Here is a 144,179-nt window from a genome sequence, read left to right as displayed (position 1 = left end):
AAAGAACATGCTGCTACAGTGCTGCTCTCAGTATGTCAGCAAATTTGGAAAACTCAACAGTGGCCACAGGACTGAAAAAGGTCAGTTTTCATTCTAATCCCAAAGAAAGGCAATGCCAGAGAATGTTCAAACTACCACACAACTGCACCCATCTCACATGCTAGCAAGGTAATGCTCAAAATCCTTCAAACTAGGCTTCACAGTACATGAACCGAGAACTTCCAAATACACAAGCTGGATTTAGATAAAACAGAGGAACCAGAGATAAAATTGCCATCACCCGTGGGATCACAGAAAAAACAAAGGAGTTCCAGAAAAACATCTACCTCTGCGTCATTGACTGTGCTAAAACCTTTGTGCAGATCATGACAAACTGTGGAAAATTCATAAAGAGATTGGAATACCAGACCACCTGACCTGTCTCCTGATAAATCTGTATGCAGGTCAAGAAGCAACAGTTAGAACTGGATATGGAACATCCATGATTAATTCAATATTGGGAAAGGAGTAGGTCAAGGCTGTATATTGTCACCCTGCTTATTTAACTTCTCTGCAGAGTACGTCATGCAAAATGCCAAGCTAGTTGAAGCAAAGAAGGAATCAAGATTGCTGGGAGAAATATCAATAACCTCAGATATGCAGATGACACAACCCTTATGGCAGAAAGTGAAGAGGAACTAAAGAGCCTCTTGATGAAAGTGAAAGAGGAGAGTGAAAAAGCTGGTTTAAAACTCAACATTCAAAAAACTGAGATCATAGCATCCAGTCCCATCACTACATGGCAAATAGATGGGGAAACGATGGGAACAGTGACAGACCTTATTTTCTTGGGTTTCAAAATCTCTGTGGACAGTGACTCTAGCCAGGAAATTAAAAGACACTTTCTCCTTGGAAGGAAAGGTATGACAAATCTAGACAGCATGTTAAAAAGCAGAGATATGACTTTGTCCACAAAGGTCCATATAGTCAAAGATATCATTTTTCCAGTAGTCATGTAGGGATGTATGAGCTGGACCATAAAGAAAGCTGAGCAGCAAATTGATGTTTTCAAACTGTGGTGCTGGAGAAGACTCTTGAGTGTCCCTTGGACCGCAAGGAAATCAAATCAGTCAATCCCAAAGGAAATCAGCCCTGAATTTTCATTGGAAGGACTGATATTGAGGCTGAAACTCCAATACTTTGGCTACCTGATGCAAAGAGCCAACTCACTGGAAAAGACCCTGATGCTGGGAAAGATTGAGGCAGAAGGATAAGGGGATGACAGAGTATGAGATAGTTGGATGACATCACTGACTCAACGGACATGAGTTTCAGCAAACTCCAGGAGACAGTGAAGGACAGGGAAGCCTGTTGTGCTGCAGTCCATGGGGTGTCAATGAGCAAGACATGACTTAGCAACTGAACAATAACAATGTGGGAGCAGCTTATACAACCTCATCTCAGCAGGGAAAGATCAGGGGCCTTGCGTGTCATGTCCTCTGCCTCTTCTGGTTTCAGTGGAATTTCTTACTCCATCAGGATGCTGCTGAAAGCTCTCCAGGCCAATGTTTAATTTCTTGGGGTCAGTTTACCTTATATAAGCTCAAAGGCAACACAGGAAGCCTAAAGCTCCAGGCCTTCTTCCTCCTGACCTTGGTTCACTGTCAGGTTGGGATATGACCGCCCGCGTGTTTGCTTCCTCCCAGAGCCTCAGGTAGAGAGTAGAGGGTTACAGTGAATGTCTCCACTCTGGGTGTTCCTCTCTCTTAGAGAATGCCCAGCTCCAGACGGGAACCCCAACCCAGAGAGGGAAAAGTGTGAGAGACATCGCTTTCTTCACTCTCTTACTCTTCTCTTCTCCCCATAATTACCCTTCATTTCAAAGTGGTGAGTTTTACCCCAGAGAGGGCCTGGCTGCCGTCACAGGTAGAAGGGGTAAGATTGCTCCATCAAGTAGATTGAGCCCTACAAGTTTATAAGGCTGTCATCTTATTGTATGATCAAATGTATATGTCAGAAGCAGAATTTTAATTTATTCTATTTGTATTCCTCACATAACAAACTTTAGATTCAGCCTGCACAGATGGAAACTTTCTTAACAGCAAGGTAAAATCATGAATTCAGAAAAGTCAAAAAGAAAATTATATTATTTACTTTTAAAAGTACTCAAAATATATTTATTATCTAATTTAACCAATGCTCACATCAAACTTCTAAGATTGGTACTCTTATTGATTCTATTTAGAAAAGAGATAACTGATGCTCACCAAGATTATGTAACACAAATTATAAAATGACCTCATTGGGATTTCAACCAATTCTATCTACCAAGGTCAAACTAAAATTCCTTTTTTTGAAATTTTTGTGGGTTAATCCTTGCAAAGAGAAGAAATTGAAAGAATGAAAGTTAAGGATTCCAATGCAGTTTGTAATACAAATGCGCGCTTCGTGCGTGCTTAGTCGCTTCAGTCATGTCCGACTCTCTGCAGCACTATGGACCATGGCCTGCCAGGCTCCTCTGTTGATGGGATTCTCCAGGCAAGAACACTGGAGTAGGTTGCCATTTCCTTCTCCAGGGGATCTTCCTGATGTGTAATACTGATGAGTACAGATCAACTCAAAATCTAAGTTGATTAGATTTAGGGGCCCTAAAAAGAGCCCCAAAGGTAAATAATCTGAAATGGATTCAAGTCATGTATTGGTTAGGAAAGATGTAAGAGAGCAGAACACATTTGCTGAAAGCTGAAATTATCTGGGCACGTGCTCAAAGGTGATGATCAACCCCAAAATCTGTTTAACACAAGTTTATGTTTTGTCCACACTGCATCTCCCATATGAGTTGGCTGACTTTCTGCACCACACGATCATTCAGAGACACAGGCCAGAGGAGCTACCGCCCCTCTGTAGCTGCTCCAGCGTGAGCATGCAACTTCCTCAGGTGTTCTGTTAGGGCAAGAGGAAAACAATCCACTTGCAAAGGCGTTTCAAATAATACACTTACATCCGTTAGTATTTTACTGGTCAGAACTAGTTCTTTGGACTCATCTACCCAAAGTGACCAGGAAATGCAGGAGAGCAAATAGGTGTGATCTGCTTCCTCCTTTGAACATAATTCAAATATCCAACATCCTGCTTCTTCCTAACTTCAGCTCTTTCATTTCCAGAGTTGCCTTTAAATTCAGGATAAACACTATTACCCTTGTTTTAGAGACTGCTTTACATATCGTGGTCAAGGAAGAATACTTCAAGATTTTTAGAAGTTTATTAAAGGCTAAGTTATATTCTAAGATCATTGTAGGTAATATCATGTGTGTTTTATAATGAAGCAGTGTTTATGGAATGAGAAGACATCTGCTCTTACACCTGTCAGGAATAAGACACCACACAAGTAGAAGAGTGGAGTCTGCTGGTTGCATGGTTTCCATCACCACAGCTTGCCCTTAAACTTTGGCCTTACTTCTGGTTTAAATATACAAGAATGACTTCAGAGTTAAACATCTGAATGTGTTGCAACCAGGTTTTCAACTACAACTGGGTTCCATTTACAAAATTTCTTATTTCATTATAAGTCTTGAATAACAGAAGTTTGCAAATTTGAATATTAACACAGAGAATTGAACCTACTGTAAAAAGTTAGTTCAGAAATTGAGTCTTTAGTAAATGTAGGTAGCACCACCTGGTGGGTAAGAATGACAGGAGAATTTGGAGATTTATTTATTAAGAAATGCATAGTTGTGGAAAATATTTAAAAATTGTGATAATTGCTATAGATATAATCAGACTTCCAAATAAAAGCTTCTAAGAGCTTTGAAATTGAGACCTGAGGAATGAAATCCACTTCTTAGAAAACAGGGACAAATAGAGGGTGTATGACTTTTTTTAAAAACTTTTCCCCTTATTATTTCTGATTGGTAGCTGCTCACCAGAACCTGAGGAATCCTGAGTCAATGACAGTGGCCTTTGGTAATGATGAGAGGGTGGTTTACAACCAACCTGACACTATTACTATCAAAGAGCCCAGTGTCTTGGTAAGTTTAAAAAATTTGCTAGCCTAAGGCCCTGAGTACAGGTCTCCAATTCACTTAGTACTTTAATAGTATAGAGTCAGCAGAGGTCCCTTCTTCACATCTGTTTATTGGTCAGTATCAGAAACTAATGGTGAGATTTTTTGACAAAAGAAGAACAACAAATATTTTCAGTTTTCAAATATCTGTGCCCCATTTATATAGCTGACATTTTCTCGCAGCTTGACGATTGCTTTGTTAGCCTGAAATAAATTACTTCTGCCAGATATTTCTTCAGCAAAGATAGGCTTGTTTGGTATCAGTAAGAATACGAATTCAGGGTCTGCAACCAGAGCAAGCCAATAGAGGGGGAAAGGCAGTTGGCAGAGCTCTAGTAAACAGAGTCCATGGCTTTTCATTGGCTGAGTCCATGCCAGGAAACAAGAGGAGTCTTCTCTTACCCAAAGGCTGTGTTATCTCTGCAGGGTGTGAGAGCTCCTTTCTGGTCTCCCAACTCTATTTAATTGATGTTTCTGTTTATTAATTTTTCACAGCTTCTTGAGAAATAAAGTTTGGAGTCCTAGTTGATCACCTCATTGATAGGTGAAATTAGTTAAACAGAGCAACAATGTAATGAACCTGTTCTGGAATACCCTACTCTGATACTTTAATCCCTTCTTTTTCTGTGATGTTCAGTAGTAAAGGACAGTGGTAGACCTGATCTACAATAAAGGAAGATACAGGAATAGTCAAAGCAAATAGATGTTGCAACTTTATACAACATGTCACACATCCATTTATAATTGAGACTCATGAAGCCAGTCTCCTTGAAGGGACTATTTTCACCTCACTTTCCCACCCCTGGGCATATCCAAACTAAAAGTATTTTATACTATTCAAGAAGTTCTAGATACCAGGTTTTGGGGGTCAAGAAATGTAGCTTAGACCAGGAGCTGAAAGTTCAAATCTTGAACCAAATTTTTTTTTAAATTTGTTACTCATTAGCTTTACTTTCCCCACCTCACACCTACTTCCCATTCCACTCACCCGAAGCAACCACTGATCAACTCTCTATCTCTGCAGCTTTGCCTATTTGGGACATTTTATGTGAATGGAATCATATCACATGCAGTCTGTTATTGGCTTCTTTCAATCAGCAAAGTGTTTTCAAAGTTTGTCCATCAGTTCAGTTCAGTCGCTAAGTCGTGTCTGACTCTTTGCGACCCCATGGACTGCAGCACACCAGGCCCCCCTGTCCATCACCAACTCCCAGAGTTTACTTAAACTAAAGTCTTTTGCGTCACTGATGCCATCCAACCATCTCATCCTCTGTCATCCCCTTCTCCTCCTGCCCCCAATCTTTCCCAACATCAGGGTCTTTTCAAATGAGTCAGTACTTTGCATCAGGTGGCCAAAATATTGGAGTTTCAGCTTCAACACCAGTCCTTCCAATGAACACTCAGGATTGATCTCCTTTAGAATGGACTGGTTGGATCTCTTTGAAGTCCAAGGGACTCTCAAGAGTCTTCTCCAACACCACAGTTCAAAAGCATCAATGCTTTGGCACACAGCTTTCCTTATAGTCCAACTCTCACATCCATACATGACTACTGTAAAAACGATAGCCTTGACATGAGCCTCTACATAGAAAACCCTAAAGACTCTACCAGAAAATTACTAGAGCTAATCAATGAATATAGTAAAGTTGCAGGATATAAAATTAACACACAGAAATCCCTTGCATTCCTATATACTAACAATGAAAAAACAGAAAGAGAAATTAAGGAAACAATACCATTCACCATTGCAACAAAAAGAATAAAATACTTAGTAGTATATCTACCTAAAGAAAAAAAAAAGACCTATACATAGAAAACTATAAAACACTGATGAAAGAAATCACAGAGGACACAAACAGATGGAGAAACATACCGTGTTCATGGATTGGAAGAATCAATATTGTCAAAATGGCTATTCTACCCAAAGCAATCTATAGATTCAATGCAATCCTTATCAAGCTACCAACGGTATTTTTCACAGAACTAGACCAAAGAATTTCACAATTTGTATGGAAATACAAAAAACCTCAAATAGCCAAAGTAATCTTGAGAAAGAAGAATGGAACTGGAGGAATCAACCTGTCTGACTTCAGACTCTACTACAAAGCCACAGTCATCAAGACAGTACGGTACTGGCACAAAGGCAGAAATATAGATCAATGGAACAGAATAGAAAGCCCAGAGATAAATCCACGAACCTATGGACACCTTATCTTTGACAAAGGAGGCAAGCATATACAATGGAAAAAAGACAACCTCTTTAACAAGCGGTGCTGGGAAAACTGGTCAACCACTTGTAAAAGAATGAAACTAGAACACTTTCTAACACCATACACAAAAATAAACTCAAAATGGATTAAAGATCTAAATGTAAGACCAGAAACTATAAAACTCCTAGAGGAGAACATAGGCAAAACACTCTCCAACATAAACCACAGCAAGATCCTCTATGACCCACCTCCCAGAATATTGGAAATAAAAGCAAAACTAAACAAATGGGACCTAATGAAACTTAAAAGCTTTTGCACTACAAAGGAAACTATAAGTAAGGTGAAAAGACAGCCCTCAGATTGGGAGAAAATAATAGCAAATGAAGAAACAGACAAAGGATTAATCTCAAAAATATACAAGCAACTCCTGAAGCTCAATTCCAGAAAAATAAATGGCCCAATCAAAAAATGGGCCAAAGAACTAAACAGACATTTCTCCAAAGAAGACATACAGATGGCTAACAAACACATGAAAAGATGCTCAACATCACTCATTATCAGAGAAATGCAAATCAAAACCATTATGAGGTACCATTACACGCCAGTCAGGATGGCTGCTATCCAAAAGTCTACAAGCAATAAATGCTGGAGAGGGTGTGGAGAAAAGGGAACCCTCTTACACTGTTGGTGGGAATGCCAACTAGTACAGCCGCTATGGAAAACAGTGTGGAGATTTCTTAAAAAACTGGAAATAGAACTGCCATATGACCCAGCAATCCCACTTCTGGGCATACACAGTGAGGAAACCAGATCTGAAAGAGACACATGCACCCCAATGTTCATTGCAGCACTGTTTATAATAGCCAGGACATGGAAGCAACCTAGATGCCCATCAGCAGATGAATGGATAAGGAAGCTGTGGTACATATACACCATGGAATATTACTCAGCCATTAAAAAGAATTCATTTGAACCAGTCCTAATGAGATGGATGAAACTGGAGCCCCTTATACAGAGTGAAGTAAGCCAGAAAGATAAAGAACATTACAGCATACTAACACATATATATGGAATTTAGAAAGATGGTAATGATAACCCTATATGCAAAACAGAAAAAGAGACACAGAAGTACAGAACAGACTTTTGAACTCTGTGGGAGAAGGTGAGGGTGGGATGTTTCAAAAGAACAGCATGTATACTATCTATGGTGAAACAGATCACCAGCCCAGGTGGGATGCATGAGACAAGTGCTCGGGCCTGGTGCACTGGGAAGACCCAGAGGAATCGGGTGGAGAGGGAGGTGGGAGGGGGGATCGGGATGGGGAATACGTGTAAATCTATGGCTGATTCATATCAATGTATGACAAAACCCAAAAAAAAAAAAAAAAAACAAACGATAGCCTTGACCAGACGGACCTTTGTTGGCAAAGTAATGTCTCTGCTTCTTAATATGCTGTCTAGGTTGGTCTTGACTTTCCTTCCAAGGAGTAAGCATCTTTTAATTTCATGGCTGCAGTCACCATCTGCAGTGATTTTGGAGCCCAGAAAAATAAAGTCAACCACTGTTTCCCTATCTATTTGCCATGAAGTGATGGGACTGGATGCCATGATCTTAGTTCGCTGAATGTTGAGGTTTAAGCCAACCTTTTCACTCTCCTCTTTCACTTTCATCAAGAGGCTCTTTAGCTCTTCTTCACTTTCTGCCATAAGGGTGGTGTCATCTGTATATCTGAGGTTATTGATATTTCTCCCAGCAGTCTTGATTCCAGCTTGTGCTTCATCCAGCCCAGCATTTCTCATGATGTACTCTGCATAGAAGTTAAATAAGCAGGGTGACAATATACAGCCTTGACGTACTCCTTTTCCTATTTGGAACCAGTCTGTTGTTCCATGTCCAGTTCTGACTGTTGCTTCCTGACCTGCATACAGATTTCTCAAGAGGCAGGTCAGGTGGTCTGGTAGTCCCATTTCTTTCAGAATTTTCCACAGTTTATTGTGATCCACACAATCAAAGGCTTTGGCATAATCATAAAGCAAAAATAATACTGCCTTGAACTTTAGTATATATATATTTTTTTCTGTAAACATATGCTTTCATTTGTATTCAAATGAAATTACATTATCCAAGAAATGGAATTTTAGCTTATATGATAGCTATATTTAATAATGATGATTTGATTTTTAATCCTGGCTCTTTTCTTACCCTGTGTTTTTAAGCAAACTATTCCTCGGTTACTTTTTGTATAGAACAGAGCCAACAGTACTTCATATGCTTGTTTTAAAGCAAGTAACTATGTAAAAGGCTTATAACTATAAATATCATACAAGTGTTTTTTTAATCAAGTTCTTTAAAGATTTTGCGAGAATCCTAATCCTTTTGTAACAAAAGGAACAGTCTCAAGTTTCATCAACCTGGACACCTTTTCCAGTACTAATCATTATCTGTTTTCCAAGGATGTCTAAAGCCATATTGTTCTGTGTTTAAATTAAGACTTTTCTTTAGTGCCATGGGATTTTTTTCAGGCAAGAATACTGAAGTGGGTTGCTGATTCCTTCTCCAATAGGTATTAATAAATAGTGCTTATTCTTTACATTGGCAAAAGATCAAAGATCACCTAAATATAAACTTTATAGAGGCTTCATTTCCCTGCAGTGTATCTTCCAAACACTTCACTTCCTACTTTACTTGTAAGTTCTGAGGAAGAGTTTTAATTATGTTCTTGGCCCTATACTCTTAACCCTAATGTCTTACCTTATATGTCTCTGTCACATGGTACTCAAGGAGCCAGTTTTATTCTGCTCAATTTTTTGGTATGAATTTCTTACTTGTTGGGGTACAAGGTGAAATGGCTCTTACCATGGTGCAATACCATAACTTCCCCTGGTAATTACTGTACATTCCACTAGTTGTATTTCTGACTAAGCCATTTAAGCTGACAACCACGTAGACTACATTGATAGTAAGATCCCAAGTCCTGGGGAGCTTTATTTTAACAAGATGACCCAGAGGACTTTGGGTCTCCGATTTTATTACTATAAAAACAGTTTGCTTGGCATAAAGATAAAATATGATTTATAATCAACTGTCTGGCAAATACATCAAATTGTTCTTAAGCAAAGGAGATAGAAAGCGACTTCTATTTACTGAGATCTTACTATGTGGAAGACGCTAGTTGCTTTAAGAAATATTTTGGACCAGGTCAAGGTTGAAGCATGATATGAGGTCCTCTATTTGTGCCTAATAGCACAACTTCTTGTTGCAAAATGTCCCAGGGATTTTGCGACCATCACAAAGTGCTCCTAAGGACTGACATAGATGTTTTGACACACATCTTGTTTTGCCCGGGCCCAGGATATCTGTAGGTGAGAATTTAAACCTGATCCACAGATTGTATTCAGACATCCACAAACAATTCGAGGGGCCTGGGATTCTTTGAAGGAGGCTGGCCTGGAGAAAGGGATCTTAGACGTTCTGAGAAGATATAGAAGAACAGCTCTAAGCTGGTAGCTTGTCTGAATGTCAAAGGGAGGCATGGATGTGGCAGTAGGAGGCTGCAAATGACCTTCCCTGACATTGCTCCTCACCAGGTATGAGTGCACTGAGACCTACCTGCAAATCTGGTTCTAGGGAATTAACTTGAAATATCTCTCATCATGAGACCAGACAGGAATTTTTCTACTGCTCAGAAAGGGAGAGAAACATGTAAACAGCAGCCTGAGGCTAAGAGTAGAGACATGAGAACCAGGTGACCGAAGGCAAACCTCACCCACAGGGCCTCCCAGACACAATTAAATTAGTGGGAAGTGCTGTGCTGTGCTTAGTCGCTCAATCTTGTCCAACTCTTTGCGGCCCCATGAACTGTAGCCCACCAGGCTCCTCCATCCATGGGGACACTCCAGGCAAGAATACTAGAGTGCCTTGCCATGCCCTCCTCTGTGGGTTCCCAACCCAGGGATCAAACCCAGATCTCCCATGTCGTAGGCAGATTCTTTACCATCTGAGCCCCCAGGAAGGGCTGCCATCAAAAACCTGATGTTTTTATTGTTGAGGAGATGGTCTCAAAGCCTTGAGAGTTAGGGACATTATTATAAATGTGAAATATAATACATTTATTTATTATTCAGTTATTTTTTGGCTGTGCCGGGTCTCTATTGCTGCACGGAGTTTTCTTTAGTTGCAGCGAGCAAGGGCTGCTCTCTAGCTGTGGTGGGAAGCTTCTCATTGAGCTGACTGCTATTGTTGGGGAGCACAGGCTTTAGGGCCTGCGGGCTTCAGTAGTGTGGTGCAAGAGCTCAGGGGTTATGGCTCCTAAGCACAGACTCAATAGTTGTGGTGCACAAGCTTACCTGCTGCATAGCATGGGGGATCTTCCAGGGCCAGGGACTGAACCTGTGTCTCCTGCATCAGCAGCTGGATTCTTTATCACTGAGCCACTAGAGAAGCCCGAAATGTGAAATACTTATGCGTCTTGTCAGCTGAAGCCTAAGGCTGTAGGTTAGGTGCATTTAACCAACACAATTAATTTTACAGAAGAAAAACTGAGGCTGAGTGATATAAGTCACCTAACTGCACAGAGATAATAAACAGCAGACCCAGGAGTCAACACCTGAGCTGTGTGACTGCAAAAGCCAGGATCATTGCCCCGTACCTTTGCTTCCTGAGATACAGAAGGTTGAATGGATCATAATCAATGTGAACTTACAGTTTTCCAAATAGCATGATAAAAAGGAACATATGTTGAGCAATTATTCTATGCTGAGTGATTTGCCTCTGCATCATTGTAATTTATTGATAAATTAATCATTTTTTTTTCCTATTGTGTTTTCACCGAGGAGTAATACCAGGGCCCTACACCTTTGAATTTTAGATTCCTTTTAGCCTCAGAGTGAGAGTTTCTGGACTCATTTCAAAGCCCACTGCCAATACAGGGATTAAACTGCATGGTCCCAAAAGAGACGAAAATGGAGGTTTTAGGAGAGTGACCCAACCCTGGAGGTTGTTCCCCAACTGAAACATGGGGAAGATTGTAGAATCTTCGAGTGTTTGACTCAGCATTCTGGAGATAACAAGCCCTGCTCGCTTAAACGATGACGAATTGCCTGCAATGAGGGAGACCTGGGTTCTTTCCCTGTGTTGGGAAGATCCCCTGGAGGAGGACATGGCAACCCACTGCAGTATTCTTGCCTGGAGAATCCCATGGACAGAGGAGCCTGGTGGGCTACAGTCCATGGGGTTGCAAAGAGTCGGACAGGACTGAGAGAGTCTAAGCACAGCACAGCACATATGAGAATGGATGTCTGAACACCTGTGATAATTATCCTCAAATGCTGCATCTTAAGCACCTGGAGTAAATTGTTTTTGGCCAAGGAGTTGGTAGAGAGAAACACTGCAATTACATATTGGTCAGGTCACCCAAGGAGGCCCTCTCCAGTATGTGGCATAGAAGCAGTGCCAAACTACTGCTGAGAATCAGAGGAGGAGAGTAGCCATCCCTGTTGACCAAGAGCCAGGCCCGTCTAGATTTTCCCAAGAATATGTAAACCTCAGGGATTTTGTAAGCTCCTGTGAGGGTAAACTCAATTAATCACTTATACTGGATTTCATAAATTGACTTTGATAAGTTGTGATTTGGATATGGCTATATTTAGAAAATAAAGAACCATGACAACTCTGTACCTTGAGTGCTATGGAGCTATTTATACCTATTATACATGTTGTAACACACTTTCAAGTCACACAATACATTTCTGAGGTTCTAGTATCACCTTCATTTTTACAGCTAAAGAAATCAATCCTTGGAGAAGCTAAGCCATTTGCCCATGTTCACAGAACTCATAAGCCTTACTTTAAAAAAAAATTTTTTTTAACTGGGGGATAATTGCTTCACAATATTGTGTTAGTTTCTGCCATATATCAACATGAATCAGCCATAGGTATGTGTATGTCCCCTGTCTCGTGAACCTATCTCTCACCCGATTCCACCCCTCCAGCTTGTCACAGAGTGGAGAATTTGGACTTCCCTGGGGGCTCAGTGGTAAAGAATCTGCCTGCAATGCAGGAGATGTGTGTTCCTTCCCTGGATCAGGAAGATCCCCTGGAGAATGGCATGGTAACCCACTCCAGTATTCTTGCCTGGAGAATCTACGGACTGAGGAGCCTAGTGGGCTACAGTCCATGAGGTCGCAAAGGGCTGGACACGGCTAAAGCAACTTACCACAGCACAGTATATAATATGGAGAACTTAGGCTTTTCAGACTTGCCAGCCTTATACAAGTCACTACAACAAGTTTCTTCCACATGTCTTTAAAACTAATCCAAGGAGTCTGTCACCATAAGCTATATAAACAGATTGTTACTCAGCTTAAATAGGATTTGTAGCAGAATTCACTCTTATAAAACACTTATTGATACTCAATTATATATAAGACACAACAGAGTTGTCTGTAAAAAAGGTACATCTTCGAATTTAGTTGGAGAGAGAGAATTGTCAAGAGAGTGTTACAGAAAATAAATGTTATAGGAAATTGGATTGGATCACTAGTAGACAGTGCAATGGAAAGATTAAATGAGTCATAAGACATCAGTTCCATTCTGACACCAACTGTGCCACTTCTAACTCCTTTAAGATTCTGAATTTCTCTGGGCCTCAGATTTGTCATTTAGAAACTGTTGATAGCAATATGTTCCCTTCTTTCCTCAGAGGGTTTTTAACCTTATATGTGCAAAAATGTTTGCAAAACTGTGATGAATCACTAGCAAAGACTGTTTATCCCTTTTTATTACTGCCATGTTTTCATGATTTGTGGTAACTATGATGATCACTTTCCTGTGGCAACTTGACTAAGCTATAGTATCCAGTTGTTTCATCAAACATTAGTCTAGATGTTGCTGTGAAAACATATTTTTACATTTTTGACATTATTCTTTAAATTAGGAGAGTTTGTGTAAAGCATATTATACTTCATAATGCAGATGGGCTTCATCCAAATAGTTGAAGACCTTGAGAGAAGAAACGGAAGTTCCCTGAAGAAAGAAGGAATTCTGCCCCTAGGCTGACTTCAGACTCAAGACTACCACAGCAACTCCTGCTAAAGTATCCAGCTTAGCTTATCAACCAGCCTTCTAAATATCAGATTTGCCAGCTCCTACAATCGTATGAGACAACTCTTTAAAATAACTGTCTCTCTAGAATCAATATGAAAGGTATATATAGGTATATATGCGTAAACATACATAAAAATTCAGTCCTTAGTATCTATGGAGGTTTGATTGCCAAAGTCCTCATGGATTCCAAAATTCATGGATATTCAAGTCCTTTAAATAAAATGATTTAGTACAAAGAATAGTTGGCCCGCCTTATCTGTGGATATGGAGACCTGACCATCTGTGTATATACAGATATATGTATATGTACACATGTACACACATATCTACACACATACACATATCCACACATTCTATTGATTCTGCTTCTCAGGAGACTACTAATAAATAGCTGTTCTGAACGAAGAACTTACTTTGACAAGAAAAATGTGAAAAGCAATCAAAGAAAACTCAGAAAGTAGTATTTACTCTTGACATATTTTCTATAGGTCAATTCTGAATATATATGAAATAGTTGTTATACAGTATGTTTCACGATAATGTCTTCTATTATTTTAGTGAAAAGCACACACTGAATATACCCAAGTAGGAAGACTGATGAAATATGAATGTTTGCTATTGTTTGGGGGAGCAGATTTTCTTGTGGAGGCCTGAGTGTGTGCCTTTGCTCAAGACATTCCTTGAATTTGGAATACCTTCTCTCCTAGTCATCCTTTGTGTAAATGGTACGCAACCCATTTTCTAAGGCACAGTTCAATGGCTCTTCTGAGGAGAAATGCCCAAGTCCTCTAGCTGAAAGTTGTCACTACCCATTTTGACTCTGTTCCTCTTACAGTATTCATCACTTTATGTCCTGAAGTAGTTATTTGCATTTGTGTTGTTCCCACATCTGGAAATTGCAATCCCACAGCTGGAAATAACACTGATAAATCATAGTTTTCATCAGAGCCTGCAGCAGCTCCTTGCCTACGATATCTTGATAAATACATACTGCATAAATAAACTTTCGTGGGTCAATTTGGTCTTTTGAGTTTAAGCTCTTTTCTCTAATTTGTCTATAACAAGTCCCATAAGGAGTTTCTATCAGAGTGACTGTGATCACTCACATGTGGCAGAGCTTCGGTGGTGAATATTTATTAGGTAGTGAAAGAAGGAGAAGCAGCATCATGGGGCTTTAGCTATAAGGTTGAAAGTTGGCTTAAAATGACATTTTAAATGAGGGAATTTTATGAACAGAGGTAGTGAAATCACACAGGCTTTGAAGTGAACTCTGCTGACTTCATAGTAACCAAGGTACTTCCTTGTTCTCTCACGAAATGTTCTTGATATTTATCAGTGATATAAATTCACTGCTAAATATGTAACAAAAGCAAAGTACAAGTGTCTGTGTACAGCATCAAATATTTCACTTTTGAAGATAATTTTATGCCTTCAATGAACAGTGTGTACTTTTCATCTAAATTCAGAACACATTACTAACTTTGCATTTTGTGAATAGACACAGTGGCACAAAAAGATAAAATGACTTTACCGGGGTAAGAAACAGAGCTTTTTTATTTGAGGTCCCAGAATGCTTAAATTCTAATTTACATGTTTGACAAGCAATATTCCTTGTATCTCAGAAGGAAAATTCATTGAAATGATATGGTTGGAGAGCAAAAATATTTTTCTGAGTTCTATTCAACTAACTTTACACTTTAATGCACCTAAAAGTTCTTAAAGCCAACATTACTCTGAAAGTAATATATAAAACACTACAATACACTCAATCCATGGATCCAATATTTATTGATTGATAACATATAACAAAACTATATTGAGAGTTGAGGACCTATCCATGAGGAAAACGTAGCTCCCACCCTCAGGAAGACTGCTGATTATTGGGAGGGGGTGGACATAGACACTAAATCAGCTGCTAAATTTTGATTGTGGCTTAATGTTACTTTTAGTTTTCCCTTCTGTCTATTCACTGTGGTAAAATAGATGATCCCCTTTACTATCTTGCAGCTGGAAAGGTAAGATCTTTCTCCCTTTATATTGCAATTGCCCCTTCTTTGCTCAAAAAACACAAACAGAATTCTTCAGAAATAAAGTTAAACTGTTCTGGATTCAGGCCCACTGAGGAAGATAATACTAGATTATCACAGAAGAGGCATGGATAGAGGTCTATTATCTGGAATTGAAGAAGGGGGGTGATTGAGACCTAGAGGTGATTTCCTGAGGTGCATGGGGACTTGGATTTAATGCCCACTCAGAATCTCAGTAGGTGGAATGACCCCTAACAGGGAATGGATGTAGGAGACTACTGACGCCACTTCTATCTCTGTGGTCTTCTGCACCTTGGAGATTGCTTCTGGGGCTGAGACGATCATGGAGGTAGGTTACCACACAGCAAGAAAGTAGGCTAACTTAAACTAGGTCACATGGGCTTGACCAATGAGCATGACAACTAGGCAACTAGAATGAACTCAACTCAAGAATCTTTTCCTCCTTGATGACATAGGATACTATACAATGTCCCCTGGGAATCATGAACCATCTCAAGGAAGAGCTCTCTAGCATCAGTCAGTATGAAACATGCTAGCAAGAGGGTTCAGAGCAAAGTTTATTTTGATTTTTCAACATAAGGCAATATGATTTTTGCTGTCAGTCTCATGGGACAAATTCATATTCCTTATAGTCAGATGGATAGAGAAGTACTAAATAGAGAGTATACTGTGCGCCTGAGATGCTCCTAAGAGATAGCAGTTACCACACTCCCCAGATTCTAAAACTTGTTTGATCACTTTGGTGTTTTGCTATTGGAACATGTCTTGACACTGATACATATCTTTAGCATTCTATTTGCTTTGCTTTTCACCAAAAAGTTGCTGTTTTAGAATCAAGAAAATATTATAATTCCCTGTAGAGAACTAAGGAGGACAGAAAAGTATAATAGAGGAACTGATTAGTTTTAATGTACTCAAAAGATGAGTAGTGAACAAAGTGGAGTAAAGACAACATATTTGTAGATGGAAATATATGGGAAAAGCATCACAAATGCAAGAAAATCTGAGCATCATTGGCAGGAAAATGGCTTGGCACATCTTTTAACCAATATACAAAAATACTTGTTGAGGATGTATTCAAAGAGTGTGGAAAATTATAGCAACAAAAAAAAATTGCATAGAAACAAATTCCTTTACTTAATGACTTCCACTGGTCAAAGTATAGTCGATGCTCTGAGGAAAAAAAAATGTGACCACTTAGTGGCATGCTTATTCATAGATTAAAAATTTAAATAAAAAGATGAATCATGTCCCCATTAAGCAGCATTGTGACCTACGCCCTGGACCTTGGCATTTTGGCTATTTGTTACTGCTTATTTGCAAGAAAGTTCAGTATAGAGAGCCAATTCTAGCAAGAGCTTTGTTTTGTATTTTTATATCTGCTCAAAGACTTGCCTCTTTTGGCAGAAGTGGGATAAAAACTTTACATTTTGCTGAGGATAGCAGGTCAAAGCCTCCATCATCTGGCAACATATTTTCAATGTAGTTCAGGGCTGTGCAGTACTATTAGAAGTTGGCCCTGGGCTGAGGCTGTCCATGTGGCCCACACCTTTCATCTAGCCCTGAGTTCAAGGAGCTCAGAGAAGCAAAAGTGTGTTTATGGCAGGGATGGAAAATGAGGCAGAATAGTAAATTAATGTTTTAATGAAATACTTTGGCAATACACCATCTCTCTTGATCCCTACATTATTGTGCTACAGGTATCATCACTTCCATTTGAAAGATGACAAAACTGGAACTGAGAAAGTTAAACCACCTTAGAGGAGACTAAGCAAACAATAAATAAGTAGAAAACGGAGTACAGGTTCTTTGAAGCTCAATTCATGTCCAGCCCAGTACCCCCCTTAATAGACACTATGATTCTCTAATCCCAGTGAAAGATTCTTTTGTTTGTTCAAAGAAATCAATGTATTTAATTTTTCAATAATTGTTTATGCCACAGGTATCAAAGCAAATTAGAGAATGAAATTGGAGAATCACAGCAAATTAGAGAAGACTCTTTAGAGTCCCTTGAACAGCAAAGAGATCAAACCAGTCAATCTTAAAGGATATCAATCCTGAATACTCATTGGAAGGACTGATACTGAAGCTCCAATACTTTGGCCACCTGATGTGAAGAGCTGACTCATTGGAAAAGACCCTGATGCTGGGAAAGACTGAGGGCAGAAAGAGAAGATGACAGAGGATGAGATGGTTGGATGGCATCACCCATTCAATGGACATGAACTTGGGCAAATTCCAGGAGGTGGCGAGAGACAGGGGCATGCTGCAGTCCATGAGGTTGCAAAGAGTCAGACACGACTTGGCAACTGAACAACAACAGCGAATGAAAGTAAATTATCAAACTGGTTTAGATTAGAAAAACACCGTTTCCCTTTTTGACACTCAGTGTAAAGGTGCCTCTGTGCTCAGAAATTCAGTCATGTCAGACTCTTTGAGACCCCGTGGACTGTAGCCCACCAGGCTCCTCTGTCCATGGGGATTCTCCAGGCAAGAATACTGGAATGGGTGGCCATGCCCTCCTCCAGAGGATCTTCCCAATCAAGGGGTGGAACCCACACCTCAAACCCACATCTGCTGGGTCTTTGGCATTGCAGGAGGATTCTTTAGGCACTGAACCTCCTGGGAAGCCCTCAGTGTAAGGGGTCCCTACACAATTCTCAGGCTCCCAGCTGTTAATGGTAGAAGCTACAGCTCATTATCTGACTTCTAAAATGTGAACCATAACAAAAGGGACAACCACATAATTGGGCCCTGGGACTACCAGGGCCCCTCCCACATCCTCGAAGGCTCCTGTTTTCCAATGGAGTTGGTAGCTGTTTTAAAAACTGGCAAATTCAAACCCAAGCAGTTGTGGTTTGTAAAGCTCTGATAGAGTTAAGGTAAGCAAATTTATTTGTAGCAAAATACGTGCAGGGACAGTCCCTTGGGATAAACATTCCTAAATAAATTGCTGAAACACTGTGGATTTTTAACCACAAAGTAATTCCCTGGTAATCAGTTTTGAATGCTGACAGGCTTGTTTTCTTCCTGGTTTCTTATTTCTGACCTTTTTAATTCCTTTCTTTAGCAACAGTTAGAATATTCCAACATAATTCTTTCCAAGGACTCTTTGTCAGCAGCTGTGAAATCTCTAAACTTCTGTTTCTATTTGGCTAATCATTAAGTGAGGTCGGTGTGGGGTTTATGTCACACTTTCTAGTGGCATTAAGCAACTTCTCAACTGTTGAAAAATGAAGATTCTTGATTACAAACATCCCAATAGTTTCTAAAACCTACCATCGCATTGCTATTACAGAGTATACTGAAAGTCTGTGCTTAATTTAGAACATGTTGAAACCACTCATCTTATTTTTTTATTGTGTATGTGTGTTTTCAGTTTGTCCTTGCCATCTTATTTTAGTAAATAGACTGCAATTAAAGAATTTGAAAAAGATAAAAACTAGAAACACTTTAATATACTAGGATAGTTATTATTATCTAAATAACATTCAAACTAAATGACATTCAAACCACTGAATAAAGTCCCCTTTTACAAGAATACTATGCTATTATATACCTATGCTTGTGTGCGCACACACACACACACACACACACACACAAGCCCACAGCACCAGCAATGGCAGCAACCATGTGTCTTCTGGAGGAAGTTCTTGCCAAAATAATAAGATGAGACATAAACACAGTATGATTACTATGTTATTGAAGGGGAGTGACTAAACGCTATTACACACAGTGGTGATTCAGTATATTGTATTTTTTGGGTAGAGTTTTAACATGCCTATGAAAGTTGCTCTTCAGGATCTTAAAACAGATGGCTGAATACAGATGAGTACTCAGCCAGGTCATAAAGTCATAGTAATGAGAAGCATAGGTACTTCTCAAGATTTCTTCAAGGGCCTTAAATACCGTTTAAAGAGCCTATCTAGGTGGTTCACAATTATCTTCTCAAACTTAGATTTGTCCCCAACACACCTAATCTCCTCCTATCAGCATGAAACAAACTATTCTGGCATTGCTTCTTTGCACAAACAATTCTCTTGCCTCTAAATACTTCTACTCTTTCTGTGTCTGTCAACATTTTAATGCTCTCTCCTCACACAGAGCAGCCTGCTGGACTCCATGGATCACAGAAGAGTCAGACATGACTTAGCACCTAAACAACAACTCATATGGCACCTCCTCTGTGAAGTACTTTTCAATGACCCTGGGGAAGGTTGAGCAGTTACCCTCTCTGTTTTACTAACACTGTTTATACCTGTCTTAAAGCACCTAACATGATATGTGTTCTACCACTAAACTTCATAACATTTCCAGAGTTTTAGACAAGAACTAGAAATATAATAATTAGAAAACAGAACCAACCAACCAAAAGTTGAGGAAAAGTCCCTGCAGAGGAGGCAAATCAATCCATATAATTATATGCAAACTGAAGATAATGATCATGGCCTAATTAATCTTTAAATTATCAGCACTAGGCCGTGGTTTGATTTATAAAAGGCACACAGTGAGTATTTACTTAAGTGAATCAGGATTTCAGTGTTGGATTTCCTGGTCATGAATAAAAGACATTTCCTTAAACAGGTATCTGTTCATGTCACTGCTACACTTTAGAAAAAAGGTAGAGGTTTGTTATATAAATATTTTATATTTATTTACATAGTGATAAAAATAATTGCAACTATTAATAAAAAATCTGGCCTTGAAAAATTCTAAGTATGGTTAAATCAGTTTTAAGTGTGTTCTTGGGATATTAATGCTTCCCAGGTGGCTCAGTGGTAAATAATCCATCTATCAATATAGGAGACTCAGGAGACATGGGTTTGATCCCTGGGTCAGGAAGATTCCCTGCAGGAAGAAATGGCAACCCACTCTGGTATTTTTGCCTGGAAAATACATGGACTGAGGAAACTGGTGGGCTACAGTCCACAGAATTTTTGCAAAGAATTGGCACAACTGAGCATGCATGCATGTTAGGGATGTTAATATGTATTCCAGGAAAGAAGGAATTCCACAATCAAGTAAATTTAGGAAACAATGAGTTAGATGAAATTAAACAAGTTTCTTTATTGTATGGCTTATCAAATGTTGGTATGTGTTGTAAATTTCTAAAAGGAGGGTGGAGTGTGATTCATTTCCCAAACTTATTTGACAAAACAATCTTTTCATCAGTGAGGATCGGGTGACCGTGTAATTTATTGCTCAAACTGGGACACTTTTGAATGCATGAGTGTTAATATTTGTATCAGAACAATAGGTATAAATTGGGATTATTCCAGGAAAACCAGGATGTATGATCACCCTAATTCTATAGGATTAGTTTTGTTTTGGAATACCCTTTGAGAAAAGCTAAACTAGCAAGTCAAAGCTGAAAACTATTTGTATGTTAATACACATCTAATATTAGTATTTGAGTGGTAACAGCACATGAAGATTACAAAACTATTAAACACAATGATATATTTCAATTTTTCCAGCACAAGCATCCTCACCATTTTTACAACTTTTCCTTTGAAAGTCTATAATACTAATGGTGGAAGTGATGATTGAATTGGGGAAGAACAGAACACAATGTAATTCCTCACTGAACAGCTAGGATTGACCAAATTGTAAATGATTTCAACTACAGGAAGGCAGCAATATTTCACACTTTTGAGCAAGGATACAAAAATCTCCATAAGTACAATGCCGCTTAGAAGTAACCCACGTTCTAGACTAGCACTGTCCTAGAAACACAAGAGCCACTATGTAATTTTAAACACTCCAATACTCACCTTAGAAAATTACTTAAAAATAACAAGTGGAGCTACCTTTAATATTTCTAAGTCAACATATCTATAGTAATTCAAGAATGTGAATGAGATATTTTCTTTTTCACTCTAAATATTTGAAGTCTGGTGTGTATTTTATACTACAGCCTAACCCAATTATCAACCACACTTCAAGCGCTCAGTAGCCACATGTGGCTAGTGGTTACCATATCGGAGAGCAACTTCTAGAACCTCTGACATATTTTGTGTTTGGCTGTCCAGATGATTTCTGGGTAAAAATAAAATATATCATTGTGTTTAATAGTCTTCTGACTTTCCTGTCATTGTTATCATCAACACAAATACTTATCAAAGCAAACTAGGTAATGAGAATAATAGTAATTGGCATTTCTTATTTTCCTACATGCTAGCCACTTGTATCAAGTGTTTTACATGCGTTATCTAATGTAATCCCTGTGCCTGTGAGGTAGTTACTATTTGAATTCCTATTTTATGAGAGAGAAAACTAAGGCTGAGAGAGAATAAACAACTTGCTCGTGGCAGTCATTGATAAGGCACGGCCATGCAGTGGAATGGATAAAGCCAGGATGCTGATCCAGCTGATCCATGCCCCAGCTTCAAATTTCTGCTCAATCTCTTACCAAATGTGATCATTTGGCAAGTTATTTACAAAACAAAAGTTACTTCTGATTTTGTTGAAAAGATTCAGTAAATACACTAATTTAAAGATTTAGCACAAAACCTGTCACATATTAAACTCAGTTAATGTTGGCCTCATTAGTACATTATTTCTGTTAGTGTTATGTTATTATAAATATTATGAAGTAGCAGAGCCAGGAATCAAACTCAGATCTATCTGATTTTATGATAATATATACTGTATTACAGCTAATTCCAAAAATTCAATACTATTGCTTTCCATTGTATGAGCCTTTGATGTGTACTCAATTATCTGTTTTTATTTTGCAAATTTCCCTAACATGTTCCAAAGGTCAAAGAAACAGATAATGAGTATTCATGTTGTAAAAACCAGTCAAGGTAAATCAGTTTGAACACATATATTTAAAAAAAGCTGTAACTTACATGCTTTAAATTACTATGACATTTCAAGCAATTAGGCTTTATTCTTGCCTAAGACTATAACATTGACATGTTTATGTAGAGATGAAACATTTAAAATAAATTTGAAAATTTTTAAACATGCTCAAAATAGAATTTTATAGTGAATCCATAAGTACCAATCACACAGTTTCAACAGCTGAAAGCACAATTTCATTTCATCTGTACACTTACCACCACCACCACTGTATTATTTTAAAGAAATTTCAAACATCACATTATTTCACCTCTCATTACATTATATACTTCCAAAAGGTAAGGATTTCCTGTGGAAAATCTCGGGCTTACATTGAGTATACCATTGTTCTGTGGTATTGGAGAAGACTCTTGAGAGCCCCTTGGACTACAAGGAGATCAAACCAGTCAATCTTAAAGGAAATCAACCCTGAATACTCACTGGAAGACTGATGCTGAAGCTGAAGCTCCAATACTTTGGCCACCTGATGCGAAGAGCTGATTCATTGGAAAAGGCCCTGATGCCGGGAAAGACTGAAGGCAGGAGGGGAAGGGGTTGACTGACAGAGAACAAGACGGTTGGATGGCATCACCGACTCAATGGACATGAATTTGAGCAAGCTCCAGGAGATGGTGAAGGACAGGGAAGCCCAGCATGCTGCAGTCCATGGGGTCGCAAAGTGAGTGAACAACAGCCATTGTTCAAAAGATAGATTTAATTTAAGAATCTCAGCTTTAATTCCCCCTCACTGCCACTTTCCTAAGAAATTTCCAGGTCATAGTAATAATGTCAGCATTTCATTTGGTCTTGGACAATGGTTCTCAAACATTTTGCTCTCAAAGCCCCTTGACAGGGACTTCCCTGGCAGTCCAGTGGTTGAGACTTCACCTTCCAGGGCAGAGGGTAGAAGTTCAATCCCTGGATGGGAGCTAACAGCCTGCAAGCTTTAAGGCCAAAAAAAACCACAACATAAAAAAGAAGCAATATTGTAACAAATTCAATAAATACTCTAAAAATGTGCTTGCTCTGTCACTTCAGATGTGTCCAACTCTTGCAACCCCACGGACTGTAGCCCACCAGGCTCCTCTGTCCATGGAATTCTCCAGGCAAGAGTACTGGAGTGGGTTGCCATTTCCTTTTCCAGGGGACCTTCCCAACCCAGGGATTGAACCCCGATCCCTGGGTTTATGAAGTACACTTCATTACAAACACACAGTTTTTCAATCGCAATTGTAATTTTACTATGGAGAAACCTAGTAGACACCACCTTTATGGAGCTGACGTCACCAAAATGGGAAACCAACATCACGTTCTCTCGATGTGTGGCCTGAGGCTACCACAGGATCACTTTTATTATACACGTTTCAAAATATTCATAATCTGCTTCTAATCGCTAGGAAACTCACATAGAAAAGCACAGTATAAAACAATTGTTCCAGACTCTAAAAAAATTACTGTCATGAAAGCCCATATGGGAAGAAAAGGGTGGGGAACTTGTTCTAATTTAAAGCACCTGAAAAAGACATGGCAATTACATGCAAAGCATACTCTTGAATTAGACCCTGGATTGGGCAATGACGGCGGGTGGACGGTGGCGATATAAAGACAATTGTCAAAATTTAAATATGTATCATGTAATAGAAAATTAGCGTTAAATTTCATGTGTTTGATCATTCTATTATGATTTTATAAGAGGGGGTCCTTATTCTTAGTAAATATTAACTGAAGTAATTTGGAGTAAAGAAGTGTATCTGTGTCTCTCTCTCAAATGGTTGATGAAAACATTAATAATATTGATAGATGGCAAAATATAGAGTAATAAAGCAAATGTGGCAAATATAAATAATTGATAAATCTGATTGAAGGGTACACAGGAGTTTCTTATGCTATTCATGTATCTTCTATAGGAAAATTATTTCAAAATAAGTAGCTAAAAAGAAAGATATTAATTTGGAATTTTAGAAATTCAGCTAAAATTTCTCCCAATTATACTAAGTTATCAAAAGGTTTATAGAAAATAAACAAACACATTGATGAATAAAACTGCTCTAAAACCTTTCTTAACTTGCATTTTAAAAATATAAAGCAAGAAAATGGAAAATGGAAAAAGCTCACAGTGGAATTAAAATAATTGTTACTTATTAACACATTTTCTGAACTGAATACTTTTTACAATACAAAGGTCTATTTATACACTTATCTAGGCCACAGTCTAAAAGTACTTCACAGTTTTACGAAATAAACAAATAGTCTTATTATATCAATTCAAATTAACAAGCATGTAGTAAAATCTATTACATGTTATGAGTGGTACAAGTACCTGGAAAAATGAAAAACAGAAACACAGAACTTATCCTTAAGGAGTCTGTAATTTTATTAACCTAAAAATTTTTGCAGCCATAATTTTAAAAGTCAAATAAATGCCATATGTTTTAGGACCCAAATGTTCATTATTGGTCAGCCTTGTCCATTGGAAATAAAATACAAGTCACTTATATGTTGATAGTTTTTAATTTTCTAGAGCCATATTTTAAAAAGTAAAAATAAGTTAATTTTGATAATATGTTTTATTTAACCCAACATATCCAAAATATGACTTCCACATACAATTAAAATTATTAAAATATTAAGATATTTTACATTCTTTTTTTAATATCAAGTCTCAGAAATCAGTATTTTATATTTACAGCACATTTACATTCAAATCAGCCACAATTCAAGTACTTAACAGACCAACATGACCAGTGGCTACAGTTCTGCACACAGCAAGATGGGAGAATTTCTTCTATTAAAAAATAAACAAAAGACTCAAAGATCAATGGAACAGGAGAGACAGCCCAGACATAAACTCACCCACTTATGGTTAATTAATCTATTAACCATAGAAGCAAGAATATACAATGGAGAAAAGACAGTCTCATTAATAAATGGTACTGGGAAAACTGGATGGCTACATGTCAAAGAATGAAATTAGAACATTCTCTAACATCGCACACAAAAATAATTTCAAGATGGATTGAAGACCTAAATGTAAGACCAGATACTATGAAACTCCTAGAGGAAAACAGGCAGAACACTCTTTGACATAAATTGAAGTAATATTTTTTTGGGTCCCTTTCCTAAAGTACAGGAAATAAAAGCAAAAATGAACAAATGAGATCTAATTAAACTGAAAAGTTTTGCATAACAAAGGAAACCATGGGCAAAAAGGACAATCTACTGAATGGGAGGAAATATTTACAAATGGTATGACCAATAAGGAATTAATATCCAACATACATAAATAGCTCATACAACTCAATATCAAAGAAACAAACAACCCAACTAAAAAATAAGTAGACAAACTGAATAGACATTTTTCCAAAGAGGAAATGCAGATGGAAACGGCTACATGAAAAGATGCTCAACATCATGAGTCATCAGGGAAATATAAATCAAAACTAAAATGAAATATGATCTCACACTTGGGAGAATGACTATCATCAAAAAGAACACAAATAACAAATGTAGGTGAAAATATGGAGAAAAGGGAACCCTCAAACACAGTTGATGGGACTGTAACTAGGGATAGCCACTGTGGAAAGCAGTTTGGAGGTTTCTCAAAAACTAAAACTAGAACTACCATTTGTTGTTGTTCAGTCTTCAAGTTATTGTGCACTACTCTTTGCAGCCCCACAGACTGCAGCACACCAGGCTTTCCTGTCATTCATTATCTACCAGGGTTTGCTCAAATTCATGTCCATTGAGTCAGCGATGCTATCTATCTCATCCTCTGCCTCCCTCTTCTCCTTCTGCCTTCAGTCTTTCCCAGCCTCAGGGTCTTTTCCAGTGAATCAGCTTTTCACATCAGGTTGCCAAAGTACTGGAGCTTCAGCTTCAGCATCAGTCCTTCCAATGAATATTCAGGGTTGATTTCCTTTAGGATGGACTGGTTGGATCTCCTTGCTATCCAAGGGACTCTCAAGAGTCTTCTCCAACACCACAGTTTGAAAGCATAAATTCTTCAGTGCTCAGCCTTCTTTATGGTCCAAATTTCATATCCGTACATGACTATTGGAAAAACCATAGCTTTGACTATATGGATCTTTGTTGGCAAAGTGATGTCTCTGTTCTTTAATACACTGTCTAGGTTTGTCATAGGGCTTCCCTGCTGGCTCAGACTGTAAAGAATCTGCCTGCAATGTGGAAGACTTGGGTTCAATCCCTAGGTTGGGAAGATCTCCTGGAGAAGGGAATGGCAACCCACTCCAGTATTCCTGCTTTGAGAATTCCATGGACAGAGGAGGCTGGAGAGCTATAGTCCATGGGATCGCAGAGTCAGACACGACTGAGTGACTAACACACACACACTAGGTTTGTCATAGATTTCCTTCCAAAGAGCAAGCATCTTTTAATTTCATGGCTGCAATCACCATTCGTAGTGATTTTGGAGCTCAAGAAAATAAAATCTGTCATTGTTTCCAGTTTTTCCCCTTCTATTCACCATGAAGTGATGGGACCAGATGCCATGATCTTAGTTTTTTGAATGTTGAGTTTTAAGGCAGCTTTTTTGCTCTCCTTTTTCACCCTCATTAAGAGGCTCTTTAGTTCCTCTTTACTTTCTGCCATTAGAGTGGTATCATCTGCATATCTGAAGTTGATATTTCTCCCAGCGATCTTGATTTCAGCTTGCGATTCACCCAGCTACCATTTCACATGATGTACTCTGAATAGAAGTTAAATAAGCAGGGTGACGATATGCAGCCTTGTTGTATTTTTTTCCGAATTTTGAACCAGTAAGTTGTTCCATGTTTGGTTCTAAATCTTGCTTCTTAACCCACATACAGATTTCTCAGAAGACCCGTAAAGTGTTCTGGTACTCCCATCTCTTTAAGAATGTTCCACAGTTTGTTGTGATCCACACAGTCAAAGGCTTTAGCATAGTCAATGAAGCAGAAGTAGATGTTTTTTCTGGAACTTCCTTGCTTTCTCCATGATACAACAAATCTCAGTAGTTTGACCTCTGGTTCCTCTGCCTCTTTGAAACCCAGCTTGTACAATTGGAAGTTCTCGGTTCATGTACTGTTGAAGCCTAGCTTGAAGGATTTTGAATATAACCTTGCTAGCATCTGAAATAAGAGCAGCTGTATAGTAGCTTTAGCATTCTTTAGGACTGGAACAAAAACTGACCTTTCCCAATCCTGTGGCCACTGCTAAGTTTTCCAAATTTGCTGACATATTGCATGTGGCACTTTAACAGCATCATCTTTTAGGATCTGAAATAGCTCAGCTGGAATTCCATCTACTACTCAGCTGTAAAAAGGAATAAAATTTTGCCATTTACAACAACATGCATGGATTTGGAGGACATTATCTTAAGTAAATTAAGTCAAAGAGAGAAAGAAAATACTGTATGATATCATATATATTATTCATGATATAGTTTACAACAGACTAGTAAATATAACAAAAAGAAGCAGACTCAAGCCTATAGGGAACAAGCTAGTGCTTACCAGTGGGGAGAGGGAAAAATAAAGGGACAATACAGGGGTAGGGGAATAAGAAGTACAAACTATTATGTATAAAATAAGCTACAATACAGGGAAGATGGCCAATAGTGTATAATAACTATGAATAGAATAACTTATAAAAATTGTGAATCACAACATTATACATCTGTAACATATAATACACACAGAAACTGTACTAGAATAAAAAAGTAAAATAAACAAAATTTTAAAATAGCCCAATGGCAGTGTATGGCTTAGAAACTGTATTCATATGACCCTTTTGTAAATTAATCCAAATTTCCCCTGGTGTCATCATTTTAAGGGATATAAAAGAATTTTTATTGATAGCAATTACTCAAATTTGGTGAGCTTATTGTTCTCTGCCTTTCACAGAAGAATTTGTTTAGTCACTAACTCTCCCCTACCCCATGGACTGTAGCCCACCAGGCTCCTCTATCCATGGGATTTCCCAGGCAAGAATACTAGTGTGGGTTGCCATTTCCTTCTCCAGGGGATCTTCCTGATCCTGCGATCAAACTCACATCTTTTACATTGGCAGGTGGATTTTTTACCACTGAGTCACTCAGAAGCTCTTGCAGAACTATAGTCTGTTGCAATATTCCCCTTCATCGCAGTATTTTTTCAGTATCCAGGGATATACTGCCTATGTTCACAGACAATCAACATGCATACTTCAGTTGAGAAACCACTTGAAGGAATGCATCATCACTGTCAAACGCTGTGTCTCCCAGTGCATTCCAAATCTGCAGTTTAAGGATAAGAAATGGAACCACATTCTGGTCATAATTTATTGTGTCAGCACATGTTGTGCTCCAAAATGTAGAAAATGTCCCTCTCCCAAATCTCATCTTCTGTCATAAAAAGTTCCTTCAGCTTCCACCCAAAGCATTTATTCCCAAGAGGCTCTCATTTGATAGGAGATCAGGAAAGAGACATGATGCCCTCCACAGAATTTGTTTCTAGTGCCCAGGCATAACTCAATGAATCTATAAGCCTGGTCATTCAGGGCCATGCAAATTAGAGGAGACATAGTGAAGAGCTCCGATAAAACGTGGTCCACTGGAAGAGAAACCAAATTCAGTATTGTTTCCTAGAGAACCACAAAGACGATATAAAAAGTCAAAAAGATATGATACCAGAAGATGAGACCCCCAGGTCAAAAGGTGTCCAATATGGTATTGGAGAAGAGTTGAAAGCAATTATTAAAAGCTCCAGAAAGAATGAAGTGGATGGGCCAAAGGGGAAATGACACTAGGTTGTGGATATGTCTTTTGGTGAAAATGAAGTCATATGCTATAAAGAACAATATTGCATAGGAACCTGGGATGTTAGGTCCTTGAATCAAGGTAAACGATATGGTCAAGCAAGAGATAGCAGGATTGAATATAGACATCTTAGGAATCAGTGAATTAAAATAGATAGGAATGGGTGGATTTAATTCAAATTACCATCATATTTATTATTGTGGGCAAGAATCCGTTAGAAGAAATGGAGTAAACTTCATAGTCAACAAAAGAGTCCAAAATGCAGCACTCAGGTGCAATCTCAAAAATTACAGAATTGTCTTGGTTAGTTTCCAACACAAATCATCCAACATCACAATAATCTAAGTTTATGCCCCAACCACTAATGCCAAAGAAGTTGCAGTTGACCAGATATATGAAGATTTACAACACCTTCTAGAACTAACACCAAAAAAAGGATGTCCTTTTCATCTTTTGGGGACTGGAATGGAACAGTAAGAAGTCAAGAGATACCTGGAATAACAGGCAGGTTTGGCTTCAGAGTACAAAATGAAGCATGGCAAAAGCTAAAGAGTTTTGTCAAGAGAACACACTGGTCATAGCAAACACCCTCTTCCAACAACACAAGAGGTGACTACGTATAGGCATCACCCGATGGTCAATACTAATATCAGATTGATTATGTTCTTTGTAGCCAAAGATGGAGAAACTCTATACAATCAGTAAAAACAAGACCTGAAGCTGAAGGTGGCTCAGATCATGAGCTCTTATTGCATAATTCAGGATTAAATTGAAGGAAATTGGAAAAATCTCTAGGCCATTCAGGTATGACCTAAATAAAGCCCCTTATGATTATACAGCAGAGGTGATGAAGAGATTCAAGGGATTAGATCTGGTAGACAGAGTGCCTGGAGAACTAGGGACGGATGTTTATAACCCTGTACAGGAGGCAATGACCAAAACCATCCCAAAGAGAAAGAAATGCAAGAAGGTGAAGTGGTTGTCTGAGGAGGCTTTATAAATAGCTGAGAAAAGAAGAAAAGTGAAAGACAAGGGAGAAAGGGAAAGATATATCCAACTGAATGCAAAGCTTCAGAGAACAGCGAGGAGAGATAAGAAGGCCTCCTTAAATGAACAATGCAAAGAAAATAGAAGAAAATAATAGAATGGGAAAGATTAGAAATCTCTTCAGGGAAACAGGAGGTATCAAGGGAACATTTCATGCAAGGATGGGCAGGATAAATTACTGAAATGGTAAGGACCTAGCAGAAGCAGGAGAAATGAAGAAGAGGCGGCAAAAAAACACAGAAGAACTATACAAAAAAGGTCTTAAACACTTGGATAATCACAATAATGTGCTCACTCACCTAGAGTCAGACATCCTGGAGTGTGAAGTCAAGTGGGTCTTAGGAAGCATCACTACAAACAAAGCTAGTGGAGGTGATGGAATTCCACCTGAGCTATTTAAAATCCTAAAAGATGATTGTTGTTAAAGTGCTGCTCTCAATATGTCAGCAGATTTGGAAAATTCAGCAGTGGCCACAGGACTGGAAAAGGTCAATTTTCATTCCAATCCCAAAGAAGAGCAATGACAAAGAATGGTCAAACTACCGCACAATTGTGCTCATGTCACTTGCTAGTAAAGTGAAAGTGAAAGTCACTCAGTTGTGTCTGATTCTTTGAGACCCCATGGACCATGGAATTCTCCAGGCCAGAATACTGGAGTGGGTAGCCTTTTCTTTCTCCAAGGGATCTTCCCAATCCAGGGATCAAACCCAGGTCCCCTGCATTGCAGGTGGATTCTTTACCAGCTGGGCTACCAGAGAAACCTAGCAGATAATGCTCAAAAGCCTTCAAGTGAGGCTTCAGCAGTATGTGAACAGAGAAATTCCAGTTGTACAAGCTGGGTTTCAAAGAGGCAGAGGAACCAGAGTTCAATTTGCTAACATTTGTTGTATTATGAAGAAAGCAAGGAAGTTCAAGGAAAAAAAAATCTGCTTCATTGATTACATCAAAGTCTTTGACTATGTAGATCCCAACAAACTATGGAATATTCTTAAAGAGATGGGAGTACCAGAACACTTTATGTGTCTCCTGAGAAATGTGTATGTGGGTTAAGAAGCAACAGTTAGAACCAGATATGGAACAACTTACTGGTTCAAAATTCAGAAAGGAGTACAACAAGCCTATATGTTGTCATCCTGTTTATTTAACTTCTGCACAGAGTATAGCATAGGAAATGCCAGGCTGAATGAATCATAAGCTAGAATCAAGATTGGCAGAAGAAATATCAACAAACTCAGATATGCAAAGATGATACCACCCTAATGGCAGAAAGTAAAGAGGAACTAAAGAGCCTCTTGATGAAGGTGAAAGAGGAGAGTGAAAAACCTGGCCTGAAACTCAACATTCAAAAAACTAAGATCATGGCATCTGGTCCCATCAGTTCATGGCAAATAGAAGGGGAAAAAGTGGAAACAGTGACAGATTTTATTTTCCAGGGCTCCAAAATCACTGCAGATGGTGACTGCAGCCATGGAATTAGAAGACACTTGTTCCTTGGTAGAAAAGCCAAGACAAACCTAAACAGCATATTAAAAAGCAGAGACATCACTTTGCCAGCAAATGTTCATATATTCAAAGCTATGGTTTTTCCAGTAGTCTTGTTTGCATATGAGAATTAGACCATAAAGAAAGCTGAGCACCAAAGAATTGATGCTTCTGAACTGCAGTGCTAGAGGAGACTTGAGAGTCCCTTGGACAGCAAGGAGATCAAACCACTCAATCCTAAAGGAAATCGGTCCTGAATAATCATTGGAAGGATTGATGCTGAAGCTGAAGCTCCAGTACTTTGGCCACCTGATGAAGAGCAAGTGAAGAACAAACTCATTGGAAAAGACCCTGATGCTGGGAAAGTATGAAGGCAAAAATAGAAGGGGGCAGCAGAGGATGAGATGGTTAGACAGCACTACTGACTCAATAGACATGAATTTGAGCAAACTCCAGGAGATAGTGAAGGACATAGAGGCCAAGCGGGCTACAGTCCATGACATTGCAAATATTCAGATACAACTTATATGACTAAACAATAACAACTACAGGAAGGAGCATGGTGCCCTCCATAGCATTTGTTTCTAGTGAGCAGGTTTCCACGCATTAAACTTCCTCAGACTTTCCATAGCCCCAAATAATGCCCTCATGACAATCAACTCATGAAAAGCAGACTCTTTTTAGGCCTGTCCTACCAGTTTTCAAGTAATGCTTTAGTTCAGTTCAGTTTAGGCGCTCAGTGGTGTCCAACTCTTTGTGACCCCATGAATCGCAGCATGCCAAGAAATGCTTAGTCATGCCTAAATCCTGGCAGTGGACTCAGTCCACTTTGAAGTTGAGATTCCCGTCACATAAGAATTTACATGTGCGAGTTAAGGTAATTTAAATGCAGAGATCTATTAGAAATATACCTTATTTTATGTAGTAGATGTTTTCCTGAAACTTTTATATCAATTCAAAATTTGTAAATTAATTCCTATTTAAAATTGAATATAGAATAGTAAGTATTGGATTGACCAAAAAATTCATTCTGGTTTTTCTATAACGTCTTACAGATAAACGCAAATGAATTTTTTTGGCCATCTCAATACTTGGTTTCTCTGGGAAAGCCTCTTCTGAGTCAATTCTTCTAATTTTTCTAGATGGAAAAAGTGGCCCAACCAGTTTAAGCCTCCATTTGAGATAAACATAGTCTGCCCCATTTTTCCTAATTGCTGCCAGTCTTCTACATCTGGCTCAGTGAGCATTCCATTATAACAGTTGCCTAGAAAGTTTGCTATTTTAAGGATTCATATGGAGAATGATGACAAAAAAGTGTGTGTGTTTGTCGGGGCACTCTCTGTGTACTAGTTAATGGTGGGGGTGGGGGGCGGGTGGAAAAAGAAATCCAGAGATTGAAATGAAGAAATCTAAATCTAAGTCCCTGTTGAATCTGGCTGCACCTAGCATTTTATACATGACACAAAGAAAGTGGCTCTTTTCCTACATTTTTTTTTTTTTTTTTCTTATTCCAGATATGGTCAAAAACTAACAAAGTCATTGGTTAGTTTCTATTTACAATCCTAGTATGGAGTATGGGACAGGAACTCTACTGGCATATTTTAAGACTTGGAGGGGTTTTTTTTTTTTTTTTTAATATTTGAGATAGTTTATGAATTGTTCTGTTGTTCAATCATTCATTCATTCAACAAGTATTTTTTTTAACACCTGTAATGTAACAAGTACTAAGCTAGCTTCTAGGCAAAAAGAGTGGGAAAGACATTTCCCTTGTCTCTTATTAAGACAAGAAGAGACATAAAAACAAGATAAGGGTATACAGAACAGGACAAGAAGAGAAGAAATTTCAATATGGTCTATGGTAAATGTACCCATAGAAGAGATATCTAACCCACAGAAAGCTGCACTGGTGTCAATTCCACCTCCTTTCCCCACCCAAAAACCTGCACGATGCTGCAAAGAAGAAGAGTTTATTTGGGGTCTTAAGGCAATTCAGAGACATAGATTCAGGTAACCCTAAAAGAGTATTTCAAGGAAGGCAAAGAATCAGGGGCTTATAAAAGGCAAAAAAGCCACAGGTTGTTAAAAGCTGCCTGGTGAGAATTGTGATTGACTGTAACTTGAGTCAGAAAATATTTCTCCTTATGGAATTACAAGTTATTTTAAGGTAGGGGTCTGATGCGTAGATAACCTGTCTTGAGTTATTTTAGGGTAAGGGTTTGATAAGTATCTTGAATTTCTGGCTGGTGTTCTGGATGATTTCACCAGGTCAAAAGTCAGATTCCATCCAAGTTGAGATGTGCATTAAGCCACACTTCCTTAAAGTTGTCTTGGCTCTATTGTAGAGAGCTCTCTTAGCAATATCAACTCCATTTTTATTCTCCTTTCACACTGGAAGTAGTGATATCAAAGTGGAAACATTAAGTATGAATTGGAATTATCTGGGAAAAGGGTGGTGAAAGAGATGAAGAGATCAAGACTGTGGAGGTGAAGAGTCAGAATGGAAAGCTCTTCAGATGACCCAGAGGTGAGACAGTACATGTTCTAGTTCCTGAAGCATTTCAGGGAGGAAGAATCAAGAGATAAGGCAGGGGAGACATACTTGAGTTGGATCAGTAAAAGCCTTGAAGAACATTCATGATATCAACTTCATTGTAGGAGACTAGGAGATATAGAAGAGCTTATGAGTAGTCGATTTGCTTTTCAGGAAGATCCTATGACTACAGTGTTGGGGTCCTTTAATGGACCGGAACCTTGTGGTACAGAGTCGACGATAAGAAAGTGAAAGAGAGAAAGAGAGAGAGAGAAAGAGACAAAAAAGACCCGGGGACCTAAGCTCTGGTGGAGCAAAGGTGCTTTAATGATTTTCCTATGAGTATATATAGGCTGTGGTACAAGAAACTTCTTTCGGGAATGATAGAGATCAGAAAACCAAACGTACAGCAACCGTTACCAAGGGAACAAGGGGTAACGTTAGTCACAAGGTCAGGACACAATCCATATCTCAAGAAAGGGGAACGAGACTAAGCAGTTTTGTCCTAAAGAAAATGTTTACTGAAGGAGACCCAAGCCTGCCTCACACAATGACCTCAGTCCCTGGGAGCAGCGTGCTGTTCCGCTTGAAGAGGGACAAAGGACTCATGAGAGACAGCACGTAGGAATCCTCCCGTCAAACATTCCCTGACACTACAGAGTTGAATAGGAAGAAAAGAAAGAGAGATTCATCAGTTGTAGTTAATCCTGATGACAAAACATATACTTATGTAGACATAGACAAAACACAGATTTATGACTGCAGTAATAGAGACAGGTAGGCGTAGCCCAGGACAGAGTTAGTAAGAAAGAGGCAGAATTGACAGGATTTGCTCACTAATTGAAGGACAGGGCAGGGAAGCATACCTCACAGGTAAGCAGAGCTTAGAAGCAAGACTCCAGCTTGTGAGGCAAAGTTCATTCACCCTTGATTCTCCACTGCCTAGCCAGCTGTCATGCAAAACATAGTGTGAAGCAAATATATGATGAATGGATGGATAAACATGGATTCATTGATTGACTGACTACATACATTTATTAGTTTAAAAAAGCAGAGAACTTGGGGGGAAAGATTAAAATAAAGAATGAACATTGCTAAAGAAAAAGAAAGCTCAATTTGAACAACTCAAAATTTCCCATCTAGGTTGAGACTTCTGTGATATCTTGTGAGATCTAAATCATAAGCTTAAGGGATTTAAGTAAAGCAAATAGTAAAGATTTGACTCAAACAATGCACTGGTTGATGTAGAGAAAACACGCACACACATACTAAAGTAAAACTGGGAAAGAAAGCTAACACTATGTGAGAAATCCAGGCTAAGTAAAAACATTCTATGTGATGAACAGATAAATACACTAGTTATCCTTTTCCAAACCAGTGTAAAACTGAACTAGTACAATTTAACATAAAATTTTAAAACTAATAAGGTAGTGATCAATTTATACGTATCTTAACTTTACATAGAAAAGAGGGAAAGAAACTAAAAAGTACAACAAAACAAACTTTATGTTATTTCTTTATATACTATTCCTAATTATAATTATTAAATAACTAAAATAGCAAGTGTCTAATTTTTTTTAAAAATGTGAAACTAGGCTCAAACCTGATAAACTACAGCTTGTGCAATTCTGACCCATACAGCTTGTGCACAAACAGAAACTCATACAAGAAGAGCATGTACCGAAACTACTGAATTGACTGCCAAATCTAAACAAGGAAATAATAAATCTGAGCGAGAATCAAGAAAAAGATTAAAGACTGCCAGTAGCTTCCCTAGATAAGAATAGATTTAAACCATTATAAAAATATTCTACTAAGGGAATAGAGGTTCCAGTGACACAGGAAAAAGAAAATCAAATCAAGACAACCATTGAATCTTAGGAGACATCATATTGTGTCATCAATAGCTGGTGCTATGAATCTTCTTTCATGGGTGTGGTACAGCCTACTAACAAATCTAGTATTTTAACTGGAACATCGATCATTAGCTTCCACTGCCTATCAGTGCATAGATAGCTCTCTGAGCTCTTTCACTTTTGACTTGAGGCAGAAAGTGCCCTAGTAGGCACTTTCATCACGTAAAGCTTAGTTATCACCTGATTTTTCTCTTCCTATGACAATTTTCTATTATTCTCTTTCAGAGATAACCTCCTTACCACTGGTTTCACTTCAGTATTCCATAAGTCACGATTTCTATACCACGTAGTTAATTAATGGGACCTCTGTGCTGTTCAGAATTCTGTTTCAATTCTCATTTCTTGCCTACCTGATCATTCCCACCACTCAGATGAGGGACCATCTATTTTTTTAAATTGCAGCCTCTAGGTTTGAATTTTTGTACCAGAAACATCATTTTAATAGTTAGAAACACTGTTATTTATACACCAGCCTCTCAGACAACAATTGCATCTAGATGCCAGAGTATTAAGTGTCTGATGATGCTCTTTCCGAAACCCACTGTAAATTTTGGTGCCCAGTTCATTTGAACTGTGACTGAATGTGCAGTTACCCATAGATTCTATCCGCTAACCACTCACTTCCAGTCTTAGTGACTTCTCTTCAAATCCAAGTAATTGAATCATGTACAAACTACCCATAACAACAATGCCAAAAATATTATAACAACTAAAAGGTTCCAAGTTGCAACCAATATACTAGCAGGAAGGTATAATGCTATAGGATAGCTCAACTATAAGAACACATAGGGAGGAAAAATACAGAATTACAAGTGTATGTTGATGATGGGATGAAGACAAGAACAATTTGGATGGACTGAAATAAAATATAATTTCACATGTAAGTAATGGTCATAGAACTATGTGTGACAGCAGCAACTGACAGGTTCTTCTGACATGCAGTTGAGTGGGTTTCTGTAATTTGGAGTGCAAATAATTATGAATCCATGAGGTAAAGATACAGAAGCATAAGTAATAAATTCAATAAATTTTATCAGTGACTTCCCTTGTAGCTCAGGTGGTAAAGAATCTGCCTGCAATGCAGGAGACCCTGGTTTGATTCCTGGGTTGGGAAGATCTGCTGGAGAAGGGATAGGCTACCCACTCCAACATTCTTGAGCTTCCCTGGTGGGTCAGCTGGTAAAGAATCTGCCTGCAATGTGGGAGACCTGGGTTCAATCCCTAGGTTGGGAAGATCCTGTGGAGAAAGGAATGGCCACCCACTCCAGTATTCTGGCCTGGAGAATTCCATGGACTGTATGGTCCATGGGGATGCAAAGAGTCAGTTACAGCCGAGCCACTTTCACTTTCATACAACAAATGGTAGTCTTCATGTAGATGTAATAAGGTAGGAAATGTTGGTCATGGAGTGGTTATAATACCATCAATAGCATTTTACCATTAATCACAAACCTAGATCAACAATGAGGCTCATTTCTAACTATAAGTATCATTGTATTTGTACATCAGTATCTACATATAGTGCAGTGGTTCTCAACTGGGGCAACTTTTCCCCCCAGGGAGAATTTGGCAATATCTGGGAACATTTTGGGGCCACTAAAATGAAGGATGCTCCTGGCATCTAGTGGGTTGAGCCCAGAGATGTTATTAAATATCCTATACTGCACAGACGTTGTTAAACATGCCTGAGTTTAATAAAACAGCTGTCCTTGGGGGTGGGAAAGTGACAAACTGGGAGACTGGGACTAGCATATACACATTACTATATAAAATGGATAAGTAATAGGGACCTACTCGATAGCACAGGGAACTCTGTTCAATACTCTGTAATGGCCTATATGGGAAAAGAATCTAAAAAGGAGTGTGTGTGTAAATATGTGTATTGATGTAATATAGCAGAAACTAAAAAACACTGTAAATCAAGTATATGCCAACAAAAAAATTTAAAAATAAAACTAAAGATATTTAAAAAACAAAACAAAAAATGAAGGAGCTGTCCTTGATTCCGATATTATGATCAATCTGTTAGTATAAAATACCCTCCAGAGCAAACAATTTTCTAGTTCAAAATATCCATAGTGTTGAGACACAGCAGCCCTAACATATAGTTGTTGAAATCACCCTGATGACCAAATTACCTCCAGGAGGCATCGCCTCCTGATACAATCACATTGCGAGGATTAAGATTCCAATACATAGACAGAAAGATTCTTTAAGAGAATTTCTTTTGGAATTTTTATCTCCTTTCTCCTTATCGCTCAAAAATTCCAAAGAGAAAATGTACCAATGCTTCTGGAGAGCTTATTCTCTGTAACTAAATTCCAAAAGAAATTTCTCTTAAATTTAAGATTTCAGTACATAGGAGGAAAGGAGATAAAAACATTTAGTCTATGACAGCTGGTAACCATACCCCTCTTTTACTTTAGAAACTACCCTAGGGTTCTTGTTTTTTTCCCCCCATTTATTTTTATTAGTTGGAGGCTAATTAGTTTACAATATTGTAGTGGTTTTTGTCATACATTGACATGAATCAGCCATGGATTTACATGTATTCCCCATCCTGATCCCCCCTCCCACCTCCCTCCCCACCCGATTCCTCTGGGTCTTCCCAGTGCACCAGGCCCGAGCACTTGTCTCATGCATCCAGCCTGGGCTGGTGATCTGCTTCACCCTAGATAATATACATGTTTCGTGAACACTTTCTAACACCATACACAAAGATAAACTCAAAATGGATTAAAGATCTAAATGTAAGATCAGAAACTATAAAACTCCTAGAGGAGAACATGGGCAAAACACTCTCCGACATAAATCACAGCAGGATCCTCTATGACCCACCTCCCAGAATATTGGAAATAAAACCTAGGATTCTTATATATGGTGGGGACAGAACTGACCCATCTGCCCTAGGCACATGATGCAAATTTACTAGTCAGAACACTGCAAAACTCCATGCCACAGTGATTAGTCAAGTAACATGATTCTTGTCAGGGTGATGAGAACTAGATGTAAGACTTTTGCTTTAGTTGCAGGAAAAGAGGAGTTTGCTTGTGTGTTTTCCCCTGGAATTATTGCTAAACTGGTAGATGATAAGCCCAGGAGCTGCAAGGAGTTAGCACATTGAGGGAGACTGCCCAAGGATCATGGTTACACTGAACAAAGCTGAAAGGTAGAGAATAAAGGACTGAGACCTACTGACATCAATGAATGATAGATCCAGCTAAGCCTTTAGAGATCTATCTCAAACTTGTCAGTTAATAGACCCAGTTCTCCCTCTCCCTTCTTCTTTTCTTTACGTAAGCTAGTTGCACTTAGCTTCTGACACCTGCAGGAAAAAGTCCCTTTTAGCAAAGACATTTTGAGGCAACAAAAGGCATACACAATAGAATTATTTAAAAGAAAATCAGAACCAGATACAGGAGGGCAAAATAAGCCAATCCTAAATTAATACAATCCAGTATTTTCCAATGTCTGATATATGTACTACTGATAGTGAGAAGATTTTTAAACTTTATACAAGTATTTATTCTGACACCTTAACAATATTTGGAAGTAGATTAAAAATATAGTGAGCATGCCAAATCCAAGTATCCTGTTAAAATACATTTCTAAAAGTAAAAACCTGGCTTGATTAAAATTAGAATATAAATTATTCTGGAGATAGGAGAATATGGCAAACATCATGAAGGTGTTATGCAAATATCTGAAATTTTGAAAGCAATGACATAGTTGACATGATAGCATTAAATTTTGCTCTGAGTATCTGAGCAGACTGAGGTAGAGCAAGTGGGGTTTGGGCCGGTGGGGTGTGGAAAGAAACACGTTATTTTACAACTAGCATCAGAAAAGAGAAAACGTACCAGTGCTTCTGGAGAGCTGATTCTCTGTAAAATCCAAAAGAAATTTCTCACTTAGCAATCTTACAGAGAGACTATTAACTTACATAACTTAAGTAAAATATTCTGGACAATAGTCTTATCATCAACATAAAAGTAAATCCGTAATATTTTTTCTTACAACAATCTTCCATTAAAGTCAAGAGTTTTTATACTATAACTTAGCGCATTTGGTTCTATAAGAGGCTTAAGTTAATGCAGTATAAACATGCAGCCTCCCAGGAATCTAATTTAATGCAAAAATAAAAATTAGTTTACTTAGGGGTTTCAATCACGAGCATTTCCTTTGAAAACTTTTCAAAATCCCACATTTCTCACTGGGTATTGAGAGTAACTGAATAGCAAAATAATAATGGTTTAATGCTTTCTTAACTGGTTTTGAAGGACTGGTGTTCCACATTTCTAATTGAGGACAGACTCTGAGGCTTTCAAAATCAAGAGAACAAAAGACAACTACTATTGATGACAAAAAAGAAAAGGCTTTTTTGTAATTCAAAGACTTTTGTATCAACTACAATTAGGAACCTTCTCATAATAGGTAAGATATCAACATAATGTCCCATAGGAGAGAATATGTTATTAGAAATCCATTTTTAGCAGGTCTTTTCAGTTAGGAACTATAGGAATAGAAATTGGAGAGTGGGAAACCTAACAGTTTATTGAAGAAAGAAAAATAAGGAACAATTATAATGGAATGGGTAGTCATTCCCTTCTCCAGGGGATCTTCCTGATGTAAGGATTAAACCTGGATCTCCATCATTGCAGGCAGATTCTTTAACATCTGTGCCACCAGGGAAGCCCAATGGAACAACAGCAATAGGCAAATGAGAGAAACATCAAGAATTGGTCTTGGAAAGCATACCTTTGGAAACAAATGAAAAGCAAAGTGATAAAAAATAAAACCTGATCTAACAGAAGAGAGTGATAGAACATATCCAAAGAATAAAGCTCCTTGAGACATTGCTTTGAACTTGAGACAATGCTTTGCTATACTAAGAAAGCAGGAAGAGTACACTGTTTTCTATTTTATGTATGAAACAATTTTAATCATAGCCTTGGTTTAAATAAATATGAAAAGTGTTAGTCGCTCAGTCATGTCCGACTCTTTGCAACACCATGGACTGTAGCCTGCCAGGCTCCTCTATCCATGGAATTCTCCAGGCAAGAATACTGGAGTGGGTAGCCATTCCCTCTCCAGGGAATCTTCCTGACCTAGGGATCAAACCCGGGTCTCTAGCACTGAAGACAGATTCTTTACTGTCTGAGACATCAGAAGACTAAGACAAAGACCTGAACTGTTTTTGCAGTGAATTAGTTGAAGAAACGCAGACTCTAGAAAGAAGCAGTACAAAAGCACTTATTCCTTTAAACCTTCATTTCTGATAATTTAAAGATTTATTATTTTTCTTTTACTCGCATACATATTTGCAAGAAAAACTACCTCATTAGCATATATTACTTCTTAGAAATTTATGGAAATTAAGCAGGGAATTAAAGGCAAAATATTAAATATTAGAGTAAAATATCTTAGGACTCTTTCTTACCATATTTCCCACAGAATTAACAGATAACCAATATTGTCTTTACAGCAGTGATTTTTCCACTAATGATTATATTATAAAACCCTTAACTTGCAAAGATCCATAACATATTACAACCCAAACAATTGTATACTGTCAATCTCTCTCTTCACTTATACTGACGTGACATCCCTCTTTTCTGCTCCTGCCTAACTTGCTTAGAAAACAAGAAGATTATTCCATACAGGCAATATCACCACTGGATTATCACCTTTATTCACTCTCAATGTGATAATTCATTAACTTTACTTATCACTCGTAGTTTTGTTAATTCAAAAGAAATAAAAGACAAGAGCTTCCAGAAAGATGTTCATTTTTCTATGAGAAATTGACAAGCTTTTTGATTAATACATACTTTGAATAGTGAATAAAATGCTCAAAATAATAAGCTTCTAAACCCTTACTATTATATATTTACAGCAGAAATATATTCAGACAGATTACTTAAATATAATACATAATTCCTGGGCAATCCAGTACTACTCTTGAATGTATTTTATCATTCAGAGTCATTACCACATTCAAAACAAATTTTTGGTTTCTTCATTTATGAGATGTTATATGTATCGGGAGTGTCAGAGAAAATTAAGTAAGATTAGAGAGGAAGTTGGTACATGGCAGAAGATTTTCCAATGAAAATAAGAGAATTTTGAAGGAACTTAGCTGGCTGCAGAGAGTAGTTACAGCATTTACATCCTGATGAGTGAGAACGTAAGTTTCAGCCATGATTCAAAAATTTTGCAATGGGAGAGACAAGATGATTTAGAAGAAAAGGAGATTGAGACCTACAAAGATCTGAAGTAGTTTCTTAGAATTCTGAACAGTCCTCCTTTAGTTTTTCCCTCTCTTCCTTCCCTCCCTCCCTTCCCTTTTATGTTTATTCAATACTTAGTCAACAAATATTTATCGAGACTCCTAGGCAGCAGGGGCTCAGGTAACTGAAAAATACAAATATACAGGATTGCATGCACATAAAAATACAAGGCCCATCACCTTCGAGTCAAGTGAGGAAACATAAATACAAATAAATTTGATTTGTTTTAGTCTGTAGTGGAATTACATGCAAGATTCCAGGTGGGCACAGAGGAGAAAGGGGCATCTTACCTGGGAAATTCAGAAAAGGCTTCACAAAAGTGGTAAATACTTGAACTGATTGTTGAAGTACAACTTGCCACAGAGACAACCTTAAGGAAACAGGAGAGAAGACATTCCAAGCAGAGGGAATAAGGTGTGAAAAATGTGGCCTGTTGAGGCAACTCCAAGACTGATGGAGTGTAAAGACTGAGGGGTTGGGTGCAGGGAGAGGGGTTACCAGAGCAAGAGGTTGAATAAGTTGGTAGGGACAGATATCGAAGGGCTGTTTTGGAGCATGGGAAGAGGAGATGAAAAAGAGGTGATGATAGATAGTGAATAGGAGGTAAAATTGATAAGCTATAGTAGCTGAAGATGAGAGGACAGAGGCAGTGTAAAGGATAGGAGGACAGGATAGTTATGAGGTTTCTGACTGGAAAAGAGTACATATCAGTGTTATTCACTAAGACAAGAAAGCACCTGAAGAAGATTTGTAGCAAAGATCATGAGTTTGAACTTGTGCATGATGGCTTTATGGAGCTTATTAATTGGAGCTATAGATCTAGAGCAAATCCAATGGTGCTTGGAGAGCCTGAGGAACATAACATGGGGATGTGTACGAACTTGTATCAAAACAGGAAACTGTGATGGGATTACACATTCCCCTCATGTGTGTCAGACCTTATAATGTGGGGGCACATAGATCCTGGGTTCTGCAGGTGGCTCAGTTGTAAAGAATCTGCCTGCCAAGTAGGAGATGTGGGTTCAGTCCCTGGGTCAGGAAGATCCCCTGGAGAAGGAAATGGCAATACACTCCAGTATTCTTGCCTGGAGAATTCCATGGACAGAGGAGCCTGGCGGCTACAGCACATGAGGCAGATACGACTTAGTGACTAAATAACAACAACATAGACACCATCATTACGTAGGAGCTGAGTCATCACATCAAGTCAGTTTTCCTGCTTATTACAGCTTTCCTCTTTCATCGATTCAGACTCTTACTCTAACTGAACATAAAGTAAACATACAAGATTCAGTGCCAAGATGTCCAGGTGATAAAAGAAGTACCAGTATTCCACTGAGTTTATCTTCCCAACCCTCCTAAAGGAGGAAAGATGGAAATGTGAAAAGAAAATATGTAACTTCATTTTTAAACAACTTGTTCAAATTAGTTTAAAATGTTATCTTAGTCAAGGATCTGTAGAACTGGACCCACCTCCCAGAATATTGGAAATAAAAGCAAAACTAAACAAATGGGACCTAATGAAACTTAAAAGCTTTTGCACTACAAAGGAAACTATAAGTAAGGTGAAAAGACAGCCCTCAGATTGGGAGAAAATAATAGCAAATGAAGAAACAGACAAAGGATTAATCTCAAAAATATACAAGCAACTCCTGCAGCTCAATTCCAGAAAAATAAATGACCCAATCAAAAAATGGGCCAAAGAACTAAACAGACATTTCTCCAAAGAAGACATACAGATGGCTAACAAACACATGAAAAGATGCTCAACATCACTCATTATTAGAGAAATGCAAATCAAAACCACAATGAGGTACCATTACACACCAGTCAGGATGGCTGCTATCCAAAAGTCTACAAGCAATAAATGCTGGAGAGGGTGTGGAGAAAAGGGAACCCTCTTACACTGTTGGTGGGAATGCCAACTAGTACAGCCGCTATGGAAAACAGTGTGGAGATTTCTTAAAAAACTGGAAATAGAACTGCCATATGACCCAGCAATCCCACTTCTGGGCATACACAGTGAGGAAACCAGATCTGAAAGAGACACGTGCACCCCAATGTTCATTGCAGCACTGTTTATAATAGCCAGGACATGGAAGCAACCTAGATGCCCATCAGCAGATGAATGGATAAGGAAGCTGTGGTACATATACACCATGGAATATTACTCAGCCATTAAAAAGAATTCATTTGAACCAGTCCTAATGAGATGGATGAAGCTGGAGCCCCTTATACAGAGTGAAGTAAGCCAGAAAGATAAAGAACATTACAGCATACTGACACATGTATATGGAATTTAGAAAGGTGATAACGATAACCTTATATGCAGAACAGAAAAAGAGACACAGAAATACAGAACAGACTTTTGAACTTTGTGGGAGAATGTGAGGGTGGGATATTTCAAAAGAACAGCATGTATACTATCTATGGTGAAACAGATCACCAGCCCAGGTGGGATGCACGAGACAAGTGCTCCGGCCTGGTGCACTGGGAAGACCCAGAGGAATCGGGTGGAGAGGGAGGTGGGAGCGGGGATCGGGATTGGGAATACATGTAAATCCATGGCTGATTCATATCAATGTATGACAAAACCCACTGGAAAAAAATAATAATAATAATTAAAAAAAAAAAAAAAAAAGAACTGGTCATCAACCTAAGTCTGTTTGACTATAATGTCTGCAGTATTTTCATTATATTATACTGCCTCTCAATAAAACTTTTAGACACATTTAATTAACAGCTGTTGCTAAATAATAAATCAAATATATCCAACGTACACTCTTATACTTTTTTGCTTTTTCCGTTTTTAGGCATTAGTGAATGAGGAGTTTGAACTAATAATTGCTAAGGTCCCTTGACTCCCAAACAAAGAATAAGGAACTTATTCAAACATGACCACTGACTTTGGCTAAATTATTTGAGCGTTCAAATACTTAAGTACTTAAAAAAAAAAAGTGACAGTAACTTCCAGCAATGGGGATTTGAGAGGCATGACTGATTTAAAATTATCAAGTAGTATAGAATATAGGGGTTTTTTTTGACCATGCCAAGAGGCATGTGCAATCTTAGTTCCTAACCAGGGATTGAACCCATGCCCATTGCACTGAAGGGTGGAGTCTCAAAAAGTGGACAACTAGAGAAGTCTCTACAATCTAGTTTTGAATATGAATTATACATATTAGAGCAATAATTCCATGAATCATAGTCACCAATTACCTGTTATATTCTACTGAGGTAATTAAAAGTAGGAATTTTATGCTCATAGGATTATAATTCTTATCGTGCCCCTCTAAGATGCAGGGGCATGATGCAGGCTTAAAAATAGGCTTAAATATTAATTTTTAAGCCAGAACAGATTATTTGTAATAATGAAAAGAATAATACAGGTTTATCTTCCTTTTTGCACTATCTATCTGTTGTTGTTCAGTTGCTAAATCGTGACTAACTGTGACCCCATGAACTTAGCACGCCAGGCTTCCCTGTTCTTCACTATCTCCCAGAGTTTGATCAAACTCATATCCATTAAGTTGATGATGCCATCCAGCCATCTCTTCCTCTGTTGCCTTCTCCTCAAAATCTTTTCAAGCATCAGGGTCTTTTCCAGTGAGTTGGCTCTTGGCATCAAGTGGCCAAAGTATAGGAGCATCGGGCCATTCATTGAATATTCAGTGTTGATTATCTGGTTTGAGCTCCTTGCTGTCCAAGGGACTCACAAAAGTCTTTCCCAGCACCACAGTTCGAAAGCACCAATTATTTGGAACTAAGCTTTCTTTATGGTCAAAATCTCATGTCAGTACATGACTACTGGAAAAACCATAGCTTTGAATAAATGGACCCTTGTTGGCAAAGTGATATCTTTGCTTTTTAATATGGAGTCTAGGTTTGTCATAGTCTTCCTTTTAAGCATCTTTTAATTTCATGGCTGCAATCACCATCTGCAGTGATTTTGGAGTCCAAGATAATAAAATTTGTCACTGTTTCTACTTTTGCCAAGCCTATTTCCCCATCTATTCGCATTCCAGCCAAACCTCCTGGAATGAAAAGTCAAGTGGGCCTTAGGAAGCATCACTACGAACAAAGCTAGTGGAGGTGATGGAATTCCAGTTGAGCTATTTCAAATCCTGAAAGATGATTCTGTGAAAGTACTGCACTCAATATGTCAGCAAATTTGGAAAACTCAGCAGTGGCCACAGGACTGGAAAAGTTCAGTTTTCATTCCAATCCTAAAGAAAGGCAATGCCAAAGAATGTTCAAACCACCACACAACTGCACTCATCTCACACACTAGCAAAGTAATGCTCAAAATTCTCCAAGCCAGGCTTCAACAGTACATGAACTGAGAACTCCCAGATGTTCAAGCTGGGTTTAGATAAGGCAGAGCAACCAGAGATCAAATTGCCAACATCCACTGGATCATCAAAAAAGCAAGAGTTCCAGAAAAACATCTATTTCTGCTTTATTGACTACACCAAAGCCTTTGACTGTGTGGATCACAACAAACTGTGGAAAATTCTTCAAGAGATGGGACTACCAGACGACCTGACCTGCCTCCTGAGAAATCTGTATGCAGGTCAAGAAGCAAGTTATAACTGGACATGGAACAACAGACTGGTTCCAAATCGGGAAAGGAGTACATCAAGGATGTATATTGTCACCTTGCTTATTTAACTTATATGTAGAGTACATCATGCAAAATGTCGGGCTGGATGAAGCACAAGTTGGAATCAAGATTTATGGGAGAAATATCAATAACCTCAGATATGCAGATGATACCACCCTTATGGCAGAAAGTGAAGAAGAACTAAAGAACCTCTTGATGAAAGTGAAGGAGGAGAGTGAATAAGCTGGTTTAAAACTCAATATTCAGAAAACTAAGATTGTGCCATCTGGTCCCATCACTTCATGGCAAATAGATGGGGAAGCATTGAAAACAGTGACAGACTTTATTTTGGGGGGGGGGGCGTGTTCCATATCACTGCAGATGGTGACTGTAACCATGAAATTAAAAGACACCTGCTGCTTGGAAGAAAATCTATGAGGAGAAGGGGACGATGGAGGATGAGATGTTTGGATGGCATGACTGACTCAGTGGACATGAGTTTGAGTAAATTCCAGTAGTTGGTGATAGATAGGGAGGCCTGAAGTGCTGCAGTCAATGGGGTTGCAAAGGGTCAGACATGACTGAGCAACTGAATTGAACTGAACTGAACTGAACCTAGACAGCATAATAAAAAGCAGAGACATTACTTTGCCAACAAAGGCCCATCTAGTCAAAGCTATGGTTTTTCCAGTAGTCATGTATGGATGTGAGAGTTGGACTGTAAAGAAGCTGAGCACCAAAGAATTGATGCTTTTGAACTGTGGTGTTGGAGAAGACTCTTGAGAGTCCCCTGGACTGCAAGGAGATCCAACCAGTCCATCCTAAAGGAAATCAGTCCTGAATATTCACTGGAAGGACTGATGTTGAAGATGAAACTCCAATACTTCGGCCACCTGATGTGTAGAACTGACTCATTAGAAAAGACCCTGATGCTAGGAATGATTGAAGGTGGGAGGAGAAGGGGACAAGAGAGGATGAGATGGTTGGATGGCATCACTGACTCAATGGACATGAGTTTGAGCAAGCTTCGGGAGTTAGTGATGGATAGGAAGGCCTGGCATGCTGAAGTGCATGAAGTCGCAAAGAGTTGGACACGACTGAGCGACTGAACTGAACTGATTTGCCAAGAAGTGACGAGACCAAATGCCCAGATTTTAGTTTTTTGAATGTTGAGTTTTACAGTAGCTTTTTCATTTTCCTCTGTCACCCTCATCAAGAGACTCTTTATTTCCTCTTTATTTTCTGCCATTAGAGTGGTATCATCTGTATATCTGAGGTTGTTGATATTTCTCCCAGAGATCTTGATCCCAGCCTGTGACTCATTCAGCCTGGCATTTCTCATTATGTACTCTGCATAGAAGTTAAATAAGCAGGATAACAATATACAGCCTTGATGTACTCCTTGCCAAATTTTGAACCAGTGTGTTTTTCCATATCTGGTTCTAACTGTTGCTTCTTGACCTACATACAAGTTTCTCAGAAGACAGGTAAGGTGGTCTGGTATACCCATCTCTTTAAGAATGTTCCACAGTTTGTTGTGATCAACACAATCAAAGGCTTTCATGTAATCCATGAAGCAGTTTTTTTTCTGGAACTCCCTTGCTTTTTCTATAATCCAACAGATGTTGGTAATTTGATCTCTGGTTCTTCTACCTTTTCTAAATCCTCCAGTTTATAAATCTCAGTTCATTTACTGCTAAAGCCTAGCTTGAAGGATTTTGAGAATTACTTTGCTAGCATGAGAATTCAGCACAATGGTACAGTAGTTTGAACATTTTTTGGTATTTCCCTTCTTCAACATTGAAATGAAAACTGACCTTTTCCAGACCTATGGCCACCGCTGAGTTTTCCAAATTTGTTGACATATTGAGTGCAGCACATTAACAGCATCTTTTAGGATTTTAAATATCTCAGCTGGAATTCCATCACCTTCTTAGTAATGCTTCCTAAGGCCCCACTTGACTTCACGCTCCAGGATGTATGGCTCTAAGTGAGTGACCACATCATTATGGTTATCTGGGTCAGTAAGAGCTTTTTTGTTTAGTGCTTTTGTGCATTCTTGCCACCTCTTCCTAATCTCTTCTGCTTCTGTTAGATGCTTACCGTTTCTATCCTTTATCATCCACATCTTTGCATGAAATGTTCTCCTGGCTTCTCTAATTTTAAGAGGTCTCTCATCTTTCTTATTCTATTGTTTTCCTCTATTTCTTTGCATTGTTCACTTAAGAAGACTTTCTAATCTTTCCTTGCTATTGTCTGGAACTCTGCATTCAGTTGGGTATATCTTTCCCTTTTCTCTCTTGCCTTTCACTTCTCTTCTTTTCTCAACTATTTGTAAAGACTCCTCAATTTTACCTTCTTGCATTTCTTCTTCTTCGGAAGAGTTTTGGTCACTGCCTCATGTATAATGTTTTGGACCTCTGTCCATAGTTTCAGGCACTCTATCAGATCTAATCCCTTGAATCTATTCATCAACTTCACTGTATAATCATAAGGGGTTTGGTTTAGGTCATACCTGAATGGCCTAAAGCCTGAATTTTGCAATAATGAGCTGATGATCTGAGCCACAGTCAGCGCCAGGTCTTCTTTTTACTGACTGCATAGAGCTTATCCGTCTCTGGCTGCAAAGTATATAATCAATCTGATTTCAGTATTGACCATCTGTTGATGTCCATGTATAGAATTGTCTCTTGTGTTGCTGGAAGAGGGTGTTTGCTATGACCAGTGTGTTCTCTTGACAAAACTCTTTAGCTTTTGCCCTGCTTCATTTTGTATACCACGGCCAAACCTGCCTGTTACTCCGGGTATCTCTTTTTTTTTTTTTTAATTAATTTATTTATTTTTTCAGTGGGTTTTGTCATACATCGACATGAACCAGCAATAGATTTACACGTATTCCCCATCCCTATCCCCCCTCCCACCTCCCTCTCCACCCGATTCCTCTGGGTCTTCCCAGTGCACCAGGCCTGAGCACTTGTCTCATGCATCCCACCTGGGCTGGTGACCTGTTTCACCGTAGATAATATACATGCTGTTCTTTCGCAACATCCCACCCTCACCTTCTCCCACAGAGTTCAAAAGTCTATTCTGTACATCTGTGTCTCTTTTTCTGTTTTGCATATAGGGTTGTCGTTACCATCTTTCTAAATTCCATATATATGTGTTAGTATGCTGTAATGTTCTTTATCTTTCTGGCTTACTTCACTCTGTATCCAGGTATCTCTTGACTTCCTACTTTTGTATTCCAATACCCTATGATGAAAAGGACATCTTTTTTTGGTGTCAGTCCTAGAAGGTCTTGTAGGTCTTCATATAACTGTTCAGCTTCCTTAGCATTTAGTGGTTGGCGCATAGATTTGGATTACTGTGATGTTGAATGGTTTGCCTTGGAAACAAATAGAGATCATTCTGTTGTTTTTGAAACTGCACACAAATAATGCATTTCAGACTCTTTTTTTAACTGTGAGGGTTACTGCATTTCTTCTGGTCTCAGTAAAGTTACTCAACTTCTCTGTGCTTCCATTTACTTCTTTGTGAAATGAAAGGAATAAACTGAAGACTGCTAAAGTTCTTTCCATCTTAAAATTGTATGATAAGTTCCATGGGGGAAAGACATTCGGCTTTTTTGAAAGAAATGAACCGTGCCCTCGTGGCACAGTGGTAAAGAATCTGCCTGCAACTAAGAGACCTGAGTTCGATCCCTGGGTCAGGAAGATCCCCTGAAGAAGGAAATAGCAACCAGCTCCTGTATTCTATGTTGGGGGAGGAGGAGGTGGTTGTTGGTAGAGGCAAATTTAATCCTTTGGCTGTCCTCATGAAGGTCCATACGTCATAATCACCAGGATGGTTCTTTTTAAACAGACTGATGAGACCTACACTCAGCATTTCTGATTCAGTTTCTGATTCAACGTGGTGCTTGAGGTTTTACAGTTCTAACAAGTTCCCAAGTGAGGTTACCAGGAGGGGAAAACACATTCTGAGAACTACTGGTCTATCTCCTTAAGTCCCTAGAGATGGCCAGTCTGTTGTATGTTGTTCTGGTTCTTGTTATCACTACAGTATTTCATTCCAAAGTTGCTTTCCAGACCAAGTCAACCTTGGTTTACTGTTCTGGCAACTGAATCGAGCTAAAAATGATTATTCCCAGAAACCCCTAACAATATGCTCTGTATTTCTCCTCTCAGACTGGGCCCCTGGATACTGAAGACTGCTCAGGGGTTAAAAAAAAAAAACAAACCATTTCATACTCTGGACATGCATTAGTTTGCTGGTCAACTAAGGTTGAGGCCATTCCTGTTCATTGTTGTTAGCCACAACCCCCCTCCCTGCTCCCATTAGGTTGTGTGTTGATTTCTGCAGATTGTATTTTCTCTCCAAGGACTCTTGGAATATCACATGCTTAGTAGTATATGGCAGAGTTTGGAGAAGACTTGAAGTTTTCTTGACTTGATTTCGGAGCCTGTATAGCTATTTTGTAACTTATGAAAAATACTCAAATGTTGTGCTGTGGATCAAAAATGATCATTTGATTTACAAGTATACATTTAATATTATATAGGTTAAATATTATACAATATAATATACAATATTAAATGTATACTTGTAAACCTATTAGAGCTTCCCAGGTGGTTCAGCAGTAAAAACTCTGCCTGCAATTCAGGAGATGCAGGAGACACTGAGTTTGATCTCTGGGTCAGGAAGATGCCCTGGAAGAGAAAATGGCAACCCACTCCAGTATTCTTGCTGGGAAAATCCCATGGACAGAGGAGCCTAGTAGGCCACAGTCCATAGGGTCACAAAAGTTGGACAAAATTGAAGTGACTGAAATCACTATGTATAAAGAATTAAAAAGATATCATATCGAGATGAGTAAGACATGATCCGAGCTTTCAGAGAGACTTAAGACTAATAATGGAGGAGACAGACATTTAAAAAGTAATGATATACTATGGAAAGTTACTCAGCCATAAAAGGAACAAAATTGAGTCATTTGTAGAGAACTGGATGGATCCAGAGTCAATCATATAGAGTGAAGTAAGTCAGAAAGAGAAAAATATATATATATTAATGCATATGTATAGAATCTAGAAAAAGGGTACAGATAAACCTATTTGCAGGGCAGGAATAGAGACACAGATGTAGAGAATGGACACATGGACATGGGGCAGGGGGAATGGGATGTGATAAATTGAGAGATTGGGACTGACATATATATACTACCTTGTATAAAACAGATAGCTATTGGGAGCCTGCTGGATAGCGCAGGGAGCTCAGCTCAGTGCTCTGTGGTGACCTAGATGGGTGGGGCTGGGGTGCAGGATGAGATGGAGGTCCAGGACGGAGGGGCTATATGTATACGTATAGCTGATTTACTTCATTGTATAGCAGAAACTAACAATACTATAAAGCAACTATACCCCTATTTTAAAAAAAGTAATGATAATTTCCAACTAGAAAATCTATATATCACTGGCTTTGACAACATATTATACCAAAAAAATGTATTATAATATTGTTTAATGGATTAGCTAAATAGCTATTCATAGATAAATGACATCAAGGTGTATTATCCTATGGTTCCAATCCATTCAACCATTACTAACTTTTCAAGGGCTTTTTCAGTTCAGTCACTCAGTTGTGTCCGACTCTTTGTGATCCCATGGACTGCAGCATGCCAGGCATCCCTGTCCATCACCAAGTCCTGGAGCTTACTCAAACTCATGTCCATCAAGTCAGTGATGCCATCCAACCATCTCATCCTCTGTCATCCCCTTCTCCTCCTGCCTTCAATCGTTCCAAGCTTCAGGGTCTTTTCAAATGAATCAGTTCTTCGCATCAGATGACCAGAGTATTGGAGTTTCAGCTTCAGCATCAGCCCTTCCAATGAATATTCAGGACTGATTTCCTTTAGGATGGACTGGCTGGATCTCCTTGCGGTCTTAGGAGTCTTCTCCAACACCACAGTTTAAAAGTATCAGTTCTTCACTGCTCAGCTTTCTTTATACCCCAACTCTCACATCCATACATTACTACTGGAAAAACCGTATTTTTGACTAGATGGACCTTTGTTGGTAAAGTAACGTCTCTGCTTTTTAATATGTTGTCTAGGTTGGTCATAACTTTTTTTCCAAGGAGCAAGCGTCTTTTAATTTCATGGCTGGTCACCATCTGCAGTGATTTTGGAGCCTGAAAAAATAAAATCTGTCACTGTTTTCATTGTTTCTCCATCTATTTGCCGTGAAGTAATGGGACTGGATGGCATGATCTTAGTTTTCTGAATTTTGAGTTTTAAGCCAATTTTTTCACTCTCTTCTTTCACATTCAACAAGAGGCTCTTTAGTTCTTCTTCACTTTCTTACATAAGGGTGGTGTCATCTGCATATCTGAGGTTATTGATATTTCTCCCAGCAATCTTGATTCCAGCTTGTGCTTCATCCAGCCTGGCATTTAGCACGATGTATTCTGCATATAAGTTAAATAAGCAGGATAACAATATACAGCCTTTATGTACTCCTTTCCCAATTTGGAACCAGTCTTTTTTTCCATGTCTGGTTCTAACTCTTGCTTCTTGACCTGCATACAGATTTCTCAGGAGGCAGATCAGGTGATTTGGTATTCCCATTTCTTTCAGAATTTTCCACAGTTTGTTGTGATCCACACAAAGGCTTTGGCATAGTCAATAAAGCAGAAATAGATGTTTTTCTGAACTCTCTTGCTTTTTCCATGATCCAGTGGATGCTGGCAATTTGATCTCTGGTTTCTCTGCTTTATCTAAATCCAGCTTGAACACCTGGAAGTTCATGGTTCATGTACTATTGAAACCTGGATTGGAGAACTTTGAGCATTACTTGCATGTGAGATGAGTGCAATTGCACAGTAGTTTGAACACTCTTTGGTATTGCCTTTCTTTGGGATTGGAATGAAAACTGACCTTTTCCAGTCCTGTGGCCACTGCTGAGTTTTCCAAATTTGCTGGCATATTGAGTGCAGCACTTTCACAGCATCATCTTTTAGGATTTGAAATAGCTCAACTGGAATTCTATCACCTCCACTAGCTTTGTTTGTAGTGATGCTCCCAAAGGCCCACTTGACTTCACATTCCAGTATGTCTGGCTCTAGCTGAGTGATCACACCATCGTGATTATCTGGGTCATGAAGATTTTTTTTTTATAGTTTTTCTGTGTATTCTTGCCACCTCTTCTTAATATCTTCTCCTTCTGTTACGACCATACCATTTCTGTCCTTTATTCTGCCCATCTTTGCATAAAATGTTACCTTGGTATCTCTAATTTTCTTGAAGAGATCCCCAGTCTTTCCCATTCTATTGTTTTCCTTAATTTCTTTGCACTGATCACTGAGGAAGGCTTTCTTATCTCTGCTTGCTATTCTTTGGAACTCTGCATTCAAATGGGTGTATTTTTCCTTTTCTCCTTTCCTTTTTGTTTCTCTTCTTTTCACAGGTATTTGTAAGGCCTCCTCAGACAGCCATTTTGCTTTTTTGCATGTCTTTTTCTTGGGGATAGTCTTGATCCCTGTCTCCTGTACAATGTCATGAACCTCTGTCCGTAGTTCTTCAGGCACTCTGTCTATCAGATCTAATCCCTTGAATCTAAGAGAGATAAATCCTCAGCAAATATAATATGAAGTTGATAAATACTTCTTTAAGTTGATCAATCAATATACAGTAGCTTAGCATATTATTTAGAAATACATATATAAATGCCAAAAGAAACAGTTCAGACTGGATGACTCCTGGGGGAGCAAAGGGGATAGCAAATGAAGCACAGAGTTTCTGGGTTTCCCTGTTGTTATAACCTTTGTAGTATCATTTTATTTTTTAATTCATATGAATGTATCACTTTTAATAAAGCTAAAAATTGATTTTCTAAAAGCTATATGTATTTTCAGTATGTACATACATTGAATTGTGTTGTATAACTGAAACTAATGTTTTATGTTAATTATATCTCAATTAAAATAAAGACAATAAATAAACTTAGATTTCAACTCTGAAATGGAAAATCAACTACTAATAAACCTGAAGCATAAAAAGAGTAATAAAAATGAACCCCAAAATTACTGTACTAGAAATTACAAACTTCATCAATATAACACCAAAAAAGTTTTATGATAGAAGAGTCCATATCTTTCATTTTGATAGTTTCAGTGAGGTATTCATGGGGATGCATGGTATTGTCAAATCATCAACATCCAAACTGCTTACTCATTCATATGTAGATTGGCTGTGAGTATATTATAATAAAGAGGTCAATGTTTTCCCCCTTTATCTGGAATAATTCAACTGAGAACCACTGAATATTCATTAAAGTAAAAGAGCAGTGGGGGAAAAAAAGAACAGTAAGTAGCATATTGGGAACTATACCATACATAGTTACTATACATACTATATTACAGTTACTATGCATACATACTATAACATACATTGAAATCATTTCTTGATAAAGGTTATGTTTTAGGTATCTGGAGACCAGTGGTAGTAACTATCACCGTTAATTTACTAGCACAATTTAGAATTGTTTTCCACAAAGATCAATAAAGAATCTGAATGAGTTGTACATAAGCTATTTCCAAAAAAGTAAGCCCCAGAAAGGCTTGTACTCAAAATGAATTTAAAAAGGGAGGGAGGGGAAAATCATTTGCTAGCTTACTTATCAAGATTTTAGTTGAGGAAAAATGAAACATTTAACTTGGGAGAACAAGAACAAATTCTCTTAAACACTGCTATATGCAACATTCACATAAATGTGCAGAGATACTTTATGTGAAATGCTAAAGCCATGGCACTTGGAGGTTGCATGAGGTGAAATGATATTCATCACCCCTGCAGTATCCAAGTTTACTGCTCTTCTGTCACTATAACTGGGACTCTGCCATGGGAAAGCAGCACCCTGGACTGGTCATTAAAATCACAATGGCTGCTGAATGCCGCAGATCCCTAAGTGCGGCTACCTGCACAGTCCTTTACAAGCAAGGGTGTCACTACATCTTTAAATAATTAACATTAGCAAGGGGAACAGGGTGTTTCAGAAGACTTGTAACAGTACATCAACAATGACATTTGTAAAGAAGTGGATTAACAGAGCAGCAGGACAGGAGAAACTGGCAAAGTATAAAGATAATGACAGGGAATGCCCCTGGAAAAAATGCCCTTGTTTTCATAAGTAAGCTACCCTAATGTTTTCTGTTAAAATGAGGACTTAATCTTAAAGGCTCTTAGCAAGGCAAGATGAAAATAAAATTTAAAATAGATTCTAATTGAGTCAAGGACAGTTAAATAGGAAATATTAAACAAAACTGCCTTATTCTTAGTGATATTCATAGACATTTTAAGAGAGCTTATGCATTTTATACATACAGGAAGATAAAATCCCCAGTCTTCTTAACCTAGCTTACAAACTTCAAGACACTTAGTTGAAGGGAAATAGAATCCTTCTTATTTCCTGGATCAAATCCAGTCTCTCAAACTGGGTAAAAAGAATTTGAGATAAGAAAAGAACTTGCCAAAGAAAACAGAGAGCAAGATGTCTTGTGTTCTGCCAAAAAGAGGATATGCTATCAAGAATGAAAGAAAGAAGGGGACTTGCTAACACTGTTGAAACAAATATAGCTGGTACTACTTGGTCTCAGGGTGAACATGGAAAAACAGAATCCTTGTATGCATGCTAAAGGAGGAAAATTCAAATATTGCTTGTTCACGTGCTCATGAGAGTAAGGAAGTGCTATTTCCAATGCAGTGTTCACCCTTACGTTTTTCACATTTTAAGAACAAAGAGTTGGAAAAAGCCTAGAGGCAAGCAAAAATAACAATGCAAGGGTATATAATACTTAAATTGCAATTTTGTGGACAAAACATACTTATAATTTGGAGGAAAAGCTAAAGAAATGTTTTGGGCTTGAGACAAAAGCCTATGGTCATTATAATTTACCATTCTCATTTCTAAAGAAAAAAAGAAGAGCAAATAGTCAGAAAACTGCATTTAGAAATAAGACGTTGAAAATGTTCTGAGAGGGAAAAAAAAAAATTAAAACATAAATAGTCTAGGCTAAGGAGATGGTGAAAAGATCAGAGCCCATAGTTCTCACCATAGGATAGATTCCACAACTTATAGCTACTGTGGAATCATCTATTCTCTCCTGTATCTTCTCTTTTCACAGTCCTTTTTCACATCTCTCTCTCCCATATTCAAAAGGTTGATAATCTACAAGTTTTAAAAGCTGGTAGGCAGGCATAAAAATTTCTATCCTTTTTATTATTTAGAAACTAGTATGATCCTGTCTCTAGAGTTTTCGTTTTTTAAAGTCTTATAATTTCAGTTTACTAGGACATATATAACCTATGTGGCACAATATATAGCCTAACTAGAAAGTCTAACAAAGAAATTATGTCCCAAATTCACCACTATGTATTTGAAGAATTACACAGAGTCCCAAATATGAAGGGTAGTTTTCCAGGCCTAGATACAACAAAGGTAAAAAGACACACTTCAACTCAATGCTAGTTCCCTTAGCTAAGGGAAGGCAGAGCAGACCACAGGCAACGATGATCAATGAGAAGACAAATAGTATTCGACTAACCACTCTGTACCGGGTTCTTTACACATGCTATCTTGGTAAATTTTATAACTCTGAAGTAGGTTTAATTATGTTTATTCTACACCTTTATTAAATAAAAATTATTTTCACTTTATGGATGAGGAAACAAACTCAGAATAGCAACTTGGCCAAAATCCATAAAGCTGTAATGGCTGCACAAGAACTCCAATTGGACTATCTAAAGTCTATACTTTTGTTACTATCCTGGTTCACAGGTTTGTAAATATTAGGGCTCTAAACTCGACCTCTCAGTAATTTATCGTGCTTTCCACTGTCACAGTGGCTTTAATTTATAGGAATCTCACTTTTGATATGAGACAAACTGAGTCAGCTTCTAAGTTTGTTAGTTCTGAAGTTCAACAGCAACTCCTTGTTTATATTTCTACTGCCTTTCTAAACCTAATTATTTTACAAAAAGTCTGCCTTCTTTCTCAAAATCACTTTTTTCCCTAACACTGAACCAAGGTAACTCTGACATATCCATATTTTATGTAAGGACTCATAGAACTATGATTACATTTTCCTTTTAGATTTATTTCCACTCAGTTAATTTCATTAATGCAGCCTTCATTTTAATTTTTTAATAATACTTTTAAAGAGTATTGATAATGGCTTAACAATTTGTTTAGTACACCTAAGATTTGTACTGGGAGCTTTCGGAAATATTAAAATCAAATAGCTTTACCAACTTTCATTTGTCAACGTATACATGTCTTGAGTTTAACATATGTTTTTTGTTTAATAATAAGCAAACATGATGCTAAGTAATGTTTATGCAATAAATGCTCACTTGTTTAAAGTGGAGATGTTTATTCTATAATTCAGAGCAGTGTGTATTATTTATCATCTCCATATTACCAAACTTCGTTTTAAGACAGCTGTTTAATCTACTGAACAAAGAGTTACCCTAGGTAGTTTCCAATATTGAATGTAAATTTTTTAAAGATTCCTGAGATTTACTTCTAAGCATCACTCCAAATCTTTGGTGTGATGAGACAAGAACCGAGGAGAATACACTCGCCTGACATAAGGATTAAGTTAGATGATGTATTTTTCTGAGTGACATCTCTAAATGGGTACATTCATTTTGGATAAAAAGAAAACAAGGCCTTTGGAGTTTGAAAGAAAAACACGAGGAAGGGAAAAAAATATTTTTCAATTCATACAACAGCAGGGGAAATGTGTGGAGGACCCATAGAGAAACAAGCCCGAACTGCAATGTTACAAATACATTTATTAATCCCTTTGAGAAATACCAGCGGGCAGTAGAAACCTTTTCTAAGGGCCTTGGCTTTTTAGGAACGTCCATCAGCAAGGTCTCTTTCACAATCCTGGCAGAGGCCTGTTCGTCCATTCCCACTGTTGAAGTTGGGACAAAGTCTGAGAAACCGCAGGCACCTGCGGCTCTGAGCGAACTGGCGAGGAACACAGGGAAGGGCGTCCCTTCTCCCATTTTCCGTCTCCAGCTTCCAGAACTTTCTGACAGAAGCTCGAAAATCTGGCAGTCACGCCTCAGAAATAAAAGCTACTTCGGGGACGAAGACCTGGGTCTGCACTGACGCTCCGCAAAGGTGTGCGTCTCAGAAGAGGGGATGACAGCTCGGCGGCGGAGACGAGCCACCTCCTCTCTTCAAGCCTCCGTAGAAGACGACTACCCAAGGAACGAGTTCGGACGCAAAGCCTGCAACGGACCCAGAGCCCCGCGTCCGACCGCAGAGCGCGCGTAGCCCGCGGCTCGGCCGGAAGTGGGCGTGGCCTCGGGCCGGCTAGGCGAAGCCAGGCGCGGCGTGGGGAGGTGGGGTTCCTCCCGGGGCCCGGCCCGCAGCCGCGCGTTTCCGGCGCGCTCCCCCGCGTCTAGCGTCCTGTGGTCTCGCCCGTACCCCGCTGCCATGTTGGATTGTGAAGCCGTTGCCGCCGCCGCCGCCACTGCCGCCGAAGGAAGGTTGGGGGAGGAGTTGGGAGTTTAGCGCAGTCGCCGGAGTGCGAGGACAACGACCGTCCGGCCAGAGCCTACCCCGGCGGGAACGGGGAGCTCCCCTTTCTCACCGCGGCCCGCCGTCGGCTCCTCCTTCCGTGGCCTCCTCCCTGCGCCGGAGGAGCTGCGAGATGCTACGCCTCTGATTCCCCTCCTCCCGCCCCTGTCACCCAGAAGGGGAACGAGCGCTCGCCCACTCGCCGGAGGAGACGGCCCTGGCCTCCCTACCCCGCCGGCGAAACCATGAGCTCCGGCCAGCAGCAGCCGCCGCCGCCGCGGAGGGTCACCAACGTGGGGTCCCTGCTGCTCACCCCGCAGGAGAACGAGTCCCTCTTCACCTTCCTCGGCAAGAAATGTGTGGTCAGTGGCCGAGATCCGCATCGCCGCCCCCGACCTTAGTCTCCCGGGCCCGGGAGGGGGAGCCGGGAAGTGGGAGTTGGGAAGGAGGCGGGAGCGACGCGGGGAGGGTCGGACTGCCGGCCAGGCCTCTCTCTGACCTGGCTCCCTGGGTGCGGGCAGTGCGGGCAGGAGGTCGCCTCCCGGACCTGCCCGAGGAGCAGGGAAGTGTCAGGTCCGCAGGCCTGTGCTGGAGCCCTGCTCGCTTGGACCCGGGTCCGTGCCTCTGCTGCTGGTTCAAACTTTACTGTCAGGCCTCGCGGGGATCTTTTTACAGGAGCTGCTTGATCGTAGTAACTGGGCTCCTGGACTGGCCCTTGCTTCTCGTCCTACGACCCCGATGTGGGGGCACTTTCCTTCACAATGCCATCGGTTTCAGGAGTGGGTGGGTCGGGGACCGAAGCCCAGATATGAATGAATCGAACCGTAAGGTCGTCTTTTATTCTCCCTTGAGGATCTCAGGAAGGAGTGAAGTCGAGTGCATCGGTTTAGAACGGGGGGCAGGAAATGCTACTGCTCCCCACTGCAGAGGAACGAGGTTTATTTCTCCAGCAGTCTCGCTCAGGCCTGGTTTCTCTCTCCTCTCCACTGTTTTTGTTGTTTGTTTGCATTGGTGGGAGATGCTGCTCTCCCAGAACCCAGCTCAGCTCAGGGGAACCGCGATCTCCAGCAGTTCTTGGCCTTTTGGGATCTGAGAATGAGTCTTAGGTCGGTGCTGTGCGGCCTTTTCCAACTCCAGATGGCCGGTTGGAGCCAGCAGCTCTGCTGTGGGAAGGGGAATGTGTTGTTGACGGAAGCATTCATTACATTGGCTGCTGGCGCTTCTGGGGGTGGGGAGGTTGTGCTCTGTGGGGTAGGCCTTGTCAGCCTGCATCTTCCTGGGGTGGCCGAGTTGAGCTGTGGTTGAGACTGTTGAAACGGTGTTCGGGTGCCTTTCTCCCCACTTTACTGGTTAACACCTGCAGAGTCTGTGCCACTGACACCCCGGAACCACCGAGGGAAATGTCAACAAGAGCCGTACCTTTTACAGCTTTCCTTCCTAATGTTAAATGTGTCACCCAGACTGCTCCTGCTTGTTTAAGAAGTTAGGATTAGACAAGTTCTGGGAGGTTACTGGATTAATTGTTAACTTTCTAGGAGTTTACCCTTTGTATCCTGTTTCACCTGGTAGGAGATTGAATCCTTACATTCCGTGCAGATGTGTTTCATATTTCAGAAGTTAGACCTGATTAGAATAAAATGAGGGAGGTGGCTTAAAATCAGGACTTGGGAACTGTGAAGACAGTCAAGCCCCCTCTTCACTCTCCCTACACACTTTTTAAACAAACAAGATAACTGAGCCGGTGAGCCATATGTCTCACAGCAATTTAGTAATGTGACCGGAAGTAGAAAAGCAGGACTCCTGATGGCTGTTGTGTTGTACTTTCCACTACATCATGTTGTTTTAGAAGTTTTTTTCTTACTTGTTACTGATTTATTTTAAAGTGGTGTTAAAGGAATAATCACTTTTCTTTTTCACCAGAAGCTGATACAATTAAAGTTTGATTCTTAAAGCAGCCCTAATTTGTGCATATTTTCAATTTAGGAAAATCTGTAGCAATTTGAAGGTGACATTATCTGCAAATGAAAAGTTTAAAAAATTTTTTTCTGGTATACTACTTATGTTATATAATCTCAGAAAAGGAAGTAGTTGTACTATGTGTTACATACCAGACACATTAGGCAGGGAGGGACATTACATTTATACACAAGCATACTGACTAATTGCTCTGCATTTCCTATAATGTTTACTGGTGTCAAAGAAATGACAGGCATGTAAGAATACAGCGATAGATAGGGAATGGATTTCTGTCATTTAGAACCACACTGTTGGAGTTACCTGCTCTTGTTGTATGAAATAGTTGCAAAGATTAATATTTGAAGTCTCCAATTATTAGTAAAGAATGAGATCTTAATTTTCTGAAACAGTTTCCCCCTCCTCCCCCTTTGCTGACTGTGCAGTATTTTGTGCATTACTGAAATATTTTGTCTCATTTAAAAAAAATCATGCAGTGAGATTTACAGGTCAGACCAAATTTGTTAAGCAAGAAGTGCATTCAGAGCTCTAAGAATTCTCAAGAAAATGAAACTGGAGTAGTTATAGTCCTAGCTCTCAAAGAGTTTCATTCCTGCTTTCTCTCAGCAAATTAGTATTGAGTAGCTAATTGTTGAGGTCAAAATCAGAGTTGATGTGTCCCCTAAGGTAGCTTACTGAATCTAGTTAGGGAAACTAATGTGTAAAGTGCCAAGTATATCAGTACTTCACAGTGACTGGTTAAGACGCTGCATGTTACAATGGAAAATATCCTGGGTTTGTAATCAGCAGTCCGGGGTTTAAATTCATAGTGTCAATTTGGATAAGTTTCCTAAGCCCCCTGTCCTAGAATTGGTTTTCTCATTTCTAGAATAGGGATACATCACATTGGGTGGTTGTGTGTATCAGAAGGACTGTCCATAAATGTGTGGATGCTGTTATTTTTATAAAGGTTTAGGAGATCACAAGAGAGGATGAGTAGAAGCTTTTTAGAATGGTCAGTACTTGAATATTTAAGTCTAGAGAGTATAGTCGTCATTGAATGCTCGAGTCCCTGTCAGTCAGTCCTTCATATCTAGAGATTCGGAGGGTTGACTGTTCCCCCCAGGGTGTGAGAAGTATGAAACAGCTTGGGAAGTCAGGGGACCTGCTGATGGTATGTTACGGAGCAAGAAGGGTTCTCAGGTTTACATATGCGTTGGAATCATTGGGAGATTATCACAAATGTGTACGGCTAGGTCAGATTCCTAGATAATATTCAGATTCGTTGGTCTGAGGTGGAACTTGGGCATTTCTGTTTTTAGCAAGCTTAACAGAGACTAAGTTACATCATAGTTTGAGAATCACTGCTGAAATTCACTGTTTTCTAATAGGGTGATCCTGAAGCACGTTGGAAATGTTAATAGGTTTCCCCTCAATTTTTGGCCCATATTCTGTGAGTTATGATTAAGTTGAGCTCTTTAAGGATGCCGTTTCTCTATCCCCTTAAAATAACAATGCATATTTCATAGATGTGGATGTAAGAGAGATGTAGTTGAGGAAATATTGCACTGATTAGTGGGATACCACAAGATCAGATTTGACTTTTAAAGTTCAAGGAGAAAGGTGGAGTCACTATTGAAGGATTGGAGGCAAAGGAGGTCAGATACATGTTTACAATAAGCTCCATGAAATATGATGAGGGTATGAATTAAACCAGTGCTGGTGGGATCAAGGCAAAAAGACTCCAATAGAATTTCATCCCCCTTAAAGGGCATGAGAGAGGGAAACTGGGGAAGAAGCACGTATAAAACAATCAGCAGAAAAAGTATGTAGAAACATGCATGTGTCACTGTGTGTAAATATGCCTAGATGTTAGTGAAACTCTTAAGTTGGTGATTGTTTTCATGAAGGATGTGAATCTTCAGTAATCTATAGTTTAACCGCAGTTTTTAAAAATAGATTTTGAGAACACTTAGGTTTCATTTAAAGCCATATGTAAATATATAAACATATGTCAATATACTTTTATGTAAAGTTAATAGTTCTGGTGCAGTTCATAGCTGTTAGTATTTTCTTAGAACAATTAAGGGTTAAATACAAGATCATTAGGTCTTGTTCTGTTGTTCTTTTGCCTTTCATGTCATGTGATTACTTATTTTCTATAAAGAGCATAGCCATCTTGCCAAGATGAGTTAAATATGTATATATGTTCCTTATTCAAGGACGATATTAATAATTGGGGGAAAAAACAAAACCTGTACTATCTCTCAGCAACCATCTCCCATTTGGATTGGGGTTAGAAATGTTATTGACTGTTACCATTCCATGCATATTTACTTGGTTTGTTTTCAAGGTTTATTGATATTTAAGGAGACATTTTAATTAACTGATTTTAATGTTTATTTATGTATTTATTTTTAGTTCCTTAGCACTTGTTTTAACTTATTATCGTCTTTTAATTTTTGTGTATTCTTTTTCTCACCCTGTATGTAATTCTGTGAGATTAGACCTTATGTCTACAGTCTTATATAATTTTGATAATAACCAGCATATAGACCACTGCATACTTCTTGATTGCATAATTAAAATAGCTAACTTGTATACTCCTTAGTTCATTCAGCATTTCTCATTGCTTGATCAGGTTGTTAAAACCTTCAGTTTCTAATGCGCATGGTATCTGGACTTTGGTCTTCATTTATTAGGAGAATAAAGCGGTTTAATTCTTCTGCTTAGCTAATATGGTTGGTATCAGTAGCTGTCCAACAGTTAACTTTATTTCTGTTCTAAATTCTTAAATAGGTTTAGAGGGAGAGGTGCCTAAAGGGATCATTGTCTTGATGAAGGCCTAAATTGAGGCAGTCCCGGAGGGAAGTTAGTTCTGGGAATATATTTCACCTTGAGTTTTATGTTAGGAGGGAAAAGGTTAAAATTCGTGGGATTTGGAAGAGACAAAGACAGGAAGACAACCTAAGCTAGTGAAAGAGGAAAAGAGGTGAGTACAAAAGTGAATTTCATACAGGATAGGCAGTAAGCACAGGAGATTTAGAAGAATCCAGCAGATCTGGGTTTATCTATCCTGTTTCTTGTTATTCTTAGCTCTGTAGTATGGGCAAACTTCTTCACAAGTATAAGCCTTAGTGTCTATATTTGTAAAATGGACTTAGCCAAGGATTTCAGAGACTAGTACAATGATGTGTGTAAAGCAGCTAGAATGCCTGCCACTTATAAAGTGTTTTGGGAGTTTAGAGAAGCATGTGAAAGAATGTTGTCATTAATACTTTTGACTACTTGGTTTAGATTTCTTGTTACTGTCAGGGAGGTTTTAAAGTAAAATCTTGAACTGTATATTACATTTGTTTTGATTTAGGTAAGTTAATTCTAACATTTTGGCTGAAAGTCAGTACATTATAGAATATGTAAATAAGAGTTAAACATCAGCTGGAGCAAATCTATTTGGGGAATTTCTGGGTAACTTTAGCCCCTCTGGTTGCTGACTGGAAAGGGAAGAGGGGGTACTTGTATAAGAGGAGTTCCTGGGTTTTAGTCCATGCTCTGCCACCAATTAATTATGAGTGTGAACAAGAATCTCCATCTTCCTGACTTTCCTGATCACTTTCCTGATCTGAAACTGAGTGGTTGGACAGAATACACCACTGTCTTTCCACCTTTAATGTTCTACCACTCTAAATATTCTAGCTGCCAGGGACTCCAGCAGAGAAAGATCAGCCCTTCTGTTAACCTTGACATATTTCTGTTTTGCACAGTGGAGACAAAGATAGTATATATCTAAGTGCAAGGTAGATTATCAAAGTGCAAGGTAGATCATCTAAAACCATTTCATTGCAGATCCCCATTTCTAACTCACTTTTTCTTTAGCATCACATTTTAATAGGCATTTTACCTCAGAAAGACCAGGGTGAACAGAATTAAACAGCATTAGTAATGGAATAATCAGCTCTTAACTTTGAATTATTATTATTATTTATTTTAATTACAAGGCATTTTAATATTACTATAAGTATGCCTTTTAATTAAGATGGAGTTACTTTAAAGAGTTCCTCTTTCGTTAACCAGTTACATCTAGAACCTTATTTTTTACATGACACTGTATTAGTGATATGATAGTTTAGTGTTACCCTTTATTGCTTATGATCTAAGGTTAAAAATAATTTGCTTTTTTTTTCTTTCAGTTTTTAGTTTTTAAGTGTTAGATTCAATAGTTACAGTGAACCGACTTGGTTATTTTAGGGAGATTAAAAGTTGAGGTTTATAAGAGCAGGTAAGAATTCAGTTTCATCGTAAATATTCTGAGAGTCATAGCTTTGATCTAACAGATTAGAACTCAGCATTTTTAATAGATTTCACTTTCACTGTAAAGATTCTGGAAGCAAAACAAGTTCATACAGTCTTGTCCAGACTAATGTATATTGCTAATGTAAATAAAATTCTTACTGCCATGTGACTGAATGATCTGCTATTTTTTAAGTGTTAAATGTTGTTTACTAATTAGAAAATGTTTGGAATATTTGACTATATTCATAAATGTAGTGTAACAAAAATGTATTCTGTTTTTATTTATTGTATCTACATCAGTATTCTTGGAAGTAATAAAGGATTACATCATTATAGTGTTAATATGAGAGTAAAATTATTCAAAAACACCAGTTTCACTTTACGATGTGTTATAAAGGAATTTATGGCTTTTTTTTTTTTTTTTTTTTTAAGAGACCAAATAACTGGTGTAATGTGGAGGGAGGTGGATCTAAAAAAGCTCTCTTTAGAAAATAGAATCCAATGAAAGGTTTGGAGTAACTTCATATTTCAGTTGGTATGACTGTCTGTTATAATAGTTCAATTGTTTTCAGTGTCCTTGGCTCCTTGGTTTGTCAGCCATGGTGATTTTGCTTTTTAACTTATTTTTTACTTCAACTGAAGATTGCTATAGAAATCTGTCTCTGTAAAAGGAGTATTCTTTAAAGACCAGGTAAATTGAAACAGAAATACAGAAGACATCTGGGGAAATAAAATGCCTTAAAAAAATTATCATCAAACAAATACACAATAACTTTAGGACAATGAAGTGTTTTAAAGTTAAAACTTTTATGTTAAACTTGGAGAAGCTAAAAGTATCTAGTATTTTTAAGTGTTAAAATAGAAGTGAAGTTGTTTATCATGTTTGGTTACAAAATAAATTTAAGTGAAATTCTCTCTCCATACCAAAATACCTAAGAAATTGCATAGTAGTAAAGGAGCTGATTGATTTGTATGCAGTGCATGAAGCTAATCAAATGATTTCATCTATTTTTATTTATAAAATATCATCATGATCAAGAATCAAGGACTTGCTGAGTACATAACACCTCAGTATCTTGGAATACATGAAAAGGGTAAGGAAGATATAGTCCTTACCTCTTAGTTCTTTACTGAGTAGTTAGGTAAGACAAAAATTATGCACATAAAGATAACGTTTTGCAAGCCAGCGTAAAGTTTTGAATATTAGAAGAGGTAGGTATATCACTGTGAGTTTTAATATGTCACTATGGGGCTCGAGCATGATGTCTTGAATGGCCTGTAGAATTTATGTCAGAACAGGAAGCCCCTCAGTTCAAGTGTAGGGAAATGTGTGAGCAACTATGGAGTAGAAAATTTGCAGGGAGTATTTGGAAATACTGAATAGACTGGCTTGGCTAGAATTGAGAATGGTATTTGCTTGAGGACATACTGAATGATAAGTTTGAGGGATAAATTGCAGCCAGATTATAGAGAAGACCTTGAATGTCAGACCTAGGGATTGAGCATTAGTCCCTAAGTAGGAAAAAGTCGTGCTCCCCAGGTGGCACAGTCCTAACGAATCCGCCTGCCAGTGCAGGAGACAAGAGATTCAGGAGTGATCCTTGGTTCAGGAAGGTCCCCTGGAGTAGGAAATGGCAACCTGCTCCAGTATTCTTGCCTGAGAAGTTCCATGGACAGAGGAGCCTGGAGGGTATAGTCCATGGGGCCACAGAGTCGGACACGACTGAGTGACTATAAACACATAACTGAACATATAAAGGGAGAAGTCACAAAGATTTTGACTCAATGTCAAGATAGGAAGTATCTAGAAATGGGGAAAACTGGAAGTTCTTATTCATAATAAGAATAATTGAGTAACACCTTGTGGTTGTGATTTAGTTGCTAAGTCTTGTCTGACTTGGGATCCCATGGATTGTAGCCTGCCAGGCTGCTATGTCCATGGGATCTCGCAGGCAAGAATAGTTAAGTGAGTTGCCATTTCCTTCTCCAGGGGATCTTCCCATCCCAGGCATCAAACCCATGTCTCTTACATCCCAGGTGTATTCTTCACTGCTTAGCCTCCAGGGAAGTCCCTGAGCTTTAACGTTTACTAAATATTTTCTTATTCATTATCTTAGCAGACCAGACATGGCCTGGCTAAGGAACCTGAATTATAGTGACATCTAGAACACAAAAAGGATGAGTAAATACTTGGCCTTAGTTCTCATTGTGGATACCACCTATCACTCACAGCGATTTTTCCTACTTTGTCACGATGGAGTTTCTGATTCACTCAGTGTATTCCTACATGCAGCCGCTATCAGTCAGTCCAAGATCACTGTCCATGAAATCTAGCTCCATTCCAAAGCTATATTCTTGAAGCATAGTGAAGAAAAAAATGGCAATATTTGGTTGACTCTGAATTCAAGATGACAACAGAACCTCCTTGTGGAAATGGCTCGATAGTAGAAATTGTAGGATTAGAGCTGTTGGAATCCTTTGTGTAATGTTTTTTATGGAGGCCTTAGGAGTGGAAGTAGATCTGTGAAGGTGTCAGTGCCTGTGAAGATACAGAGGTAGGCAGTCTAGCCCATATTTGACTTGACCAGCATTTGAAAAGGATGAATTTCAGTAAGGAGTTTAAAGGGAAGAAAGATGTTCTCTTTATAAACTACCAGAAAATGGTATTCTGCAGGTTAACTTTTTCACTTATATTTTGTATCTTTCAGATATTGCTATGTTCATTTATATTGGTTGCATCCTTTTTATTACTGCATTCTATATTTTATGTATTCCTTATAACTTACTAACCTCTGTAACAGTTTTCTAGGACTAGTGTAACAGGATACCACAAACTGTGTGGCTTAAAAAACAAATTTAATCTCTCACATTTTTAGAGGCTAGAAGTCCAAAATCAAGGTGTTGGCAGGATTGGTTCCTTTTGGAGGCCCTGAGAGAGGATCTGTCCCATGCATCTCCTAGCTTCTGGCATCTGCTGACCATCCTTTATATTCTTTGGCTTATACTTTGATCACTCCAGTCTCTACCTATGTATTCATCACAGGATTCTCCTTTTGTTCTCTACTTGTCTGTTTCTCTGTCTTCTTTTTGTGTAAGGAAGCCAGTTATTGGACTAGTGTCAGCCCTAATGACCACATCTTAACTCGATTACGTCTGCAAAGAATCTCTTGATATATGGTCATGTTCACAGATAAACAGGGGTTAGGGTTAGGACAACAGTGTATTTTTTTAGGGAGACACACAGTTCAACTCAAAACAATGGGTATTTTTACTTTCCAAGTTTTTGCCTTTGAAAACAGTGTTGTAATGAACATTCAAATACTTATTTCCGTGTATCCTTTCCAGGTATTTCTATAGAGTAAACTCTAAGAAATGAAGTCAGAGAGGATGAGCATTAAAAAATAGTAATGGATACTGCTGAATTGTCTTCCAAAACAGTTATTACGAAACTGTCTAGTCGCGTCAACATTAGAGTTTAAAGTCTTTTTTGCATTTGACCATTTCACTGGTGAAAAAAATCGCATTGTTTGATTTGTAGTTTCTGAAGAAATTAAATATCTTTTTGAGTCTGTTGGTCATTTATATTTCTTCTGTAATTACCTGTTTTTGTCTTTAGACCATTTTTCTATTGAATTTGCTTTTTTTTAGTGACCTGAAGAACTATTTAGGAATAGTACTTTTGTATTATGGTATTTTTCAGCAGTAATCATTTTATTTTTAGACAGAAATATTTTTGGTCATTGCATAGGTTTTTAATTTTGTGTAGTTAAATGTGATAGTCTTTCAAGTGTATCAAGTTTTTATTTAATACTGGCTTAGTTCAGAATTGCAAGAATATTTATTCACATTTTCCTAGTACGTCTACTGTTTTATTTTATACCTATTATCTTTGATCTTTCTGAAAGTGACTTTGGAAAACAAGAGTCGTAGAAATCTAATACTACATTTTTATAATGCAAATGGCCACGACACTGCTTACTGAGCAGTCCATTTTACCATACCTATTTGAAATGCTATCCCTGTAATTTACCACATTATCAGATGTACTTAGCTCCATTTCTGCGTTCTCTCTCTCTTTTTTTAAATTTCTTTGTCAGTGTATAGAATTTTTAGTTAGTATAGCTTTATAAGGATGATATGGTTTGATTAGTTTTAAGTCTCTCATTGGGCTTCACTGGTGTCTCAGACGGTAAAGAATTCGCCTGTACTGTGGGAGACCTGGGTTCGATCCCGGGATTGGAAGATACCCTGGAGAAGGGCATGACAACCCACTCCAGTATTCTTGCTTGGAGAATCTCCATGGACAGAGGAGCCTGGCGGGCTACAGTCTGTGGGTCACTCAAAGAGTTAGACACGACTGAGCACAGCATACAAGTCCCTCATTACTCTCCTTTTCAATATTTTCTAGCTGTTTTTATGTGCCTGTGTTGTTGTTCAGTCACTAGGTCGTTTCTGATTCTTTGCTGCCCCATGAACTGCAACACAACAAGCTTCCCTGTCCTTTAGTTAATTTACCTCAATTTGCTCAGATTCATGTCCCTTGAGTCATTGATGCTATCTTAACAATCTCATTCTCTGCTACCCTCTATTCCTCCTGCACTCAGTCTTTCCCAAGCATCAGGGTCTTTTCCAGTGAGTCAGCTCTTCGAATCAGGTGGCCAAAGTATTGGAGCTTCAGTTTCAGCATCAGTCCTTCCAATGAATATTTAGGACTGATTTCCTTTAGGATTGACTGGTTTGATCTCCTTGCAGCCCAAAGAACTCTCAAGAGTCTTCTCCAGCACCACAGTTTGAAAGCATCTATGCTTTGGCATTCAGCCTTCTTTATTGTCCAACTCTTACATCTGCATGTGACTACTGGAAAAACCATAGCTTTAACTAGATGGACCTTTGTTGGCAAAGTAATGTCTCTGCTTTTTAATATGGTGTTTAGGTTTGTCATAGCTTTCTTCTGAGAAGCAAGCGTCTTAATTTCATGGTTACAGTTACCGTCTGCAGTGATTTTGGAGCCCAAGAAAATAAAATCTGTCACTGCTTCCACTTTTCTATTTGCCGTGAAGTGACGGGATCGGATGCCATGATCTTTGTTTTTTTAATGCTGAGTTTCAGGTCAGCTTTTTCACTCTCTTTCACCTTCATCAAGAAGCTATTCAGTTCCTCTTTACTTTCTGCCGTTAGAGTCGAAACATCTGCCGTCTGAGGTTGTTGATATTTCTCCTGGCAATCTGGATTCCAGCTTGTTATTCATCCAGCATTTCCTGTGATGTACTCTGCATAGAAGTTAAATAAGCAGGGTGATATATACAGCCTTGACATATACAGTTCAGTTCAGTCGCACAGTCATGTCTAACTCTTTGCGACTCCATGAATCACAGCACCCCAAGCCTCCCTGTCCCATCACCAACTCCTGGAGTTTACCCAGACCTCCTGTCCATTGAATCAGTGATACCATCCTACCATCTCATACTCTGTCGTCCCCTTCTCCCCCTGCCTTCAATCTTTCCCAACATCAGGGTCTTTTCAAATGAGTCAGCTCTTCGCATCAGGTGGCCAAAATATTGGAGTTTCAGCTTCAACATCAGTCCTTCCAATGAACACCCAGCACTGATCTCCTTTAGGATGGACTGGTTGGATCTCCTTGCAGTCCAAGGGACTCTCAAGAGTCTTCTCCAAAACCACAGTTCAAAAGCATCAATTCTTCGACACTCAGCTTTCTTTATAGTCCAACTCTTACATCCATACATGACCACTGGAAAAACCATAGCTTTGACTAGATGGACCTTTGTTGGCAAAGTAATGTCTCTGCTTTTTAATATGCTGTCTAGGTTGGTCATTTGAAAAGACCCTGATGCTGGGGAAGACTGAGAGCAGGAGGAGAAGGGGACGACAGGATGAGATGGTTGGATGGCATCACCGAACCAATGGACATGGATTTGGGTGAACTCCGGGAGTTGGTGATACACAGGGAGGCCTGGCGTGCTGTGGTTCATAGGGTCGCAAAGAGTTGGACCGATGGAGCAACTGAACTGAACTGAACTAGATTGGTCATAACTTTCCTTCCAAGGAGTAAGGGTCTTTTAATTTCATGGCTGCAATCATCTTCTGCAGTGATTTTGGAGCCCCCCAAAAATAAAGTCAGCCCCTGTTTCCCCATCTATTTGCCTTGAATTGATGGGACCAGCTACCATGATCTTCGTTTTCTGAATGTTGAGCTTTAAGCCAAGTTTTTCACTCTCCTCTTTCACTTTCATCAAGAGGCTCTTTAGTTCTTCACTTTCTGCCATAAGGGTGGTGTCATCTGCATATCTGAGGTTATTGTTATTTCTCCCGGTAATCTTGATTCCAGCTTGTGCTTCGTCCAGCCCAGCATTTCTCATGATGTACTTTGCATATAAGTTAAATAAGCAGGGTGACAATATACAGCCTTGATGTACTCCTTTTCCTATTTGGAACCAGTCTGTTGTTCCATGTCCAGTTCTGACTGTTGCTTCCTGACCTGCATACAGGTTTCTCAAGAGGCAGGTCAAGTGGTCTGGTATTCCCATCTCTTCAGAATTTTCCACAGTTTATTGTGATCCACACAGTCAAAGGCTTTGGCATAGTCAATAAAGCAGAAATAGATGTTTTTCTGGAACTTGCTTGCTTTTTTGATGATCCTGCGAATGTTGGAAATTTGATCTCTGGTTCCTCTGCCTTTTCTAAAATCAGCTTGAACATCTGGAAGTTCTCGGTTGGCGTATTGCTGAAGCCTGGCTTGGAGAATTTTGAGCATTACCTTACTGGCGTGTGAGAAGAGTGCAATTGTGCGGTAGTTTGAGCATTCTTTGGCGTTGCCTTTCTTTGGGATTGGAATGAAAACTGACCTTTTCCAGTCCTGTGGCCACTGCTGAGTTTTCCAAATTTGCTGGCATATTGAGTGCAGCACTGTCACAGCATCATCTTTTAGGATTTGAAATAGCTCACCTGGAATTCCATCACCTCCACTAGCTGTTTGTAGCAATACTTCCTAAGACCCACTTGACTTCCCATTCCAGGATGTCTGGCTCTAGGTGAGTGATCACACCATCATGATTATCTGAGTGATGAAGATCTTTTTCGTATAGTTCTTCTGTGTATTCTTGCCACCTCTTAATATCTTCTGCTTCTGTTAGGTCCATACCATTTCTGTCCTTTATTGAGCCCATCTTTGCATGAAATATTCTCTTAGTATCTCTAATTTTCTTGACAAGAACTCTAGTCATTCCTATTCTATTGTTATCCTCTATTTCTTTGCATTGATCATTGAGGAAGGCTTTCTTATCTCTCCTGGCTATTCTTTGGAATTCTGCATTCAAATGGGTATATCTTTCCTTTTCTCCTGTGCTTTCTGCTTCCCTGCTTTTCACAGCTATTTGTAAGGCCTCAGACAGCCATTTTGCTTTTTTGCATTTCTTTTGACATATACAGCCTTTCCTAATTTTGAACCAGTCAGTTGTTCCATCTCTGGTTCTAACTCTTGCTTCTTGACCTGCATACATGTTTCTCAGGAGGCAGGCAGTCTGGTATTCCCATCTGTTTAAGAATTTTTCAGTTTGTTGTGATCCACACAGTCAAAGGCTTTAGCGTAGTCAGTGAAGCAGAAGTAGTTATTTTTCTCGAATTCCTTTGACTTTTCTGTGATGCAGTGTATGTTGGCAATTTGATCTCTGGGTTCCTCTGCGTTTTCTAAACCCAGCTTGTCCATCTGGAAGTTCTCAGTTTATGTACTACAGAAGCCTGGAGAAGGAAATGGCAGCCCACCCCAGTATTCTTGCCTGGAGAATCCCGTGGAGAGAGGGACCTGGTGGGCTGCTGTCCATGGGGTTGCACAGAGTCAGACACGACTGAAGCGACTTAGCATACATGCATGCATTGGAGAAGGAAATGGCAACCCACTCCAGTATTCTTGGCTGGAGAATCCCATGGACTGGTGGGCTGCCGTCTATGGCGTGGCACAGAGTTGGGCACGACTGAAACGACTTAGCAACGGCAGCAGTACTGCTGAAGCCTAGCTTGAAGGATTTTGCGCATAACCTTACTAGCATTCAAAGTGATTATGTGCCTATACTTGGTATTTTTTTCCACAACTTTACCCCCCACCCCATCTCCCACCAAAAAAATATTTGCTTTAAAAGAGCTTTGCATTCTTAAATTAATTTAGGAAAAATTGACTTAGTGAGGATTTTCATTGGAAAGCAAGTCTTTTTTTTTTTTGATTTCCTTGTTTCCTTCCGTAGTTATATAATTTTCTTATTGTGTGTGTGTGTGCGCATGCTCAGTTGCGTCTGACTTTTTTTGACCCCATGGACTGTAAGCCCAGGAGGCTTCTCTGCCCATGGGGATTTTCCAGGCAAAAATACTGGAGCGGGTCGCCATTTTCTCCTCCAGGGGATCTTCCTGACCCAGGGGTCAAACCTGTGTTCCCTGCGGCCCCTATGTTGGCAGGCAGATTCTTTACCACTGAGCCACCTGGGAAGCCCCCACATCAAGTGTACTAGCCATCAAATTTTTTTTTTTTTTATTTTAGGTACAAAAACGATCCCGGTTATACTCATTGTTTAAAAACACACACAATGACTATTTGGAATTGAAAGGTAAAATAGCCTTTTATACCTCTCACCTCCTAATATAATTAGTTTCCATAGAAAGCTCTTAAGGATTTGATGTATCTCTTTCCTCTCCCTTTTATTTGTAGGTATGTGTATGAATGCATATGTTTGCACTTTACCTGCAGAGAGTCTCTTATTATATGAGGTACATATAAATTTACCTCATCCCCTTTTTTTTTAACCATCTTTATTATAGAAACTTTTAAACGTATGCAAATTATAAAATAGGATAATGGGTATCAACTCATGGCTAGTCTTGTTTGCTTTATATCTCCAATCACTTTTCTCTTTCCTGTGTTATTTGGAAATAAGTAGCAGACACTGTATAATTTTCTTTTTCTTAATTAGTCTGGCTAGAGGGTATGCTAATTTTATTGATTTTCTTAACAAAACAGGTTTTAGTTTAACTGATTTCTACTGTTTTTCTTGTTTTTTTATTGATTTCTATTCTGATATATATATATTTTTTTTTGCTTTCATTGAATTTAAATTGCTTTTCTTTTGTAAGGTGATAACTACTCAGGTTATTGATTTGAGACCTTTTTCTGATGTGGATGTTTAGTACTGTACATTTTCTTGTAAATACTGCTTTACTGGCATCTCATGTGTTGGATATGTTGTATTTTCATTTAATTTAAATTACTTTCTAATTTTCCTTTTCATTTCTTTGACCCACACATTTTGTGGTGTTGTTTTCTAGAAGCATGCAATTTAGTGTTCAAGTTTTAGGAATTTTCCAGATATCTTTCTGCTACTGATTTCTAACTTAATTCCATTATGTTAGAAAATATAAGGATCCTTTTTGTATGTAAGAATATGGTTTAAATTGATGTTCCACATGTACTTGAAAATAACACATAATTCACTGTTGTTAGGTGCTGTGTGTGCATGCTGAGTTGCTTTAGTTGGGTCTGACTCTGCAACCCTGTGGACTGTAGCCCACAAGGCTCCTCTGTCGGTGGGATTCTCTAAGCAAGAATACTGGAGTGGGTTGCCGTACCTTTCCACAGGGATCTTCCCTGCCCAGGGATTAAACCTGTGTCTCTTAACTTCTCCTGCATTGGCAGGCAGGTTCTTTACCACTAGCGCCATGGTGGAGTGTTCAGCAAATGTTAATTATATCAGGTTGATCAGTAGCATAGTTTAAGTTGTCTTTATCCTTACTGATTTTCTGTCTACTTGCTCTGTCAATTTTTGAGAGAAAGGTGTTAAATTCTTTCATTATTGTTATTAATTTCTCCTTGCACTTATATCAGTTTCTCTTCATTTGTTTTGAACCTGTTTATCATGAGCGTAAACATTACAACAGTTACGTCCTGTTGAAGAATTGACCCTCATTATTAAATGACCTCCATTGTGTCTGATACACTTTCTTCTGAAATCAACTGTTACTGAAGCTTTCTTTTAATTGGTGTTATAATCTTTTTTGGTGTTATTTTTAATATTCTCATGTCTGTGTACTTAAAATAGGATTCATATATGCGGCACATAGTTAGATTCTGCTTTTGAAGACCAGTCTGATAATACTTACTTTGGATGTTTAGACCATTTACATTTAATTCATTATTGATATGATTGGATTTAAAATGTACCATCTTACTGCTTGCTTTCTGTTTGTCTCACATCCTCTTTGTTCATTTTCTCTTTTTTCTGCCTTTTTTTAGATTGAGTTAGTAGTTTTCAAGTTTCCTTTTACTTTTTTTGGTTTATTAGTTGTAACTTTTGTTTTTGTAGTTGCTTTTGGGCTTACAGTGTGTCTTTAACTTACTATGGTCTGTGTTCAAAGGATATAATTGCATAGTTCCATTTCTTCCCTTCAGGACATTATGCTATATTGTTGCCATTTTACCTTTCAGTTCCATGATGCATTGTTATTTTGCTCTAATGATTTAAATATTTTTAAAGGTGATTTGAAAGTAAGGGGGGAAAAAGTCTTGTGTTTATCCACTTGTTATCATTTCTGTTGTCTTTAATTCCTTTGTGTAGATTCAGCTTTCTTTCTGCTGTCAGTTTTCTTCGGTCAAAATATTTTTCCCCTCTCGCTCTCCTTCCCTCCCTCCCTGTCTCCCTTTTTTTTTTCCCCTTGAATATCTCGTATTGTACAGGTCTGCTGCTAATAAATTCTTACCACTTTGTGTCTCTGAAAAAATTCTCTATTTTTAAATTAAATTTTATTTACTATTATTTTTCTTAATCTATATTTATTAACTTTTGGTTGTGCTCTTTGTTTCTGTGCCCAGGCTTTCTATAGTTGGGGAGATTGGGGGCTACTCTCTAGTTGTGGTGGTAGGGATTCTCATTGCAGTGGCTTCTCTTGTTACAGAACACAGGCTCTAGGTTAATCGGCTTCAGTAGTTGCAGCTCACTGGCTCTAGGGTGTGCGGACTTCAATAGTTATGGTGTGTGCATTTAGTTGCTCCATGCATGTGGAATCTTCCTAGACCAGGGATCAAACGCCTGCATTGGCAGCTGGGTTCCTATCCTTCGTACTACCTGGGAAGTGTAAAATATCTAGTCTTTGTTTTGCCCTGAATCTTGAAAGATATTTTCTCTGGATACATAATTCTACATTGATAGGTTTTTTTGAATTTCTATAAAATGTTGCTCCAGTATCTTCTGATTTGCAGTTATTGCTGACAGGAATTCTACTGTTGTCATTTTCTTTAATCTTCTGTACACAGTATGTCTTTTTTTTCTCTGATTACTTTTAAGATTTTTCTCTTTATTACTGGTTTTAAGGACTCTGATTAAAATGTGCTTTTGCTACAATTTTGTTATAATGTTGGAATTTCTTAAACTTCTTGGATATGTGAATTTATAACAAATTTATATCAAGTTTAGAAATCTTTCAGGCTTTTTTCCCCCAATATCCACTCCCCCCTCCAAAGAAAAGCTAAACTTCAAAAAAACTAGACACATGTAAACTGCTTGAAGTTGCCAGAGACCTCAGTCCTGTAGAGCTCATTTTTGTTTCTTTCTCTCTCCTTCTCACTGTTACTTTGAGTTAATAGCTAGTGCTGTGTGAAGTCGGTAGTCTTTTGTCTACAGTGTCTGATCTGCCACTAATACCATTTAGATGTTGACTTTTTCTTCTCAGATGTTATAGTTTTCATTTCCAGAGTTTTAATTTGGAATCTTAAAAGTATATTCTATGTTTCTAAGTATTTAACATGTTCTATCTTTGCTGTAGCTAATGTATGGAATACAGTTATGGTAACTTTTAATGTCCTTGTCTATAATTTCTAACATCTGTATCATATCAGTTTTTCATGATTTATCCTTATCTTCACTGTGAATCACATTTTTCTGTGAAAAAACATGCTCGGTAATTTTTTTTTTAATTATTGTATACCAGATATTGTGACATTTGTCTTTGAAGTTTAATGGTAAGGTGTTATTTTTTAATTTTCCATCAAAATACTCTGCATTTGTTAGTTGCTGTATTTTAAGAGCATTCCCCCTTTTGCAATAATGACTAATATATCTGAAGATACTAATTTTTTAAATTCTCATCATTGAAAAAATTTTTCAATTAATAATCATGTAGTTCCTCTCTTGTTTGTTCCTGTTTCCGCAGCTATGATTATTCTTGGTTGTGGTCCAAATTTATGTTTGAAAGACTGCTTTCTAATAGGTAGTTAGCTTGTTTTTTTTAAATTATTTTATTAAATAAAATAAAATAACTTTATTTTTTTCCAACAGTTTTAAATTTACAGAAAAATTGTTTGGAAAGTCTGAAGGATTTACATATACCCTGTTTCCCTTTACCCACCCCACTTTGTCCTGTAAAGAATGGCTTGCGTTAGTATGGTACATTTGTTAAAATTGGTGAGCCAATATTGATGCATTATTATTAGTTCTAAGTCTGTAGTTCAAGGAGATTTAAATCTGTACAGATCTATAGATTGTGGTTTTCACAAATGCTTGTCATATCGCCACCATTGTGATACCACACAGAATGGTATGCCCTAAAAATAACAAAAGCTCTACCTGTGTATCCCTCCTTTTGAAACTCTAGGGTTCATTGATTTTTTTTTTTACTTTGTAGTTTTGCCTTTTCCAGAATGTCATGTAATTGGAACCATGCAATAGGTAGTATTTACAGACTGGTTTCTTTCATTTAGCATTTAAGATTCCTCCATGCCTTTTTATGACTCAGTGGCTTGTTACTTTTTAATGATGAAAAATATTTCATTTTAGTGTGGATGTATCACAGTTTATTTATTCATTTCACCTATTAAAGGAAATCTCAGTTGCTTCAGTTTTTGGTAGTTGTGAGTAAAGCTGCTATAAACATCCATGCTGGTTTGTGCGTGGATGTACATTTACAGTTGACTTGGGTAAATGTCTAGAAACACGATGGCTGCATCATGTGGGAAACCTGTGTTTAGCTTTGTTAGAAACTGCTGAACTATCTTCCAAAGCTGTTGCATTTTGTATTCCCACTGGGGATAAATGACCGTTTCTGTTGTTACACATTCTCCCCAGTATTTGGTGTGAGCAGTGTTTTGGGTTTTAGTTAATGCTAATAGGTTTATCGTCGTGTCTCATTGTTTTAATTCGCCGTTTGTAATGCTGTGTGATGCTGAGTGTCTCTTTGTGTGTGTGATTTGCTGTGTGTGTATCTTCTTTGCTGAGGGGTCTGTTTAGTCTTTTTGCCCAAGTTTTAGTTAGATAGTTTGTTTCTTATTTTTTGAGTTTTAAGAGTTCTTTGTCTTTTTTGGCATGTCTCCTTTATCATATGTCTATATACGTATTTTCACTCAGTCTGTGGCTTTTCATTCCTTTATCAGTTTCTTTTGCAGAGCAGAAGTTTTTTTTTAATGTAGTTCAGTATATCATTGTTCTCTTTTGTAGGTAGTGCTTTTGCTTTTGTTCCTAAAAAGTCATCATGAAACCCAGGGTCATGTACATTTTTTCCTATGTTATCTTTTAGAAGGTTTTACAGCTTCACATTTGGCGATTAAATCTGTGATCAATTTAGAGTTAACTTTTGTGAAGTGTGTAAGAGCAATATCTAGATTGATTTTGTTGTTTTTGTAAGTGGTTGACCATATTTCAGGAAGATTATCCTTCTTCCATTGGATTGTCTTTGCTCCTTTATCAAAGATCAGTTGCATGTGTTTATGTAGATCTACTTCTGGGCTCTCATGTTATTAATTTGTGTCTTACCTCTTTTTTTCTTGTTTAATCTTGCTAAAAATATATTAGTTTTATTGATCTTTTAATTTCTTTACTCCTGTTTTCAATTGCATTGATTTCTGCTGCAAATTTTATTTTTCTTCTTTTCTTTTGCTTTGGATTTAATTTGCTCTTCCTTTTTAATTTCCCAAAGTACATACTTAGGTTGTTGATTTTAGATTTTTTTTTCCTTTTCTCATACATGCACTCAGTGCTATAAATTTTCCACTAAGCACTGCTTTTGCTGCATTCCACAAAATTTGGTAAGTCATGTTTTCATTTAGTTCAAAATATTTTAAGATTTCTCTTGAGATTTCATTGATCCATCTGTTATTTAGAAGTATGTTTCATCTCCAAATGTTTTGAAAATCTCCAACTGTCTTTGTTATATTGATTTCTGCATTGTTGTCTGAGAACATACTTTGTATGATTTCCTTGTTGTTTTATGGCCCAGCATATGGTCTGTCCTGGTGATTATTACATGTAAGTTTGAAAAGAACATATATTCTACTGTTGACGTATTCTATAAATGTGAACTGGATCCAGACGGATGGGTTTGAGTATACTCTAAAAGATTAGCACTGTCTATTTTTTAGGTTCACTTAAAAACCACTGAATAGTTTGTTTATTTAACTCAGCATACTAGAAATTGTTTCCTGCTTCTGTGCTCATCTTACTGGCCTTGACGTGCTTTGAAAATTAGTGGGGAAAGTGCATTCTTCTTTTTCAAAATATATTTTGACTTTGGTGTGCTTTTCTGTGGGTGGAAGTATGATCCCCTTTTCTGTGGGTAGAGATTGTGGTGGAAGCAAATTCCTGCATTTTGTGGCAGTTAAAATATTAGGAATGGCATTGCATTGACTGAAGGTTTTCACCATGTCATATAGATGTTTATGGTTGATAGAGGTGCCAAGAAGAGAATTGCTGTCATTCTTCTAAAAATAATTTAAATACCACAGATTAGCAGTTGCTACTTTTTTGAAAAATATTTAAAATAATTTTGATAATGTAGAAATAATAGGATTCTAAGAATCACTTTCCTTCCTTTTTATTTCATTCAGTGAATGAGTGCACACTGCATATGAAATACTGTGCTAAGGCTGAGGATACAGCCTTTGTGTTTATAAGATAAACCGTGTTTATTGGTGAAGCGGACCTCACATAGCAACCTATAACAAATCATTCAGTGATAAATGCTTCACTGGATGTGTCAAGGAAATGTTACAGCTAATGTTGAGGGAAAAGGAATATGTTGGCTACCAGAGGACCCCATGGACTCCAAAACGGAATTGAACAATAAAATTTCAGGGAACAGCAGGAGGCTGGGAGGCTCTGAGAACAGTGACAGGAGTCAGTGGACCTTCTCTCAACTCCAGTAATCTCCCCGAACTCCTTAGTCTTGTGACTCTGTTTGGAAAACTAAATTTCCAGGAGAGAATCTAAACTGACAGAGCTGTAGCCTCTGTACTTGTCCCTGGAGAGAAGCAACAGGTCTCTAACAATTAGAAGTATTGGGTGCTGGGGACAAGCAGCACCTGCAGCAGGGCAGGTTTATTATATATTGATAAAAGCTAGTGAATATCCAACCAAGGTACAGTCCAGGATGGTTTGATCTCTCACTGACCTAAACCTTCTGTAGGCACCATTATTACAAATTGTTTACTTTACTATAGTTCAGTTCAGTCGCTCAGTTGTGTCAGACTCTTTGTGACCCCATGGACTGCAGCACGTCAGGCATCCCAAATCATCAACTCCCAGAGCTTGCTCAGACTCATGTCCATCCAATGATGCCATCCAACTGTCTCATCCTCTGTCGTCCCCTTCTCCTCCTGCCTTCAATCTTTCCCAGCTTCAGGGTCTTTTCTAGTGAGTCTGTTCTTTGCATCAAGTGGCCAAAGTATTGGAGTTTCAGTTTTTTAGTTAGAACTTTGATCCTAGATTTGTAGATGGTAAAGGTATGAAGAGTGTCTTGTGTGTGTTTGGAAGCTTGGGTTTTTGTTTTTTTTTTTTTTTTTCTGGTTCTCTTTATTTTCATTGACCAACTTGCTGAAAACAAAGGAATACTGAAACTTTTCTTACTATGTAAAGTCCTCATATTCTCCCCTGTCTCCTGCCCCTGCTACCGACAAGTTCTTGATATATTAAATGGTAAAGTTCTTTTAAAAGGAAAACTAATATAATAGACCTTTTAATACCCTACTCCTTTGTAGGGATCGCAGTCTAACATCTAGTTATGCATGGTCATTCGATTTCAGTAATAATAACCAGAGTTAGACATACTGGCTCAAACATGTTGAATAAAAATTGCCTTTTGAAACTAGCAACCTTGAGGTTTCTGAGGATAAAACCTGGTTTTTTGAGCAAATTTATTTTTCTGATTACTGACTAGATCATTATTAATGTTTTACATTACATTTTTAAGTCTTTTAAGAAGTTGTAATAAAGTATGTTCTGTGCTTAGTCACTCAGTTATGTCTGACTCTTTGCAACCCTGTGGACTGTAGCCCACCAGGCTCCTCTGTCCATGGGATTCTCCAGGCAAGAATACTGGAGTGGGTTGCCATGCCCTCCTCCAGGGGATCTTCCCAACCCAGGGATCGAATCTAGCTCCCCACATTGCATGCAGTTTCTTCGCTGTCTCAGCCACCAGTGAAGCTGTAATAAAATATAAATCTTAAAAACAACTTTGGAAAGATCTTGCCTATCCCTCCCTCTTTTTTTGCTTATCTGATTCTTATGCATAATGTATAAGAGAGTCTCAAAAGTTAGCTTGTATGTTGAATTTAAACTGTTACTGACCCTTAGTTAAAGCTTCTCTTTGCGTGTCCTTCTCCCAGCTTGATTGTACATATGAAAGTCAAGCAAATTAAATGTGCTTATATATAAAATATGTATGCACATTCCTATGATTGCATTTAAAAGCTTGGATAATTATGAATTGCTGCATATATTATAACAAATGTGGGGGATAGTCGATTGAATTTTAAACTTGCTTATCTTGATTAGTCACGTTTAAGAGTTCAGAAGACTCAAAGAGAAAGTCTGAAAGAAATCATAGACTTTGACCTTCATTACAGAGACAGCCTATCTCCCCGTACTAGCCAAAATTTGCTTTTCTCTTTATAGCTTTAGACACTCTAGTATGTTCTATTCAACAATGTTCACTTTTAATTTTTTTTTTTTAAGGGGAAAGACTTTTGAAAGCTGCTAGAAATTCTTCCTTGGTTATAGTTTCTAAATCGGAAAGGTGATCTTTTTTATTTTTCTCAGACTTGTACCATGATATGACTTGAATAGGTCTTTTGTGTTTTTTTGGTGTGAGTATATTTTTCAAATCAATATTTAATTATTTGAAAAGCTAAAATATTTACATAGTTTAAAATTAAATGTATGAGAAGAAATATTTTTGTCCTATCCTATCCTGCATTTGCCTGATAAAACCCATGCACACACACAAAACCCCTAAACAGCTGGCAACTGTTACTAGTTTTCTGTGTCTTTTCCAGATGGTTTTATGCATATTTAAGCAATGAAAATTATTTATTCTTGCTTTCACTATTGCACACAAATACTATACTATACTCTTCATTTTATATCTTGCTTTTTTTTCTCACATAACAGTGTTATCTAGACTTAAAGAGCCTCTTCATTTCCTTTTTAGGCAGCTGTTTAGTATCCCATTGTATAGCTGAACTGTGGCTTATTTAATGAATTGAGTAGGTATTTTTATTGATCTAGAAATACTCAATACCTATTGAGTAGGTATTTTTATTGATTCTAGTTGCCTGAGTAATTTTGGATAGTTTTAAATCTCAGGGTTTGTTTTAATAAATGAAAGATTTGAATTATTTTAATAGTTTGGATGGAAGTCTTTCTAAAATGAGTTACTCCATTACCCTAGTTTAAATTCATCAAACTGAACTTATTTTAATTCCTATATGATAAGCTAGATTATCTGTGTGAACATTTTGGGTACCATATATTTTACTGTGTAGTATTTCCCTGTGTTGGATGCAAACTATCTTATTTTATGAATTTATTCATCTTGACCATAGTAAGACTTTTTAGGGTTATTGCAGTCAGTTATAGCTCTTCTTTTACACTGGATATTATCTTTGATTATACATTTCTCATCCCTCCTGATTACTAAAGACTTTTTTCTCAGTGCTTTATAAATTTCTTACTCTTCCACATAAGCAAGATTGTTTGCGTAATGCCTGCCTCTATTGCCTGCCTCTGTTTTCTGAGTGCATGGGCTGTACTGTAGGGGATTTATGGCAACTCTGTTGTCAAGGAAGCGCTCCATTAGGCTTCCTTCCAGGAGAACTGTTCTTATTATCTATGAGTACTAATGGGGAAACCCCTGTACTAGCTACATCAGCGCTCATAATTTTTCCTGTTCAGGGGCTTTTGTTTTTTTCAAATGAACTTTAAATTTCTCAGTGTGTTTGCTTCTTGTTGACTTTTTAATTCTATATTCCATTTTATTCTTTAGTATTTCCTATCCAAATACTGTTTTGGATAGTATTTCCTATCCGAAAAATGTTTAACCCAATCATTTGTTCACTTGTGCAGTTTGAAAGTAAAGTGTTAGCCACTCAGTCCTGTCCTATTCTTTGTGACCCCATGGACTATAGCTCGCCAGGTTCCACTGTCCATGGTATTCTCCAGGCTAGAATACTGGAGCGGGTAGCCATTCCCTTCCTGACCCAAGGATCAAACCCAGGTCTCCTGCATTACAGGCAGATTGTTTACCCCTGAGCCACCAGGGAAGCCCTAAGGACCTTAATTACCTAAACAGTCGATTGGCTTTTTTGGAAGAGAATCTTCTTTGTAAAACCAAGTGAAAAGACGAACTGCTTCCTCCCTCTTATTTTTGATGACTGAATCTGACCAGTTTTGTTAGGCAAGATCATGTTGCTTATCCTCATAAATAGTAAGCTGTAATAGTAGGTTAAGTGTTAACACTTAAGGGATTCCATACATGACCTCTGGACTGAGATTTGAAAGATGAGCAGAGTTAGCCAGGTAAAAGGAGGTGAGATATAGCGTGTTTGCGTTTGGGAGCATGGAATTGAAATGGAAGATGAGGATATGAGAAAGGGTAATGAGTTAGACAAAAACAAACTCATGTGTCTCCAACATACAGTGTGTGATAGATGAGAATGAGGCTATACATGCTCTCCTTTTTGTGACTGGGAATAAATTATTTCCCCCATCATTTTGCTAATATCCTACATTGATGAGACCACATCTAAATATCATCTGCTTCATTTTACCAGACTAATAAGGGCAGCCAGCCTGATAAGGAATCCATAAGTGAGATCAGATGATGATGATCAAAGTAAATTTTAGTTGAAAAGGAGATGACCTGAGAAATAGGGTTGTGAGGGCATATCTCTATTGGAAGTGAAAGCGTTCTTGGCGTTGTACAGAACTAAGTCTGCTGTAATCAGTGGGGACATCTCCAGTTTAATATTGTAGCTATGCACCTAGCACTGTACCAACTGCATAGCAAATGCGCAACGGGTATTTAAATGAATAAAGGTTAAAATATCTGCAAGTGGCAATTACTCGAAAACCAGGTTTAAGTTAAGTATTAAGAATTTTCTGAGTTGCTTAGTGATGAGATAGTTTTTCCCTTAAGTTGTGAGCTTCGCTGTTAGAGCAGGCGTTCGAGCAGATGCTATTTAATCATCTGTTAAGAATGTTATGGGACTTCCCTGGTGGTCCAGTGGCTAAGACTTCCAAGTTCCCAAGGCAGGGGGCCTGGGTTTGATCCCGACTCAAATACTTTAGTCACCTGATGCGAAGAGCTGACTCTGAAAAAGACCCTGATGCTGGGAAAGATTGGAGGTTGAAGGAGAAAGGGGCAGCAGAGGATGAGATGATTAGATAGCATCACTGACCCAATGGACATGAATTTGAGCAAACTTGGGAGATTTTGGAGGGCAGAGGAGCCTGGTGTCCTACAGTCCATGAGGTCACAAAGAGTTGGACATGACTTAGTGACTGAACAACAACAAAGAATGTTATATGAAAAACTGATTATAAAGGAGCCCCTCCCTCCTGACCCTGCTCCCCTCACCAAACACATAACCATTGGCCTTTTCGATCTGTTTCTTTCAGTAGTATTTTGGAAGTTGCTCAGTCAGTTTTCTTCATGGGTAAGATCATTGTAAAAAATAACTGTCAAGTTTGGTTTGGCAAAAGGAGTATATTAGCTTAGATAGTTCATTTTTTTTGGATTCAGAATTTTGTTGCTCTAATTAATGCATCGTTTTCTCACCCCAAGTAAGGGTGATCCAGGTCTTGTGGTTTGAAGCTTGTACAGTTTGGAGATGCTGTCTTTAAGAAAAAGGATCTAAACTCTATAAATACAGAAGTAGAAAAGGATCACAACAAATGAGTAATACTATAAAGATTACAAAATCCAGAAAAATAGATTCTTACTATTGTAATTTCTGCTATTATTGAGTGATACACCTCCTTAATACTTTTTATCTACAGTTTTTGACCACATATTGTTGATCACCTATGTACATGACAATTTTATATTTTATATGGAGAGAAACTTTCCTCTTGTCCAAGGCTTGGCAAGCTATGGCCTTTATACCAAATCCAGCCTACTTGAATTTGTAAATAAAGTTCTGTTAGAATAAAAGCACCTCCAAATTCCCTGTAGCTGGGTTTGCACACTACAGTGTAGAGTTGAGACTGAATGGCCCACAAAGCCTAGAATATTAATTGCCTGGTAACTTTACAGAAAAAGACTCCTGCTTAGTATGTAGTACGTTTGGTCAGAATTTATTGTTTCCTATTATTGATAGGTGTAAAGCTGAAAGGAATTTTTTGAAAACAGTTACTGGTGATAGCATATCTCTACTTTTCTTCGCTTTGCTTAAAGGGTACTTCTTGCCTTGTAAAAACACCTGTCTGATCTCAGGTGGCTGGACCACTGACCCCTCCCCCAGAAATGTTCATGAAGTTTGGTCATAGTATTCCACCCCTCACAGGGAGCTGAGTGAGTGAAGTTGCTCAGTCGTGTCCGACTCTTTGCGATCCTATAGACTGTAGCCTACCAGGCTCCTCTGTCCATGGAATTTTCCAGGCAAGAGTACTGGAGTGGGTTGCCATGTCCTAGACAGCATTTATTCAGATCCTTTTGCTCGGAGTTTAAGATTGGGGCTGGGTGGATCATGTGGTCCAGAAGGGACTGGTCATTTCTGGGGCTGGACAGACATTGAGATAAGGCATCCTTGGGTTAAATATACCAAGATCACCTTCAAGGAGTAGCTGGAGAAGATCCCCTAGGAATGAGAGTGGCGTTGCTGCTACTTCCTGTGTTTTCAGAGGAAAATAAGCCACGCCCTGTAAGAGGCTTCTCGAAGTAAAGGACCTGAAACTTAAACTTAACTGACTTCCTGGTAAATCTGCCTGACTCCTTAGAGCATAGAATGTGTATCTGGTTGAATTTTCTCTTTTCAAAAAAATCCTTTTCTCTCACGCACTAGCATTCTTCCGTTGTCCACTACCTTCACCGCTTCCATCCTCTCCCTTCCCTCCCCAAGAATAAGGTAAAAATCTTAAACCAAATGGGATCTGTAGAGGAATAAAATTATATTAAGGGTATATGTTTCTTAAAGAATGATTTAGATGGGATAAGGTAAAAATATGACAGTATAGGAACTGGGATGAATCCATGGGTATCGTGTATAGTGAACAGACAATAAATGTATCCAGAGCTGGCCAATATATGACCATTGGCAAAACAAGGTGACCTCATCTATAAAATGAGGGAGTTGGATTGTATGCTTGATGAATTTATGGTGAAATGGTATCAGACAATAATTTGGCTCTAAGATTCAGGAATACCCAAATCCTATCAGTGACCAAAATACGTACATTTCTACCGTCTCATTCAGAACTGTTATTTGCAAAGGAAAGTAGTAGTAGAAACTGTACACACACATACACCTATTAGTTTGTTTGTCATTAAAGTGCTTGGGTTTCAGCTGGTAATGTTACACTTTGGTTAACTGAGGTGAGCATCCCACCTTCGTTCCCTGAAAACCCAAACCTGAGCTTCAGATTTTACTGTAATCCAACTGACCTGGCAAGAGAGAAGCAGATAAAGAGAAAAGGCAACAGAAGAGGAAAAAGAACATCTTTTAAGGAAGTCCATATAAGCTACAAGAAAGGGAGAGACAGAAGAGAGCAAGCCATACCTATGTGCCGACACTTTGAACAGAATCCTCACCTGCCAGTGTGTATGAGATGACCCCGTCTGTAATGAGATCAGTATTCCTCTCAGAGCCTTTATCTGTAATTATCTTTGAAGTAGAAAATTAAGAGTACAGCAGGCCTTGCTGTTGGTAATTCTGGCGTCTGTAATTTTGATTGTTTGCAGGTAATGCTGAAGATCTGTGCCATAGAGTTTACAGTGTATGTACGAGTTTAAATCGCAGGCAACATGTGAGACGAGGTGTGGCTGTGAGTGGTTTAGTGAGCGAGCTTCCTTTGTTGTACAGCCTGTGTGTGTCTTTTAGTAAGGCTTTTGTTTATAAAGTGATTTTTTAAATGATTTCAAAAAACAGAGTGTACTGGTAATGAGAGTGAGCTCTAAAACCTTTATAATTTAGATAGTTTTTGATAATTTTACTGATAATTTTAAACACAGGTCCAATATGAATGGAATGGCAAAAGGAGCTACAGTTGCCTGTTATATGTCAATTAGTCACTCAGTCGTGTCCGACTCTTTGTGACTCCATGAACAGTAGCCCACCAGGCGTGGTGTTGTGGGATTCTCCAGGTAGAGATACTGGAGTGGGTTGCCATTTTCTTCTTCAGGATTACACATCATGCTTTTTAGTATTGATATCTTTAAAAATGTACCTTGCATCTGGTAGCTATTGCTACAAATACCACCTAAGGTTTTTGTGATTTAAAGAGATATCAGGGCTTCCCTGTTGGCTCAGTGGTGCAGAATCCACCTGCCAGTGCAGGAAACATGAGTTTGATCCCTGGTCTGGAAAGATCCCACATGCCGCAGAGCAGCTAAGCCTGTGCGCCACAGCTGTGGAACCTGTGCTCTGGAGCCCATGAGCCACAACTACTGAGCCCGTGTGCTGCGATAAACATGAAGCCCGAATGCTCTAGAGCCTGTGCCCCACAACCAGAGAAGCCTGCGCAGTACCACTGGGGAGTAGTCCCCACTCGCCGCCACCAGAGGAGAGCCCACGCAGCAAGAGACCCAGCACGGCTAAAAATGAATAAATAAAGTTGTCTGAAAAAGCAGTATCAGTTTATTGTTCACAATTGTAAGCATTGGCTGGGTGTTTAGTCTGCTCCTGTCACCTAAGCTCATGCAGTGGCATTCATCTGGCAGGTCTGCTGCGAACTGGGCTCACCAGCAAAGGCAGGAGCATGCTGGGGGCCATGTTCTCCATGTGATCGTTCACCTAGGTTTGAGGGCAGGCCACAGTTGGCAAGGCTTTTCAAGCTGTACTTTGCTGAAGTCTTATTGGTTAAAGCAAGTTATATAGGACTTCCCTGGTGGTACAGTGGATAAGAGTCTGCCTGTCAGTGTAGGGGACATGGGTTCAATCCCTGATCTGGAAAGATCCCACATGCCATAGGGCAACTAAGCCCATGTGCCACAACTTCTGAACCTGTGCACCCGGAGTCTGTGCTCTGCAACAAGAGGCCACTGCGATGAGAAGCCATGTGCTGCTACAAAGGGTAGCCCTGACTCCACAACTAGAGAAAGCACAGCAGCAAAGACCTCAGTTCAGTTAGTTGAGTCCAACTTTTTGTGACCCCACGGACTGCAGCATACCAGGCCTCCCTGTTTATCACCAACTCCCGGGGTTTACGCAAACTCATGTTCATTGAGTCGATGATGCCATCCAACTATCTCATCCTGTCATCCCCTTCTCCTCCTGCCTTCAGTCTTTCCCAGTATCAGAATCTTTTCCAGAGTCAGTTCTTCGCATCAGGTGGCCAACGTATTGGAGTTTCAGCTTCAGCATCAGTCCTTCCAGTGTATATTCAGGACTGATCTCCTTTAGGATGTACTGGTTGATCTCCTTGCTGTCCAAGGGACTCTCAAGAGCTTTTCCAACAGCACAGTTCAAAAGCATCAATTCTTTGGCACTCAACTTTCTTCACACTCCAACTCTCACATCCATACATGACTACTGGAAAAACCATAGCTTTGACTGGACGGACCTTTGTTGCAACCAATAAATAAGTAAATGAAGCAAGTCACATGACCCTCCCCTAGGGTCAGTGGGGGAAGGAGAGTGTTTATATTGATAAAAGAACTTGGATACTGAGGGGCATCCAGGGCCAATAGAGGAACGATTAACCCACTGTACCATATCTACAAACTGTATATCTCTTTTTCAAGATATCTCTCTCAACCAGAGAGAGTGATGTTTGATGTTGTTTCATTATTGTCTGTAACTTCATGCCACACCACTCTCTTATCTCCCACCCCATGCAGCTTCTAAAACTCTGCTCACACTTCCCATGGTAGAGTCTTGTTGCTGTGCCTGCCTCGGGTGCTGCTTCCTTACCACTTAACCACAAGCTCTTTGCTCACCTGACTCATCCCTTTTCACCCTTCAAGTACAGTGTCACTTCAGAGAAACCTTTTCAGGCTAGGTAGCTTTTGCACTTTCCTTGCATACTGGATTTTTCCTTTATAGCATTTGTAATAGTTACTAATATCTGTCTGCCCATTAGAACTTATGTTTCATGAGTACTGTGTCTAACTCATTTTTGTGTTCAACACCCCTTTTATTCCCACCCCACCGCCATTTATTACAAGCCTGTGTTCATGCCCATTAGAACTTATGTTTCATGAGTACTGTGTCTAATTCATTTTTGTGTTCAATACCCCTTTTATTCCCACCCCAACCCCATTTATTACAAGCCTGTGTTCTTATTAGATTGGTGCAATTTTTTTTTGCATTGTTGAAATTTGCCTTTGATATTGGAATGTATTCTTAAATGTGGTTATATTATACATCATTTTAATGTGCATTCTTACTTTATTTTTTTGCTAATGACTTACTATTTGCAGTTTATTTTAGACTGTGGAAATGATGTTAGATAAAAAGCAAATTTGAGCAATTTTCTTATTCAAGTTCAAAATGGGTCATAAAGCAGTGGAGATGACTCACAATATCAACAGTGCATTTGGCCCAGAAACTGATAGCGAACGTATAGTGTGGTGGTGGTTCAAGACATTTTGCAAAGGAGATGAGAGCCTTGAAGATGAGCATAATGGCTGGCCATCAGAAGTTCACAGTGACCACTTTAGCACAGTCATCGAAGCTGTTCCTCTTAAACTCCCATGAGAAGTTGCTGAAGAACTCAATGTTGGTCATTCTATGGTTGTTTGACATTTGAAGCAAATTGGAAAGGTTAAAAAGCTCAATAAGTGGGTACCTTATGAGCTGACCACAAATCAAAAAAATTGTCATATTGAAGCATCATCTTTTTATGTGCAGCAACACTGAACCATCTCTCGATTGGATTGTGACATGCGTTGAAGAATGGATTTATACAACAACCAACAATGACCAGCTCAGTGGTTGGACTGAGAAGAAGCTGCAAAGCACTTCGCAAAGCCAAACTTACACCAGAAAAAGGTCATGGTCACTGGTGGCCTGCTGCCAGTCTGATCCACTACAGCTTTCTGAATCCTCTGGAAACCATTACATCTGAGAAGTATGCTCAGCAAATCGATGAGATGCTCCGAAATCTGCAAGGCCTGCAGCTGGCATTGGTTAACAGAAGGGCCAAATTCTTCTCCAGGACAACACCCAACTGCATGTCACACAACCAGTGCTTCAGAAGTTGAACAGATTGGGCCATGAGGTTCCTCCTCATCCACCATGTTCATCTGAGTGAGTGAAAGTCGTGTCCAACTCTTTGGGAGCCCGTGGACTATACAGTCCTTGGAATTCTCCAGGCCTGAATACTGGAGTGGGTAGCCTTTCCCTTCTCCAGGGGATCTTCCCAACCCAGGGATTGAACCCAGGTCTCCTGCATTACAGGCAGATTTTTTTACCAGCTGAGCCTCAAGGGAAGTCCAAGAATACTGGAGTGGGTAGCCTATCCCTTCTTCAGCGGATCTTCCCTACCCAGGAGTTGAACTGGGTCTCCTGCATTGTAGGTGGATTCTTTACCAACTGAGCTACCAGGGAACCCCATATTCATCTGACCTCTCACTTAACAGGTCCCACTTCTTCCAGCATCTCAACAACTTTTTGCAGGGAAAATGCTTCCACAACCAGCAGGATGCAGAAAATGCTTTGCAAGAGTTTGGTGAATCTTGAAGCATGGATTTTTATGCACAGGAATAAATAAACTTATTTCCCATTGGCAAAAATGTGTTGATTGTAATGGTTTCTATTTTGATTAATAAAGATGTGTTTGAGCCTAATTATAATGATTTAAAATTCACGGTCCAAAACTGCTATGTTAGGTTATATTTGCACCAGCCTAACAGGTGCCCAGTAAACATTGGTGAATGAATACATCCAGCACCAGTTTTCTTAAATAGCTGTAAGACCTTAAAGACTGCTTGTGCCTCGTCCTGAGGCAATAAGCTCTTTTTAACCTGACTCCATTTTTCTTCACTGTTGAGATTCTGTTTGTTATGGCTTTTATATTCCTCTTCTTCTAGTCCTCAGCGTTGTTTTTTGTTTTTGTTTTTGTTTTTAATTACTGTTCTTTGTTGAGCCTTCCATCTTTGATGTATGCTTTTTTAAAATCTCTACCTTTCTCTATTTTTTTTTCTTTTTCTGCTTATTTCTCATTGTGGAAATTACCAGGTGATAAAAATTTCTTCTTTCCGGAATGAATTATTTGTGCTTTCTTTTTCTAGATGATTTTTACTAGTACTTATGACTTACTAATCTTGTTTCTGTTTTTCAAATGGGTGGTTTCTGTATTGGATTGTTAGGTTACCATGGAACAAAAGTGTCTTATAAGTTAATTATTTAGGAAATTTCTCTTTGAGATCACTATGTAATTAAAGAATTCAAAATTTTTATAGTTAATTTTTTTAAATGGAGAAACAACCAAACTTATCTTTCTTAACTTTTAAAATTCCATTTATGTTTCATATTAAAATTTCATGTTCAGGATAATAATGGTGCATTTCATATAAGTATGTCATCAGAGTATCTAAGAACATATTTAAAGCTTAGCTTTTATGTAATAAGAAAACTTAGGATTGATTTTCGCAAGTTAGCTTTTAGGAACTTGGGGCTACACATGCACATAAAAAAAGCTGAAATGTTTTGACTAGTAATCTAGGCCATTGTGATTGCAGAAAAGACTTTTATTTGTTCAAATGATTTTTTTTTCCACAGTTTATTTTTAATATTCATTGAAAGTGTCTGAAATTTTTTCTTTAACACCATTGTATTTTTTTCATTAATAAAACAATAATCATTGTAGACAATTATTAAGTATTACATCATAGTACTTGTTGTAGACAGTTGGTTGTCAAGCAAAGATCTGTAAGTCCTGATATTTTTCAATCTTTTCCATGTCGGCTGATTCTATAATAAAGAAATGTCTGTTTTCCTTACCTAAAATTCTTATTCTGACCTATATAATGTGGTTGTTCTGATAGTGTGATTTGAGTCTCATTCAAGATGAAACCCCTTTTAACAAAGTATTAATATAGAGGTACTCGGAAGAAGTAGTGGTTTCCTTAATCTTGGGTCAGTGCAGTGGCTAGTATGTGTGGGGAGGTAGCATTGACTCGGAGAAGAGAGCCTGCTTCCTAAGACTGTCTGGACTGTGGAAGGGGATAAACAATACCCCCCTTGTTTTGAATCATTTGTGCTTTAAACTTTTTCTATTTCAAGGTAATTTCGTGCTTACAGAATAGTTGTAAAGGCAGTACAAAGAATTCCTGTATATACTTCAGACATGTTTGTCAAGTGTTATAACATTTTACCATGGTTTTCTCTATGTGTATATATATGCATATTATTATTTTCTGAATCACTGGAGAATAAGTTGCTGATATGATGCCCCAAATATTTCAGAATGTGTATCCTAAAAAAAGGTCAATCTCTGTGCATTATCATAGTATCATTATCAAAATCATACTCGGCAATTTTTAATTTAACATGTGCTTGCTTACTTGGGGCAAAGTACAGGTGAAGTAGAATATAGACTTATAAAACTTTTAGATACTTAAAGGGAATTACAGTCTACTAATAAGTCAATTTAGAAAATTATTCTATTTTAGAATAAGATGTGTGACGTGACAAGATTTTATACAGGATACACATATGTTTCTAGAAACATGAAGGAAAAGCAGTCATTTCAACCTAGAGAATCAGGGAAATGCTTCTTGACTGTTGCAGTCAACCCCAGAGAGAAGTACCCTGCTGAAGGACAGTGGTAGGGATTCACATCCCAGAATTCATCCTCCATTTTATTTCTGTCCTTGACAGTGAAAGTTCTGAGGACTGATGAACTGTTGGAATAACTCAGCACTTAAATGTCAGCAATGCATGAGATAGGTCAGATTCTGTTTCTACGAAAGTTGAGACAGTACTTTTTTTTTTTCTTTTAATTATTAACAAATTTTCACCGCAACATTATTGAGCTTAAGAAACAGACTGATTTCCTTCCCTAAGCACTTGTCCTTAGGTTGTTTTTCAAGAATACCTTCTTGATTATGAAAGACAAGAAGTAGTTGAGTTGATTAGCTGTAATTACTTTAACGGAATGGAAGGAATGTTTTTAAAAACTTAATTAAGCCACTGTCAATCTAGAGTTTTAGGTATAGTCACTGTTTTTATTATTTCTGGCATTTGTATATTAAATGTCATGCTAGTCTTTATAATTATTCTGAGTTAATCAGAAAAGGCTTTTATAAGGTGCTGTAATATATAGTTTTCAGACTTTGACAGTTTAAGAAGGAATGAAATAGGCACACTTAGACTCATTGGAAAAGACCCTGATGCTGGGAGGGATTGGGGGCAGGAGGAGAAGGGGACGACAGAGGATGAGATGGCTGGATGGCATCACCGACTCGATGGGCATGAGTTTGAGTAAACTCTGGGAGTTGGTGATGGAGAGGGAGGCCTGGTGTGCTGCAGTTCATGGGGTCGCAAAGAGTCGGACACGACTGAGCTACTGAACTGACTGACTGACTGACTGAGACTGACAGTAACATTGTACCAAATTTTAAAAATTGCATTGCTGAAAATCGCTTATTAGTTGCATTCTTTAGTATTAAAATTTTATAAATTGTTTTAGACTAAGGTTTATAATGCCAACCATACTTGTGTAGAGAATTATAAAATTGTTTCCCAGATCTTTATACCTTAAAAGGTGTAAAGATTTTTAAGATTTTGTTTTACATCTATGTAAATGTTTAAATGAGATTTGGGGGTATTTGTGATTGTTATTAAGTCCATATATACATCCTGACAGTGTTTTGCACTGTTAATGTTTGTTCCATAGGGACTTTTGTCCCAAGGGAATTTCCATAATGGAATTTCAAACTCTTTTAATAATACATTTTTTTTTTCTTTTGCAAGCTATAACTTCTTGCTTTCTAGTTAAAAAATACAGTCAGAAGCTTCTTAGGACACTTTCTTGGTATCTAGATTCCTAATTGTTTTTCTTTTTAGAAATAACCACATTTTTACAGCACCATATTAAAAGAGCTGTAATTTATATGAATTTTCCTTGGAAAACAAGTTTTCTCATCTGATTTTTTAAGTTTTCAACTTGATTTTTAATATCTTTGGTTAATAGATACAAATCTGTTTTTCTGATATTTTCAATGCTAGAAGTTTAGGGTCAAGATGCCTGTGGAAGTGTCATGTTAAGACTACACTTACAGCTCACTGGTATGTTCTAAGCAGGCCAAGGGCACACCCACATTCTTCAATCTACTTTTTTAAAACCCAGTGTCCTAGTTTCTGAGCTGTCTTCATAATTTTTCAACTGGCTCTTGTGGAATTTTTCCTGCTGCTTTGTGTCCTTTTCATGGCTGTCTATGAAATATAAAGATGAGTTTGGTCTGCAAAAGTTAAAAACATCATCAATCACTGTTACCTGGAAAAGTCTTTCTGAAATTTTGATCTCTAGCAGAACACTGATTTCTGAGTTTATTAATTGGTCTTTGGAATTCTCTTAGCAAGAGAAGGCATTCCCCAGACATAGTTAAGTAACCCAAAACAGTTTCATCTCTAAATCTTAATGTAGTCTTGTCTTTTTATCACAATATCCAGTATTCATTGAACTGATGTACCAAATCATAATTGTCTCCTATTTGTGGTTGTTTAAATGTCTTCTGTTTTTAAAACATAATTAATTTATATTTATATAAATATTTTTAAATTTACATTAAATACAATTTTTGGTTTTATTTTATATTATTTCCTTAATTTCTAGTTTAGGAGTAAGATTTCTGGATCAGAAAAAATTATTGTTTTCAGAGGATTTATAAGTGCTGACCTGTAAATGTGTGTATTACTCTTACAAAAATTGGGATTGAATAGTTCCATGTTAGATTGTAGTATATAGGAAACTTAGTTTAGAATTAAGTGAAAGTTTCAGTTGTGTCGTGATATAGTCATGAGGGAGGTGGCAGCTACAAAACCCTAATGCATGTTCTAAGGTATCCATTGCACACCGTGCATTAACTCCTTTCCTGTGCATCTAAAAGGGTAATGGGAGAATTGGGACAACAGTCACTCAGATCATTTCCATATCTTCATTATGGCTTTCAAGCAGTGTGGCCAGGTGCACTTCACTTAAAATCTTTTTTTCCCTCAGTTTTCCCATCTTTAAAAAACAAGATGTTAGAATTCATCTTTCAATGTATGTTCCAAGTTTCCAGCACTGTAATTAATAAACATAAATCTTGCTTTCAGATTTGGCTTAGTATCTATATTAAGGGGTTAATTATTTTATGGAAATCAGACTTTACTAGTAGCTACTACTTTGTTGCTCAGATGTTCATTTTGTGGGCTTCCCTGGTGGCTCGGCTGGTAAAGAATCTGTCTGCAGTTGCGGGAGATCTGGGTTTGATCCCTGGGTTGGGCAGATCCCTTAAAGAAGGGAAAGATTACCCATCCCAGTATTCTGGCCTGGAGAATTCCATGGGTTGTATAATTCATGGGGTCGCAAAGAGTTGGGCACGACTGAGCGACTTTCACTTTCACTTCATTTTATTGGAAAACCGGTATATAGTACTGGGAGTAAGAGTACGGGATCTGAAGTTACAAACTGCCTGGATTAGAACTTCAGTTCTGCTACTCAACTGTGTGATATTGGGCAGATTATCCCCTTTAACCTTGGGTTTCTTAAGCATAAAATGAAGCTTTAATAGTAATAAAAATTGAATTATATTTAAAAGTGCTCATTAGCACATTCCTTATACATGTTAAGCCTCAATGCATATTAACTTTCAATAATTATTTTTAGTAATTGTATTAGTTGTGTATTACTACATAAGAAATTAGTTCAAAAAGTAGCTTAAAATAATGATAAATGTTTATTACGTTTTTGTTTCTTCGGGTCCAGAATTTAGGAGCAGGTTGGCAGGAGGTTCTGGTTCGGTGTCTCATGTTGAGATTGCAGTCAAGGTGTTAGTAGGGGCTCGGTTATCATAGTGTAATTTTGAATCTAATGGCTGTAAATTTGATGTTTTGCAGACCATGTCTTCGGCAGTGGTACAGTTGTATGCAGCAGATCGGAACTGTATGTGGTCAAAGAAGTGCAGTGGTGTTGCTTGTCTTGTTAAGGACAATCCACAGAGATCTTATTTTTTAAGAATATTTGATATCAAGGTGAGTTTTGTTTTGCCTTCACTTGAAATGTAGATGATTAGTTTTCTACCTTAATTTTAATTTAGTATAGATTTGTTTATCCTTTATGTAATATTTAAATTATAGTTAATATTAGAAGAGTGAAGCTTGGTTTGAGATACTGAAGCATGGGCACTGTGATCAAATTGGCAGCAAACCCTAAGCCAAATGTGAATAGTTCCCCATTTTATCTATCCACACGTTAAAGGTTTTGTTGGTTTCTCTATTTTTATTCTTTTGGATATGGACTTTTCCCACATTCTCTTATTTTGTAATGATACTCTTTTTATTCCATACTGTCCATCACAGACTAGCATATATAGCTCTTGCAGGGAACTACAAAAGTGTATCTTATATTTTAGCTTGGTGTGTTCTTACTTACTGCAGCCCGGGTTTAAAATATTATACAATATCTATAATAATGTATTTGCTGCCTGTTTTATGTTGTTTCTCAGCATAGGTATATATTTTCAGATTTTCCCAGCTTTGTATCCCTCCATCTCAAGTGTAAATCCACCCTGTCTTAGATTGGATGCCCTTTGTCAGGAACTCATCTCTGATAGTCACTCTAAAAATCATCTTTTTGCTGAGATGAAGTGTCTGTTTATACTTTAAAATCTTTTCTGTGGGTAAGCCTCCTTACTTAATATTTATGTGTGGCAATAAGTATAATAGGGTTGTAGTTACAAAAAAACAGAAAACTAACTTTGAACTCCTGAACAGTACTTACGATTAAATAGGGTGTAATCAAACTGCTTTACATTTCTGGGCTTCGGCTTATTTATTTGTAAAGTGTGATGACCATCTGGATCTCTTGCAGAGTATTTCCCTGAGAGTAAGTTTAAGTCACTGCCCTTTGTAAATTAGTAATTTGTAACACCCATTTCACATACTTCAAGACAGCTGAGAGATGTGGTGTACTCCTGTTACCAACAGGAGTTTAACCATGGCAGCGATTCTGGGAGGTGGGGAGCACATGCATAGTTTAAAAGACACTCTTCAGTCCTTTGATATATTTCTCATCAGCAAGGAGAAGCACTATTTAGAAAGTAGATATACATAGAACTCCACTGAGAAGAAGGGGATTCCATTATAAAGGTCATAATGTGTGTGGTGGTAGTTCAGTCGGTAAGTTATGTCCAACTCTGTGTGACCCCATGGACTGCAGACCATTAGGCCCCACTGTCCATGGAATTCTCCAGGCAAGAATACTAGAGTGGGTTGCCATTTCTTTCTCTAGGGGATCTTCATGACCCAGGAATTGAACCCAGGTCTCCTGCATTGCAGGCAGATTCTTTACCAACTGAGCTATGAGGGAAGCCCCATAATATGTATATAGCATTTTAAAATATTTTTGAATTGATGGTCTAGGTGGAACCTTGCATTTCAGAATAGGGCTGTGATTATATTTCCCTAACCAGTCATCTCCAATTATAGATAACCATTGCTAAATACTTACAATTAGCCACATTTGGTATTAAGGTTAATGATATTTCTTGTACTAGGGCTATCGATATGACAGTCACTGATGGATCCCTTAACCATAGTTTAACCTTGTACACTTTAATCATCATTCTCTTTCTGCTCATGATTGATGGTACTTATACCAGTGTTTAATTAGGAGTTCAGTTAAGTTGCTCAGTCGTGTCTGACTCTTTGTGACCCTATGGACTGCAGCACACCAGGCTTTCCTGTCCATCACCAACTCCCGGAGCTTGCTCAAACTCATGTCCATCAAGTCCGTGTTACCATCCAACCATCTCATCCTTTGTCATCCCCTTCTCCTCCTGCCTTCAGTCTTTCCCAGCATTAAGGTCTTTTCCAGCATCAAGGTCTTTTCCAGTGAGTCAGTTCTTCTCATTAGGTGGCCAAAGTATCAGAGCTTCAGCCTCAGTTCTTCCAATGAATATTCAGGGCTGATTTCCTGTAGTATTGACTGGTTTGTTCTCCTTACTGTCCATGGGACTCTCAAGAGTCTTCTCCAATACCACAGTTCAAAAGCATCAATTCTTTTGGAGAATTAATCAGAATTAATTTTGGAGAATTAATTAATAATAATTTATTAATAATAAATCAATTAATTAGGAGACCACTCTGCAAAAGTTAAAAATTCAAAGATTGTTAATGAATAGTACAGAGAAGGCATATTTGACCCTCTTAGCGTCTACAGAATTGAGGAAAAGAGAATGAAATCCAGTAATATTTGGTAGTGTACACTCTAAATACTGCTGATAGAACTATGCTTTGATAATCAGTGCATGTACAAAAGAATCTTACCACTTCTAACATTGATGATCTAGTAATTGTTCTAGTTATGTATTTGACCAAGTATATATTTGGAAATGCTTGGCTAATAAGATTATATCTTAGCATACTGAGTTCAACTCACTTGGTATGTAATTTTTATGAGAGAAACACTATCCAATATTTACTGTTTTGTTGCTGCTTATTAAATTATATATGTGTTATCTATGTATTGTACATGTATGAGGTCTGTATGTAAAGGCTGTTAATATAAACAGTGCCCTAATAGGAGTCATCTGCTTTGTTTTTGTTCCTTTTTTTTATTCCTAGAGGTTTTCTTATTGGTAACTCTTATTTCAACTTTTATTTTTTTTCTAGGATGGGAAACTATTGTGGGAACAAGAGCTATACAATAACTTTGTATATAATAGTCCTAGAGGATATTTTCATACCTTTGCTGGAGATGTAAGTCATATTTCCTTTATTTCCCTGTTTAGTGTAATTGCATTTACATTTGTCTGTGGAAAGTATGTGCTTTTTATGTAAACCCATTGTATAAAATATAAGGAATTATTTTACTTTTAAAAGCCTAGTCACAGATATTATGGCTTAATAGGAAGCAACAGCTAAGATTTTAAGGGAAAAGTTTTCTGAGAGGAATGTAAATGTAATTTGGCATGTAGAAAAGAGGTTTCTTTTTCATCTTCTCTGTCTTTGGGCATATAGTTTTAACCTGTCTATGTGATTTTGGACAAATAGTTTAACTCTCTGGATTTTAGTTTTCCTGTCTATAAAAATGAAACCCCTAACCCATGGTAACTTTTAAATATTGAAGATTATATTGCCATACAAATTATTTTGTGAAAGAATAGTTCATGACCTAGAAGAGCACTAAAATACAGTAGTGTTAGCTGCTCACTTCTCTCCAACTCTTTGCAACCCCACGGACAGTAGCCCACCAGGCTTCTCTGTCCATGGATTCTCCGGGAAAGAATGCTGGAGTGGGTAGCCATTCCCTTCTCCAGGGTATCTTCCTGACTCAGGAATCGAATCCACTTGTCCCGCATTGCAGTCAGATTCTTTACTGTCTGAGTCACCAGGGAAAGTGAGACAGGGGAAACAGAACTTTAAAAATTTATTGCCTGTACCTGGGATCAGAGCTTCTTTGGTGGGTCAAGGGTAAAGAATCCACCTGCAGTGCAGGAGATGTGGGTTTGACCCCTCAGTTGGGCAGATCCCCTGGAGAAGGAAATAGCAACCGACTCCAGTATTCTTGTTTGGGAGATTCCATGGACAGAGGAGCCTAAAGGGCTGCAGCCCATGGGGTCACAAAAGAGATGGACACAACTTGGCAACTAAACAATGACAACAACGTAAATTATGAGTGACTTTAATATTCTGTTTTCATATTTCTATTTCCTAAATTTTCTACAGTAAAAGGTTGGATTAGATGATATATCTGTCTTTTCAAAATGCATTTTCTTCTTTCTTTGTTATTTTTTCACATTTTTCTTCATTGTATGTAAAATATATGTACATATGTAAAAGTGTGGACTAAATGCCGTAATAATGTCAGTGTGTTCTCACACTTTTAATAATGTACGTGAATACCTGTAATTAAGCTGCAAAATAAAAGCATAAAAAAGATAGAGTTGATCTGCATTTGATCAATGTTTCTAGTGTTTGTCTTTTCAAATCCAAATGTTTACAGAGCTCTATTGAAGGATCAAATTCTGTTCACTCTTTTTTTTTTGATTGAAGATGAAGTATGAGTTTAACATTTGACTGTCTACTGTAACATAATAGTAGTCTTTACCTTCTCCATGCTTTTTGCCTTCTTAAGTTATTCAAGTGATAAAGTTCTTGTGTGCTAATAAAGTGAAGCTTGCTTTCTTCAGAAATGTACTTTTGTTAGTTATCAACTTTTTTGTTAAATAAAGCTAAATTTGTGGGGTTTGTTGTTTACCTTTTTTGTTGAAAATATTTCAGACCTGTCAAGTTGCTCTTAATTTTGCCAATGAAGAAGAAGCAAAAAAATTCCGAAAAGCAGTTACAGATTTGTTGGGCCGACGACAAAGGAAATCTGGTAAGCATTTTTTAAAATTTCTTTAAACAGGAGCTGGCTGTGGCTTACAGGACTGATCTGTCCTACCATCTATTTCTGTCAACATGGTTTTATTAAAAACAACTATGCTTGTTGCTTTACATGTTGTCCTTGACTATGTTTTCTCCCACAGCACAGTTGGATAGTTATGACAAAGTCTCTATGAAGCACAAAGCCTAAAGTAATTACTATCTGGCCCTTTACACAAAACAGGTTGCTAATTTTCCCTTTAAAAAACTACTATTTTTATTGGGTTGATTTTTTTTTTTTTTTTTTTAAGTTTTTTTAGAGAACTCCAGTAATCTTTTTGGTTAATAATATTTCACATCCACTGACTTTTAATGTTTGCATTTTTATTTCATTATTTGTAACTCACATTTTAAAAAGTATTTTATGTTTTGTGAACAAAGACTTTAGGCAGGCCTAGAAACATACATGCAAAGTTGCAAACAAGATTTGTAAACATTGCTTTGTCTCTTGTTTTGCCCCTAATGTTGTGTGTTATAAAATCATAAGGAATTTAGTTTAATGCATGAGACTCTAATATATATAAGACATTAGAGAATGATGTAGGATAATATAGCATTTTAAATTCGTTGATGTAGAACTACTCAACAGTAGTCAAATACCAGGCATTCCTGTTGTAAAGTGGGAGAAGGGTGATTACGAAAGGTGAACTTCTCCAGAATCATCATCTTAAGCAGATCACTTGTAGGACAAATAGCTTATGGGAGATGTGACCAGTAAATAGATCCCCTTGAAACTAGCTGTCCGCATGTATTCCTTGAAAAGTCTTTTTGTACGTCCAAGTATACATTACCCCAGTTTGAAAATCACTGTATGCAAGGATGTGCTTTACCAGTAAGAGGGAATAAGTCATGAAAAAGTACAGGAATGCAAAGGCATGTGTTACATTTTATACATGCTAACTGTTATTTTAATGGATTTCTGAGAAGGAGGTAATGTACAAAATGAAAATGAACTGAGTTGTTGCCTCACTGTCATCTTATATCCTCTTTGTAATGAGTGAATAGAATTATTAAGCACCTATTGTTTTTTACTTCTTTTTGGAGCCAGGGTTGTTTACCACTTGATTCTATGCTGTGGAAGAATTTAATTCTGTGGAAGAATTTGAGGTTCAGTTCCTATTTCAGTGACGTGTTGTGGTGCCAGGCCAGAGGTTCCCTGGAACTCCTTTTAGTCAAACTATGTGACATTTTCAATATAAGAAAGAGTTTAAAACACTTCTTACTGTATGGAATAATTGACTTGGAAATAGATAGGTCACCTAAAGGTGTCTGTCACCTGGTGCAGGAATTCTGTTTATACAGTTCCTAAGCTTTTAGTCATAGTGTTTCAGAAGCAGAAAGATGGCAGCCCACATGGGAGACAGCTGATTCATCGTTGGGCATCCTTGTCATGCTAAATCAGCCTTCAGTCTCGCTTCTCTTTAACTTAGATGCATGCGGACCAACTCTTGGTGCAACAAATAATTAGCCAGTTTTAATTTGGAAACAATCTACCGTGCCCTCCTTAGGCCTTCACTTCTTTAGCTTAACCACTTCCATTTTGTTATTCCTCACATGATATAATTTATAGACTCATTGTCCTGTATGTTGTGCTCTGAATGCATTATAGATTTTTATGTCTCTTCAAATGATCCACATTTAGAAAATGGTCCTGCTTCAAATGTGATGTCCAGGTTTGAACGTAGTACTCCAACCGTGGTATGACTAGTACTGTGATACTAAAAACGTCCCCTGATACAATTAAACACTGTTCCGCTAACGTTTCTAGCAAACACTTCACACTATTCGCTGTCATTTTTAGTTCAACCAAAGGTTCTCTTTTTTTCCTTGACATGGTTCTCAAGCCAGGATAGTGTTATATTTCTAAGTAATTGCTTTTTAGAACTTATACTCTGAACTTTACATTATCTCAACATATTTCCACGTTTGTGTCACCACCAGTTTAAGAAGTATTTCCCCTCTGGATGTAGATGTAACATCACCTTGGAAACTAGAGATTTGACATTTATGGACACAGGATGTGCTTTTATCAAATGTTTCAGAAAATTACTTCATCAGACCACCAGATGGAGTAATCCATTTGTATTTCCCATTGCCAGGATTTTCAAATTGTCCCTCAGTTAAATTCTATTAATTTTAGGATTGTGGCTGTTTAGAAACTAAATATTTTATTATATTTTTATTTATGGTATTTGGAAAATTTGGGATATTTTGAAAATACAATTTTGGAAAATTTTGTATTACAAAAATCTGTGGAAATTGTATTTGTTGGAAATTTTTCAACCACTTTTGAACTTTCTTGAAATGAAAATTGTGTCAAACTTGGTATGAATGCAGGAGTACAAGTATGAACGCAGTGGGTTAGTAGCAGTTCTCTTGGTGTTACTCCTGTTTAGTTGGCCATAGTTTTTCAGTGTTCCTTCTGTCTGCCCCGTGCTTAGGCGTCCGTAGGTGTTTTCATTCACTTTATGCTTTCGTTCAGTCCCATAGCTTTAAATGCTATTTGCTGCTGACGCCCAACATTTTATCTACCCCCTTTGACCTCACCGCTGACCTTCACACTCGTGTGCTCCAGTTGTGATAGAATAGCCTTCAAACCTAATGTATGAACAGAACACTTAAGCCAGGCTCCCCAAGCCGATTTAGACCTGCCCCTATTCTCCTAGTCTTCCCTGTCCCAGTAAAAGGCCTTGGCTCCACCTTGTCACTCTGACTCACAATGGTTCTTCATAGACCCTATCGTGAGTCCCATTGTCTCTACCTTCAAAAACATGTCTTGAATCTGTTTCTCACCACCTCTGTTGCTACCACCCTAATCCAAGCCACCGTCGTGTGTCATCTGGACTACCTGATGCTCTCACCTATCCCTCTGCTGTCCCTGTGTGCCCCCTATTCTCTCTTTCCCACATAGTAACCAGGCAGAACTTTTAAAAACATAGATTAGATCGTGCCACTTCTCCTGTTCAAAAACTTGTAAGAGCTTCGTATTATATATGAAATACAGTCTATATTCCTTAACCCATGCATGTCTTGTGGGACCCTGCATGCTCCAGTTCCCCGGTTTCTCTTCTGACTTCTCTCTTCCGCTCTTTGGTCCACTGCAGCCCAGTATTAGGGTCTTGCCTTCATGCTATTCTCTCCTCAGGGCCTTTAAATATGTTCCCTCTCTTGCTTTATTCAAATGGTGCCCAATGTCACTTCCTCAGAGAAACTCTTATTAACCACTTATAAGAATAAGACAGAGTTTAGATGAATTAATTTTTTATGTTGGTTTTTGTATGACATATGTCTAATAATATTCTTTCACTTTATTTCCTAACAGAGAAAAGACGAGACCCCCCAAATGGTAAGCTCTTCACTAATTGTTGATCAAAACAATTTTAGATTGTGATTTAACCCTTGTAGAAACATGTACCACAGACACCATGCTCAGCTGCTTCAGTCACGCCCGACTCTCTGCAACCCCATGGACCTTAGCCCGCTGGGCTCCTCTATCCATGGGGTTTTCCAGGCAAGAAAACTGGAGTGGGTTGCCGTTTCCTTCTCCAGGGGATCTTCTAACTAAGGGATTGAACCCAAGTCTCTTACATCTCGGGCATTGGGAGCCTGGTTCTTTACCACTAGCGCCACCTGGGAAACCCCATCATACACATTAATACCTACTATTTAATATGTATGATTAAATACTGTGGTTTATTGTGTTCTTATTTTAAAATAAATAACAGGTGAGGACTTAGAAATGTACTGTTGTTTGGCTATTTTCTAGGTGCCCGTCACTATTACTTAGATCTTAATTCCTTATGTACAGTTGATTTAAGCTCAAAAATTATACAAACTGGTCTTAATGTCTTCCTTAAAAAAAACAGTAAATTTTATCTATCATATTTCTTCATTTCCTACTTTCATGTTTCTTTTTTTTTTTTTTCTTACTTCAAAAGATTATTTTACAATGGGAATGTGAAACTAGCCCCTTTCAGAATGAACACTTAACTATTCTGGTGTGCTTAAATCAATAGTAGCTGTGCTTACTGTGCTGATGTGTTTAATACACATAGTAGCTGCACATAATCATCCTAATTTGATAATGAAGTAATGTGGATTGAAGTATTAGTAACTGAAATAATGTAGATTCATTTATTTAAAATATATGTAGTTATACTAAAGAATAAGAGCAGGGTACTAAGATATAAAGGGCAGGGTCCTAGATCTTTTGTGCAGAGTCTCATCCTGGGTCCCATAAACCCTGGCTGAAGTTTTGTGCTAAATATTGTATATATGTTCTTTTCTCTGGGGAAAGAGGATCCATGGCTTTCATCACACTGAAATGGGATCCCTGATCCTATGATAGCCTTTGTTATAGTGGGGAAACACTTAATATAGTACAAAGTTCTTAATATATGACAACTGTTGGTGGTTGCTGGTTTTTGTTTCTTTTAAACCAATTTATTACTTTCTGATTTTGTCCTTAAATTTGTTTTTGTGATATAATACCATGAACCAGACATTGCTGTATTAAATTTTGTATTATTTACCTTATTATAATTTTTTTAAAACTTGACTACCTTCAGTAGTACTTTAAATTTGCCGAGCATTGTATACTTTGACTTTCTCTTTTGAATGGAAATTTTTAATACTTAGGTTACAGGACTACTTGGGGGTAAATAAAGTAATCAAAGTGTTTAGCATGGTGCTTAATATGAGTTATCATGATGAAGACAGTGACAGTGATCATACTCACAGCTACCCTTTAATGGTCGTTTGCTACCTGCCAGGCATTGTCCAGAAAACACATGAAGTAGCTGCTATTATCCCTGATGTAGATGAGAAGACTGGCACAGATAGGTGACTTGCTCAGGGTCACAGAACTAGGAAAGTGGAGCAAGATTCAGTCTCAAGTGTTCAGCTCCAGAGCCTGGCCCCTTAACCACTGTGCTGTAACCACTGTGCCACATCAGGATGGTTTTGAAGGAGAAACTGAGACCTAGAGAGGGTACGTAACATGCCTTGAGGTGTGCAGCTAATATGTCACAGAGACAAAGGAAGCAGAGCAGCTGAGCCAGAAATCTTTCATCTGTGACCCTTTAATGTAGCATTAGAAGTTTTTCCACTTGTTGTGTGCTCAATATTTTAATCTTCTCTTTTTTAATTTATTAAACTATTTGGCCTCCTGTGAGCATATATTAAGTACCAGTGTGAAAGGCTTCCTAGTGTTAGCATCTTTAGGGAAAGTAATCTGAGATTATAAAGTATAGATGTTGTACAAATAACATAATTAAAGTTAAGGATGTAAGTACTTTCTGATTTTTGTAAATTTAATCTTTTCAATACATATAAAATATATTTTTGAAGAGGCACCTAATCCACAATGGTTTGAATTTGGATATTATTTATGTGACAATGATGGCTTATAATTTTATTACCCCTAGTAAGAGATACTCATAATTAAATGTAGTTTCTTTCTCTGAGATGGCTCTTGGTTTTAAATCTTAAGATACAAAGTTTTAACCTTTTGGTACAGTGGTCCCAAACGTTTTTTCATTAAATAATCAGGAAATTTAAAGATGGTATTGTTAAAAAATTATATAGCACGTGTTGCCAGTCTTTGCTTATTTATTTATAAGATGCACATACAATCATCAATAGAAATGTTCATATTTTTCGCTGCAGTGCAGTTGCCTGCCTTGCTCTCCCCGTGGTGTAGAGAGGACTCAGGAAGGTGGCCTCTTGCGTTTCTGTATCTGCTGCGCTGCCACCAGGTGGCGGTGGGCACTTCTCACTGCCTTGCGGATTCCATGCAGGGGCTTTGTCCCAATCCTCATTTCCATCAGTTTAGTTGGCCTTTTCAAATTGTAACTGAAAAAAAGACACTTTATGTAGAAGTGACATGTATTCCTGTCCTAAAGTACAATTAGGACAAGTGTTTTCCTCATTAACTCCTATTCCATACACTTTTTTTTTCTTTATTGGTCAACCTCACCTTTTAACTTAGGCGCTTTCCAATGATTTGTTCTCAGCTTCATGACTGCTTGACATCAGAGGTCTCTAGCCCACCTGTTTCTCAACTATTTTACCTTGGTGAGAGCTCTCTGCTTTTTATGTAATTAAGCGGAAGAGTTTAGTTTGTTCTTTTAATTCTAAATTTAACTAGAAATGCTGTTCAGTGAGAATATTAAAAAACCTTTTCTCTGATAGTTGTCATTCATCAGAAGAAGGTAATTTGTCATAACTGCTTTTTGAAAAAGAAAGGAAACAGCGCCTTCTTTATGTATTTACTTAATACATGTTCTTAAGGTGAGTGTAATTTCAGAAATGGAATAAATAAAATTGAATAGAAGTGATTTATTTCTGTTACCATATCTTTCATAAACTTTATTTTAAAAGTGATTCTGTGCTTTATACAAGTTATTAATTTTTTAGTCTGTCACTTTGAAATAATTAGGCTTTAGAACATTATTTTAAATTTATTTCCTAACATCTTCAAACTGTAAAGTAAATGCTGTCAACAGAAATAGCCAAATACTTAGTCTCTTGAATGTGTAAAAACCCCTTTTTTCTAAATTTTGAAACTCATAACCATTTCTTGTAACAGTTGGACCACAAACTAAGAGAACTGATAAATTGGTAAAGACATACAGTATACTTACTGTAAAGTTAGCGTTGTTGATCAGTCTTGTCATTTAACTGTTGTGTAAAAGGTACAATAGTTAACAGAAAGAGTAGTGGACTTAGAAACCAAGGTAGCAGAGTTTACCTTTCCCTTTGTCACTGATTGTGTGACTTTAGACAGTTCACCTGGCTCTTCCTGTCCTTAATTGTTGTTTTTTATTTGTTTTGTTTATTATAGAAAGAACACATCTGAATATCATTCTGTTGGTGATGACACTGTCCTTAGTTTTTGTCCATAAAATGAAAGATTTAGAAAAACTAGCTAATTTCCCAGCTTATACCAGTTTTTGTTATAGGTCTCTAAAATCTGAATTTTTCTATATAGACTTAATTAAATAGTGTTTTAACCAATATTGATGAAGTTTGTGTGAAATAACACTAAGTAGCTAAAGGCATAGCTTTATGAACTGCTTGGTAGATGCATAACAATATATCCACACCTGATTTTGGAGGAGAGGGAGGAGGGGAAACTTTGGTATTCATTCTGCATATCACTTATATTTCATTCCTGTCCTCTTCATCCTTGACTTTCTTCAGAGATGGCCGAGTTATTTTCTCTAGTGAGTTGTAAATCAGGCTTATAAGACTCTTAACTTTATTATTTCCCAGAAAAGAATCTACTAGCTTAAATAATTTAAACTGTTAACTTTACCAACTTTATACCATTTAGGACATCCATAAGATATAGGTTACTTTTATATAAACTAAAGTAACGTCAAAATATTTTTATTTTTCCTTTTTCCTAAAAATTAATTATAATTGTTAAATTTTTGTTTTGTTTTTCCAGCTGCACCACACAACTTGTGGGGTCTTAGTTCCCCAATTAGGATTGAACCCAGTCCTATGCACTGGAAGTGCAGAGTCCTTACCGCTGAAACACCAGGGAATTCCCAAATTTCTGTTATTTTTTAATGGTGAATCTGGTTATAACTTTCTTACTGCTATTTGGACACACCTAGAAGGATGACATGCATAAAGAGAGTGTCTCACTCTGATATACCTCAGTCTGTCTTCAGTTCAATTCAGTCGCCCAGTTGTGTCCGACTCTTTGCGACCCCATGGACTGCAGCACGCCAGACCTCCCTGTCCATCACCAACTCCCAGAGTTTACCCAACCTCATGTCCATTGAGTCAGCTATGCCATGCAACCATCTCATCCTCTGTCATCCCCTTCTCCTCCTGCCCCCAATCTTTCCCAGCATCACGGTCTTTACAAATGAGTCATCTCTTCGCATCAGGTGGCCAAAGTATTGGAGTTTCAGCTTCAGCATCAGTCCTTCCAATGAATACCCAGGACTGATCTCCTTTAGGATGGACTGGTTGGATCTCTTTGCAGTCCAAGGGACTCTCAAGAATCTTCTCTAACACCACAGTTCAAAAGCATCAGTTCTTCGGTGCTCAGCTTTCTTTATAGTCCAACTCTCACATCCATACATGACTGTTGAAGAAACCATAGCCTTGACTAGACGGACCTTTGTTGGCAAAGTAATGTCTCTTCTTTGTAGTATGCTGTCTAGGTTGGTCATAACTTTCTTACCAAGGAGTAAGTGTCTTTTAATTTCATGGCTGCAGTCACCATCTGCAGTGATTTTGGAGCCCAAAAAAATAAAGTCTGACACTGTTTCTACTGTTTGCCATGAAGTGATGGGACCAGCTACCATGATCTTAGTTTTCTGAATGTTGAGCTTTAAGCCAAGTTTTTCACTCTCTTTCATTTTCATCAAGAGGCTCTTTAGTTCTTCTTCACTTTCTGCCATAAGGGTGGTGTCGTTGGCATATCTGAGGTTATTGATATTTCTCACAGCAGTCTTGATTCCAACTTGTGCTTCTTCCAGCCCAGCATTTCTCATGATGTACTCTGCATATAAGTTAAATAAGCAGGGTGACAATATACAGCCTTGATGTACTCCTTTTCCTATTTGGAACCAGTCTGTTGTTCCATGTCTGGTTCTAACTGTTGCTTCCTGACCTGCATACAGATTTCTCAAGAGGCAGGTCAGGTGGTCTGGCATTTCTATCTCTTTCAGAATTTTCCACAGTTTATTGTGATCCACACAGTCAAAGGCTTTGGCATAGTCAATAAAGCAGAAATAGATGTTTTTCTGGAACTCTCTTGCTTTTTCAATGATCCAGCAGATGTTGGCAATTTGATCTCTGGTTCCTCTGCCTTTTCTAAAACCAGCTTGAACATCTGGAAGTTCACAGTTCACGTATTGTTGAAGCCTGGCTTGGAGAATTTTAAGCATTACTTTACTACCGTGTGAGATGAATGCAATTTTGTGGTAGTTTGAGCATTCTTAGGGATTGGAATGAAAACTGACCTTTTCCAGTCCTGTGGCCACTACTATGTTTTCCAAATTTGCCGACATATTGAGTGCAGCACTTTCACAGCATCACCTTTCAGGATTTGAAATAGCTCAACTGGAATTCCATCACCTCCACTAGCTTTGTTCGTAGTGACGCTTCCTAAGGCCCACTTGACTTCACATTCCAGGATGTCTGGCTCTAGGTGAGTGATCACACCATCATGATTATCTGAGTTATGAAGATCTTTTTTGTATAGTTCTGTGTATTCTTGCCACCTCTTCTTAATATCTTCTTCTTCTGTTAGTTCCATACCATTTCTGACCTTTATTGAGCCCATCTTTGCATGAAATGTTCCCTTGGTATCTCTAATTTTCTTGAAGCGATCTCTAGTCTTTCCCTTTCTGTTGTTTTCCTCTATTTCTTTGCACTGATCATTGAGGAAGGCTTTCTTATCTCTCCTTGCTATTCTCTGGGACTCCACATTCAAATGGGTATATCTTTCTTTTCTCCTTTGCTTTTAGTGTCTCTTCTTTTCACAGCTATTTGTAAGGCCTCCTCAGACAGCCATTTTGCTTTTTTGCAATTCTTTTTCTTGGGGGTGGTCTTGATCCTTGTCTCCTGTAATGCCACAAATCTCCGTCCATAGTTCATCAGGCACTCTGTCTATCAAATCTAGTCCCTTAAATCTATTTCTCACTTCTACTGTATAATCATAAGGGATTTGATTTAGGTCATACCTGAATGGTCTAGTGGTTTTCCCCACTTTCTTCAATTTAAGTCTGAATTTGACAATAAGGAGTTCATGATCTGAGCCACAGTCAGCTCCTGGTCTTGTTTTTGCTGACTGTATAGAGCTTCTCCATCTTTAGCTGCAAAGAATTTAATCAGTCTGATTTTGGTGTTGGCCATCTGGTGATGTCCATGTGTAGAGTCTTCTCTTATGTTGTTGGAAGAGGGTGTTTGCTATGACCAGTGAATTCTCTTGGCAAAACTATGAGTCTTTGCCCTGCTTCATTCTGTACTTCAAGGCCAAATTTGCCTGTTACGCCCGGTGTTTCTTGACTTCCTACTTTTGCATTCCAGTCCCCTATAATGAAATGATTAAGGGGATTCTTTTTTTTTTATTTTTTATTTTTTTGATTAAGGAGATTCTTAAATGTTATAAAGTGTAAAGATAAGAGAGTAATAATTGCAGCATCTTCTTTGGATGGTGTTGCTGATAATGATGAGTAATGATAAATTGTAAGAGAAGAGAGAACAGAAAGAGAAGAATGAGAAATAAAAAGTGAGCACTAGACAGATCTATGAAGATACTAGTATGATCCCAATTCAACCCTCTAACACTTGAATTCTCGTTATTTTTAATAAGTCCCTTTTTTTGAAACTACAGTGAACTCAAATCTTGAATCTGAACAAATTTCAAAATCTAGTTCTTTATCTCCTATTTAATAAACTTCCTATATTGCTTAACTAACCTTTAATTTTTGGTCCAATTATTGTCAGATTATTCCTTGATACTAAATCAGCTTTTAATGGTTTTATCCGTATTGTTTACTAGCTTCCATTTTTTTGCAAGAAGAATTTTTACTTCTTGCCAATATGAACAATTTCCCACAGAATTTTGTATGAAACTATAAACAGAACTTTTAGACATTTATATACTATACTTAATGACTTTGAATATTAAGGGAAAGTAGCTGAATTGTGTATATCTTTTAGTTGTGTACAAATTATTTGTCTGATAAATTGGCAGATGGCATTTATAATTTTATTTTTACTGTGTTTCATCTTCAGTAGTAGAGTTGAGGGAGAAAAAATTAATTATATATAATTTCCCGTGGACATAAATGTTTTATTTCAGATAACATTTATGAATAGGTTGCCTTTGAGGTTTTCAGGATAATTGAAGAATTATAGTTGAGTTGGCATTTAGTGATCACTCAATATACATTAGCCTATAATTTCTTAGGGTTTCTATCTGCCATTCTATGATTGTGTTGGAGATTCCACACACCACCCCTCCAGTTGGTGATTCGCTAGAAGGACTCACAAGACTGAACACATAGTAAAGATCTCTTAGAGTGAAAAGATACAAAGCAAAAACTAACGAAAGAGAAAGACACATGGGATTAAATCTGGAGGGAACCATACACAAGCTTCCAAGAGTATTCTGTCATTGGTCACAGGGAATGTGCTTAATTTCTCCAGCAATGAGTTGTTGCAACACACATGAAATGTGTTAAGGAGAAACTCAGTGCCTGGGGTTTAATGGGGGCTAGTCATGTGGGCATCTTCTGTCTAGTACATACCGAGATTCTAGACTCGCAGAAGCAAAGCAGGTATCAGCATAAAACACATTGATAGTACTAATAGTTGAGACACAAAGACTCCATCTTATCAGGGAATAAGAACCCTCTTAAATCGGGGAATAATGGGAACCCTTTTAAAATCCTACATCCTTAGATGCCAGCTCAGGGCCAGCCTTGCAAGCAGGCCTTTCTAAAGATAGCAGTCTTAGACCTACTATGTTAACTCTTTCTCTGCATAAAAGGGATTATATTTTATACAACGTTTTTAAAATTGTCATTACTATGATCATCTCAGAGGAGTTTGGTCTACTAGGAAGTTTTGTCAGAGAATCATACATTTAAATGGAATCTCTGAGACACATGTGTTGCCCTTCAGTTTAATTTTTAAAGGAATTTTTAAGATGAATTTGTTTCATTCAGACTTTCATACCTTTAAGAGCAAGAGTACTTTTATGAATTATAAAACAAAATTTTCTGTGCTACATTTAGTGTCACTCCTGGAGATGCTGTTAATAATAGCTGAAAGTGCCTGAGGTCTTTTTACTATTGATCCTTGTGGAAGATGGAATGTTTTAAGAATTTTTGTGTCTTAAATTTTTGAGTTGTATACTTCTGATAGCCAAAGTGTATGTATAGTAATGAGGAAGATGCTACTAGACTTAAATATTACCATTTTGGAAAAAATGGTGGTAATAATTATATAAACATTTTTTTCCTCATAGACTAATAAAGTTGAAATAAAGAAGTAAAACTAGATTTCTTTACTAGATTTAAATCAAAGATGCTTCTTTTCTTTTACTCTTCTTATGTAATGTATGCCACTTCATTAATGAGTAATGTGTTGGATGTGAAGTTTGTAATAGTCAAAATTTATTGGATCATATAAATTTAGATTCTTGTTGAAAATTCATATACTTTATGAGATTTAGTATTATAAAAATAAAGTTTTCTTTGAAATAATGTATCTATGCTAATTTGTTTAAGAATTTGTTATAGACTTTTGCAATTTAAGAAATTTTGAAATGTATTATTTATAAAAATTAACATGTGATTTTAAAACTTAAATAATTTATAGTAATGAAATGGTCCTGCTTCAGAAAAAGGTATTTAAATTATAAATTATGATTGTGATAATTCTTAAGTCTCTTTCATATTATTTTGATTTTATTTGCAGGTCCTAATCTACCCATGGCAACAGTTGACATAAAAAATCCAGAAATTACAACAAATAGATTTTATGGTCCACAAATCAACAACATCTCCCATACCAAAGAAAAGAAAAAAGGAAAAGCTAAAAAGAAGAGGTTAACTAAGGCAGATATTGGAACACCAAGCAATTTCCAGTAATGCAGTTCTTTTATTATTCTTACCTTTACTTTTGATTTATTCATTTCTGCTCTTTTTTAAAATTGTTAGAAAATTCTGTTTTCTTTTTGGGAGACCCCTTACATTTATCACGTGCATACCTTCAGCTATAATTTTGTTGTTGGAGTTTTTAAATGCTATTGATCAATAGACTTTTTATGAATCTTAGTTTATTTATTTTTCCACCTATCAGAAAAGAAAAATTAGAGTTGTTTTTTCAATTAATTGTTGGACATGAAAATGAAATCTCACTTTTCCCTATAAATGATATTTGGAAATTACCTGAAGGCATTGTCCTATTCTGTTTGGACTGCTAACAGAATACTATAGACTGGATAGCTGATAAAGAACGGAAATTTATTTCTCACAGTTCTGGAGGCTGTAAAGAGGCAGGCAAGATTTATTTAGTGTCTTATAAAATCCCACTGCTTAGTTCATTGCCATCTTCTCGTTGTGTCCTCACATGTTGGAAGAGGGCGAGAGAGCTCTCCAGGCCTCTTTCTTAATGGCACCAATCCTATTCTTGGGGAATCCACCTTCATGACCTGATTACCTCCTCAAATCCTCATCTCCAGGAATTATCACATTGGGATTAGATCTCAAGATAGGAATTTTTGGAAAACACACTCAGTCTGTTGTAGGCATCAAACCTTTGATATTCATTTGATGTATTTCAAGCATTCTCATGTGCATTACTTCATTTCTTCATTATAGAATTCCTGTCCTCTTATTCGTGTAATACTTGTGTTCTTATGCTAGTTTGACGGTTAAGGAAATGGATGCTCAGAAAGATTGTGCAAAAATGTTAAGGCTCAGTTAATAGTGGAGCTGGGGCTAGAATCCTGGTCTCTTGACTACTTATACTTTTTTCCCCTGAAAATGATTATGTCTATGAGAACCATTAGTTCGGGTGAAAAATTCACTGATTGGGTTGGATTTCATGTATGTTATGTTTTTAATGTCACTTACACATTTTTTTTTTTTCTGTTTTTTTCTCTCTGCTACTTTAGGCACATTGGACATGTGGGTTGGGATCCGAATACTGGCTTTGATGTAAGTTATTTTCAAGCCATAAGTGTTATTACTTTAAATATGTGGGAATGTCATGTCCTACCTTTAGACTTTTATTCTTATACATTTTTGTCAGTTCTAGTTTTTGGTTGAATGTGCTTATATTTATGTTCATATTCCACTGAGGTTTGAAATCATATATTGTTCTATCATTGATGGCTAAGTCTCTAAAGGGAGTTGTTGTTTTTTTTTAACTCTTTGGCCTTAACTACTATAATATGAAATCTCTATGTTTTGAAAGCAAAGAGGAGAAAATTGTTTCTGCAGAGTGATCATTTGAGGGGAATATAAGCCAAATTACTTGAAAGTACTGTAGTCACATTCTGAATATCCAAAAATTGTCTAGATCTTTTTATTCTATTACTATTTTTGGTGATTTCATCATTCATTAATTTATAGCGTTTGAGCAAAATGGTTGAAAATCGGTTACCTAAGTATATGTATTTAACATTTGACTGATAATCAGGGTTTGGAAAAATTATGTTGAAAAGAAATACTATTTGTGATTAGAATCAAAAATTATTTTGGTTACTTTTTTATTAATAGAACTACAGTGTTAGCACCACAATATTAAAAAAAAAAAAAAAAAACTTTATTTTTTATATTATGGTATAGCCAGTTAACAAACAGTGTTGTGATAGTTTGAGGTGAACAGTGACGGGACTCAGCCATGCATGTACATATACCCACTCTCCCCCAAGGGCTTCCTAGGTGGTTCTAGTGGTAAAGAACCTGCCTGCCAATGCAAGAGACATAGGAAATGTGAGTTTGATACCTGAGTTGAGAAGATCCCTGGAGAAGGGCATGGCAACCCACTCCAGTATTCTTGCTTGGAGAATCACATGGACAGAGGAGCTTGGCAGGCTACAGTCCATGGGGTCACAAAGAGTCAGACACGACAGAAGCAACTTAGCATGCACATTCTCTCCCAAACTCCTCTCCCATCCAGGCTGCCACGTAACATCAAGCAGGTGTGCTATAGAGTAGGTCCTTGTTAGTTAAGCATTTTAAATATAGCAGTGGATACATTCCCATTCCCAAATCCCTAATCATCCCTTCCCTTCACCCTTTCCCCTGGCAACCATAAGTTCCTTCTCTAAGTCTGTAAGCCTTCTGCTTTTTTGTAAGTAGTTCAGTTGTATCATTTCTTTTTAGATTCCACATATAAGGGATGTCATATGATATTTCTCCTTCTCTATTTGCTCTCCTTCAGTCAGTAGGACACTCTCTAGGTCCATTTGTGTTGCTGCAAATGGCACTATTTCATCCTTTTTAATGGCTGAGTAATATTCTATTGTATACATGCACCACTTCTTCTTTTCTCCATCCCTGTCACTTGACTTTGAGGTTGTCTCCATGCCTTGTCATAAACAGCACCACAGTGTTTTTGAATGCCTCTTTGTGTTGGGCATTTTACAGGGTACTTGGGTTATAAAGAGGTACTTGACCTCAAATTTTGGAATAGATTTAATAATACTTTTTGTGGTTATTTGTGATCATATATAAATCTTATTTAGGACAAGGTAGAATAGATGAACTTTAAAATGTTTCAGTCATGAAGGGATTGGTAAAAATCTAAATAAGATGCTTACTTTACAAAGGTAGGAAACAGATAACATAAAATATAAAACCTATTCTTTGTTCTTATCTTCTGTTTTTTATAAGATATTTACTTAACATATAAATATTTCTAACTATATTAAAAATTTATAAACATAAAAGAAAGTAATTTCATAAAAGGCACAGATAAGAGAATAAAATTTCAACTTGCTGGATTGGAGATAGATGTTATAATTAGCAGTTATTTTATCTGTTGTAGCTGAATAATTTGGATCCAGAATTGAAGAATCTTTTTGATATGTGTGGAATCTCAGAGGCACAACTTAAAGACAGAGAAACATCAAAAGTTATATATGACTTCATTGAAAAAACAGGAGGTGTTGAAGCTGTTAAAAATGAACTACGAAGGCAAGGTAACTTTTATTTCTGTTCAGGCATTCTGACTATTTTTCCTTTGAATCTTTTGAGGTCAGTTGCACAGATGATAGCTACATATGTTCATGTGAACCTTCCTTAAGCAGAATGTTGTTATTTATGGGATAACTTGTTTAGCCCCAGTGTACTATATTTTACATTATTTAAGTATAACTAAAAAACTTGTCAAGGCTTTTCTAACTATTTAAAAGTCTTATATTAAATTCATGAAAATTCATACAAAGTATTCTGGCTATTTGGTTTTAGAATAAAAAAGTATAGTTGCATATTTCACTTAGTAAATGTTAGAGACCACTATCGAAGTTGCATTTATTACAATTAGAAGTAGTAATTTAAATGTAATTATGAATTCTATAATGTATAATAAGCATTTTTAGAATATAAATAATGCAAAATCTGTTTATTTTGAAATTTTTTTCTTAGCTAAAATATAATACTTGCCATTTGGTACCTGAGAACACAAATAACTTGCACCTTTTTAAGATCTGATATTTTATTTAAATCACCATGTTTTTTGGTCATATCTTAATAATTGTCACAATTAAATGTAAATACAGTTAACTCTGAGTTTTCCACTATGACTGTTACCTCTTTGCCAGTTTATTCATTTGCGGCTACTTTTCTTCCTCCTTTTTGCATACTCGTGATAAGACAGTGTAGCAAAACAAAAGCTTCAGATAATCAAAGCATTCTTTTGAAGATTTAACTGACATTTTAAATTAGGTATTTGACCTACCTGTATCTTTTTCACTGCTGGTGTTCATTGATTCGTTCATTCATATATTCAGTAAACATTATTATGTTGGCACTAGTCTCTACTCAGGATATTTAGATACAAAGATGGTTTCTGCCCTCAGAAATCTTACTATCTATTGTGACAACAGATAATGTAAACAATCATACAGTCATAATTGCTGTGGAAACACAATGCTAATTCCACTGAAAACGGTATGATGATGTTTTATCTTATTTTGTGAAAAAAATCACATTTCCAAATTGTATGGATTTTTAATAAAAACATCTGGGCAACCTGGTTTTTAAATGCTGCCAAAATAAGTCATGGTTACAATTAGTGTGCGAATGATGGAGGTCTTGAGGACCTAGTTTGTTCCTTGACTCTCTTTTTCTCCACTGTTACCACTCACCTTCATCTTACACCAGATGATGCTCAGGCTCTCTCTGAACTGTCTGAATTTGTAAGTTTATAAATACTCTTGGCATTTATTAGACAGTCCATATTGCTGGCCTCTCACCTGAATATCTGTAACTGAGAGTGGTCTGTATTAACTTGATTTTGGGTTTTTTTACTTTCTTATTACTTCTTTTTATTCTAGCTGCTTTTAAAATATCAAATTAGGCAAAGTCCTCAATTGAATTACCTAAAGCAAAGGAAAAAATTCACAGGCATTACAAAAAATACACTTCAGGAACTTAATACTCAAGATTCTTATACTCAAGAATCTTAACTCCCAGTGTGGAACTTCTTAGACACCCAAGAATGATTTTATAGAAGATACATTTTTTAAGAGGAAGAATAAAAAGATTATGATTTATTATGGAAATGTTTCCTTGGCAAAGCATATAGTGCGTTCAGAAGTATGAAAAAAACAGGGAGAAGTTTATGAAGTTGTCATAAAAATAGGTTTTATAAGATCTGACTCAAATTTTTTGAAATTATTTTGTAAAATTATGTAATCAGGCTTGTAAAAAGTGGTAAACCTTATCATTTCCAGTATATCTTTTTGTGTATCTGTGCAGTTGTTTGAAGTCCATTAATTTATAATAAATAATCTGCTCTTTAGGTCCACCACAATGGAGTGGTATGTATGGGGGATGTTATTTGACCCAGTGTTATGCATGTGTTTATTTTCAAAGAAGCTATAACTCATTTATCCTGCCTCCAAAACTAATATCCAGTAAGGTTTTCTTCCCTCTATGCAAACTAATGTTTGGGTTATATAGATGCTAAAGTAAGAAAGGAAATTTATTTCTATGAGTCAGAGTTCATTTTTGTCTGTAATTTAATTTTTTTGAAATTCTGTGGGTTACCTCTTACAGCATGTCTTTCGTTTTTATTATTACTTATTATACTTATTTTTAGTGATTGGTTTTTACACTTGGCATTATTTCAATAACCTACATAAAATATACTTATATTTTTACATTAATTTGGGGCAGTGGGAGGACTAAACATAAACATGCAGTTGGGTAAAGGACAACTCAGGGAGTTGTCATTATTCCCATAAATTTAAATCTGTGTTGAATAATGTATGCCTGGTTTGCTTAATCCTGATGAGAGTGCATGAGAGCAGTTCTTCAAAGTGTTTCCTGAATTCTGTAACACATTTCTTTTAAATATCAATTTATTTGTATTGTTTATAATTTCTGCTTATAATTCCCTTAAATATCAAATATCTAGCGTTATCTACTGCTTACTCTTCATTTGATCTGAAATAATTATTTTTAAGTATATCAGCTTTTCGTTACAGTGTACCATCAAGATGAGGTTTTTTTCTGGAAGCTTCAGTCTTTCTTCCTTTCTCACTAAGCTTTGATAGTAAGAACAGTTTGATTTGTTTAACTTTTGTGTCATGCTTTTTATTTACTAATTAAATATCTAAGAACTATCATTGTCATTCTGAATCTGGTGTTTGTGGTGACTCAAGAGTTTTGAAAACCTGTAGGCCTTGAGACTTTCTCATAGTGGTGTGTGGTGTCTGCCCAGTAGACATTTTTGTGCATGTGAACCTAGCTAATGTTATGCCATCTCTCCTCTCTTCTCCTGTCTTAATTCCTTCATATTTTTACCTTGGGATATGGCATATCTTTGGCATACTTTCCTTTTTATGTAGTCATAGTACAGATTATAAAAATAGAAAGGTGGTAATAGACGTTTTCCTCACGAAAGTATAGAGAGATTTCCAGTCACTTTTCAGAGAATAGAAATGCTGAACTTTTGCAGTACCCAAATTTGGTACAGCTGATAATTTATTCACTATAAATTAATGCTCTCCCCTTGCCTGAGCAGTAATTTCATGTCTCTTTGAATGATTATTAGCTGAATCCCAAATTATTCCAATCAGTGTGCTTACTCCCAGTTCAAAAGAACTTTATTCTCTCTACTGAAGAGATTGTTCATTGTACTTGGAAGATTATGGTTCCAGAGTCCTTGGCGAAACCACAGGAAATGATTGACTAACAATACAGTTTTTGTAGTAGAATAGAGTGAGTCCTTTTCCTCTTGATTAGCAAACAATTAAATCGTTAAAAAGACTAGTTCTGATAAATATCATTGATTTTTGAAATGCAAGACTTAAATTGATTAAAATGAAATCTTTGTATCTGCTTGGAGGATTTGATGTACTCTCTTATTCAGGGGGTATACATAATGTACCTTTACCATATTCTCTTGGTTTTACTGTTATTACAAAATATGTTGGAAAAAGACTGGTCTTAGCAAGTTTGTCTCCTTGCTTTGGATCTGATGAGAAAATTGGGTGAACCTTAGCTGCAGCAGCAGCAGCATGCCTTGAGTGTAAATAATGGGCACTCCCCTCAGTGGTGGCTTGTATCCAAGGAGGATGACTCTCCTGTTTGCTGCTCCGTGTTTCCAGTTTTAAAAGTCTCTGAATCAGGAGACAATACCCCTGTGAGCCTTGCCTTACTGTCTGTTTCATCTCACATTTATGACCACATTTGATAACATATTTCATAGCATATTCCCTGTGATTGTCTCACATGAAATCAGAAAATAGTGTTTGACTTTTTTTTGAAATGAGGGTTCTTTTTTCCTCTTGGTATCATTGCCTTTTTGAGCCTAATCCTATTATTTGAAATTAAGGTGGGTATTTGTATAGACTGCAGAACTATCCATCAGGAATATATTAGTTTGTACCAGTAAATATAAAAAGCTTTATTCCTTAAAAAAAGTTATTTTTTTTCTACTTTTTAATGAAAAAAATAATGAAGTTTATTATTCTGTAAATTTGTGTATGCTGTTGTTAAAATCATGCCTCTGGAAATGTAATAAATTTATACTTTGAATTTCTCTGTTTTAACTTACACTTTACCTTTCGTAAAATAAGAATGTATATATTATTACTACCAGAGTAATGTTAATATTTTACTACTAACTTGAATTTTGCAGTGTTTAGAAATTTTCAATTTGTTAGTGTCTCCTGAAGAAGTGGTTGAACATTTCATCTGAGCAACTAGCCTCCCTACTGCCATTGCTAGAATTACACTATATCTATCACTATATTATATATTTATTATGTATTTATTACATATTATGTATTCTTATATACCCTATAAACACAAAAATAGAGGACATTATAAATTACAAATGTAAGTTAGGTGACAAAGGTTTACATTTTAAAAGAAAAAGTATTTGAGTTTAGCTCAGATTAACTTGAATAAATTCTAACAGATTATATATACTACATTAGCTGTTTAATTCTGAATGTAAATTAACTGTATAGAACAGCTAACTATACTTGATTCTTTAAAGAGGAAAAGTAACCATTTTTATTAAAATGTAAAATGATGCTTATTGACCAAAATGTTTAATTTCATTGTTAAAGTTTTATTATTATTATATAAAAATGTGTTTATTCCCTCACCTTGAGAAGTGGTGCTGATTTCTAACAACTAAATTCTACTACTTTAGTGAATATTTTTTCAAGACCAGGAAAGTGATCTTGAGGCTGAGGATTCCCAAATTATTGGGAATTATAAGATATCAGAATTATAAGATATCATCTTTGCTCACATAGCTTTGTAAAATAAAATACAAAGATGAGGCCTTTTTTCCTCATACTGTTTTAATACATGTTGAAATATGTTGCTTTTTCAATATAATGTTTGTGGGGGGAAAAAAGCATGCTTTCTTTTTTTCTGTTTGTATTTCAGCACCACCACCTCCACCACCATCAAGGGGAGGGCCGCCTCCTCCTCCCCCGCCGCCACATAGCTCGGGCCCTCCTCCCCCGCCTGCCAGGGGAAGAGGGGCTCCTCCTCCACCACCTTCAAGAGCTCCCACAGCTGCCCCGCCACCGCCGCCTCCATCCAGGCCAGGTGTGGGTGTCCCTCCGCCACCGCCAAACAGGATGTACCCGCCCCCGCTTCCGGCTCTGCCCTCCTCCGCACCCTCAGGGCCCCCGCCACCGCCTCCACCCCTGTCAGTGAGCGGGTGCGCGGCACCACCCCCGCCGCCGCCGCCGCCGCCGCCCCCAGGGCCGCCGCCTCCCCCTGGCCTCCCTTCTGACGGCGACCACCAAGTTCCGACTCCTGCAGGAAGCAAAGCAGCTCTTTTAGATCAAATTAGAGAGGGTGCTCAGCTTAAAAAAGTGGAACAGAACAGTCGGCCGGTGTCCTGCTCGGGAAGGGATGCACTTTTAGACCAGATACGACAGGGTATTCAACTGAAATCTGTAAGTAATCCATTCTTTTCAATCTGGACTATCTGTCTTCATGGAATTTTAAAGTAATTATAAGACGTCTTTGGAAAGAATTTCTTTTTTTTTACTTTGTATCTTGGCATTTTTTTTTTAACCCTATGAGTTTCTGATATTTTTAATACCATAAAATGCATACATTTATACCTTTACCTGTGTAACCTATATTTCTGTATCAAAAGTACCACCCCAGAAAGTTCCCTCATGCCTCTCTCCCTTCTCAAAAAGAATCACCAATCCGATTTCTGTCACCATAGTTTGTTTACCTATTATAGAACTTCATAAAGAGAATATTGCACTATGTTCGAAATTCATTGTTCTAGACTTTTAAATGAAATTTAATTGAGAGAAAAATCTCTATTAAAACTACACAGAAGTAAAAGTAGCCATATTGAAACCAATCGTAATCATATTGGTAAAGTCAGACCATTAACTTTATGAAAACTAAACTATATTTTAAAGTTTCTGTCTGAAATTTAGATTAGTAGAGAATCAGACTCCACAGAGAATTGAAAGAATTTCTGTAGTGATGGCAGATAATTTTGGATTCTCTGAGTTGGATGAGGTCATCATTTAACCTTCTTCTAGAGCAGGGTTTCCCTGGTGACTCAGACGGTAAAGCGTGTATGCCTGCAATGTGAGAGACCCAGGTTCGATGCCTGGGTCGGGAAGATCCTCTGGAGAAGGAAATGGCAGCCCACTCCAGGACCCTTGCCTAGAAAATCCCTTGGACAGAGAAGCCTGGTATGCTATAGTCCATGGGGTCACGCGAAGAGTCAGACGCAAGTGAGCGACTTCACTTTCACTTTCACTTAGAGCAGAGGTTACCAAACTTTTTTCTTTAAGGGACTAGATAGTAAACATTTTAGGCTTGCAGACCCATATAACTTGTTACAGCTGCTCAGCTGTGCTGTTTTACCACAGATGCAACAGCTGTACATGCACTGTGGAAGCAGCCATAGATAGCACGTAAATGAATGGACATGGTTGTGTTCTATAAAGCTGTATTTATGGACACTGAAATTTGAATTTCATATAATTTGCACATATCACAAATATTCTTTCATTTTTGTTTTCTTTCAACCATTTAAAAGTGTAAAAATCATTCTTAGCTTTAAGAAAGTTATACAAAAAGATGAGACAGACTAGATTTGGCCCATGCAGTAGTTTCCTGACTCCTGACCTAAAGCCTAAGCTACCTAACATTCATATGCTTCCTAAGAGACCTTTATATGTGGTCTCTCAGTTCTTGGAGGATTTTTCTGCAGGACTTCAGACAGGTTACAGATGATAGCTTTTTCTATGAAGTAAATGGAACTAAAAGAGATTTGTAATGGAAAATTACTTTGCAGTATGTAGAGAATTATAACTTCCTAAATCCTAGAAACTATCTAGGAAGGAAATGACAGGGAATACAACTAACTGAAGGCATTTAAACATTAGCATAGCACAGATTTAAGAAACTTCCAGTCTTTAAAATGTGTTTAGATCTTTTCTTAACATGTGTTCAGAATGATACTTAGATCAACCTCTGAACAATCAACTGTTCCCTCTTCCCATTTACTTCTGACTAAAGGTTTCTCAGGAACTTTGAATGGTTGTTAGTGGGCAGAATTATTGTCAAAATGACCACAGCCCAGATGAAAAGCAGATTTTAATGGGGCTGTACCCTTTAGAATTTCAGATAAATATGTTGACCCTTGGACAACATGGGAGTTCTGGGTACCAGCCCCGTGAGCAGCCAGATGTGTGTATAACTTTTGACTCCCCCAAAACTTAATTACTAATGGCCTGTTGTTATCTGGAAGCCTTAGAATAATATAAAAATAAACATATTTTGTATATTTTATATATATTATACTATATACTATATTCTTAAAGTAAGCTAGAGAAGAGAAAGGTTGAGAAAATACATTTACAGTACTGAATTGGATTTATTAATACTATAACTTTACATCATCCTGTTCACAAGATGAATAGTCTGTTAGTACCTACATCAGTATTGGTCAATATTCTTATATAATGCTAGATGTTATATGTAATACACTAGACATTGAAAATGAAAATATGAGAAATTTATAGTTATTTACAGGTATAACAATTCATACATTGATAGCAATAATGATTGCTTTATGGTAGCCTAGTATATTCAATATTATTGCTTCACTGTAGCTAACCTACATGCTAATGAATGAATCATAAAATTTTATGGCATATATTATTACAGTCATATTCTTAATACTGTATTGGAAACATTGTTATTTTTTTTCAAAACCATTTACCTGTGATGATAGGCAGCTACACAGTTTCTCCAGTTACGAGAGGCATACCGTATGGTGACATAACTCAATCTTATACACTGTGTCCTACATGATGAATACTTAGGCGATGTTGACACGAAAATATTTCATACAGTTCTCGCCATGTAGTCTTAGATTTTCACAAAAAGGCACACTTACACAACAGATAAGTTTGTTTTATTAACTGTATGGCATGATCAGTTCAGTTCAGTCGCTCAGTCGGGTCCAACTCTTTGCGACCCCATGGAGTGCAGCACACCAGGCTTCCTGTCCATCACCAACTCCCGGAGCTTGCTCAACTCATGTCCATGGAGTTGGTGATGCCATCGAACCATTTCATCCTCTGTCATCCCCTTCTCCTCCTGCCTTCAATCTTTCCTAGCATCACAGTCTTTTCCAGTGAGTCAATTCTTCTCATCAGGAGGCCAAAGTATTGAAGTCTGAGCTTCAGCATCAGTCTTTCCAATGAATATTCAGGACTGATTTCCTTTAGGATTGATTGGTTTGATCTCTTTGCTGTCCAAAGGACTCTCAGTAGTCTTCCCCAACCCCAACACCACAGTTCAAAAGCATCAATTCTTCAACGCTCAGCTTTCTCTATAGTCCAATTCTCACATCCATACATGACTACTGGAAAAACCATAGCTTTGACTAGACGGACCTTTGTTGGCAAAGTAATCTCTCTGCTTTTTAATATGCTGTCTAGGTTAGTCATAGCTTTTCTTCCAAAGAGCAGGCGTTAATTTCGTGCCTGCAGTCACCATCTGCAGTGATTTTGGAGCCCTCCAAAATAAAATCTGTCACTGTTTCCATTGTTTACTCATCTTTTTGCCATGATGTGATGGGACTGGATGCCATGATCTTTTTTTGAATGTTGAGTTTTAAGCCAGCTTTTTCACTCTCCTCTTTCACTTTCATCAGTAGGCTCTTTAGTTCTTCTTCGCTTTCTGCCATAAGGGTGGTGTCATCTGCATATCTGAGGTTTTTGATATTTGTCCCAGCAATCTTGATTCCAGCTTGTGCTTCATCCAGCCCGGCATTTTGCATGATGTACTCTGCATATAAGTTAAATAAGCAGGGTGACAGTATACAGCCTTGACATACTCCTTTCCCGATTTGCAGCCAATCTGTTGTTCTATGTCCGGTTCTAACAGTTGCTTCTTGACCTGCATACAGATTTCTCAGGAGGCAGGTCAGGTGATCTGGTATTCACTTCTCTTTAAGAATTTTCTACAGTTTATTGTGATCCATACAGTCAATGGCTTTGGCGTAGTCAATAAAGCAGAAGTGGATGTGTTTCTGGAACTCTCTTGCTTTTTCGATGATCCAACGGATGTTGGCAATTTGATCTCTGGTTCCTTTGCATTTTCTGTATCCAGCTTGAACATCTGGAAGTTCACGGTTTATGTACCATTGAAGCCTAGCTTTGAGAATTTTGAGTGTTACTTTGCTAGTATGTGAGATGAGTCCAGTTGTGTGGTAGTTTGAACACTCTTTGGCATTGCCTACGTTTGGGATTGGAATGAAAGCTGATCTTTTCCAGTCCTGTGGCCACTGCTGAGTTTTCCAAATTTGTTGGCATATTGAGTGCAGTACTTACACAGCATTATCTTTTAGGATTTTAAGTAGCTTAACTGGAATTCCATCACCCCCACTAGCTTTGTTCGTAGTGATGCTTCCTAAGGCTCACTTGACTTCACATTCCAGGATGTCTGGCTCTAGGTGACTGATCACACCGTTGTGGTTATCTGGGTCATTAAGATCTATTTTGTGTAGTTCTTCTGTGTATTGTTGCCACCTCTTCATAATATCTTCTACTTCTGTTAGGTCCATACCATTTCTGTCCTTTGTTGTGCCCATCTTTGCATGAAAAGCTCCCTTGGTATCTCTAATTTTCTTGAAGAGATCTCTAGTCTTTCCCATTCTATTGTTTTCCTCTATTTCTTTGCATTGATCACTGAGGAAGGCTTTCTTATCTCTCCTTGCTGTTCTTTGGAACTCTGTGTGATGATGGCATAATGATTACTGTTTATTAAAGTGGAAGTGGATCATCACAAAGGTCTTCATCATTGTTGTCTTCACACTGAGTAGGCTGAGGAGGAGAAAGAGGGGTTGGTCTCCTACACCTAACTGCAGTGATAGCTTCATGAATTTATTGTTCTTTTTTCTTTATGATCCTTAATGCTGGATTCATTTATCCTTAAATGGTGGGCAGCTGCAGACCTCATTCTATAGAACATATCACACAATTCAGTGTTTTCTTGTAATGTCATGACTTTTCTCCCCTTCTTTGGAGCACTTCCCGCATTACCAGTGGCACTTCATATGGGTCCCATGGTTTTATTCAAGGATTGCAGTATTGCACTCAATCCAATGGAAAATACATGAGAACTACAAGAGAACATTTTTTACTGTAATGTACAGTTTACTGGGGAGACAAACTGCTCACACTAGTAGAATCACAGGGAGTTTCAAGTAGACAGATACTCATGCATGGCTCACTGATTAGCGACTGAATTAGAAGATATCTACAAAATTAGGGCAGTAGTACAGTGAGCACTGCCATTAATCTTATGCAGTTATGAGTTAAAACTGCATCTTTACATTTGTTTATATTTCTGTTAACAGGGAATGAATGGTGCCATGTATGTAGGATTTCCCAAAGTCCCTGTGTGTGCATAAGCTTTAATAAATTCTAACTTCTTACAATAGATTTGTGTATACTTTATGGTAGTAAATGGTAAAGTAGACCTGTATCTACACATGTTTTATGCATTTGTGACATGTCTAACTTTTTCTTAATTTTTTCATGTATTTGGGCAATGTGATTCATCTGTAAGTTTTTTCAGATGTAGAAGATCTTTAAAAAATGTTCCAATATATTTATTGGAAAAAATCTGCATATAAGTGGACCCATGCAATTCAAACTCATGTTATTCAAGGGTAGCTATGTGTATGTGTGTGATAATTATTTAGTATAGTTGTGCTATTTCATTTTTAATTATACCAATAACATACTTTTCTGTGGATACTATAAGTCCAGGGACAAAATTAACAAAATGAGTCTTTTGTATAAATGACTACTCATTTTAATCAAAGTGCACAGAGAGCAGTACTTTCTAAATTGCATTTTTTTTTTTTCCTTAGTTTCTACAAATTTCCTGTAGTCTCTTTTTTAATGGGGCTTCCCTTGTGGCTCAGCTGGTAAAGAAATCAGTCTGCAATGCAGAAGACCTGGGTTTGATCCCTGGGTTGGGAAGTTCCCCTGGAGAAGGGAAAGGCTACCCACTTCAGTATTTTGGCCTGGAGAATTCCATGGACTGTATAGTCCATGTGGTTGGAAAGAGTTGGGAGTGTTGAAATCAGGGGTTATTTTATAGAGAAATTAGATTTTAATAAGATCCTTTTTTCTGTTTTAATGAGACCGTTTATTGATAGGGCTTTTTTTTTTTTTAAAAAAAAAAAACTTTTTATTTTGTATTGGGGTATAGTCGATGAACAATGTTGTAGTAGTTTCAGATGAACAACGAAGGGACTCAGCCATACTTATACATGTATCCATTCTCCCCCAAGCCCCACTGCCATCCAAGCTGGCACATAACATTGAGCAGAGTTTCATGTGCTGTACAATAGGCCTCTGTTGGTTATCCATTTTAAATATAGCAGTGTGTACATGACCTTCCCAAAGACCCTAACCGTTAGGTACCCCGGCATCTATAAGTTGATTTTCTAAGTCTGTGAGTCTCTTTAATGAGACCCTTTGATATTGATTTTTTTTTTTCCCTAAATGTAGTTTATATTAGATAAAGTAAACAGTACTTTAATTGGGAAAAGTTAGTTGCCTTGTGAGGTACATTTTGAAGGCTACCCATCTGATCTCCTTAATGAGAAGTTTCACATACATGAGAAGGAAGGTTCATTTTGAATTAGAGTATATATATTGTCTATTATACATATTTATATTATAACTTTATATTAAATATAAAATTTAAAATTATAAAGCTTATTAGCGAAGCTGAATTTTTCAGGAAAATGTAAGTCTCTTTAAATGCTCTTAGATATCTTAAAATGTGCTTCTCACCTAGTAACTCTAGGAGTCTAAATATGTGCTCAGTTTTACAGAACAATATCCTTTGATAACTGTTTTAAAGTTTCTTACCAGCCAAGGTTTTGTGTGTTAGAATGAACAGAAGTAACCCAACTTCAAGGGCAAGTAGCAGAAAGTTTGATTTTTAATCTAAATTTGGAAATCTATTGATGGCCTATGCATTAAGAATAGGAAATATATCTTACATAAGTCTTTTAAAGCAGCAATTTTGTGTTTGTTTGTTTGTTTTTTCTTAATTCAGTTAATCCTATCATGGGTTTGATTGTTTGCTTTTTTAGTTTTATTTGTTTTAAAATAATGAAGTGCTTATAAGAGAGAAGGATTTTCTGGAGACAGAGACTTTCTGCTGAGAATGTATTACTCAGTTTTGCTAACTTTCCTTTCCAAGGTAACTGATGCCCCAGAGTCTACACCACCAGCACCTGCACCCACTTCAGGAATTGTAGGTGCATTAATGGAGGTGATGCAGAAGAGGAGCAAAGCCATTCATTCTTCAGGTATGTTTGTGTGTGTGTATGTATAGTTAATAAATTTGAATATTTGAAGTTCTGTTTCTCTTTTTATTCTGTGACACAGTCTTTTCTAGATTTTCTTCCTGTTATTGAATACCTCATTGATGTAGGTTCTCAGACATATTTTAAGAAGTTGTCACTGTGACTAGTCTGTTTGAAGCTTAATGGATGCCATGTCATAACCATAAAATGGAAGAACAATTTTGGCAAAAATTGCAGTTTTGTTTCCCAAACCAGAAGTATTAATAGAATGCCTGGCAAACAACTTGTTAAAAAAGACTTGACATTCCTGTATCTCATTCCTGAGACATTCTTGTGACTTAAGAAATTTAGGTTTTCCTGATTTGTAAGAATTGGGACTGAGAAATGAGATAATTTATATTGTTTCTGGGGTGTGCCAAAGAACCCTAGTTTTTTTTTTCTCTTTTTTGTTTTTTCCCAAAACGTTATTTGAATAGTTTGTACTTGTGGTTATTAAACATGTGCACACCACCGTTAAATGAGCATCATTTTTAAAAGAGAAAGAATATGGGTTTTGCTGCGGTAATGGTTGAGATTTACTGAAGAGCATGATGTACTAGAAGCAGATCTTTGTTATTATTAAATCTATTATTTATTCTCTGTTGTGGACCTCAGTTCTCCAGTTTGTTATGTGGAGAGAATTCATAAATCAGATGATTGATATGAACAGCAAATTATTATGCAAATAACCAGCAGGTTGCTGAGCACATAGTAGGTGCTCAATAAATGTTGTTTTCCTCCTGTTTATTTCCCCTTAAGGATGTGGATATCTAAGATCCTTTAGCAACATTTGTTTTCCTTAAATAGGCATTTTCATTTCTATACTGTGCTAAAAGGTAGAATAAGCTAATTCATTCCACAAGTATTTATTGTGAAATAATAAGAAAAAAAGAAAAATCCCTGCCTTTCTGTAGCATGCATTCCAGTGAGAAAGAGAGAGACAATAAATAAAACAAATTAGAAAATATGTACTTTAAATAGTGATATGTACTAAGGGCTTCCCTGATAGCTCAGATGATAAAGGATCTGCCTGCAATGCGGGAGACCCGGGTTCAATCCCTGGATCGGGAAGATCCCTGGAGAAGGAAATAGCAACCCACTCCAGTATCCTTGCCTGGAGAATCCCATGGACGGAGGAGCCTGGTAGGCTACAGTCCATGGGGTTGCAAAGAGTTGGACACGACTGAGTGACTTCACTTTCACTATGGACAGAAAGTAAGCAGAAAAGGGAAAAGACTAACAGACTATGAGAGAGAATTTCATTTGTCATAGGATAATGAGGCTTACCTAAGATGTCATTTGAGAAAAGACACAAAGAAGTTCAGGGAGTAAACCTTGTAGAAAACAGGAAAGTATGTACAGCCAGTATAAACTCTCTGAGGTTGAGGAACAGTGCCAAGGTCAGTAGGGGTGGAACAAGAAGAAGAATAAAGAAGAAAGAGAAAAAAGAATAAGGAAGTAGTATGAGGTGGCAGGAAGCCAAGAGCAAGTCTTTGGAGGCCATGAATGTGGTGGGAAGCCACTGGAAGGTTCTTAGCAGAGTAATGAATAGCAGTGACCCAAGCTGGAGATGATGCAGGTTTGAATCAGATTGGTAGCTCCTGAGAAGTGGTTGGATACTAGTTATACTTTGAATGTGGATAACATTGGGTTTGTTGATGGATTGAAAACAAGGTTTGGGAAAAAAGGAGTGATGGATGAGTCTGAGGTTTTTGACCTGAGCAACTGAAAGAGTAAAGTTTTCATCAATAGAATGGGGAAAGATTTAGGAGGAGCAAGTTTGAAAGGAAAGATAGGAATTTGATTCTATACATATTGAATTTGAGACACTTACTAAAAATTTTAAAGTAGATGTCAAGTAGGCATTTGGTTATGAGTCGAATTCAGGGGCGAGATGTGCACTGTTAATGTCATCTGCATGTCGGGTACGGAACTGGATGGGATCATCAAAGAAGTGGGTGTATACAGAGAAGAGAAAGTCTAATAGAGTTTGGAGGACTGGCAAGTGTGGTATCTTAGAAGTCAAGGGAAGAAGTTTGAAGGAGAGTGGGGTGATCATCTGGGTCAGATGGGTGTGATGGGTCAAAAGCTGAGAACAGAATTGAGCATTAGCTTTAGGAGAAGGGAAAGGCTACCCACTCCAGTATTCTTACCTGGAGAATTCCATGGACTGTATAGTCCATGGGGTTGCAAAGAGTTGGACACAACTGAGCGATTTTCATGTCCAAGTTCACTTTTAGTGATAGTAGGTCCTTGGTGACTGGGAAGGAGCAGTGCCAGTGGGGTCAAGAGAGAACCAGGGGAGAAGAGGAGGTTGGGTATTGGGGTGCCTCCTCTGTTTCCTTTATGGAAACAGTGCTGATGCGGTTCCTACCTGTCACTGGAATTATAACTGAAATGGGCTAAACAATGTGCAAGTATATTTTTTTACAGCTTTTCTTGTGATATGTGTGTTGATTCAGAGAAAGTGAAATTTTACTTGCCCAGTCTGATTCTTTGCAACCCCATGGACTGTAACCCACCAGGCTCCTCCCTGCATGGAATTCTCGAGGAAAGAATACTGGAATGGGTAACCATTTACTTCTCCAAGGGATCTTCCCAACCCAGGGATTGAACCAGTTCTCCTTCATTGTGGACAGATTCCTTACCGTCTGAGTCACCAGGGAAGCCCCGTTGATTCAGAGAGATCAGCTCATGTGATTTTACACATAAGGAAGCACAGGTTGAAACTGGTTCCATAGAGATTAAGGAACTAGAATCCAATCTCCTTACTCCTGTTCTAATCTTCAGCTCACAATCAAATACTCTAGGTGTGTTTTATTGATTGATTTTAAACCATTTTAGTGACTGGATTCCTCCAGGTTGTGTTTTAGAAGTTGGATAGCAAGCGTTGTGTAATGTCCTTTTATTCGTATCTCTGTTTTACCTGTCTTACTGGTCCTCTCCTAGATGAAGATGAGGATGAAGACGAGGATGAAGATTTTGAGGATGATGATGAATGGGAAGACTGATCTATATATTATATATATATATTTTTAAGGTGAAATACTAAACACTACTTTCTGTCTATGGATTCTGTAAAATTATCATGTAAATGTTCTACCAATTTGCTGTATATTTTTGTTGCCTTTTTGCTTTTTTTTTTATTAATCTGTGCAATACCTCATTTAATCTGTAAGGGTTTGTCATAAGCCTCTGCAAAGCTACTCCCTGTGACTGTGTGCACGTTTACACCAGGATGCTCACTTGATTTGTGAGTGTTTTTCATTCCATCAACAAGGGAGTTTAAATATTATATGTGAGACTGACAAAAACCTTAATGTAATTTAGTTATAATGCCAGAAGGAAAACACTATTTTCATACCCTACTTTTTCTGTACCTAAATTTTCTTATTAAAATCTAGTATAGCACTACATTCTTTTTTAAGTGATGCAAATCTTAGTTTATTTAGCCCCTTCTTTTTGAACACATGCCACATGAATGTTGAAGCTGATAGATTGCACAGTTCTCTAGACATCACTACACTGATGCAGTTTCTCAGATTTTAGCAATATGCTCTATGTAAAATCACTACAGAGATGCTAGTTGGGAGAATGAGTAACACACCTCTTACAGCAATATTGCCTGTTGTACAGATCTGGTATTTGGAGGCTGGAATCATAAGGAGCCCTTGCATACCTAATACTTGACTGAGGTTATTTTTGTGTTATAGCAAATGTGGCAGGCTCTTTTTGGCAAAAATTTTTTAAAAGTATTTTTGGTATTATTTTGAAAGAAAAGTTAAAATGTTAAAGTTTAGGGAATCTTAGAGATAAGTCCATACTACATGAACTGAAGGAGGCTATACATTATGGTATTTGGTTAAATATACTATAAAAATCAGAACATTATAAAAATGAGGTGGGATTAAGTATTTTTATTTTGCAGTCTGTATGGATTCAGATATACCAACCATAGAAGTCTTACCTAGTTGGCAAAGGTATACCCTATAATGGTGAAACTATAATATGCTGGGTGGTTTTTTTTTGTTGTTTTGTTTTGTTTTTATAATTTCTCAAGGTTTTTGTCAAATGTCAGGTGAAGGGTTACCTTTTTCTTAAAAGATTGGTGGTCCCAGTGTCAAATTTCTTGGAACACAAAACCAAATGATAGATTTTTAAAAAGTAAAAATAAAACTTTACAACCTGTACATTTGTTATATATGCTACATGATGTGTTAAAATTAGGGTTTCCTTGCCTCTCTACAGTACACTAGTCTGCCTAAGGGTGATTGTTTCATATATATAGCATTAATTATCATACCTGCCTACTTTAAATTTTAGGTAGAAAAATGATCTGATTTAAATACAGACACCTATTTTTCTCACATTGAGTCATATACAGAATGTAGTTCCAAATGTATTTCATTACTATAGTCACAATATCCGACTAAAAATTAAGCTCTCTATAATTGTACCGACCAAAATCTAGTTATTGGCATGATCTTGACAGGCTGGACCTGCAAGATGTGGCTTGAATTTCAACCAGTTATTACATAATCTCTAGTGATCATGCATCTAGTTATCATAAATAATTTAAAAGGTTTTGTTGCTGAAAGCAGTAAGTGGTGCAGTACAATAGTTAAGTTATTCAGAGAATGTTACCTACCTTGCAGGAATAATTTAAGCTCATGGGAAAGATTCTAGACCTTTTGTTTCTTACGGAAAACAGTGCCCTCTGCTGCTAAAAACCTTTTTCTGCTTTTTTTGTGTGTGTGGCTTAATCTCTGTGGGTCTGGTGTGGATGAGGCTGGACAACAATTAACCAATAAAATTAGGAATTTGTGCAAATGGTAAATAGAACGTTTTAATTATTTTAAGTAATATTGATCATTTTCCTTTTTGTTTCTTTTAGACATTATGCAAATTTTTTACAATATCTTGGAAATATCTTTAATGCCAATTTAAGATATCTGTTCACTTTGGGGCAAGGAATGCAGGGTTTTCTAGCTAGCTTTGTTATGATAAAGATTTATCGGGAGCTGCTCTGAGCAGAGGATATCAAATCTTCGAATTGGAAACACAATTCTAAACATGTAAGATAGGTATAAAATTTGCCAATGGTAATTGAGTTTATTCTTTCTTCTTAAAGGGGGGAAAAAAAAGACTTTTGTTGTTGCACAGAGTCTAAATTAATATTGGTTGAAACACAGCAGCTGTGGGATTCAGTCCAGGCATGAAGACTAAATCCACTTTAGATGTAAAGGTTGCATGTTTTCAGTCCTCCACTGCCTCGCACCGTGGACAGCACTATACCTGTGCGTTGTCTGAAAGCTTCCCACATGCACTCCAGCTAAATGATTGTCTGATAGCCTTCGCGTTTAACAAACTAGCATGAGGCTTTTTATATCTAAACGCTATGTGATAGACAATTTCAGCTAGCCACATATTGTATGTATGAGATTCATAAAGACTTTCAATCATTCATTTCCATTTATCAACTGAAATTTTGTTTAGTATGTGAATTTTTTTTTTTTTGAAATGTGTAGTGAATAGGATGTTGCACTGGTGGCAATTCATCATGGAGCATAATAAAATTAATTTGACCCAAATAGTTTAAAATAGTGTGTTTTTATTTGTTTATTGAAAAGAGATTAAAATGGGTAAAAAAATAATTTCAAACAGTTTAGTAATGGATTCACAGCAGTGAATGGCAATGGTTGAAGTTTTCAGCCAACTGCATGAGGTTGGAGTGTGCCATTAAATAAACTTGGTGAGCAAAAGAATGTTACACCCTGTTCTGCTGGGAAACGTGACAGCCGCTCAGCTGTTCCCCCGGGAGCCACTGCTGTGGTATACAGAATGTTCACATTGCAAGGTCACATTGGAGCATGTGCACACCAAAAATGTGTTTCCCTAAATCAGAGTGATAGTGGAGTTCACTGGTAGTTTCAGCAAAAGCCGAATACAGTAGTTCGTGTGGAAGGAACTTAAATAGCTTTGATATCAAAGGTGGTGTTTACTTTTAAACAGGAAATTCAGTTTTTGATAAAAAGAATTTTCTGTTCTACTGACCCTGGCACAAGTGGGTGTCTGAAGATTAAGCTGAGTTGTGGAATCTGTTGTGTAGGATGCTACAAAATGCCTTCTAAAAGCATTAGTCTCATTTAAACATTTTCCATGATATGTCCTATTACAAATTTGTTTCTGTTATACAAATGTGAACCCTTAAGAATGTATTAACCACACTTTTAAAAAGTTTTTTAGAGAGAGAAGTACCTTAGAATTGCTCTTGTCACATTATATTTATCTAATCAATGAAGAAATTCCTGAAATTACGTACTCTGCTTTAGAAATGGAGTTCTTAAAGGACAACTATAGGGATAAGACCTATTATAGTACAATGGAAAATTCTTTATGGAAATTTTACTTAGCACACTTGCCTTGTTGACACTGTCACATCATACGTCCAAAGCATCATACTTTTTGTAATCTCTTGTTCTTTTATTCTTAGATTTTTTTTTTCCTTTAAGTGTGCTTTTTAGTGAAGCCACTAGAGAAAGGTATAATAACCTGGCTCTTATGAGTATGATGGGGAACTTACTTTGCAATTAATGTTAAGACTGTATCTTTTGTATGTGCTGCATGGCATCTTCCTTTGCCATGAGGGAACCCATTGAAAATTTTGGATTTATGAATAACAAATCTGGATAAATCAACAACAGCTTAAACTTTTTTTTTTTTTTAATTTATACCAGTGATCAGGTTTGCCTGATGGCTCAGATCGTAAAGAATCTGCCTGCAATGCAGGAAACCCATGTTCAATCCCTGGATTGAGAAGATTGCCCGAGAGGGAAATGGCAACCCACTCCAGTATTCTTGCCTGAAGAATTCCATGGACAGAGGAGCTTGTGAGGCTACAGTCCATGAAGTTGCAAAGAGTTGGACACAACTGAGTGACTATCACTCACTCAGCTAACTAAAAAAAAAAATGTTAATTTGCACCAGTGATCAATCTATTGATACATACATAGTATTACATTTTACACAAGTCCAGTGTAAATCTAAACCAACCATGTGTACCACTGTCAAGATCAGTCAAGATATGAATAACAATTACTTTGAGTGAAATATAACAGTAGCTTATAGGTGGTTTTTAGCTTAGGTGTTTGCGTATTGGGGCATTTCTGGTAAATTTGAAGTTCTCTCAATTTTTTAACGACTGCAAAAATTTCTTATACTTAGTAAGGAGTTTTTTAAATTTGTTAAGTACTACAGTTTTAGCAGTATCAAATTGCATTATGGAAATTGAAGTTCCATGTGTCATATTGGCATTTTTTAATCTTGAACTTGGTTGACATGTCTTGACCTAAATTCAGTTTTATCATCGTTCTTGCTAGATGTTTCAGGATTTTCATCAAGGCTAGCATCAATATCTCCTTATTTAAACTGATTATTAAAATTAAATATGTGATGGGCATTAAAATATAACAATCATCTCTGATCCCCTCCTTCCTTAAATCTAAAATACTTATATCACAACTGAAAAACAGTTGGAAGACCATCGAGTTATATCAAGCATATACTCATATCCTGGATGAGAGAGTATCTGGGGTAGTTGAGGGACTTGCCTGAGGCCCATTTGAGCCAAATATTAATAGTAGAAGCCAGATCTGTCTATTAAATCAGTTGCTCTTTGCATATACCATAATACTGTTTTATTCTTGTTTTCACTGTTTTTCTTAAGTTGTGGATAAATTGCAGATTTACCTTGTTTCTGGAAGATTTACGGCTACAAATTTCACCCTTTCTCATGTCAGCTGGGTGTTGATAAAAGCCTCTAGCATCCTGTTCCCGTCTTTGCCTAGTAAAGCTGGCTGGCTTTGAGGAGCGGGCCCCTGACGCTGAAGCATGTGATAGTATCTTGGCTCAGTGATGGCGGTCACCTTAACATTGTCCAAGCATGCAGTCAGCACAGGACACGTCTGTCATTTAGTACTGAGTTGAAAACAAACTGAGGATTTTATTCTACATCCAAGTTCTTTTCATTAGTTTCTTGTACATGGGCATTGCCTTTATTTAAACATAAGTATTTTGTAAACCCTTATGGTCAGTGGCCTGACAGAAAATTACTTTGAGAATGTATTAATCTTTGTGCCTAATTATCAGCCAACAGCTGTACTGTCAATTTAAAGACCAAGAGTTCTTCCAAGGAGCACAAGGACAAACTGGACACTTGAAATCCAACTTTTCGCTTCTCTTATTGTTGAGACAGAATTCTAACTCGGTTGCATGTACTTCACCTTTGCTGTAAAAGGGACAGGAAAATAAAATACATTTAGTATTTGTGGTGCTGAAAGAAATTAAGTGAAAGGAAAAGACATTATCATGTCCAGTTAACTTTAGGGAAATCAACAAAGCCCTAACATCAAATTCATAACGTCTAAATTCTGTAGTTGTCTGTTCAACAACTTGGGTCCTTAAATCAGCTTCCAGGCCTAAAAAGAAACAACCTTCCTTTTTTAAAAAAAAAAAAAAAAAATGAGTGGGAGTCTAAGGAGGCAGAGCATAGAAAAGAATTGTGTGTGTGTGTGTGTCTACTCAGAATTTGTGTCTACAGCCATTGTTTTTAAGACTGGGATTGAGAGAAAACTCAAGCAAGTAAAATTAAGTGGGTTCCAATCTCCGTTTTGAAGGATAATAACTAGTTAGGGAGAAACTGATGCAATAGAATATTTGGCTTCTGTTTGTTTATTGAGCAAGGATGTAAGTGTAAGGGCCAACTTCTTAGTTGTATATTCAACTAAGGCTCAATATAGTCCATTCAGATAGAAAATTTTTAACTTTCTTAAAGACATTGCCAAACTTTGCTGTGGGTATTTGCTGAAGGTTGTGATGTGGGTAACATTAATAGTTAAGTAATTATGAGAGTCTAATAAATTTCATCCTAGAAGTACTTTCCAAGCCACCTCTAAATGATCTATTGTAGTCTTGTTTTGTTCATGCATGAATGCCTCCAAATCCCATAGAGCATGATTATAAGGACCTGCTGCCTCAAGATGTTTAGAAAGTTCAGTTAGACTGTGAGCCAGTTGAATGCTTTAAAATCTCTCCTAGGGCCTCACAGTTAGCCAACATGCCTGGGACATCCTGACATGATTTATGGCAGTTAAACGACAAGCAAAGAGAAATTCTACATACAACCTGAGCCCTGTCAGCATCCTTTTTGTTTGACATTTTCATTGCTTTGATTTCTAGAACCCAGAACAACAAAAACTTGTTGATAGGAGTCACTGCAGTCAGCCCTCTGTTTCTGTGGGGTCTGCATCAAAAGATGAAGAGCTAATTGTATTCCCTGTACTAAACCATATTATTTTCTATTTTTTAATTTTTTATTTAAGTTTTTAAAAATTGTATTTTTTTAATTTAATTTTTTATGCCACACCATGCAACTTGTGTGATTTTAGTTCCTCAACCAAGGATCATGGCAATGAGAGTGCAGAGTCTCAACAACTGAACCACCATTTTATATAAGGAACTTCAGCAGACTTGAGTTTTGGTATCCATGGAATTCCAAATACTCTGTGGATACTGAGGGATGACTGTGTGTTTTTCATATATGTTTCCTCACTTCCCAGTGAACTGAATATTAAACCAATCATTATTCCGTTGGTTATTCTAATAGCCTGCTTGGGAAAACATGGTAGGGAGATAACATTATGCATTTGAGTTCAGTTTTGATTCTATAAAACTTACTCTTCTAGTCATTATGTTCAGTTCAGTTGCTCAGTCATGTCCAACGCTTTGTGACCCCATGGACCAGCACGCCAGGCCTCCCTGCCCATCACCAGCTCCCGGAGTTTACCCAAACTCATGTCCATTGAGTCAGTGATGCCATCCAAACATCTCATCCTCTGTCGTCCCCTTCTCCCACGCTCAATCTTTCCCAGCATCAGGGTCTTTTCAAACTTCGCCTCAGGTGGCCAAATCATTGGAGTTTCAGCTTCACCATCAGTCCTTCCAGTGAATATTCAGAACGGATTTCCTTTAGGATGGATTGGCTGGATCTACTTGCTATCCAAAGAACTCTCAAGAGTCTTGTCCAACACCACAGTTCAAAAGGATCAATCCTTTGGCTCTCAGCTTTCTTTATAGTCCAACTCACATCCATACATGACTGGAAAAACCATAGCTTTGACTAGATGGACCTTCATTGGCAAAGTAATGTCTCTGCTTTTTAATATGCTGTCTAGGTTGGTCATAACTTTTCTTCCGAGGAACAAGTATCTTTTGATTTCATGGCTGCAGTCACCATCTGCAGTGATTTTGGAGCCCCCAAAAAGTAAAGTCTGCCACAGTTTCCACTGTTTCCCCATCTATTTTCCATGAAGTGATGGGACCAGATGCCATGATCTTCATTTTTTGAATGTTGAGTTTTAAGCCAACTTTTTCACTCTCCTCTTTCACTTTCATCAAGAGGCTCTTTAAGTTCTTCACTTTCTGCCATAAGGGTGGTGTCATCTGCATATCTGAGGTTAGTGATATTTCTCCCGGCAATCTTGATTCCAACTTGTGCTTCATCCAGCCCAGCATTTTGCATGATGTTCTCTGCATGGAAGTTAAATAAACAGGGTGACAATATACAGCCTTGACGTACTCCTTTTCCTATTTGGAACAAATCTGTTGTTCCATGTCCGATTCTAACAGTTGCTCCTTGACCTGCATACAGATTTCTCAGGAGGCAGGTCAGGTGGTCTGTGTTCTCATCTCTTTAAGAATTTTCCACAGTTTGTTGTGATCCACACAGTCAAAGGCTTTGGCATAGTCAATAAAGCAGAAATCGATGTTTTTCTGGAACTCTCTTGCTTTTTCAATGATCCAACAGATGTTGGCACTTTGATTTCTAGTTCCTCTGCCTTTTCTAAAGCCAGCTTCAACCTCTGGAAGTTCATGGTTCATGTACTGTTGAAGCCTGGCTTGGAGAATTTTGAGCATTACTTTGCTAGTGTATGAGTAATACATATACATATATCCATTCTTTTTAAGATTCTGTTCCCATATTGGTCACTACAGAGTTTTAAGTAGTGTTCCTTATGCTATACAGTAAGTTCTTATTATCTATTTTATTTTTCATTTTTATTGAAATATAGTGGATTCACAATGTTGTACCAGTCTGCTTTACAGCAAAGTGACTCAGTTATATATACATTCTTTTTTAATATTCTTTTCCATTATGATTTATTATAGGATATTAACATAGTTCCCTGTGCTATACATTAGGACCTTGGTGTTTATAAACCAAACTATTTTAAATGATTGTTGTTACTGTAATTTGGAAGTAAGCCTCAGAATAAAGCAAATCTCTCATTCCATGTATTAATATATTTCTACCTCAGGGTAATAGAGTAAATTCATGTGACCTCATAGTTTTAAGACCCATTGAGAGACCAGGCTTCCGTCTCAACCCTGTCTGCCAGGTCCCTAGCAGGTTTTTGTAGTTTATTAAATTACCTGGACGCAACTCGGAATAGAAAGTGTGTGTGCGTGCTAAGTTGTTTCAGTCGTGTCAAACTCTTTGCGACCTCATGGGACTGTAGCCTGCCAGGATCCTCCATCTGTGGAATTCTTCACATATTGACAATGATATCAACTTATGAGAATTGTTCTGACAAGTCTGGAGAAGCAAAATTGATGCTATGTAAAGTTCAAAATATGGAAACCTTTTCCCCAGGTTTTTTGGTTTCCACGCCTTAATTCCCAATGGCTTTTTTCTTTTTTTAAACAGCATCTTCCCCAAAGACAGAAGCTACTATACACCATGTTGAGTAGGAAACCGGAAGAAGCAACAGGTTTCAGAAAATTCCGAGGCTGCTTCCCGTCTTCAGTTACTGCTTCTCTTGAAAGCATTGTCCCCTTAAGTCATCCTCTAGGTTTACTTTTTCTCTGACTCTTAAAGCAACAACCTCCATTCTGCTCACCTCTCCTAGAAATTATCCAACACAATTTTTTGCTGTTGTATGGTTCCAATCATCCCTCCCCCATGACAGAAAATAATAATTGGTAACCAAGATGGCTAGCTAGGGAGTATAAAATGCACAGAAGAGGACTTGGTTTTGCATGTGTGATTTCTTGAAACTTGTGAGGTATTATTGGGACTTGGGGGAGGCACAGTGAAAGTTGGCTTCTTCTAAATATTAATGATATCAAGAACACCTTCAAGTAAGGACTACCCTGGTGGTCCAGTGGTTAAGACTGCACTTCCACTGCAGGAGGTGGGGTTTGATCCCTGGTTGGGGAACTATTAGTAAGATCTCTATTAATAAGTGGCCAAAAAGAAAGGGGTGGGGGGGAACACCTTCAAATATTGGTTCTGCTTTGTATGGGGAGTACATTACCTGCCCACACAAATGTTTTTCTAATAAACACTGTCCCCAGAGGGCACAGTCAACAACACTTGCTCACTTAGCTCACAATTCCCAGTGTAGATTACTTTCTGACTTCCTCAGCGAGGCATCACCTGGCCCTGTCTCCTGTCTGCACAGGGTACTGAAATGTGAGCACCCAGCTAGTTCAGACCAAGGCACTTTTTGATGATAATAGTGAAGCCAGTAAAGGGGCTTCCAGAAGTCCCTTGGATGTGCTTTCGCCACTCCGAGATCTTTCATCACTGCGATGCTGAGAAAAATCAGGTTTAAGGAACCCATCATTTCCAGGCAAGAATATTGGAGTGGCCATTTCCAACTGCAATGGATCTTCCCGACCCAGGGATCAAACCTGCATCTCTTGCATCTCCTGCATTACCAGGCAGATTCTTTACCAGTAACACTAACTGGGAAGCCCCATACTATTAGTACTAACCACTATTGATTGGAATACATAGAAAGTTGGGCATGACATGAAATGTTTTATATGAGAAATATTATTCCAATTTTTTAGTCAAGCAAATGCAAAGTTGAGCTTAACTACTAGCTCAAAGTTAAATAGTAAATAGAGGCTTACCTGGTGGCTCAGATGGTAGAGAATCAGACTGCAATGCAGGAGACCTGGGTTTGATCCCTGGGTTGTGAAGATCCCCTGGAAAAGGTAATGGCAATCCACTCGTATTCTTGCCTGGAGAATCCCACAGACAAGAGAAGCCTGGTGGGCTACAGTCCACCGTAACCCTTACCGTAACCCTAAAACTTACCCTAACCCTAATCCTTAGCCTAACCCTAATCCTTACCCTAACCCTAACCCTAAGAGCTGCGAAGAGAAAGAGTTGGACATGATGAGTGGCTAACACATATAAATAATAAATGGCAGAGCTGAGCATCAGACTTAGGTCCAACTTAACACAAAAGACGTAGCCTCAACCACTATAGTTCTCTGCCTCCTAAGCGCAACCAGTAATGATCTGAATAGACAATTAAAATATTACTCCATTGTCTTAATTCAAATGTAGAAGGCTTGGAATTGTTCTGCTTTTGCACATGTGAAGACCCAGAGGGAAATGCTGTCATACTCTTCAGTTGAGTTGCTCAGTCATGTCCGATTGTTTGCGACCCCATGGACTACAGCACACCAGGCTTTCCTGTCCGTCACCAACTCCCAGATCTAGCTCAATCTCATGTCCATTGAGTCGGTGATGCCATCCAACCATCTCATCCTCTGTTGTCCCCTTCTCCTGCCTTTGATCCCAGATCTAGCTCAATCTCATGTCCATTGAGTCGGTGATGCCATCCAACCATCTCATCCTCTGTTGTCCCCTTCTCCTGCCTTTGATCTTTCCCAGCATCAGGGTCTTGTCCAGTGAGTCAGTACTTCACATCAGGTGGCCAGAGTATTGGAGTTTCAGCTTCAGAATCAGTCCCTCCAATAATTATTCAAGACCAATTTCCTTTAAGATTAACTGGTTTGATCTCCTTGCAGTCCAAGGGACTCTCAATAGTCTTCTCCAACACCACAATAAAAAGCATCGATTCTTTGGCTCTCAACTTTCTTTATAGTCCAACTCTCACATCCATACATGACTACTAGAAAATCCATAGCCTTGACTAGATGGACCTTTGTTGGCAAAGTCATGTCTCTGCTTTTTAATATACTGTCTAGGTTGGTCATAACTTTTCTTCCCAAGGAGCAAGTATCTTTTAATTTCATGGCTGCAGTCACCATCTGCAGTGATTTTGAAGCCCCCAAAAATAAAGTCTCTCAGTTTCCACTGTTTCCCCATCTATTTGCCATGAAGTGATGGGACCAGATGCCATGATCTTCATTTTTTGAATGTTGAGTTTTAAGCCAACTTTTTCACTCTCCTCTTTCACTTTTATCAAGA

General features: G+C 37.8%; 1 protein-coding gene across 1 annotated transcript; it reads left to right on the top strand.

Moving 5' to 3' along the window:
* The first annotated feature begins 59,454 nt into the window (after window positions 1–59,454).
* WASL (WASP like actin nucleation promoting factor) lies at window positions 59,455–135,480 on the top strand. Its single transcript, XM_061165714.1, has 11 exons — window positions 59,455–59,843; window positions 97,250–97,384; window positions 100,025–100,111; window positions 101,636–101,732; window positions 105,102–105,125; window positions 114,236–114,404; window positions 115,437–115,479; window positions 117,317–117,470; window positions 122,404–122,924; window positions 129,745–129,853; window positions 132,839–135,480. Exons 1-11 carry the CDS (start codon window positions 59,727–59,729, stop codon window positions 132,898–132,900), a joined length of 1,518 nt encoding a protein of 505 aa, XP_061021697.1. The 5' UTR covers window positions 59,455–59,726; the 3' UTR covers window positions 132,901–135,480.
* The last annotated feature ends 8,699 nt before the right edge of the window (window positions 135,481–144,179 follow it).

Source organism: Dama dama, chromosome 18, assembly GCF_033118175.1.
Source record: "Dama dama isolate Ldn47 chromosome 18, ASM3311817v1, whole genome shotgun sequence".
In the NCBI taxonomy this organism is placed as follows: Eukaryota; Metazoa; Chordata; class Mammalia; order Artiodactyla; family Cervidae; genus Dama; species Dama dama.
The sequence above is the reverse complement of the archived record's forward strand: the minus strand, read 5'-3'. Positions and strand labels throughout refer to the sequence as shown.

Coding starts and splice junctions, on each gene's coding strand:
- WASL (XM_061165714.1), top strand. CDS start 59,727: ATGAGCTCCGGCCAGCAGCAGCCGCCGCCGCCGCGGAGGGTCACCAAC. Junction 114,405..115,436: donor GGAACACCAAGCAATTTCCA/GTAATGCAGTTC, acceptor CTGCTACTTTAG/GCACATTGGACATGTGGGTT. Junction 129,854..132,838: donor CAAAGCCATTCATTCTTCAG/GTATGTTTGTGT, acceptor GTCCTCTCCTAG/ATGAAGATGAGGATGAAGAC.